General features: G+C 45.0%; 4 protein-coding genes across 10 annotated transcripts; all 4 read left to right on the top strand.

The window, feature by feature from the left end:
* The first annotated feature begins 63,380 nt into the window (after positions 1–63,380).
* mettl1 (methyltransferase 1, tRNA methylguanosine) lies at positions 63,381–77,264 on the top strand. 3 transcript variants are annotated; one of them, XR_013495840.1, is made up of 7 exons: positions 63,381–63,554; positions 65,123–65,286; positions 72,764–72,948; positions 73,117–73,230; positions 73,846–73,947; positions 74,910–75,241; positions 75,498–75,670. XR_013495840.1 is itself a non-coding variant. In XM_078201276.1 (6 exons), the coding sequence occupies exons 1-6, from the start codon at positions 63,475–63,477 to the stop codon at positions 75,054–75,056; spliced, it is 747 nt and encodes a 248-aa protein (XP_078057402.1). In that variant the 5' UTR covers positions 63,381–63,474; the 3' UTR covers positions 75,057–77,264. The 3 variants fall into 3 exon arrangements, 2 of the variants coding, with proteins under 2 accessions (XP_078057402.1, XP_078057401.1); XM_078201276.1 differs by having other exon boundaries at positions 72,809–72,948; positions 74,910–77,264; XM_078201275.1 differs by having other exon boundaries at positions 74,910–77,264.
* A 5,300-nt stretch (positions 77,265–82,564) lies between these two features.
* Positions 82,565–114,671, top strand: cyp27b1 (cytochrome P450, family 27, subfamily B, polypeptide 1). Of its 5 annotated transcripts, XM_078201187.1 has the most exons (11): positions 82,565–82,601; positions 82,689–82,839; positions 87,871–88,061; positions 92,050–92,246; positions 92,866–93,066; positions 95,295–95,458; positions 95,868–96,034; positions 96,824–96,905; positions 98,119–98,316; positions 106,935–107,036; positions 114,596–114,671. In XM_078201187.1, the coding sequence occupies exons 2-11, from the start codon at positions 82,702–82,704 to the stop codon at positions 114,638–114,640; spliced, it is 1,485 nt and encodes a 494-aa protein (XP_078057313.1). In that variant the 5' UTR covers positions 82,565–82,601; positions 82,689–82,701; the 3' UTR covers positions 114,641–114,671. The 5 variants fall into 5 exon arrangements, with proteins under 5 accessions (XP_078057313.1, XP_078057311.1, XP_078057312.1 ...); XM_078201185.1 differs by lacking the exon at positions 82,565–82,601 and having other exon boundaries at positions 82,636–82,839; XM_078201186.1 differs by lacking the exons at positions 82,565–82,601; positions 106,935–107,036; positions 114,596–114,671 and adding an exon at positions 99,112–100,882 and having other exon boundaries at positions 82,636–82,839.
* A 3,769-nt stretch (positions 114,672–118,440) lies between these two features.
* On the top strand, positions 118,441–129,498 carry LOC144481939 (EEF1A lysine methyltransferase 3-like). The gene is made up of 3 exons (XM_078201109.1): positions 118,441–118,608; positions 119,615–119,726; positions 128,943–129,498. The coding sequence occupies exons 1-3, from the start codon at positions 118,441–118,443 to the stop codon at positions 129,344–129,346; spliced, it is 684 nt and encodes a 227-aa protein (XP_078057235.1). The 3' UTR covers positions 129,347–129,498.
* A 5,306-nt stretch (positions 129,499–134,804) lies between these two features.
* tsfm (Ts translation elongation factor, mitochondrial) lies at positions 134,805–143,171 on the top strand. Its single transcript, XM_078201271.1, has 6 exons — positions 134,805–134,989; positions 136,721–136,873; positions 138,143–138,271; positions 138,936–139,058; positions 140,329–140,413; positions 142,652–143,171. The coding sequence occupies exons 1-6, from the start codon at positions 134,939–134,941 to the stop codon at positions 143,068–143,070; spliced, it is 960 nt and encodes a 319-aa protein (XP_078057397.1). The 5' UTR covers positions 134,805–134,938; the 3' UTR covers positions 143,071–143,171.
* The last annotated feature ends 1,008 nt before the right edge of the window (positions 143,172–144,179 follow it).

Here is a 144,179-nt window from a genome sequence, read left to right as displayed (position 1 = left end):
CTAAACTGAGGATCAGCACCTCATCTTCCAATTAGGCATGTTACAGCCCTCGGGTCTCAACACTGAGTTCAACACCTTTAGACTGTGACCTTTCCCCTCAATCTTTAAACTCCACCCCCCCCCCCCCCCCCCCCCTGCCCACAATCCCACAACACAAGGCCATATTTGCCTGTGTTTGGCCCATATCCCTCTAAACCTTTCCTATCCATGTACCTGTCCAAATGTCTTTTAAATGTTGTCATTGTACCCGCCTCTATCGCCTCCTCTGGCAGCTCATTCCATACACGCACCACCCTCTGTGTGAAAAAGTTGCCCCTCAGGTCCCTTTTAAATTTTACCCCTCTCATCTTAAACCTCCGCCCTCTAGTTTTGGACTCAACTACCCTGGGGAAAGGACCTTGGCTATTCACCTTATCTATACCTCTCATGATTTTATAAACCTCTATAAAGTCACCCCTCATCCTCCTGCTCTCCAGGGAAAAGAGTCCCAGCCTATCCAGTCTCTCCTTATAATTTAAACCTTCCAGTCCCGGTAACATCTTGTAAATCTTTTTTGCACCCTTTCCAGTTTAATAACATCCTTCCTATCGCAAGGTGACCTGGATTGTACTCAGTACTCCAAATGTGGCCGTACCAATATCTTGTACAGTTAGAACCATAGAACCATAGAAAATTACAGCTCAGAAACAGGCCTTTTGGCCCTTCTTGTCTGTGCCAAACCATTTTATGCCTAGTCCCACTGACCTGCACTTGGACCATATCCCTCCACACCCCTCTCATCCATGAACCCGTCCAAGTTTTTCTTAAATGTTAAAAGTGACCCCGCATTTACCACTTTATCCGGCAGCTCATTCCATACTTCCACCACTCTCTGCGTGAAGAAGCCCCCCCTAATATTCCCTTTAAATTTTTCTCCTTTCACCCTTAACCCATGCCCTCTGGTTTTTTTTCTCCCCTAGCCTCAGCGGAAAAAGCCTGCTTGCATTCACTCTATCTATACCCATCAAAATCTTATACACCTCTATCAAATCTCCCCTCAATCTTCTACGCTCCAGGGAATAAAGTCCCAACCTATTCAATCTCTCTCTGTAACGTCTCAACTCCTGTACTCAATGCTCTGACCGATGAAGGCAAGTGTGCCAAACGCCTTCTTCACCACCCTGATTACCTGTGACGCCACTTTCAAGGAACTATGTCCCTGCACCCCTAGGTCTCTCCGTTCAACTCGACAACACTTCCCAGGGCCCTATCATTAACTGTGTAAGTCCTGCCGTGTCTTACCAAAATGCAACACCTCACATTTATCTGAATTAAACTCCACCTGCCACTTCTCGTCCACTGGCCCAGTTGATCAAGATCACCTTCATCACTGTCCACACCACCACCAATTTTGGTATCACCCGCAAACTTACTAACCATGCCTCCTATATTCTCATCCAAATCGTTTATAAAAATGACAAACGACAGTGGAACAGTCAAACGGCCTCAAAACGTTAACTCAGTTTTCTCTCCCTGCAGATACTGTCAGACCTGCTGAGTTTTTCCAGCATTCTCTGCTTATGTTTCAGATTCCAGCATTCACAGTATTTTGCTTTTACAGGGTGGCAAGGTGCCCAAGCTGTGTGGGAGACAGACGAATGTCAGGAGCATACATGTAATGCAAAGTTACACAGGCTGGAAAGGTCCAGCCTTCAAACTAAAAGGATGCTGGTCCTTAATGGAAATTGTGATGCCATTCGCATTGATTTAAGAAATCAATCAAGTGAAAATGTAATGAAACAAATTTACCAAGAAACGGGAAGTAAAATGTGTTAATAACTGATCAATCCAAACACAAACTGATGCAACTTAGTGAAAGATCATTGATTACCAGTCTCTGTTTTCTGGTGTTTTCTGGTGTACCTCTGGTCACCCCATTTTTGGTGCAGTTCTTTGAATTACTCATTTCAAACTATGACCTGTTGACTCTAACATATTCTTAGTGCTCTCATCTCTGTGTCAGAAGATCATAGGTTCAAGTCCCTGAGATTTAAACACACAATCCAAGCTGACACTCCAGTGCAGTCCTGATGGAGTGTTGCACTGTGGGAGGTGTCATTTTGTTGCAGGAGACGTTAAGCCAAGGCCCCATCACGAGCGTGTAAAATATCCCATAGCACTGTTTCAAAGAAGAGCAGGGGAGTTCTCCCAGTGTCCTGCCCAATATTTATCCCTAAATCATCATCATTAAAACAAATGATCTGATCTGATCAGAATAAAGTTGCTGATTGTGGAAGATAGCTGCACACAAATTGGCTTCTGTGTTTTATATATTACAACGGTGGCTACACTTCAAAAAATACTCCTGAGTGCATTGGGACACCCTAAGCTCATGAAAGTTGTTTTTCACTTTGAAAGTCATCTACCTGTGTTTCATTAATCATCTCTCACCATCCCCAATCCAGGTGACACAGTCCCAGTCTATTAAGATGGCCTCCCATATGGACAAGACTCCTCTTTGGTTAAATCTATAATTCAAAGTAGTTTCTGCAATTATAGGGACATAGGACTTAGGAGCAAGACTTAGGGCCCTTTGAGCCTGCTCCACCATTCAATAAAATCATGGCTAATCTGATTGTGGTCTCAACTGCACTTTCCTGTCTGCCACTCCCACCACACCCCTCCCACCCCACCCCCAAATCCTCTGGGTATCCACCCTGCCCAGTCCCCTCAGGATCTTGTACGTTTCGATAAGATCACCTCTCATTCCTCAGAACATCAATTGGTACAGGCCGAACCTGCTCAGTCTTTCTTCATTAGATAATCCCTTCATTCCAGGAACGAGTCGCCTTTTCTAAGCTGCTTCTAACACAATTATATCTTTTTTCAAATAAGGAGACCAAACTGTACACAGTATTCTTGATGTGGTCTCACCAAGAGACCACATGGTCTCACCATGTGGGTGGCACGGTGGTTTAGCACTGCTGCCTCACAGCGCCAGGGATCCGGGTTCAGTTCCCGGTTTGGGTCACTGTCTGCGTGGAGTTTGCACGTTCTCTCTGCGTGGGTTTCCTCCAGATACTCCGGTTTTCTTCCACAATCCAAAGATGTGCAGTTTAGGTGAATTCGCCATGCTAAATTCTCCCTCAATGTACCTGAACAGGCACCGGAGTGTGGGCGACTAGGGAATTTTCACAGTAACTTCATTGCAGCGTGAATGTAAGCCTACTTGTGACTAATAAATAAACTTTAAAACTTTAACTTTACCAAGGCCCTGTACAAACGCGCTATTTTGTAAAACTTCCCTATTTTTAATATTCCATTCCTCTTGCAATAAACACCAACATTCCGTTTGCCTTCCGAATCACTCGCTGTACCTGCAGACTCACTTTTTGTGATTCATGTACCAGGACACCTAGATCCCTCTGTACCAAGAGTTCTGCAATCCCTCCCCATTTAGATAGTATACTGCTTTTCCAATCTTTCTGCCAAAATGGACAAGTTCACATTTTCCCACACTATACTCCCTCTGCTGAATTTTTGCCTCCTTGTCTACATAACTTTGCAAACTCTTGTCTTCTTGACAAATTACTTTCCTACCTACCTTGGTGTCATCAACAACTTTAGCTACTGTACATTTGGTCTCTTTATTCGAATCATTGATGTAGTTATAAATAGTTGAGGCCCCAGCACTGATTCTTGTGACACTCCACTAGTTACAACTTGCTAACTGAAAAAGATCCATTTATCCCTACTGTCTACTTTCTGTTAGTTAACCAATTCTTTATTCATGCTAATATGTTAACCTTATACCAAACTTGACCTCCTCTTGGGAAATACGGAAGGGCAGGTGACAGAAGTGTTAGTGAGGGATCACTTTGGGACCAGTGACCATAATTCTATTAGTTTTAAGATAGCTATGGAGAATGATAGGTCTGTCCCAAAAGTTAATATTCTAAATTGGGGCAAGGCCAATTTTGATGGTATCAGGCAGGAACTTTCAAAAGTTAATTGGGGGAGTCTGTGGGAAGGCAAAGGGACATCTGGTAAGTGGGAGGCTTTCAAAAGTGTTAACCAGGGTTCAGGGTTCATTCCTCTTAGAGTGAAGGGCAAGACTGGCAGAAGTCGGGAACCCTGGATGACTCGGGATATTGAGGCCCTGGTCAAGAAGAAGAAAGAGGCACATGACATGCATAGGCAGCTGGGATCAAGTGAATCTCTTGAAGAGTATAGGGGGTGTAGGAGTAGAGAAAAATCAGGAGGGCAAAAAGGGGACACAAAATTGTTTTGGCAGATAAGGCAAAGGAGAATCCAAAGAGCTTCTACAAATACATAAAGGCCAAAAGAGTAACAAGGGAGAGAGTAGGGCCTCTTAAGGATCAACAAGGTCATCTATGTGCGGATCCACAACAGATGGGTGAGATCCTAGGTGAATATTTCTCATCAGTATTTACTGTTGAGAAAAGCATGGATGTTCGGGAACTTGGGGAAATAAATATTGATGTCTTGAGGAGTGTACATATTACAGAGAAGGAGGTGCTGGAAGTCTTAAAGCGCATCAAGGTAGATAAATCTGCAGGACCTGATGAGGTGTATCCCAGGACATTGTGGGAGGCTGGAGAAGAAATTGCGGGTCCCCTAGCCGAGATATTTGAATCATCGATAGTCACGGGTGAGGTGCCTGAAGATTGGAGAGTGGCAAATGTTGTGTCTTTGTTTAAAAAGGGCTGCAGGGAAAAGCCTGGGAACTACAGGCCAGTGAGCCTCACACCTGTGGTGGGTAAATTGTTGGAAGGTATTTTGAGAGACAGGATCTACAGGCATTTAGAGTTGCAAGGACTGATTAGGGACAGTCAGCATGGCTTTGTGAGTGGAAAATCATGTCTCACAAATTTGATTGAGTTTTTTGAAGGGGTAACCAAGAAGGTAGATGAGGGCAGTGCAGTTGATGTTGTCTACATGGACTTTAGCAAGGCCTTTGACCAGGTACCGCATGGTAGGTTGTTGCATAAAGTTAAATCTCACGGGATCCAGGGTGAGGTATCTAAATGGATACAAAATTGGCTTCTTGACGGAAGCCAGAGGCTGGTTGTAGAGAGTTGTTTTTCAAACTGGAGGCCTGTGACCAGCGGTGTGCCTTAGGGATCAGTGCTGGGCCCACTGTTATTTGTCATTTATATTAATGATTTGGATTTGAATATAGGGGGCATGGTTAGTAAGTCTGCAGATGACACCAAGATTGGTGGCATGGTGGACAATGAGGAGGGTTATCTCCAATTGCAGCGGGATCTTGATCAATTGGGCCAGTGGGCTGACGAATGGCAGATGGAGTTTACTTTAGACAAATGCGAGGTGATGCATTTTGGTAGATTGAACCAGGGCAGGACTTACTCAGTTAATGGTATGGCGTTGGGGAGAGTTACAGAACAAAGAGATCTAGGGGTACATGTTCATAGCTCCTTGAAAGTGGAGTCACAGGTGGACAGAGTGGTGAAGAAGGCATTCGGCATGCTTGGTTTCATCGGTCAGAACATTGAATACAGGAGTTGGGACGTCTTGTTAAAGTTGTACAAAACATTGGTAAGGCCACACTTGGAATACTGTGTGCAATTCTGGTCACCCTATTATAGAAAGGATATTATTAAACTCGAAAGAGTGCAGAAAAGATTTACTGGGATGCTACCGGGACTTGATGGATTGAGTTATAAGGAGAGGCTGAATAGACTGGGACTTTTTTCTCTGGAGCGTAGGAGGCTGAGGGGTGACCTTATAGAGGTCTATAAAATAATGAGGGGCATAGACAAGGTAGATAGTCAATATCTTTTCCCAAAGGTAGGGGAGTCTAAAACTAGAGGGCATAGGTTTAAGGTGAGAGGGGAGAGATACAAAAGTGTCCAGAGGGGCAATTTTTTCACACAGAGGGTGGTGAGTGTCTGCAACAAGCTGCCAGAGGTAGTAGTAGAGGTGGGTACAATTGTATCTTTTAAAAAGCATTTAGATAGTTACATGGGTACGATGGGTATAGAGGGATATGGGCCAAATGCGAGCAATTGGGATTAGCTTAGGGGTTTTTTAAAAATGGATGGCATGGACAAGTTGGGCCGAAGAGCCTGTTTCCATGCTGTAAACCTCTATGACTCTGTGACTCTATGTTGTCTTACCTGGTGTAGTAATCTTTCATATAGCACTTTATCAAATGTCTTTTGGAAATCCAGGTACACCACATCTACAGGCTTTAACCACCTTGTCTGTTACTTTCTCAAAAAACTCCAATAAATTAGTTAAACATAATTTCCCTTTTGCAAAGCCTGATCACATTATGATTTTCTAAATACACCCCAGAGTTCTGAAGGAAATAGCTGAAGAGATAGTGGAAGCGTGAGTGGTGATCTTTCAGGAAGCACTGGAGTCAGGGAGGGTCCCAGAGGACTGGAAAATCGCTAATATAACACCCCTGTTTAAGAAGGGAAGGAGGCAAAAGATGGAAAATTACAGGCTGGTTAGCCTGACCTCAGACAAGATTTTAGAGTCCATTATTAAGGCTGAGATTTTGGAATACTTGGGAAATGCATGGTAAAATAGGGCAAAGTCAGCATAGTTTCATCAAGGGGCGGTCATGCCTGACAAATCTGTTAGAATTCTTTGAGGAGGTAATGAGGAGGTCAGACAAAGGAGAGCCAGTGGATATTATCTACTTGGATTTCCAGAAGGCCTTTGACAAGGTGCCGCACAGGAGGCTGCTGAATAAGATAAGAGCCCATGGTGTTAGAGGCAAGATACTGGCATGGATAGAAGATTGGCTGACTGGTAGAAGGCAGAGAGAGGAGATAAAGGGGTCCTTTTTAGGGTGGCCAATGACTAGTGGAGTTCCGCAGAGGTCAGTGTTGGGACCACGACATTTCGCTCTATACATAAATGATCTAGATGAAGGAGGTGAGGGCATTGTGGCTAAGTTTGCAGATGGTACAAAGGTGGAGGGACAGCTGGTATTGAAGAGGTGGGGAGGCTGCAGAAGGAGTTGGACAGGTTAGGAGAATGGGCAAAGAAGTGGCAGATGGAATACAACGTGGGCAAGTGTGAGGTTATGCACTTTGGTAGGAAGAATAGAGGCGCAGACTAATTTCTAAATGGGGAGAGAATTCAGAAATCGGAAACACAAAGGGACTTGCGGGTCTTAGTTCAGATTCGCTTGAGGTTAACTTGCAGGTTGATTTGGTAGTTAGGAAAGCAAATGCAATGTTAGCATTCATTTTGAGAGGGCTAGAATACAAAAGCAGGGATGTACTGCTGAGGCTGTATAAGGCTCTGGTCAGACCACATTTAGAATATTGCGAGCAACTTTGGGCCCCGTATCTAAGGAAGGGTGTGCTGGCCTTGGAGAAGGTCCAGAGGAGGTTCACAAGAACAATCCTGGGAATGAAAAGCATCTCAGATGAAGAGCATCTGAGAACTCTGGGTCTGTACTCAATAGAGTATAGAAGGATAAGGGGGGGTCTGACTTTAACTTGCAGAATAATGAAAGGCCTGGATAGAGTGGATGTGGGGAAGATGTTTCCATGAGTAGGAGACACTAAGACCCAAAGGCACAGCTTCAGAGTAAAGGGACAACCCTTTAGAACTGAGATGAGGAGGAATTTCTTCAGCCAGAGGATGTGAATCTATGGAATTCATTGCCACAGAAGGCTGTGGAGGCCAGGTCATTGAGTGCATTTAAGATGGAGTTGATAGGTTCTTGATTGGTAAAGGGATCAAGGATTACGGAGAAAAAGTGGGAGAATGGGGTTGAGAATCTTATTGAATGGTCGAGCAGACTCGACAGGTCTAATTCTGCCCCTAAATCTTATGGTATCCTGCTATAACCTACTTAATAATGGATTCTAGCAATTTCACTTTGACAAAGGTTGGGCTTGTACTTTCCTGCTCTCTGTCTCCTTCCTTTCTTGAATAAAGATGTTACATTAGCTGCTGAATGCACCACCCACCCGATTTGTACAGGCCAGTGAGGTCCCAGGTTTAATTTTCAGTCTGTACTACTAGCTGATCTTAGCTGGAGAGTGTAGCAGAGGCACTATGATTGAACAAAGGATCCACTGGGTTAGGGACATGGAGCCTAAGGCTCCCACTCTGGTCCCAATTCAGTGACTGCTGCTGAATGTTGGGTTGACTTGAGTGTGCTTTCCTGTACTCTACATCGTCAGAAAGCTGTCAACTCACATGTGAAGAATGGCAATTTAGAGCAGCGAGCGTCTACCTGTGTGAGTGTGCCCTTGGCATAGGCCTACCAGTTCAAGAAAATCAGAGAGAGAGAAGTAGTAGTTACAAAGTATTACAAAATAAAAAGTGGCCACGTACTGACATTGTCCTTACTCAGCAGCATGTGTTGTCAACCCAGTCAACCCATGACAGACATTCATAGGTCCTTGCTGCTCCCTCCCCCAAAACACCGTAATAGATCAGACCATCTCGGTAATTTAGAATCAGTTGCCCACCAGCAATTAATTAAATCTGAGAGACAAAATGGGAGTTTCTTTTCAATCAGCAGTTAACAGGAATCCAGACACAAGCAATATGCTTCAAAAGGCTACTCGCATTGCTAGGCCCTTTTTATGACAAGCTGAAAAATTCCAAGCCATCCTTTAATGCCAACTAGTTCTCCATTCATCTGAGTAATATATTTCACTGCTTGATTTTGGGAAGATTTTCTGTTTTCTGTCCTCCAGCCTATCCTGAAAAGCACTGGCTTCTGGTTTAATTCCACAATCACTGGCAATTCTCTGTTACCTTGACCAAGTGACCTTCATGTGCGAGTCTTTGCTCACACACATCCACCCGTTGGGGCAACTCTGAGGGTAGGTTTGCCCAATGTTTGTGTCCGTCAGATCAGATGGCACCATGTTGGCGAAAATGCGTTCCTATCAATGTGGAGGGAAAAAAGGAGGTTATGAGGGGACAGCGGTTACCAGCCTACTCCAGAATTTAGACTGCTCTTGAAGCTGTTCTCTTTACATGCAGTTGTGCAGTACACCAATCAAGAGGCTACCTCCTCCTCCTTCAGGCCAATCAACCTGCTCTATGGCCATCAAGTCCTGAGGTGTGACTTGAACTTGGAGCTTCTGGCCCAGAGGTAAGGACACGACCACTGCATTACAAGACCTCCCTTGAAGAGGCGACGATGGGAGAAATAATTAGCCCAATGTGCAATTCAAGCTCTGAATCCTACTGGTGCCTTTTAGTGCTGAAAGTCAAATTTTATATGGGAAGCACCTGGAGTGCACCGGGGAAATCCATCCTCTGCTGTTTCTATACATTATCATTCCAATACTACAGATCAGCACCAGTGCCTCAGCTATGTAGCACTGTCTTATTGCTTCTGTGCTATGCCCTGTTTGCAAATTGATTCCTTTCAACATGTGTACACAACTCATTCATGACCTAAACAGAAAATGCTGGAAAATCTCAGCAGGTCTGACAGCATCTGTGGGGAGAGAATTGAGCCAACGCTTCCAGTCTGGATGACCCTTCGTCAGAGCTGAGAGCAAAGAGAATCAGCAGAGATTTATGCTATTGGGGTTGGCAGGGTAGGGGGGGGGGGGGTGGAATAGGACAAAGGGAATGTAAATGAGGATGAAGAAGGCTGAGAAAGTGCTAAAAGTGTCCATCGAGTGTTTACAATGAGTGAATGGCAGAACAGAGGTACAGATGGCATAGGGACGACCTGGGGATTATGGCAGTTGCCCTGAACTTCAGAACGTGAACTCTCTCCTCCACCTTCACTCCATTTCCATTCATTTTGTTTCATCTCGTTCATCCATTTCATCATCCTTCTTTCTCACTTCCATTTTTCCACTTCTTCATTCCAGCTCTCCATCTTCCGCAGAATCCCCAGGCAGTCCCTACACCATCTGTACCTCTGTTCTGCCATTCACACATTATGAATGCTTGATGGACACTTTTAGCACTTTCTCAGCCTTCTTCATCCTCATTTACATTCCTTTTGTCCCATTCCCCCCACCCCAACAGGATAAATCTCTACTAATTCTCTTTGCTCTTAGCTCTGACGAAGAGTCATCCAGATTCGAAACGTTGATTCTATTCTCTCCTCACAAAACCTGTCAGACCTGCTGAGATTTTCCAGCATTTTCTGCTTTTATTTCAGATTCCAGCATCTACAGTATTTTGCTTTTATCATTTAATGATCTGTTGACTGCACAGTGAACATTTGACTCTCCTGTGTCTAACAATGGCCATACTTGAATGGAAGCTGGGTGACAGAGTATTAGACACTACCGTTCCATCTCTGGGTACTGTATTTGAATCTAGGTCCTTGATGATGGGACAGAATTCTCCTGTCTGCAAGTTATATGAGACCTAAAATGAGCTTGAGACAGTCTCAGTGTAGCCAATATGAGTTGTGAAGGCATACCCACTGCAAACAAAGCAATTCAGCATTTGAATTCTCCAGTCTTATTCAGAGACCCAATAGAGATGGTTCATGAGGGATTACAAAATATGGTGCAATATGAGCTCTGTTTCGAGTTTGGAAAAGGAATAAAAGCTTGCATTTAAACAACCTTGTGGAACCTCAGTTCCTCAAAGTGCTTTACAGCCAATGAAGTACTTTTGAAGTGTAGTCGCTGTTGTAATGTTGAAATATTAATGTTACAGTCGAGGAGTATTGTTGAATTAGTGAATGGGAATTTTAATTTTTCATCAAATCCGTGTGAAACCTGACAGAGGGTTATTTGATGCTGATGCATAAAAAAAGTCTTCCACCAGCTTCAACCCCCAACCCGCAGCAGCACTGACATTCCTCAACTTGACAAACAGAAGGTACTACCATCCGCCCCCACCCATCCCAAAATGGAAATTGGTGAATCCCACGGGAAAAGGAATAGGGTTTCACTTATTTAACCTAGAATGGTGGATTTCTGTGGCATTGCTCACAGTAACTCAGAAGCTGTGCTGCTTTATAACAGCAGTAGCATTAGACAATTTTTTTTTAAATTCCATTTTTGGGATGCGGGCATCGCTGGCTAGGCCAGCATTAATTGCCCATCCCAAATTGCCCTTGAGAAAGTGGTCGTGAGCTAACTTCTTGAATCGCCGGTGTCCCTGAGGTGCATCCACAGTGCTGTTAGGGCAGGAGTTCCAGGACTTTAACCCAGCGACAGTTAAGGAATGGCGATATATTTGCAATTCAGGATGGTGACTTGGAGGGGAACTTCCAGGTGATGATGTTCCCATGTTCCTGCTGCCCTTGTGCGTCTGGATGGCAGCGATCATAGATTTGGACGGTGCTGTCAAAGGAGCCTGAGTGAATTCTTGTAGTTGATACACAACTGCTGCTACTGTGTCGGTGGTGGAGGGAGTGAATGTTTGTGATTGTGGTGCCAATCACGCGGGCTGCTTTGTCCTGGATGGAGTCAAGCTTCTTGAGTGTTGTTGGAGCTGCACTCACTCAAGCAAGTGGGGAGTATTCCATCACACTCCCGACTTATGTCTTGTCGGTCGTGGACAAGCTTTAGGGAGTCAGGAGGTGAGTTACTCACTGCAGGATTCTGAGCTTCTGACCTACTCTTCTGGCCACAGTATTTATATGGCTGGGTCCAGTTTAGCTTCTGGCCAATGGTAACCCCTAGGATGTTGATAGTGGGGAATTCAGTGATGTGAAAGTTAGATTCTCTCTTGGTGGAGATGGTCATTGCCTGGCACTTGTGTGGCGTGAATGTTATTTGCTACTAGTCAGCCCAAGCCTGGATATGTCCAGGTCTTGCTGCAAATGGACTTGGACTGCTTCAGTATCTGAGGAGTTGCGAATGGTGCTGAACATTGTGTAATCATCAGTGAACGTCGCCATTTCTGATCTTGTGATGGAAGGAAGGTCATTGATGAAGCAGCTGTAGATGGTTGGGCTCAGGGCGCTACCCTGAGGAATTCCTGCATTAGGAATTAGGATGTCCTAGAACTGAGATGATTGATCTCCAACAACCACAGCCATCTTCCTCTATGCTAGGTATCACTCCAACAAATGGGGGGTATTCCACCTGATTCCCATTGACATTTAGACTTAAATATGGGTGGCATAATTGAAAAATTTGCAGGTGACACAGAAATTGGCCATGATAGTGAAGAGAATGTTTGTCTATGAAGAATGATATCAATGGTTTTGTTTAGTGGGCAGAGATGTGGCAAATGGAATTCAATCTGGAAAAGTGTGAGGTAATACATTTGGGGTGGGCAAACAAAGCGAGGGAATATTCAATAAATGGGAAGATATTGAGAGAGGTTGAGGAAGTAAGACACCTTTGAGTGGATGTCCACAGGTTCTTGAAGGTGGCAGGACAGATGGTCAACAAAGCACATGGAATGCTTTCCTTTATTGGGTGAAGTATTGAATACAAAAGCAGGGATGTAATTATGGAACTGTATAAAACGCATTAGGCCACAGCTGGAATTTTGTATACAGGTCTGGTCACCATGTTACAGGAATGACATAATTGCTCTGGATTAGAGGTGTACAAAAATTATGAGGGGCCTAGATAGGGTAGAGAGGAAAGACTTGTTTCCCGTAGCTGAGGGATCAATTACCAGGGGCATCGATTTAAGGTGATTGGTAGAAGGATTAGAGAGGACATGAGGAAAAGCCTTTTCACCCAGAGAGCGGTGGGCACCTGGAATTCACTGCCTAAGTTGGTGGTTGAGACTGAAATGCTCAACTCATTGAAAAGGAACCTGGATCTGCATCTGAAGTCCATTAACCTGCAAGGCTACGGACACGGTGCTGGAAAATTGGATTAAAATGAACAGCTAGTTTCTTTTTTCTCTTTTTTCGCCAGTACAGATACAATGGGCTGAATGGCCTCTTTCTGCATTTATATGGTTTCTATAGTTCCTTTCCATGGTTCTATAGACTCCAGATCTTTTAGGGCTCCCTGCTGCCACACAATCAAATGCTGCTTTGATGTCAAGGGCAGTCACTCTCATCTCTGGAGTTCAACTTTTTTGTTCATGTTTGAACCAAGGCTATAATGAGGTCAGGAGCTGAGTGACCCTGGTGGAAGCCAAACTGAGCATCAGTGAGCCGAATATTGCTAAGCAAGTACCACTTGATAGCACTGTTGATTACCCCTTCCATCACTTTACTGATGATCGAGAGTAGATTGGACGGGAATAGGTCAGGCTGGATTTGTCCTGCGTTTTGTGTACACACACACCTGGGGAATTTTCCATATTGCTGGGCAGATGCCAATGTTCTCGCTGTATTGGAACAGGAGACCAGGGGTACAGCAAGTTCTGCAGCACAAGTCTTCAGTACTATTGCTGGAATGTTGTCAAGGCCCATAGCCTTTGCAGTATCCAGTGCCTTCAGCTGTTTATTAATATCATGTGGAATGAATCGAATTGGTTGAAGAATCGAATCGGCTGAAGACTAGCATCTGTGATGATGACAATAATCTCTCCCTCAATGTCAACAAAATGAAGGAGATAGTCATCGACTTCAGGAAGCGTAATGGAGGATATGCCCCTGTCTACATCAATGGGGTGGCATAGTGGCACGGTGGTTAGCACTGCTGCCTCACAGCGCCAGAGACCCGGGTTTAATTCCGGCCTCAGGTCACTGTCTGTCTGAAGTTTGCACATTCTCCCCATGTTTACGTGGGTTTCCTCCGGGTGCTCCGGTTTCCTCCCACAGTCCAAAGATGTGTGGGTTAGGTTGATTGGCCATGCTAAATTAACCCTAGTGTCAGGGGGACTAGTAAGGCTAAATATGAGGGGTTACAGGAATAGGGTCTGGGTGGGATGGTGTTTGATGCAGACTCGATGGGTCGAATGGCTTCCTTCTGTACTGTAGGGATTCTATATGATTCTATGCTGGGGACATCAGGAGGAGGCCGAGATGGATCATTAACTCAGCACTTCTGGTTGAAGATTGTTTCGAATGCTTCAGCCTTTTCTTTTGCACTGATGTGCTGGGCTCCTCCATCATTGAGGATGGGGATATTTGTGGAACCTCCTCCTCCAGTGAGTTGTTTAATTGTCCACCACCATTCACAACTGGATGTGGCAGGACTGCAGAACTTAGATCTGATCTTTTGGTTGTGAAATCACTTAGCTCTGTTCATTACTTGCTGCTTATGTTGTTGGGCATGCAAGTAGTCCTGTGTTGTCGTTTTACCCTGGTGACACCTCATTTTTAGGTATTCTTGGTGTTGCTCCTGGCATGCCCCCCTGCATTCCTCATTGAACCAGGGTTGATCCCCGGCTTGATAGTAATGGTAGAGTGGGGGATATGCTGGGCCATGAGGTTGAGCACAATTCTGCTTCTGTTGATGGTCCACAGAACCTCATGGTTGTCCAGTCTTGACATTCTAGATCTGTTTGAAGTCTATCCCATTAAGCACGGCATTAATGCCACAAAACTCAGTGTGAAGATGGGACTTTGTTTCCACAAGGATTGTGCGGTGGTCACTCCTACTGATACTGTCATGGATAGCTGCATCTGCAGCAGGCAGGTTCATAGAATCATAGAGGTTTACAGCATGGAAACAGGCCCTTCGGCCCAACTTGTCCATGCCGCCCTTTTTGTTTTAAACCCCTAAGCTAATCCCAATTGCCTGCATTTGGTCCATATCCCTCTATACCCATCGTACCCATGGAACTGTCTAAATGCTTTTTAAAAGACAAAATTGTACCCGCCTCTACTACTGCCTCTGGCAGCTCATTCCAGACACTCACCACCCTCCGTGTGAAAAAATTGCCCCTCTGGACACTTTTGTATCTCTCCCCTCTCACCTTAAACTTATGCCCTCCAGTTTTAGACTCCCCTACCTTTGGGAAAAGATATTGACTATCTCGCTGATCTGTGCTCCTCATTATTTTATAAACCTCTATAAGATCACCCCTCAGCCTTCTACGCGCCAAAGAAAACGTCCCAGTCTATCCAACCTCTCCTTATAACTCAAGGTTGGTGAGGATGAGGTGAAGACTGTTTTTCCCTCTTGTTGGTTCCCTCACGACCTGCAGCAGTCCCAGTCTAGCAGCTATGTCCTTTAGCACTTGACTAGTTCGGTCTATGGTGGTGCTACTGAGCCACTCATTTTGTGCCCTTGCCATTTTCAGTGCTTCCTCCAAGTGGTGTTCAACATGAAGAAGTACTGATTCATCAGCTATGGGGAGATGGTACCTGTTAATTCTCAGATACTTTCGACCAGTTTGCTTACTCTAAGGTTTTACCCCGGTGTCCTTATTTGCAAGATGGACAAAGGACAAACACAAGTAAAGGTTCAACAGGTTTATTAATAATAACACTATTAACCCTTAAATTACCCACATAAAACAAGAGGATACCCCAGATTCAAGTATACTACCCGCAAAGATGGTTTGGTTAAACTGCAGGCTCGATTCTCTGAGTCCCTCTGGTCCATCGTCACGAAGGTGAGTCTTGATGGCAACTTCTTCCTTCCTTCCTTCTCTGGTCAGTCTTCCGGATGGTCAAGTTTGCCTTCTTCGTCGAGTCTTCGCTGCTGGTGTCTGAAAACGTGTTCCTTTATCCCCATGCCTGCCTGCTTTTCCAGAAACTTCTCTGGCTTCCGGCCAATGAGGTCTCAGGAGGGGATTCCAATACCCAGTGGGTTTCTTGATGTCTGCCTGACAGGACACCAGGGTCCGCCCCCCAGGTGTCCATCTCCATGTTGTTGCTTACATGTAACTGCAGGAGCTTTCAATGACAGAAAGTCTGGCCCGATCTGGGCTTCTAACAATAGGCCGGTGCATTTCAATGGGGTGCAATGATCTCCTGCTAAGTATCAGTAGAGTGCAACGACCTTTGATGGGGGGTTGATGGGTCAGGCCCAGGCATGTGGGGGTAGGGCCTGGGTGGGATTGTGGTCGGTGCAGACTCGATGGGCCGAATGGCCTCCTTCTGCACTGTAGGGTTTCTATTCTATCTATGTTTGTGTATTTGTACAATTGGCCTGCCTGAGGTTTGACTGTTTGATTTTAATATGCCCAATTCTTTAATTTAGGATATCCAATTTTATCAGCCTTAAAACTAGGCCCTGTTTATATCACCACACCACTGTGCCGCCACCTCTGTTGGTCTGTCTTGCCAGTGGGACAGGTCATACCCAGGGATGGTGATAGTGGAGTCTGGACATTATCTGTAAGATATGATTCTTTAAGAATGACTGTGTCAGGTTGTTGCTTGACTGATAGCTCTCCCAATTTTGGCACAAGCCCCTGGATATTTGTAAGGAGGACTTTGCAGGGTCAACAGGCTGGGCTTGCCATTGTTGTTTCCAGTGCATAGGTCTGCCAAGGTGATCCGTCCAGTTTCATTGCTTTTTATTGACTTTAGAGGGTTGAATACAACTGAATGGCTTGGTCGGCCATTTCAGAGGGCATTTTAAGAGGCAACCACATTGCTGTGGCTCTGGAGTCACATGTAGACCAGAGCAGGTCAGGATGGCAGATTTCCTTCCCTAAAGGATATTAGTAAACCAGATTTTTTTAACGAGAATCAACAATGGTTTCATGATCAACATTAGACTTTCTTTTAATTCCAGATGGAGTTTAGAAGAATTAGAGGTGATCACAATGCACTATTCTACTGCCAGGGGCAGCTATCAGATTTCCTGCCCCCTTATAGCCACAAAGTTGTTGTAAATATAAGAAGATAAGAAATAGGAGCAGGAGCAGACAATTTTGACCCTCCAGCCTGCTCCATCATTCAATTAGATCATGGTTACTCTGATGTGGCCTTAACTCCACTTTCCTTCTGTTCCCCCATAATCCTCAACTCCCCTGTATACCAAACATCCGTCTAACTCAGCCTTGAATATATTCAATGACCAGTTTCCACTACGCTCTGAGGTAATGAATTGCAGAGTTAATAACCCTCAGAAAAAATTCCTCCTCATCTCCATATTAAATCGGAGATCTCTTATTTTGAAATTGTTCTAGAACCACAAGTTCTAGATTCCTCCAAAACAAGAAACATTCTCTCAGCATCTGTCCTGTCAAACCCCCTCAGAATCTTTTATGTTTTGATAAAATCACCTCTCATTCTTCTAAACGGCAATGAATATAGGCCCAGCCTGCTCAAGCTTTCTTCATAAGTCAACCCCTTAAATCTGGGAATCGACCGAGTGAACCGTCTCTGAATTGCCTCCAATGCGAATACAGTAAAATTACAATGAGTTGAATCCCAAGGGATCTGCCCACAAATTTGTGTTAGGCAGAGCTTCATGATAGCCAAGGAAGCCCCATTCTCAACATGAATGCATCTCTGATTTGATTTGTTTGATTTATTATTGTCACATGTATTAGCATACAGTGAAAAGTATTGTTTCTTGCGTGCTATACAGACAAAGCATACTGTTCATAGAGAAGGAAACGAGAGAGAGAGTGCAGAATGTAGCGTTACGGTCATAGCTAGGGTAAAGAAAGATCAACTTAATGCGAGGTCGGTCCATTCAAAAGTGTGATGGCAGCAGGGAAGAAGCTGTTCTTGTGTCGGTTGGTACGTGACCTCAAATGTTTGTATCTTTTTCCCGATGGAAGAAGGTGGAAGAGAGAATGTCTGGGGTGTGTGGGGTCCTTGATTATGTTGGCTGCTTTTCCCGAGGCAGAGTCAATGGATGGGAGGCTGGTTTGCGTGATGGATTGGGCTACATTCACGACCATTTATAGTCTTGGGCAGAGCAGGAGCCCATACCAAGCTGTGGTACAACCAGAAAGAATGCTTTCTATGGTGCATCTGTAAAAGTTGGTGAGAGTCTTTGCCTACACATATGTTTTTTGTCAAAAACAACAAATTAAAATGCCAATGGAAACATAGTAAAGCAATAAATTACATTTTGTCCATGCCTCAAAAATGCTGGAGATTTCATACTGTGAGGATTGTGTCTAGACATTTGCAAAACAACATGGCTTCTTGGAATTTCCGATCACAAGCACAGACCACAGCAATGACACATTCCACCATTATAGGTTTTAAACCTATAATGTCTTTAAACATCAAAACAGTGGTCTGGCAAAAGATGATTAAACCGACCAGTTTCATCTGTGTTAAAAATGTTTCATGTGCATTCTTCTTCAAGACATGGGCAAGACTACTTTGGAGCCAATCAACTGTCTTTGCTGCCATAACCACCTCACCCTCCTGTTTTCTGTGCGGAAGACGATGCTGTGCCTTGTCTTGAATCAGTCCAGCCATTCTTCGCTGCAGATGAACTCCATGTGACCTATCTTCTTTGCCAGGACGATTCCTTTCCCCTCAGAATTAGATCAGAGATAGGAATGTTCTCTGCTCGAGCTGCCTTCAACCACTTTACCAGAGCTTCTTCAACATCAAGATAAGCAGCTGTTCTCAGCCTCTTCCTTGCTGCAGAGAATGCCTGCTTATCGAACTGTTCCAAGATTTACCTTGTGTTTCATAGTGGTGGACAAACCCAATCCAGAGTGGAATCCTCTACTCCTTGTGATGTCCACTTTATGCCATGGTTTTCCACTTGTTGTATCAACTTCACCTTCTCTCTGATCGACAACAGTTCTAACTTTCACACAGGTTTAGCCATCTACAAGGCACAAGTCAGGAGAGTGATGGAATTCTCTCCACTTGCCTGGATGAGTGTAACACCAACAACACTCAAGAAGCTTGACACCATCAAGGACAAAGCAGCCCCACTTGATTAGCACCCTATCCATAAACAATCACTCCCTCCATCACCAATGCACAGTCTACAAGATGCACTGCAGGAACTCATCGAGACCTTCCAAACCAATGACACTATCATTGAGAAGGACAAGGGCAGCAGACACATAGAACACCACAACCAGGAAGTTCCCCTCAAAGCCATTTGGACTTGGAAATATATCACTGTTCTTTCACTGTTACTGGGTCAAAATCCTGGAGCTCTCTCCCTAATAGCACTGTGGGTGTAGCTATACCACCTGGACTGCAATGGTTCAAGACGGCAACTCACCATCACCTTTTCAAGGGCAAAGAGGGATGGGCAATAAATACTGGTCTAGCCAGCAACACCCACATCCCATGAATGAATTTTTAAAAAACTCACAGGCTTTGCACATCCTTTCACAGAGAGAATTTGATGTCAAATAATGGTGTGTCCAGCACTCCAAGATTTCACACTTTTGTGTGGTCGAACTCCACTCTGACAAATGACAAGCTTAGACAAGTTTGGTTAATCCAGAATTGCCAGTGTGGAATGTTGGCTTATCACAGACATCGTACTATGAGATTTGCTAGTCTGTGAGCAGGAATAATTGGGGACTTCGACATAACCAGAATCTTGTGTCATCTGAGTTTGAGTCATCGTAATTCCACTGTAAGAAGACCAAAACTGTACACAGTATTCTAGGTATGGATTTACCATTGCCCTGTACAATTGTAGCAATTTGTGTGTAGCTGGCAGCTCGACCCTGCTGGAGTGAAGAGGGGGCCATCGAGGCCCTCCAGGAGGTTGGGGGTAAGATGGGGTGCCCCCTGGCAATTGCCAGTTTGGCATTGCCAGCCTGGCCCTCTTGCACTGCCCAAGGGGCAAAGTGCCAATGCCCAGGGGGCACCTTGGCACTGCCCACCAGGCATCAGGCAGTGCCAAGGGGGCAGTGTCCAATGGGGCGGGGCCTCTGGGGGCATTGGTGGGCATGGGGGATCCTGCTGCCACTCTGCACTTGGGATCACGAGCAGAGGGAGGGTGGCCAGCGATCTGGGCTGGGAATCGGGGTGAGGGTTGGGGGAGGGGGGTCTCGGCCTGCTGGCAGGGGGGTGGGCCTGCCGGGGGGCAGGGTGGGAAATTGGAAGATCAGGGCTGCTGGGGGGGCGGGCAGGGGGAGATCAAGAGATCAAGGCGGACCGGGGCAGGGGGGGGTCAAGGTTGGCCTGGACATCTTCGGGGGGGGGCCAGCGATTGGGACGTGGGGATGTCGGACAGCCAGTGATGTGGGGTCGTGAGGCTGGCCAGTGATCGAGCTGGCCAGCAATCGGGAGGCTGGCAGCGCGGGTCTACTGCGCTTGCACCGATCTCGGCATTGACAGATTGGCGCATGCACAGTGGCCCATTCAGCACTGTGCTGCCGGCCTCTCCAGCGGGAATAGGCCCCATCCTGGATGTTTCTGCAGTGCACAGAGTGTGGGAGATTCATTTTGAAAATCCTGCTGAAAAAACCAGTGTGATTTACTCCAGTTTTTACGTGAATTCAGCACTTAGAATTCTTTTGGGAGAATCGCCCCTCTTGCAATAAAGGCCAACATTCTGTTTGCCTTTTGCTTGTTGTACTTGCATGCTAACATTTTGTGATTCATGTACGAGGACACCCAGATCCCTGCATTGCAGCATTCTGTAATCTCTCAGTTTAAATAATATTCTGCTTTGCTATTCTTCCCACCAAAGGTCAGATCTATTACAAGTTAATTCATGTTCAAAAGTTTTCAGATTGCCAGTTTGCAGATTCCTGAGTATAGGTCACTGCAAACTTCCTTCAGCCAAATTGATTGACTGAGCATGAGCTGACTGGCGTTTCTTTCAAATTGATTTGGATTTGTAAGAAATTGTGGTATCTGGTATGTGATTTTTGTTTTACAAACACAAACTGATATCCTTTGGCATTCTACACAAGTAGTCTGAGGCATGGAGCATAAGTTTAGCTGCTAATCAACCTGGCCTTTAACACTACAGGTCTGAGTTGATAATCCAAATTGCCACTACATATGAAATCAATTGATGGCAATTGTAAATTTCAAGTTTCAGTTTCTTTCTCTTTATTTCTAAACAAATCAGTTTGCAACAAAGTGTAATATGTATCTAGAACGTGACACTAGTATTTATACATGAATATTTATGTATATATGTACAATATGTTGCTTTATAAGGATATTTACCACATCATGGACAACATCTGCTGCTATGATGGAAAGTTGTCTCTTTAAAGCCACACAGTTAATGTGTTGTCAAGTAAACAGACTCTTAGGTCTTTTTGGTGAAGGGAATGACATGGCAATGTTAGAATCAAATTGATCACAAGGCTGCCAGTCAGAACTCAGAATGAAATGCCTACCTTTTTAAACAAAAAAGCCAATTGTTCAGCAAGACATGGTGACTCCTGTGTTCAGGTATTTTCTACTCCTGGTGAGTTTCTCTGCCTATTCCATGTGACTCGCTTTTAAACAGACTTCAAGCAGATCTCCAAGGATGCTGTTTTCAGTGCTCTCTCTCCTGGTATTGTACGTAAGGTTAGATGGTGGAGGGAGAACGTGTGGAAGTAATTCGGTTTCCATTTTAAAGCCGTAAGACTTTAATTTAAAATAAGCAAAATACCGCAGATGCTGGAATCTGAAACAAGAACAGAGGAAGCTGGAAAAAATCAGCAGGTCTGCCAGCATTTATCAGGAAAGAAACAGAGTTAATGTTTCGAGTCATAGACTTCTTGTCAGAAGTGAAAGGCGGGAGAATGTGTTAGAGCTGTAGAAACTCCAAGAAAAAGTAGCAACTTTAAGAACAAACAACAGATGGCCTGGTGTAAGACAGGGAGGAGGTGTTGTGCACTGAGGCAACGCATGTATGGAATACTAAAAAAAAGAGAAATGAAAGAGGGGCTTAAGATGGAGGAAAAAGGTCACAGTTTAAAGTTGTTGAATTCAACATTGAGTCCCGGGGGCTGCTGCTCCTCCAGCTTGCACCGGGCTTCACTGGAGCATTGCAGCAGGCCAAGGTCAGGCATGTGGGCATCAGAGCAAGGTGCTTGAGTTAAAATGGCACGCAACAGGAAGGTTGGATCATGCTTGCGGATAGAGCAAAGGTGTTCCACAAAGCGGTCACCCAGTCTGCGTTTATTCTCCCAAACGTAGAGGAGATCGCATTGGGAGCAGTGAATACAATAAACCAAATTGAAGGAAGTGCAAGTGAAACGTTGCTTCACCTGAAAAGAGTGTTTGGAGCCTGGAACGGTGAGGAGGGAGGAGGTAATGAGGCATGTGTTGCACCTTCTACGACTGCAAGGGACGATGCCGTGAGAAGGGGATGGGAAATTAGGCGTGATGGAGGAATGGACCAGGGTTTCACGAAGAGGGCAGTGCCTGCGGAATCCTAATAGGGGAAGATGTGTTCTGTAGTAGCATTGGGTTGGAGTTGGCGGTAATGGTGGAGGATGATTCTTTGAGTGCGGAGGCTAGTGAGGTGAAAAGTGAGGACAAGGAGGACTCTTTCTGGGAGGGAGGGGAAGGGATGAGGGCAAACATGCAGATGAGCCGAACCCGGTGAGTACCCTTTAAACCTCAGTGGGAGGGAAACCTCGGTTAAAGAAAAAGGCAGACATGTCAGGTCCACTATTTTCGAAGGTGACATCATCAGAGCAGACGCGATGGAGGCGGAGAAACTGGGAGAATAGGCTGGAGTCCTTACAGGGAGCGGGGTGTAAGGAGCTGTGGTCGAGGAAGTTGTGGGAATCGGTGGGTTTATAATGAAAATTGATGGTCAGTCTATCATTGGAAATGAAGACAGGTCAAGGAAGGGAAGTGTCAGAGATAGACCATGTGAAGGTGAGAGGGGGTTGGAAATTGGAAGCAAAATTGATAAAATTTTTCCAAGTCTTTTTTCCAGACTTTTATTTAATCTTGTTATTCATAGTGAATAGCAAAGCATGTGACAATTTGGAAATCAGAGCTGATTAGAGCATTGGAGATTCTCTACTGTACTGTACTGCCGCAAAGTGGGAAGGCACCATACTGGGGTACTGCACTATCACCACTGCTGTGAGAATGTAACTACAGTGCAACATGTTTACTTAGGCAAATTCCATTATAAAGATGGAGATAGGAATTTATGAAGGGAAAAAGCTGACAAAGTGTGACAAAAATATGACAGCAGGAAGTGAAGTTTTACAAACAGAAAGTGTACGTAGGTGTAAGATTTTTAAAGTATTATAGATGTGGAGAATGTTGGATAACTCTTTTTCCCTTTAAACAGATCCATAAAGCAAGAGTCAGTAATTTAATAATTTACTTCATTGATTCATCACAAAACATTTATCTTAAATATCCATACCGAATAGCACACATTAGATTCATGTCTGATACATATGTGCATGGATTTTAATGAGGAATTTTGAAGATGACTTCTCCAAGCTTGGTCACGCCACCAGTTCCTGAAGGTAGAAAGAGGTCTCTTTCTTTCTAACTAAGTAGAAACTTGACATCACTTTCCACCATTTTCTTTATGGCCTGTTTCATCCTGGATACAACACTATCTGATGTTTTACGATTACTCAGTTGTTTGAACCAATTGCAAAACAGAGAGGTTCCATGCCTTTTCACACCATACTATTACTTCCTATCATTGCTTTGCTTTCTCCGAACCATAGCTTTGTTGTAAGCAACCTTTGATTCATGCTCTTATAGCAACATCATTGCTTTTTATATTGCAGCAATCTCCTTCTCTCACACTACCCCCTGCTGTGATGAAAAGCCTGCATTTTAAAAGCTTATGTGTCGCAATCTCAGTAATTCTTTAAGCCCAATATTTTTCCACGTATCTTGTTTATTTATGTGTTCCTATCTTTGCAGCACAAGCTCCTCGGTCCTGAAATTCATCCTTCTCTAATATTATCAGCATCACTGAGGGGCAAAGTCAGGCTTGGAGAACATGATTTATACCAATTCCTTTTTACATTACTGTTTCTGTTGGAAATAAAGGTAATGGAAAAGCACATTGATATTCTTGTGGAGAGAGCGTGGTGAGGGGCAGGAAACCAATCAAGCAGTGAGATATATGAAATCTGTCTCAGTGCCAAGGCACAGGTTTCTGTTACTGATTTTGCTGACAGGAGCCTTGTCCACCCCTGGCGCTTTCCCCTATCATGTTGTTTGATGTCAAGAGACCCTTATTAAAATAGGTCACTTGAGAGGTAGAGGGGGCAAGCACTTTGCAATGCTGGTTTTGCAAATCTCTTTCTTAACTAATCCTTTTGCATTAAAAAAACAGCTAAAGGATTAAAGTAGGTCTGGGGGTGGGCGAGAAAGCTTAATTCCTTTTGAAGTTTCGTTGAACAAGACAGCTCAAATGTGAATGTTTAAACATTGCAAGATTTACAGTGCCTGTGGAAGTACAGAAAGACAGCCAATAAAAAATGAGTGACACCTACGTAAGAATGCCATTAAATATACCCAGAGTGGATTAATTTCTGAGCATTGAAAGAAGGAAGCATCGAGGCTTAAATGCGTATTTCACATTATTTTTAAATTATGTGCTTATTAAATTGAGACATGGTTGTGTGGAGCCAACTATTCTAAATCACAACTGAGCTCAGCTTGGGGAAAGCTACATGTAGATAGGTCGAGAACATAAGAAACAGAAGCTGGAAAAGGCCATTTGGCCCTGCGAGCCAGCTCCACCATTCAACAAGAAAATGGCTGATCTTCCACCTCAACTCCACCTTTCCACACTATCCACTTATACCTTATTCCCTGAGTACCTTGAATATACCGCACATATTTACCCTGCTAATCCCCCTGACACTAGGGTCGATTTAGCATGGCCAATCAACCTAATCCGCACATCTTTGGACTGTGGGAGGAAACCGGAGCACCCGGAGGAAACCCATGCAGACATGGGGAGAATGTGCAGACTCTACACAGACAGTGACCCAAAGCCAGAATTGAACCCGGATCCCTGGCGCTGCGAGGCAGCAGTGCTAACCACTGTGCCACCGTGCCACTCCTCAATGACTGAGCGTCCATAGCTCTTTGGAGTAGAGATTCACCACCCTCTGAGTGAAAAAACTTCTCCTCATCTCAGTCTTAAATGGCTGAACCCCCAATCCTCAGATTATGACCCCAAGTTCTACACCGGAATTTTACCACCCTGCCCGCCACAGAAATCAGAGCGAGTGAGGGACGGACAATGGGAAGGTTCGTTGACGTTGGGTGGGATTTTACAGTTTTGGGACAAGCGAGGCCGTAAAATCCTGACCCCAGACTCTCCAGCCAAGGGAAACTGATGAGTACTTGAGTAGTATCAACAACAATTTGCATTTATACTGTGCCTTTAACACAGTAAAATATCCCCAAGGACTTCACAGGAGCAATCAGTAAAAAAAATTAAGCTGAATAACGAGATGTTAGGACAGGTGACAAAAATCTTGGTCAAAGAGGCAGAGTTTAAGGAGCATCTTAAAGGAAAAAAGCAAGGCAGAGTGTAATTTTTTGTCTGATTTACTCTCCTAGGAAACAGCTTGGGACATTTTACTATATTCAACCTGCTATATTAAGGCAAGTTGTTGTTCCTTGTGTTTAGTGGTGATTTTAACCGGAAATAAAGGGAAAAACCTATGGGAAGTGAACATTTCCATTTGGTTTGTTTGTTGTCTCACTGCACTGGATGCAGAAGCTCTCAGTAGATCAGATTGGAATAAAATTCTCCTTCTTTGATTTAAATCAAATTTGTTACAAATCAGTATGAGCAGCCTTGGTGCATTTGGGGTCTCATAGATGATTGTGTTTAGAATGGAACAAAAACCTCCAATCCACTCTGGGTATTGTGCAAAAGAAATGATTTGAGACTTTGTGAACAGTGTGTGTAATTGTGTTAGTTATTAATTACGGGACTGTTTCTGACGTTCTCCCTCGATTGCAAGATAGTAATTACCTGACACAAACACAAGATCAAGGAATATTACTAAATCCCTGGGAGACGATCATTCAGAAGATTTCACAAGCTCCTTTTACAATCAAAGAAAGGTTCTTCACTCTGTCACCTCTCTCTTGCTGCTTCTAGTAAATGCCATGCTATCTCGAATGATATACATCTCCCGAAAGTGCAGGTCTTTTTATTTCTTGCAGGCCTTTTTCTATAATAAATTGGACGGGATTTTATGGCCTTGCTCAATCGAGACCAGAAATTCCCATCCGAGGTCAACTTACATTTCCATTGTCTGCCCCTCGCCCGCTCCGATTCCGTGGCGGGCGGTAGAATTCCAGCGATTATGTGTGGGCCATGGCTCAATGAGTAGCACTCGTGCCTCCGAGTCAGAAGGCCATGGGTTTAAGTCCCACACCAAAAACCTGAGCACCTAATGCAGATTGATGCCCCAGTGCTGTACTGAGGGTTTGCTGCACTGTCTGAGCTGCCATCTTTCAAATGAGACTTTAAACTGAGGCCCTGTTGATCCTCTCGGGGGATGTAATATATCCCATGGTACTGTTGAAAGAAGAGCAGGGTAGTTCTCCTGGGCCAATATTTATTCCTCAACCACAAACTTGGGTCACTGTCTGTGTGGAGTTTGCACATTCTCCTCGTGTCTGCGTGGGTTTCCTCCGGGTGCTCCGGTTTCCTCCCACAGTCCAAAGATGTGCGGGTTAGGTTGATTGGCCATGCTAAAATTGCCCCTTAGTGTCTGGAGATGCGTAGGTTAGAGGGATTAGCGGGTAATATGTGTAGGGATATGGAAGTAGGGCCTGGGTGGGATTGTGGTCGGTGCAGACTTGATGGGCCGAATGGCCTGTTTCTGCACTGTAGGGTTTCTATGATTTCTATGATATGGTCAAAATTCCATTGCTATTTGTAGGAGTTAGCTTTTTTTAAAATTGGATACCATCTTTTCTACATTGCAACAACAGCTTATATTTATACAGAGCCTTTAACATAATAAAATGTTGCAAGACACTTCAGGGGAGAAATGTATAACAATATTTGACATTGAGACACATAAGGTGATATTACAACGGATAGGTATGTTTAAAGGAGTGTCTTAAAGGAGGAGAGAGAATTAGAGAGGTGGAGAGGTTTAGGGAGGGAATTGCAGAGTTTAGGGCCAAGACAATTGAAGGCTAATAAAAGAGTAATTAAATTCGTAGATGAGGCTAGAATTAAAGGAACACAGATATCGGTTGCGAGGAGCTGGAAGAGATTGCAGAAATAGGAAATTGCAAGGCCATGGGGATTTAAAAAAATGGATGAGAATTTTTTTTTAAACTGACCACAGTTCAAAAAGTACTTCACTGGCTGTAAAGCACATCCTGAGGTTGTGAAAAGTAGTATATAAATGGAAATCCTTTTCTTTATTGCTGCCCAAACTGACATCAGCAGCATGGGATATTGAAGTTGAGACTTTCTCTTTCCATATGGCTTAGTTACCCCATGCCACAGAATATGTTTACTCAGTGCCAGAAACAGAGCTAACAAGCTGGGTTTAATGTAGCAGAGAGTCTCTGCTTTCACACCCATTTCTCTGTCAATGCTAATGTTCCAAGGCACTTTTAAATTAATTCCTTGCTCTGCAGATTGTATAACAATGAACTTCCCCAGTACTCAGTCTGCAGAATTAACTTACGAGTTTATATCTCTCAGGCGTTGATATATACATCTGCTATCAGCTTTTTCCACAAGCAATCGTGTTACAAAAATCTATTAGATTATAACTGACAATAAGAACGTTTATTTATATAGCACCTTTAACATCATAAAATGGCCCAAGGTGTTTTACAGGAGCGTTATAAAACAAAATATTCGGGTTGGAGGAAAATTTCCAACTAGAGTTGGCAAACCAGCCCGCCACTGTTCACTTCTCCCAGTAACAGGAAGCGTATCTCCTCATACCCAGCACTTAAACAGAATTACTACACTGAGAACAAAGTGCCTGTGTTTAGTGAAACGCCCAAGGGACCACATTAAGCTCCAGCTGTTATGAAGTTTATTTTTAAACGTCGCTTTCATTAATAATTATATTTAAGTATTAATGAAGCAGGTTCTAATTCATTTCGGAGATGCTTCACAGCAGGAACCTCAAACTGACTGTTTTCCAAAGAAAATTCCAAAGTGAACTTGTTTGTTTTGTTTAAATGTGTAATAACCCAACATTCTGAAAGAAAGAGCTTGGATGTTATCACAGGTCCTAGGATAGCCCAAAGCCTCACAAACAGAAAATTAAACAATTGAACTAGTTAATCTGTTGTTAAGTGGTGCAGGCTGAGGGAGGAATGTTGGCCGGGGCACTGGGAGAGCTCCCTACTCTTCTGAGTGCTGTGGGATCTTTTGACATATACCTGAACCACTGCAACAGGCAGTAGCATTTCATCTATAGGATGGCACTTTTGTACTGAATAAACAAGAACTCATAGTCATACAGTGAGTGCAAGCCTTACCCTGCTGAATAAATTGGAACTGCTTCCCTGATGATTCCACTGGTAAATACATTAATCTTTTGGGACTTAGAAACTGATACCTTTGCGGATTTTTGGACTTCTGGTAAATTGTGTTCACTGACCTATGCTGGCTTCCAAGCAAACATGGACTGGATTTTAAAATTCTCATCCTTGTATTCTGGTCCCTTCCAGGCTTTGCGACCACCCCACCCACCCAATATGAGATACAGCTCTACAACCCTCTGAGAACTCTGCATTCTTTGAATTCTGACCTCTTGCACATCACTGATTTCTATTGCTTCACCATCGGTGGCTGTGTCTTCAGCTGCCTAGGTCCCTAAGTTCTGGAATTTCCTCCCTATATCTCTCCCCCTTCCCCTGTCTCTTTATATGGTTTGGTGTCAAATTTTGCCTGATAACGCTCCTGTGAAGCACTTTGGGACACTTTACAATGTTAAAGGTGCTATATAAATACGAGTTGTTTTCTACTTGGGCATCAAATTATTCAGCATAGGAATTAACAGAATGTATATGTCGCAAAAAATCACATGTCCTGGATATGTCCATGACTAATTTGAAATAAAGCACTGTGTGATATCAGGTTTAGCTACAAACTAATACAACCTCACCTTCTGGGATGACAAATCTTTTTATATTTTTGGGACTCTGTGTGTAACCGTGGGCCATATTGTGGCTGGAAGTTGGTGAGTCTAATAATAAGTCCAGCCTTGGGCTTCTATCTCCTGATCAAAGACTAAGGGATTGACAAGTCACAACAAATCTTGTGCCAAGATTTTTCTTTCACACGTATATTTTGTAATTACACCAGAGACCTTTTCTTCTTGATATATCTGCTACCGCACTTCAGGGTTAAAAAGTTGCTTTGAGCTTGACCTTGTTACAGTTTCTTCTGCTGTGCCTATCCCAATGCCACACAGCAAATAAAACATCGAACCAAACGCGTTAATCACTGGGAACATACATTTACAAACCTCTAGAGCCCTGATTAATGACACCTGAATATGTTAAATTCCATTTCCATTCTTGAATTTTTATTGGTGTTTTGGGAATTCATGTTACAGTGCCATACATTTATAATTAAGCTCACTATTTTATGCTGACTGAATATTTCACATTCTTTTTCCATTACATGGGTTTCTGAGATTCTTACTATGACCAGAATTATCTGACCTTGTCGGCCCGTCACTGCTGCCAGCGCAAACGGAGAACTTGGCACTCAGCCAAAACGCCATTCACTGCAGTGGGAACGGAAAATCCCAGCTGTGGGTGAGGTCGGAGAATTCTGGCCCCATGCTTTGCTGATGGAACTTCACAATTCTTTGACTTTTCTAGGAATTGTTCCTTGTTTATTGACTCCAGATAGAAAACTGTCTTTGTTTCGTACATAATTCTTCAAGATTAAATTACAAGTCCATATTGTTGTTAGATTCACTGCCAGCAGTGAATTTGTGTTCATTGAATGATTGGCTGTGTCCTTCATATGGATACAGCACTGGGTAGACAATGTCCTTCCTATGAATACAGCACTGGGTAGACAGTGTCCTTTGTGCGAATACAGCATTGGGTAGACAGTGTCCTTTGTGCGAATACAGCATTGGGTAGACAGTGTCCTTTGTGTGAATACAGCATTGGGTAGACAGTGTCCTTTGTGTGGATACAGCACTTGGTAGTGTAATGTCCAAACAATGTTAGGCATTGTGGCTTTTAAACAAAAAGAAAAGAATATGGTTTGCACACATAGATTCAAACTAACAACAACAGATTTATTGAAAGAGATGTTGCCTGTACAGAGTACAAACTGAATGTAAAACACAGCCTGTGCAACACCCTAATGACATCACCATTAAATCATGTGATAATCTCTCAAAGCAATCTGTAACCATTTAAATATATAACATCCTCCCCCTTTAGTTCTGTGGTCATGGCAACAAATTTCCACAATGTTATACATAGGATCGATAATACTCTTGACACTATGCATCATTAATCATTATACACAGTTAATAAGAAAGTCAATCAAGAGAAATTCTATTCCTCTTTGATTGTAGATGATGTTTTGAAATTTGGCTGTCCTTGACCCTAGAAATTTGATTTGGAACTTCAGTGGACACTTCTTCTCTTGGAACTAATTCTGCATCATTCTCACGTGGTATAGTAGCAAAGACACAATCATCAGGCAACTCAGATTCAACTAAATCTTCTGTCGTAGTATTCACAACACTAGGGACTAAAGAAGTTAGTACTTCTGGAGATGATTTTGGGTTATTTTGGGTAGCCAGGTCTGGATGCTCAAATTGAAGAAAAAGTGGGACATGAATAAGAAATACACCACCATGTCTCCATGTCTACGGCGGCACGGTAGCACAGTGGTTAGCACTGCTGCTTCACAGCTCCAGGGTCCCGGGTTCGATTCCCGGCTCGGGTCACTGTCTGTGTGGAGTTTGCACATTCTCCTCGTGTCTGCGTGGGTTTCCTCCGGGTGCTCCGGTTTCCTCCCACAGTCCAAAGATGTGCGGGTTAGGTTGATTGGCCAGGTTAAAATTGCCCCTTAGAGTCCTGGGATGTGTAGGTTAGAGGGATTAGTGGGTAAATATGTGAGGGTAGGGCCTGGGTGGGATTGTGGTCGGTGCAGACTCGATGGGCCGAATGGCCTCCTTCTGCACTGTAGGGTTTCTATGATTCTATGATGATTCTGAGAAATCATTTTGAGATGACAACAATTGATCAGCATGGTGTCAACGAACTAGTTTATCTTTGGTTTGAACTGTGTAAGAAATTGGACCTGTTTTTGCTAAAACTATGGCTGGTACCCATTTCTTACTCGTGGCATAATTACACGCTAACGCTCGATCTCTTTGTTGAAATGTGCGTTGTTTTGCCCTCACTTCCTGTCTAGCAACTTGAGATTTTTGTTAATGCTCCAGTATCTCTGAAGTTTCTGGAGGTAACAACAAATCAAACATAGTTCTCAACTAGTCACATGAGTAGTGTTTCTATAAGATGCCAAAAAGCTAATTACACGACATGAAAATGAACCTTGTTCTTTTGAAGCTTTTAAAGAACATTTCAAGGATTGTACGAATCTTTCAACTAATCCATTGGCTGACAGATGATAAGGTGTGGATTTTATATGCTGAATATCATTTATTTTGAGATAATCCTCAACTCTTGTGAAGTAAACTGTGAACCATTATTGCTAACAATCTGTTCCGGTTTACCAAATCTTGCAAACGTTTTGTCAAGTTTTTCAATGGTTTATCCAGATGCAGTAGATCTCATGATAACAACTTAGAACATAGAACATAGAACATTACAGCGCAGAACAGGCCCTTCGGCCCACGATGTTGCACCGACCAGTTAAATAAATAAATAAATAAATAAATAAAAAACTGTGACCCTCCAACCTAAACCAATTTCTTTTCGTCCATGAACCTATCTACGGATCTCTTAAACGCCCCCAAACTAGGCGCATTTACTACTGATGCTGGCAGGGCATTCCAATCCCTCACCACCCTCTGGGTAAAGAACCTACCCCTGACATCGGTTCTATAACTACCCCCCCTCAATTTAAAGCCATGCCCCCTCGTGCTGGATTTCTCCATCAGAGGAAAAAGGCTATCACTATCCACCCTATCTAAACCTCTAATCATCTTATATGTTTCAATAAGATCCCCTCTTAGCCGCCGCCTTTCCAGCGAAAACAATCCCAAATCCCTCAGCCTCTCCTCATAGGATCTCCCCTCCATACCAGGCAACATCCTGGTAAACCTCCTCTGCACCCTCTCCAAAGCCTCCACATCCTTCCTGTAATGTGGGGACCAGAACTGCACACAGTACTCCAAGTGCGGCCGCACCAGAGTTGTGTACAGTTGCAACATAACGCTACGACTCCTAAATTCAATCCCCCTACCAATAAACGCCAAGACACCATATGCCTTCTTAACAACCTTATCTACTTGATTCCCAACTTTCAGGGATCTATGCACACATACACCTAGATCCCTCTGCTCCTCCACACTATTCAAAGTCCTCCCGTTAGCCCTATACTCAACACATCTGTTATTCCTACCAAAGTGAATTACCTCACACTTCTCCGCATTAAACTCCATCCGCCACCTCTCGGCCCAACTTTGCAACCTGTCTAAGTCTTCCTGCAAACTACGACACCCTTCCTCACTGTCTACCACACCACCGACTTTGGTGTCATCAGCAAATTTGCTAATCCACCCAACTATACCCTCATCCAGATCATTAATAAATATTACAAACAGCAGTGGCCCCAAAACAGATCCCTGAGGTACACCACTTGTAACCGCACTCCATGATGAATATTTACTATCAACCACCACCCTCTGTTTCCTATCCGCTAGCCAATTCCTGATCCAATTTCCTAGATCACCCCCAATCCCATACATCTGCATTTTCTGCAGAAGCCTACCATGGTGAACCTTATCAAACGCCTTACTAAAATCCATATATACCACGTCCACTGCCTTGCCCCCATCCACCTCCTTGGTCACTTTCTCAAAAAACTCAATAAGGTTAGTAAGGCACGACCTACCTGCCACAAAACCATGCTGACTATCACCTATCAATTCATTACTCTCCAAATAACTATAAATCCTATCCCTTATAATTTTTTCCAACATCTTGCCGACAACAGAAGTGAGACTCACCGGTCTATAATTCAACTTCTGACCATGTTGAGTGTGTATCAGTTATGACTAAGAACATGCAACCCTCAAATGGGCCGCCAAAATCTACATACAATTGTTGCCATGGCATTTCTGGCCACTCCCAAGGGTGTAAAGGAGACATGGTGGTGTATTTCTTATTCATGTCCCACTTTTTCTTCAATTTGAGCATCCAGACCTGGCTACCCAAAATAACCCAAAATCATCTCCAGAAGTACTAACTTCTTTAGTCCTTTCATACCATATCCATCACTTTCCCCAGCACGGGACCATTTCTGATATCTCTCTGAACTTGAAAAGCTGTCACAGACAAATGATCTACTAGTGAAAGGATATTAGCAAAACTAGTTGGTGGCATCTGCTCAATAGGTAAAGGTAAGCGTGATATTGCATCAGCATTAACATGGCACTCTGATTGACGAAACTTTATACTGTAGGCGTGTGCAGATAAGATCAGTGACCATCTTTGCAATTGGCTAGCAGCTTATGATAGTATGCCTTTATATGGCCCAAAAATAGTAGTTAAGGGTTGATGATCAGTCAATAATGTGAAATGATGACCATATAAATAACGATGAAACCTTCCTATGCCAAAAATTATACTCCATGCTTCTTCTGAAGGTGGACAAGTCCCCGGGCCCGGATGGAATGCATCCCAGGGTACTGAAAGAAATGTCAGAGGTAATAGCGGATGCGTTAGTGGTTATTTATCAAAATTCACTGGACTCTGGGGTAGTTGGAAAACGGCTAATGTTACGCCGCTGTTTAAAAAAGGAAGTAGACAAAAGGCGGGTAACTACAGGCCGGTTAGCTTAACGTCTGTAGTTGGGAAAATGCTGGAATCCATCATTAAAGAAGAAATAGCAGGCCATCTGGATAAGAATGGTTCGATCAAGCAGACGCAGCATGGATTCATGAGAGGAAAGTCATGTTTGACGAACTTACTGGATTTTTATGAAGATGTGACTAGTGCGGTTGACGGAGGGGAACCGGTAGATGTGGTGTTTTTGGATTTCCAAAAGGCACTCGATAAGGTGCCTCACAAAAGGTTGCTGCAGAAGATTGGGGCACATGGAGTTGGGGGTAGGGTGTTAGCGTGGATTGGGGATTGGTTATCCAACAGGAAGCAGTGAGTTGGAATAAATGGGTGCTTTTCTGGTTGGCAGATGGTGACTAGTGGCGTGCTGCAGGGATCGGTACTAGGGCCTCAACTGTTTACTATTTACATAGATGATCTGGAGGAGGGGACTGAGTGTAGGGTAACAAAGTTTGCTGACGACACGAAGATAAGTGGGAAAGTGAATTGCGTGGAGGAAGCGGAAGGTCTGCAGAGAGATTTGAATAGGCTGAGTGAGTGGGTGAGGATCTGGCAGATGGAGTTTAACGTTGGCAAATGCGAGGTTATTCACTTTGGAAGAAATAATAGCAAATTGGATTATTATTTAAATGGAAAAAAATTACAACATGCTACTGTGCAAAGGGACCTGGGGGTCCTTGTGCATGAGTTGCAAAAACTCAGTCTGCAAGTACAACAGGTGATCAAGAAGGCAAATGGGATGTTGGCATTTATCGCGAGGGGGATAGAATATAAAAGCAGAGAAGTCTTGTTGCATCTGTACAAGGCATTGGTGAGGCCGCAGCTGGAATACTGTGTGCAGTTTTGGTCCCCTTACATGCGAAAGGATATATTGGCCTTGGAGGGAGTGCAGAGAAGGTTCACCAGGTTGATACCGGAGATGAGAGATGTAGATTATGAGGAGAGATTGAGCAGATTAGGTTTGTACTCGTTGGAGTTTAGAAGGCTGAGGGGTGATCTTATAGAGGCATATAAGATAATGAAGGGGCTGGATAGGGTAGAAATGGAGAGATTCTTTCCACTTAGAAAGGAAACCAAAACTAGAGGGCACAGCCTCAAAATAAAGGGGGGTCAGTTTAGGACAGAGTTGAGGAGGAACTTCTTCTCTCAGAGGGTGGTGAATCTCTGGAATTCTCTACCCACTGAAGTGGTGGAGGCTACCTCGTTGAATATGTTTAAGTCACGGATAGATGGATTTCTGATCGGTAGGGGAATTAAGGGTTATGGGGAGCAGGTGGGTAAGTGGAACTGATTCAGTTCAGATCAGCCATGATCTTATTGAATGGCGGGGCAGGCTTGAGGGGCTAGATGGCCTACTCCTGCTCCTATTTCTTATGTTCTCATGTTCTTATGTCCTTCTAGCTGAGCAAAAGCTATTGGTTGTTCTTCTCCTGAAGACATAATATGTGAAATGATTGCCCCTACTCCATAAAGTGAAGCGTCACAAGCAAGCGGTAATGGTAGGTTTGGATTAAAATGAACCAATACTTCAGACTTCTTGACATTTCTGTATGCTTTTTCACATTCTGTTGTCCAGTTCCATGACTGTTTCACACACAGTAAATTATGCAATGGCTTCAATATGTAACTCAATCAGGAACAAATTTGCCATAATTTACTAATCCTAGAAAGAACTACAATTGTGCCACATTCATTGGATGTGGTGCTTCTAAAATAGAGTACATCTTTTTAGGTGCTTTGTGTAGGCCTTTACTATCAATATGATGACCCAAATACTGGACTGATGTTCCAATGTTGCTTCTAAAGTATTCAAGTGCTCTTGTTCACTGGACCCTGTAGTTAGAATATCATCCAGGGAATGTTGCACACCAGAGAGACCATTTAAATTCTGATCCATCAATCTTTGGAATAGGGCTGGTGCAGATGTTATCCCAAAAGGCAATCTTTTCAAATGAAAAAGACCTTTATGAGGAACAATGGTAAGCAATGGTTGAGATTCAGTGGCTACATTCATCTGTAAAATATGTTTGTGAAAGATTAATCTTGCTGAATTTCTGCCCACCTGTTAACCCAGCAAACAAATCTTCAGCTAAAGAAAGTGGATATTGATCAGCACAAAACACTGGATTTATGGTTGTTTCAAAATCACCACAAATATGAACTGAACCATCTGGTTTCATGACAGATACAATGGGGGTAGCCCAGTCACTCATTGTAACCAGCTCTAACACACCAATGTTAGCAAGTCACACTAATTCTTCTTCGACCTTGGGACGAATTACATATGGCACCGCTCTTGCTTTGAGACTTTTTAGTTGACTATTAGGCTTTATCTTGAACTTGACTTGAACTCCCTTCATTGAGCCAAGTGTCTCTTCGAATAAACTCTTGTGTTTATCCAGATGGTGCTGCAGGTCTGTTTTGACATCGGCCAATCTGTTGACAGCACTCCAGTTAAGCTTTATCTTCTCCAAACATGATCTTCCAAAAGAGCTGGAAAATTACCACAGGCCACATGGAGAGGCAACTCCACTGTTTGTCCACTCAACTCTACATTGATCATGATGTAACCTTTTAACGGCACAATCTCTTCCGTATATGTCCTTAAAATCACATCAGCTGGTTTTAGAGGAAAATGCTTCAGCTTTTGTTGGTAAGTAGTCGCAGGAATTAAAGATACAGCAGCGGCATTATCAACTACCATCCTAATATGTTGTCCACTTAACTTCAGAATCACTCAGAATCTATGTGATTCAACCTGCATGGATAAGACATTCAGTTGGAGCTCTTCATCGTATCTCTGAACATTTTCTTCTTCACAGTTGTAATTCTTTTCTTTCATGTGGTAAGTTCTTTTTGTAGAATGCAACTTGTTCTTCTTCTTGAAAGTACCCAGATTCTTCTCCTGAATATTCTTCTCAAAGGAAGCTGGTCTAGCCCAACAAGCTGTTGCAATTTGTGACCCATTTTGCCACATCTCTTGCTGTGACTATTCTTGCTCCAGCATTCACTCACTGAATCGCCCATTTTGGCACATCTATGACATGCTTGTTGCTGTGTTGACTTCTTATGGGCAGTTCTCAACTTGTGGGTTTTCATTCCTGCACCAAATTGTGAAGCCTCTTTAGCAGCCAGTTCCAAAAGTACTGCAATTTCTACCGCTGTCTTTAAAGTCAAAGCATGTTCAGTAAGCAATCTTCTTTGGATAGCCTCATTTTGGAGACCACAAACTAGATAATCTCGAAGAGTATCTTCTAATGACTCACCAAACTCACAATGTTGTGCCAGCCTTTTTAAGGTTGCCACAAACTGAGCAATGCTTTCGCCTTCCATTTGATTCCTTTGGTGGATTCTAAACCATTCCATGATAATCTGTGGCTTTGGAGAGTAATTAGGCTTTGGAGCGACTCGAGACTGCTCAATATATATATATATTTTTGCTGTCTTCCCAGTACTCCCCTTTTTACCCTGGAGACCAGTGAATTGATGTATTTTTTTTCAAACAACCCCAGCCATACAGCAAAGCATGCCTTCTTTTCAAATACGACAGATACTGCCTGGAATCTTACCCTTCTCTGATCAGAAAAAAAACCTCTTTTAAAACCATGCAGAAAGCTTTTTTCCTTACCTTTTTCCTTCTGGCACTTCAGTCTTTACTTCTGTTGCTGCTTCTCCCCAGCCTTCTAATATTCGAAGTGTGAGGACCCACAATGTTTTGTTCTGCTAGTTAGTATATTGTCTCGATGTTCTCAATGAAACAAAATCCGGATCAATGCCAATTTTCTTTTTATAATATACTATGTAGGTACTGTGGGTTTGAAACAGAAATAAAAGAATGTGGTTTATACACATAGGGGGGGATCTTACAAATAAAAATTCTAAGTCCAGGACAATGTGAAAACGGGAGAGTTTCTGATCCGTTTTTTGGGCGAGCCCAAATCTGCAATCTTATAAAACCATAAACCGTTTCTCGCCTGTAGGGGAGGGGGCAGGGCCTAAGTCGCTTGAATGCTTGCTGAAAGCAGCAGAGGGCTCCATTGTGCATGTGCAGACCTGTCACTCAGCCTCTGCTGCTCTCAGCCAGCCTCTGTGGCCGCAAGCAGGTACCCTCCCCCCACCCACCCCCCAGCTACCGTGGCACTGCCCAAGTGGTGCACTCCCTTGCCCCTGACCTTCTGGGAGGGCCTCAATGGCCTCTGGTTCTACTGGCGAGGCCATCACGTGTGGTCCCGGTTGCTGGGGACCAGCTGTGATTCTCACCAGAGAGAGCCTCTTCCAGCGAGACGACAGAGGCAAGTGAGCCTGGATATAATGCCCTGGGCTCGTTAATTTTATGGAAATGATATTGAAATAATATCCTTGCTGGATATTCGGTGCTGGTAAGCTTGTGAAAGGTGAGAACCTGATTTCCCGGCTCTCGTGTGACCTTACCAGCTTGCCCCGCCCATCGGCCAATGGGGCACAACGTTAAAATTGCCCCTGTAGATTCAAACTAACAACAAATTTATTGAAAGAGATGTTGCCTGTATAGAGTACAAACTGAAATTGAACAGCAGCCTGTGCAACACCCTAATGACATCACCATCAAATTATGTGATCAGCTCTTAAATCAATCTATCACAGGTAAACAGTGTCCTTTGTGTGGATACAGTCCTGGGTGGACAGTGTCCTCTGTATGGAAAGAAAATGGAATACGATACAGGTGAGAAACATTCTGGGACATTGATTCTTCTGCTCAAATGGCGCATTCAATTTTGAAGTTGTTTTGTTATCCTTTGGACCTTTCTTGCTATCCCATTAGACAGTCATGTTTCTCTCTTATTTTCACAGCCTTTGAAAATACAAGAAAACTGAGACTCCATATATGTGGGGGAGGAGAGCGCATGAGCCTGCAATATTTAATGTAACTCAAGGTCCTTTTACCCTTCAGCTCTCCCCTGGTTCCCATCTGTTGCTGAGATTCACATTGAGGGTCTTTATGACCTACGGAGGAAAGGACAATTATAACTGACCATGCCATTTGACACGAAAGTTGAACACATCACATGTCAGGTACATTGTGATGCTACAGTCTTTTTTGACTTTTATGTAATTTCTTATGATGTATGAACATTGGAGAATTTGAGGTTTGCTTTGAGAAGCGAGATAGTGATTTTACTGCTGATTTAGTTCATAGTGAATCGATAGTTGTTGGTTCCCCCAACTCCCCCCCGCACCCCATCCCCATATATTAGCTGCCTTAAAGATAGATTTCTTACTAGCTAACATACAGTAAGCTTTATTTATGTTGACGTGACAGTCTGTAAAGTCAAACCGCTGCTCGCTCACTTGGACAAATTGTGCTTGCCTCACTCTGTTCAACACTTAGCAATCAAAAGCAAAGTTATTGAGCACATTTTTAAACTGAGAATCCTAGCCACAGGGCCAAGACTCTTGGTACAGGGCACCACCAAGGTTGATAAGAGTAGGAGAGAAGGTGAGGTCAACGAAGTAAGGTTTAACTCACCTCAAAATTAGGTTTTACAAGCCTGCAAAGATTAGAGTGAAGAAGACAAGACTGAGAGAGGGGAGAAGTCCCATGGTATTGAGGAAGGATGGGTCACAGTAGAGGATGGTGTGATGGGTTTTGACTTCAAGGGAGGTGGGAGGAGGGATCATGTGTAGGACAGCAGTTGGAGTTCAGGAAACATTAAGACAGGAAAAGTTAGAGTGATAATTACCATTGCAGCACCAATAAAATGAAACAAGAGAAGAAAAGTAGGAGTGGTTGGAGACTGGAAGTTGAAAGAGGGATTGACAGTTAGGTAAGCTTTTTGTATCCTGTCCAGGATATAAGTGAGAGAGGTTGGAGTCCCAGCAGAAAGGAGACGGTATACATTCGTTGGACAAATACTGGCTTTGACACATCCAGTTCATCTGCACAAATACTTTCAGAACTTCCTGGCGACTCCACTTAGATTTTGGTTTATTGACCCTCCCGAGAGAATGGGATTAACAAATGCTGTTTCCCATTTGTAGCATAGGCATAGAGAATATGCATATTTATTTCCAATTCTCTTCTCCTTTTCTCCTAAAATCACTGCCTAGTTTAAAGGTGTATTTGTCCAGAACAAAACTACATTCAACTTACCACATTGGATGGGCACTGAACCCATTCTTATGCTATTCCTCCCTGCACTATTGTGGTGCTGGTTCAGCCCATTTAGACAGGTTAATAATGCCTTAAATGAGCTGAGGAATATCACACGCTCACCCTCTCCCCAAATCACCAACAGTAATTTCTAGGCTCTGTCACTGAGCATCAGAGAAAACAGAAATGAACCCATCAGTTGTGCGTCAGTAAAATACAATCTAACCATTCCCATTGTCAACTGCAGTCATTTAGTGCATGCAAATGAATTGTTAAATATATATGAGCAGGTTTTCTAAGTGACATGATTTGCTACTTGCCTTGAATTAAATTAGAGCTGTTTAATAGAATGACATTTGTCCAACTGGACAGGGGAAATTAAGGTTGAATAAGCCAAAAGGGAGCAAAAATAATTGGCGTTCAGATTTAACAAGCACAATGGGATGTCGGGAGAGAGCAAATGTGTGTTAATGTTATATAAAGTTAGTCCATTTTTCTAATTGTTTCCAGCAAGTTAGTCATCCTGCAAAGTTTAATCGCATGAAAAGGGCAGAAATTAATTTTCTTAAGTCCTATTCAGGTAGGTATTGCAGTGACACTGTACATTAAAATCAATATAATGGCTTTCTCTTCACATATCCTTCCCCCTCACACCCCCATTCTACCATTAGTGGCACAGCCTTCAGCCATTTTGTCCCGGTATTTGTATTTCTCTCCCTAACCCTCTTTATTTTGTTACCCTTCCCATGACTTTCAGAAGCCTTTTTAATCTAAACTCTCCTCTGTATCTGTTCCCCCCGCACCCCCCCTCCCCCCTCCCACCCCACCACAGGGTTATCACACCTCCATATTCTTCCTGGAATCCCAGGGATTGGAGATTAATCTCTCAAGCAACCCCAGGAGATTGATCGTCAGGATGTTATTTTTTTAATGTCTACTATCCCTCATTAGTGACCCAAAACATTGAAGGTGGGAAAAAGGGTTGTCTGACTGATTGAGAATCATTCAATCAGGTTTGCTTCTCAATTGGCCGCAGAAAAGCAGGGCACCATGACAAAGATGTGTTGGTAGACCAACAATGGAGGCAGGGCAATGGAGAGATCATGTGACAAATCCTCCAGGAATATATCCTACTATAGCTGGCAACCCTATTCTGCATCCTCCTAGCCTTTTTATGAGGCTCTTTGGGATACGCTGTGTTAAAGGTGAGTATAAGTGTGTAGTTATTCTTCACAAAAAAAGAGTTTTCCTCCAGTTGTTTACGTCTTCACCAATTCCATACATTTCCCACATGCTGAGTTATGTTAAAATTACCCATAAAGTGTATATTTCTTTTTAGCTGAGCTCTCCCAGCGCTATTCATGCAGGCTACCACATTTCTGTTTCAGTGGGGGAGCAGGTGGCTTGCTTCACACCCTCTGCCTATGAATGGTGGCATCATCCATTGTCTGAGACGATCACAAGCAATAGCTGCACTCTGGCCATCCAAATGTGTCCAGTCGTAAAGCCAATATGTCATGGCACCAAGCTTGGTGCCATAACATATTGGCTGTACAACTGGACACATTTGGATGGCCAGAATACAATCTATGAACTATGCAATCTCACTTTGAATACAATCTATTAACTATGCAATCTCATTTTGAAATCACTATACCAAGGGAGAGTGTGCAAGCACTTCAAACAAATAACTGGATAAGGTAGGTAAAGGAGATACAAAATCTTCTCGGACATCTTTGGCTAATCTTTCATTCTCACCCAAAAATCTTCCAATACTGTTTTTCAGAAGGAAGACTCAATCATCCAAGTTGTAGACTACTTTGCATCCATCATTGATCAAATGATGTGAACTGTTCTTCACTTGCAAGATACTGGTCCTATCAAATATTCCTCCTCCCCCACCTACCAGGGACTGCGAACCCAAAATATATTGCCTAGCATTTGGAGAACTGATTAAAAACAAGATGCTCAGGACAAGCAAGGCTGAAATATCAGTCAAAGGTGGATGTTTTGAGATTGGAATACACTCTGAGAATGTGACAGGATCTTTCTAATATATTGTCATCAATGTTGGTTTGCATTTGGTCAGCTTGCCTTCGGGCAAATCAATGAATGTCATTTTCCCTTCCCACCAGTGGGAGGTTGTTCTATTCAATGTGAAATGCAAATCTATGATTACACACCCAAGTGTTTGCTCCTAATACAGAAAAGTAAATAAAGCAAATTTTGGGGTTGAACTAATTGTTCATGGGTAGTTGTCGCTCAAGAACTTAAAACTTTTCCTCTAGTTCTTGCACCAGTGTCCAATTGTGAAGGTATATCAATAGATATGAAGTGCCCGCTCTCTGCTGTTCCTCCACAGATTTGGTTTGAAGTCATTGAATGGACCCGATTTGAACTGTGCAACTGTGTGTTTTGATTGAGTTAAAGTCTCACCCAATAAGTCAAATTTGTTCCAGTGTGGAATTGTGGGATTCTTGACAGCGTTTTGGAGTTGTATTCCATAATAATCCTGATTTGTTCGCTAATACCAGTACTCAAATCGCACAAAAGAAGAAAGCTGTCCAAAGGTAGACTCTAATGACTGTGCAGCACTATTAGAAAGGAGTGTGGGTGTAATTTGAATATCCCTCGCTTACTATTCCCACAAACTTGTCTTGAAATAAGTCATAATTCCTAATGAGTCAGACACAAGGGCTACTGTAGATCAAATGCACATGGAGATTACAACAGTTGAACATTGCACCACACTCCAAAAACAAGAGTGGACTTTTCAGCTTAGATCCTGGTTTCAGTTGCTGTTTTCATGTCCAGGACAGAAATCCACATCATAGAATGTTCACAGCACAGATGTTAAGTTCGTTTTCGGGAGACTTCTTATGTTCTTGATACAAAGGCAAACACCAACTGTTGTCTGAAACAAAAGTAGTTTATTTGACTTACATGCAAGTTGGCAAACCTTTGCGACATAACTTCCACACAGTGTTGGGAGTCAACTAGCAAAAGAGTGCCCAGACGCAGGGGTGGTCCCCTTTTTATACCATTCGAGTGTTTACAACATTCAGCATCAATGCATCATTCGGGGCGTGATTAGCACTGCCGCCAACTAGCCAATTAGGTCCCCCAACAACGCTTAGCTACAATTAGCTTCCAATCACATTCCTTTCAAAACAACCGTTAACTACGCCCATTACTTATAGTTTCAGTTCCTTTTTCTTTAAGCTAAGCAGACCCCAAAGCTGGTATTTTTGTCTGTCTTGGGGTTTTTATAGACACTGGTTAACCGCAAACTGAATGCTGGTCGCAGGTGGTCCTGCAGTCAGTCACGTACGCATTAATCTTGCAGTTAGTTTCTGCACGTATTATTTCATTTCCCAGTGACCATAGCGCAAGCTGCACAGAAGCCATTTTGAAAGGCAAGCGAGGCCCAAAGTGTGGCAAGCTGAATGTCAATTTAGCTTAATAAGAAGAAGGCGCTGTTAGCTGCACCCTGCAAGCTCTAGTAACATGAGATGCCTGAGATTTCAACCCCATAACATCTCACAGAATGGGTCGATTCAGTCCATTATGTCCATGCTGACTCTCTGTAAGAGTAACTCATTCAGTCCCTTTCCCATAACCCTGCAAATTTTCTTTCTTCAGGTGTTTAAACAATTCCCTTTTGAAAGCACTGATCGACCCTATCGCCACCATATTTCCAGGGAGTGCATTCCAGATCCATTTTCTAGTTGAATGATTTGGTATGCTTTGCCTGAAAGGGTGGAGGAATGAGATTCAGTCGTAACTTATAAAAGGGAATGAGATATGCACTTAAAAAGGAAAATAATGCAGGGCTAGGGGGAAAGGGACAGGGGAGTGAGATGAACCAGCACAGGTATAACAGGCTGAATGATTCTGTGATTTCCACTGAACTGAAACATGGTCTAATACACAAAGTATTGTGGGAGGTTGCATGGGCAGGGTGAGCAATTAACTCTTAATGTTGCTGAAAAGTTCACTGTGCAAACAGTAAAGTTTTGACATTTTAAAATCCCTCCTACTAGTAGACAAACCTGCAGTCTCAGGTTTAGAACTACAAATCAGGTTTATTAGGATTAAAACTAATCTCTAAGCAAAAGCAAACTCAAAAGATTTTACTGGATTACAGATAGAAGAATATTTGACTTCAGGCCCATTTCAAAATAATAAGCATGCAACTTCGATCATCCTCATAATTTGAAATACAGACCTGCGAGGAAAATCAATGAATTTCAATATTCGTTGCATGACCCCTCTAGTCTATATCCATCTTATTTCACTTCATTCTGGAGCCACAACAAAGGCCAGCAATTATGCTTTGAGGTTCCAATTAAGACAAAGGAATATCAAGAGCTATCTTTCACAATTAAATTCAGCCGTCAATAAAAAATGGTTTAGAGGCACACAACCTGTCTGGTACATTTTTCTGAAACAAAGCAGTTATAATACAAGGAGTTACTGCTTTCCTGGATGGCAATCTCAAAACAATTATCTCCATCTCCTTTTCGTGGTGATAATAGAGTTTGTTTCTACCACCTGGGTGACCTTTGCGTCAAACATTCATTAACCAGTCTACCTAGTTGGAAATGACTCATCCATCTTTGGCGATGGAGCCTGCAAACCAGCCAGTAATATGGGTCCATATAAATACATGTGCACTTCATATGCAAACTGATCTCAGAGAGCAGAAACCAATTTAAAGTGGTCACCAGCTGACTGACTTCCAAATAGCCCACAAAGAGTCTTTTCGGATTCAAAACAGGCAGATCTTGAATTCACCACAAATGCCAAAATAATAAAGTGTGGCACTGTACCTGTTCGCCAAAAGAATCTGGTTTTGGAAAAAAAAACCATTGGGATAGAAAATCTCCTTTATTCGACTCTGTCATGGTTTCAGATTTTATTTTGTTTAATTCTCTTTGTTTGTACTTCATTGGTTGTAAAGCACTTTCAGATGTCCTGAGGTTGTGAACATTACTATATAAATTCAAGTGTTTCTTTCTCAATAGAATCTTTATTCCCTTTCTTTTCAACCACCCATCGGGCCTGTTCTTAAATGGTGATGTGGAGGTCATTCTCCCCTTCACTTCTTGGGTACTAAACTGATGGATCGCCCATTTTTTATAGAACTTGCCTGATTTTCATTTTTATTTTGTGCTTCTATTGCTTATTCAGTGACCCTACACTGGAAAGTGGGCTTTAATGTTGTGTGCTGGCAGGATTGGGATACTCTGCTGACATATCAGTGGGATAGTGAGGGAGCATTGTACTGTCGGGGGTACTCGCTGGAATTTTACTGCCCCGCCCGCCATGGGAATCGAAGCGGGCAGACAATGGGAAGGTCCGTTGACCTCGGGCAGGATTTTACGGTTTTGGGGCAAGTGAGGCCGTAAAATCCCACCCACTGTCTTTTATATGAGGTGCTTAGCTGCTTGGGTAGATGTAAAAGATCCTATGGCACTATTTCAAAGTAAGAAGTTTAACAACACCAGGTTAAAGTCCAACAGGTTTATTTGGTAGCAAAAGCCACACAAGCTTTCGGAGCTCCAAGCCCCTGCTTCAGGTGAGACTCACCTGAAGAAGGGGCTTGGAGCTCCGAAAGCTTGTGTGGCTTTTGCCACCAAATAAACCTGTTGGACTTTAACCTGGTATTGTTAAACTTCTTACTGTGTTTACCCCAGTCCAACGCCTGCATCTCCACATCATGACTATTTCAAAGAGCAGGGGAGCTATCTTCAGTGGCCTGGCCAATATTTACCCCCCAACTAACAGCACAAACGAGCAGATTATCTGGTCATTGTCATATTGCTGTTTGTGGGAGTTTGCTGAGTTTAGCTGCCACATTTCCCAACAATAGCACTTCAAAAAGTACTTCACTGCATGTAAAGCACTTTGAGATGACCAGTGGTCATGAAAAGTGTTATATAAATGCCAGTCTTTTTCCCCACTACAAAATCAAAATTGACAGTTTACATTTGCAAGTGAACAATGGCCCCCCAGAATCACTGTTGAAGTCTGCAGAATTATGCTCCAATATAACTCAGCAAGTCTCCAGTTCTGGTCACCTGTATTTCTCAATGTCCCACCTCCAATCACCCCACCCCCCACATTCCTGCCAATGGTCAGACCCAGTTGTCCAAGCAGTGTCATCCAACTAGAAAGCGAACAGACCCTTACCCGATTGAATGATTCTTAACCATTCTTTGAATGTCAGTCAAACAGTTTTCTTTCCCCTTTCTAATATTTTTGTAATAAATAAACTAAAGTGTTTACAGAAAACACACCTTTTTTTTTCAAACACCAATGCTTTTTCTCCTGATTTTGCTCGCAGTAGTGCCTCTGAAATTAATCTTCAATTCCTGGAGATTCCAGGACAATCTGCAGAGTTGGTGACCCTGCTCAGCACCCTCAAGAAAAGAGGGGAAGAGGAGAACATTGGAAAGATAAAAGAAACATGAGATTTAGATATTTGGTAACAAAACCAATGTAAATTTTCCTGTAATCCCCAAGATCACATCATTTACCAACGGTGTGAGTTACTATGGGTGTTAAAGTCATCCTGCTTCTGATCTTTGAGGTCTTCAAAGCCTGAGTTCTTAATCCAAACATAATGTATGTAAATCCCATAAAAAGCATCAGTTACAATCCGGTCTCATTTTGTCAGAATTTGACTGCTGGCCCTGACAATGCTGTAAGTAATCAAGTTACACAGAACACAGTCGGGATGTAGCCAGCGCTAACATATGTTGGTTAAAATTAAACTGTGGTTCCCTACTGGAAACTGTTCCATACTGGATGCAGGTTAGTGAGTTACAGTGTCAAAGTTCTGTTTTGTAAGTAAGCTAATGATTAGAAGGATAATTGTTGCCACCGTTCACATTCCAGTGCAATGCTGAGGGAGGTGCCATCTTTCAGATGAGATATTCAGCCAGACCCTGTCTGCCCCCTCAGGTGTTGATAAAAGATCCGATGGCCACTATTGGAAGAGGAGCAGGGGAGTTATCCTCAGTATCCTAGCCATTATTTATACCTCAACCAACAATGACTCAAATAAGATTATATCGTCATTATCAAGTTGCTGTTTGTGACAGTTTGCTGTATGCAATTTGGCTGCTGCGTTTTTCTACAACTTTGACTACACTTCAAAATGACTTTATTGGCTGTAAAGTGCTTTGGGACATTGAGATCAGGAAAGGTGCCATAGAAATGCAGATCTTTCTTTTTTTAAAGCAGAGTAAAGAAGGTGAAAACCAATTACACCTGTGCTGCCTCCAAAACTCCAGGGCTCCCCCTCCCCCCCACAATCAGAGGTGGGCATAGTGCTTGTACCTGGAGCTGTCAGAAATGGTCAAAGGCCAAGCATATGAAGTGGATGTGTCATCAACATGTTTCCTGTCTCACTTTCTCATTTTCTTTGAACCCTGTTTGGAGGAGGGGCCAACGTAAGCAGCACCCACAATCAGAGGACTTTAGTCCTCCCAGGCTGATCCCCTTAAATAGGAGTGCCTGAGTTTGGCGAGTACAGGGGTCTTTCCCCCTGGTGCCACACACCAGTGTTTAGTTGGACAGCACCTTGCTGTGGAACCCATGCAACCAACCGGGGGGGGGGGGCGGGGGGGGGGGGGGCGGGGGGGGGGGGGGGGGGGGCAGGGGGGGGGCGGCGGGGGGGGGGGGGGCGGCGGGGGGGGGGGGGGGGGCGGGGGGGGGGGGGGGGGGCGGGGGGGGGGGGGGGCGGGGGGGGGGGGGCGGGGGGGGGGGGGGGGGGGGGGGGGGGGGGGGGGGGGGGGGGGGGGGGGGGGGGGGGGGGGGGGGGGCGGGGGGGGGGGGCGGGGGGGGGGGGGCGGGGGGGGGGGGGGGGGGGGGGGGGGGGGCGGGGGGGGCGGGGGGGGGGGGGGGGGGGGGGGGGGGGGGCGGGGGGGGGGCGGGGGGGGGGGGGGGGGGGGGGGGGGGGGGGGGGGGGGGGGGGGGGGGGGGGGGGGGGGGGGGGGGGGGGCGGGGGGGGGGGGGGGGGGGGCGGGGGGGGGGGGGGGGCGGGGGGGGGGGGGGGGGGGGGGCGGGGGGGGGGGGGGGGGGGGGGGGGGGGGGGGGGGGGGGGGCGGGGGGGGGGGGGGGGCGGGGGGGGGGGCGGGGGGGGCGGGGGGGGGGGGGCGGGGGGGGGGGGCGGGGGGGGAGGGGGGGGCGGGGGGGGAGGGGGGGGCCGGGGGGGAGGGGGGGCGGGGGGGGGGGGGCGGGGGGGGAGGGGGGGGCGGGGGGGGAGGGGGGGGCCGGGGGGGGAGGGGGGGCGGGGGGGGGGGGGGGGCGGGGGGGGGCGGGGGGGGGGGGGCGGGGGGGGGCGGGGGGGGGGGAGGGGGGGGCGGGGGGGGGGGAGGGGGGGGCGGGGGGGGGGAGAGAAATGTTGGTAGTGGTGTTGGCCTGAAGACAAGGGGAGCAATATGGACGAACAGCTGTGCAAGGAGGTGGGGGTAAGGTGGGGGTAAGGTGTGGGCTCACAATGGCAGGCAGAGGGGCAAGGAGGTAAATGAGGAAGACTAACAAGGGAAAGCAGGGAGAAGAACGAGGAGAGGGAAGCTGGACTCCAACAAAGCTGTATCAAAAGCTCACAAACGGGGAGTTAAAGCGATATCATGTTGGAGTCTCATCCCCTTACAGTAAACAGATGCAGTGGGTTGAGTTCCAATTGGGACATGGGTACCTTGCAGGTGATGGGTTCGGGGAAGGAACTGGTTGAATTGAGGAACAGACTTCCTCTCGAGTCTGTTAGCCTTTTCCTTCTGTGTTGCTGACAGCCTTCATGGTCTGGGGAAGACGTGTGGGCTGGAAAGGGTGATTATGAGTGAGCTGGAAAGGGTGATTATGAGTGAGCTGGACTAGTATTTAGGTATGTTACTGGGCCTTTGAACCTGTCAGCTGAGATTGGGCAGATGAATCAGCTGGCAGCCCGTGAGGAGAGTCGGAGGGGAACTTGCCTGTACATAATTAATGAGGTTCCAAGTGCAAAATCTGGTGCAAGACTTTGCCATTCTGGTAGGTGGAACATGTGCCGCCAGAGCTGCCCACTATGGTACTTAGTCTCAAAATGGGAGAATTCCGCCCATTGTCTTTTGGATGCAATGTAAAACTGAGGCTCTTTTTATGCAAATATAAAAAAAGGAACTATTCAAAGGAGAGGGGGGAGGTGTCCTGGCTAACGTTTACCCATCAGCAAGCCCAGCACTAAAACAGATCAGCTGGTCAAGGAGCTGGAATTCTGTCCTTCTGCTGGTCACCTCTCAGATATTGTAGCTGGAGGAGGAAGGGGGGTGCACCTGGCAAAGTAAGAAAACGGGATGGAATTTCGCTCCACAGCACTGAGAGGAAGATGGGCGATTCTAGTTGGGGAGTTGGTGTGCAGAATCTTCCTTTTTCCACCCAATAAACCCAATGGAAACATGCCTGCTGAGAGATGGAGCTGGCTCCATTATGGGCCTAGTAATGGTCCCAGAATGTTTAATAAAAAACAAAGGTTTATCTTCATGGATCAATAGCTGCACTGGGTGTTGTTAAGTTGGAGCCCTACAAGACCCTTCCCTGGACTGTATTTTCTGTGTTGGAGCATCGAGGCGCACCCAGGCCTCAGTCAGCGCTGGTGTCATTGATGTGCCAGCTCAACCATGCCAACAACCCGTCCCTGTGACTTGGGACAGGATTGACAATCTCCATTTTGAATGACTGAGTTCTGACTGGCAGTGTGGACTGACTGGAATATGGCATCATGAGACAACTGAGATCTTCCAATCTTGTCTGTTGACATTGAAGCACAAAGGGAAAGAATGGGGAGCCTCAGAAGATGGAAAGCATGAAACACAGCTGACTTAAACTCGAGCACCAGCTGTTAGCCATTCAAGGATATTCTTACAATTAAGCTGAATATTCATTACACTGGGGAAGCATTGCATCATATTGAGGGTAGATTACAATGATTAGTTAGCAACGCACATAGTTTTCCCCAAGGAAATAGCAATCCATTGCTCAGTTCCATGCCAACGGCTTTCCATGTCTCATTAGTTAAACAAATCAGACAATGTGTATTCGTATTTTACTTGTTAGCTGCTGTTTCTTAGCTGAATTGTGCTGCATGCAGGAAATGAGTCCTTCGATGGGTTTATGAAAAAGGAAGGGCAGTTTACAGAATCTGTCATAGGGCCTTGGGCTCTGATCATGTATTAATATATCATTCTCTGGGAACGTCTATAATATGCTGCCAGTTGCCTAGGAGTGCCCAGGTTTCTCTTGAACACAACAGTATCTCCTTCAGACACCTGAGCAAATCTGGGAGACTTCTTGACAACTGGCCCGAAAACATATTTGCCAAACCTCCTTTGTTTGAGGAAGCACAGCCAAGCACCAATTTTGGCACAATGATGTCAGGCACAAGTTACAACACAAATTGCGCAACTACACTGTGCAGACAAACAGGAGATGCTTTGCTAAGCACCACTTCATAAACCATGCCCTCCCCTGTAATAGCAAGCATTCTTCATATTGGTAAATACTATGCTCTGATTGAGTGTGGGTAATCACACTCCACTAAGATCTTCCTCCTGGCCTCTTGAATGTGATTTTCTTCTAAATCGATGGGTGTATTGTGTCATTTAGCATTTGTAGTATTGTAAATGAGATGAATGGTGACTTAATCTTTTTTGCTGGTGTTGGTTGAAGGCTAAACAGTGGCCAGGACTTCTTGCTGATTCATGGGAGGGGTTAGCTGAAATCGCCTGTGTTTAACGTTCACACATAAACAATGAGATGGAAATATGTTGCCCGCCATGCTGATTTTTTAAAAAACACAAACTGTCATGCAATACACATGTCTGAAACAGGTTCAGTCCTTAATGTATACTTCTAAGCAGCCTAAACTGTTTGAACTCCATCATTGCAAGATTGATTTAGCCTGAGGGAGCACTTAGGAAAACCTCCTCCTCCCCATCACCCCCACCGATCACTGGCGCTCACAGGGCTACAAGGAGCTAAATCTCACCTATGCTACCCAAATATGGAAGCTAGCCATCTAAAGGAAGAAGGGAATAAAAGTCCCAAAAACATACAAAGTGGAACTTGCATCAAATATCAACAGTGACTCAGTGGGCAGCACACTCACCTCTGAATCAGAAAATTGTGGGTTCAAGTACCACTCAAGTCTCGAGCACAAAAATCAAGGCTGACACTCCTAATGCCGTACAGAGGAGTGCTGTACTGTCGAAGATGCCTTTTCCTGGTTGACCTCAAACCGAGGCCCACTCTGCCCTCAGATGGACATAAAAGATCCTAAGGCACTATTTCAAAAGTGAGTATGTAGTTGCCTAGAAATGGAGGGCAGACAAGCATTTGAGGGAGAAGGGAATTGGGGATTACGCTTATAGAATTAGATGGGAAAGTTGGGGAGGCTCAAATGGCTCAAATAAGCATCAGCATGGACTGATTGGGCTGAATGATCTGTTTCTGCACCATATATCCTGCATACGAGCAGGGAAGTTCTCCCTTATGTCCTGGCCAATAGTTATCCCTCAATCAACATCACACAAAATCACATTATATGATCATTATCATGTTGCTGTTTGTGGGAGCTGGTTGTGTTCCCTCAAATAGATTGCCATGTTTCCTAAATTTCAACAGTGGCTACACTTTAAGAGTACTTCTGTAACTGGCTGTAACACACTTTGGCATTTTCAGTGCTCGTGAAAAGTACTGTACAAAAGCAAGCCTTTTCAAAAAAAATCTGCTTTGGATGAAAACGTATTGAGTTCATTTAAATGTGCATGTTACAATCCAGTAATTACATTGGTTTTTTTAAATTATGTTCTTATACAAAATATGGACATCACTACCTGCTTAATGGTGCTATGATTAGATTAACTAATAAAACCAAGCTTTTGAATTAAACAAGTCACTGACTTCCATGCCATGCCCTTGCACACAGTACTGTGTGTTTTTGGCTACAAAACCTAGACTGATCTGAACTTCACCATTGCCAAGCACGGTCATTTCTTGGGAACTATCCGGCTGAGATTTCATCAGAATAATGTTTGGAAGCAGGGGCTGCACCTTTCGCAGAGCTAAATCTCTTGGAGTTCAAATCATCTTGTACAGTATTGATACCTGAACGGGTTTCCAAATAAATGGGTTAAAGTCTTTGACAGAACAGCAGACCTCGGGAATTAATCCAAGCCAATTAGCATGTTCATTAACACGTGCATTTATATAGCGCCTTTACACACACAAATGGAATTATCAGGGGGCTGAGCAACCCCCTCTCTTCTTTTCTGCCTCTCCATAGACAAAACACCAGGATTTCTGTGGGCCCTAAATTGGACAAGGCGGCATAAGCGCCACACCGATAAGGTGCCCCTACCCACTGACACTGCAAACTCTGGCAGTCAGCACAAGAGGGCAATGACAGGCACAATCCTGGCATAGCCAATTGGGATTGTGACTGGAGTAATTTTGGTACCTGCTTCTTTAAGCAGCTGCCTATCAACTAGAATGAATAACAAATGGAAAGCTGTTTGCCAAGCCTTTCTGCTAGTTGGGTCACATGGAGGAAGCAGGAATCTTATGATCACAGAATTGCTCAGTGATCTTTGGAATTGGAGCTGCACAGATTAATATGGAGCTGTTGATTTTCAAGATAAAATGACATGGTCTTTTCAACACTAACTGAAGTTTTTAACATAACCTTTACTTCCGTGGTTTTAATTAAAAGCAGTAAGGAATGTACCAGAATAATGAATGCATGGACCCCCAGGTGTAGCACTGAGGCATATTGACCAAAGAAGTTTAAGGTACTATTTCTAGTCATAGAATCATAGAATCCCTACAGTGCAGAAGGAGGCCATTCGGCCCATTGAGTCTGCACCAACAACAATCCCACCCAGGCCCTATCCTTGCAACTCCATGTAATCCCCTGACACTAAGGGGCAATCCCACCCAGACCTGTTCCCCGTAACCCCAAGTATTTACCCTGCTAATCCCCCTAACCTACACATCTTGGGACACTAGCATGGCCAATCCATCTAACCTGCACATCTTTGGAGTGTGGGAGGAAACCGGAGCACCCGGAGGAAACCCACGCAGACACGAGGAGAACATGCAAACTCCACATAGTCACCCAAGGCCAGAATTGAACCAGGGTCCCTAGCGCTGTGAGGCAGCAGTGCTAAACACTGTGCCACCGTGCTGCCCTCAAGTCCATATGAAGTTAGCTAATCCCAGACAGGGCAACACTTGGGAGTGCTACGGTTGGCCACAGTTAAGGGGGAAATAAATCAGTCACCGTTCTCTTTGCTGATTGATATCCAGTGAATGTTACTGAAAGTTCTGTATATGTGATCATCAAGTGACAATACAAGCAGGAGCAGAACTGTGATGGCCTACATTCATGATGGAGCATCCCTGTGTTTTGTGTCATACACCACATCTCCCCTCATTTAGAAGTCCAATTCTCTAGCACTAGAACTACTTTTTAAAAGTATTATTTTGTATTCATCCAAGTGAGGATGTTAGTGCTGGGAAATGAAACATTTCCCATTTCAGGGAAAGATGATGAGAGATTTAATTGAAGTGTACAAGGTTGTGAGGTGAAGTGCATAGGAGGGACCTATTTCCCTTAGCAGAGTCAATGACTGATTTGATTTGATTTATTATTGTCACATGTATTAGCATAAAGTGAAAAATATTGTTTCTTGCGCGCTATACAGACAAAGCATACCGTTCATAGAGAAAAAAATGAGAGAGCGCAGAATGTAGTGTTACAGTCATAGCTAGGGTGTAGAGAAAGATCAACTTAATGCAAGGTAGGTCCATTCAAAAGTCTGATGGCAGCAGGGAAGAAGCTGTACTTGAGTCGGTTGGTACGTGACCTCAGATTTTTGTATCTTTTTCCTGATGGAAGAAGGGGGAAGAGAGAATGTCCGGGATGTGTGGGGTCCTTAATTATGCTGGCTGTGTTTCCGAGGCAGTGGTAAATGTAGACAGAGTCAATAGATGGGAGGCTGGTTTGCGTGATGGATTGGGCTACATTCACGACCTTTTGTAGTTTCTTGCAGTCTTGGTCAGAGCAGGAGCCATACCAAGCTGTGATACAACCATAAAGAATGCTTTCTATGGTGCATCTGTAAAAGTTGGTGAGAATGACTGGGGGCATAGATTTAAAGTGACTGGTAGAAGGATTAGAGGGGTGATGTGGAAGAACTTTTTCACCCAGAGGGTAGTAGTGGTCTAGAACTCACAGCCTGAAAAGGGTAGTAGAGGCAGAAAACCTCAACTCACTTAAAAGGTGTCTACGTCCCGTAACCTCGTAAGCTATGGACCAAGTGCTGGAAAATGGGATTAGGCTGGGTGGCTTGATTTTCAGCTGGTGCAGACACGATGAGCAGAGTGGCCTCCTTTTGTGCTGTAAATCTTTCTCCATTATAAACATTTTCAAAATACATGTATCTGAAAAGGAGGAAAATGGAAAGAAGGCAAAGGAGTGGGGAGTATGTGAACCAACGTGGACACAAATGGGCCGGATGGCTGCCTTCTGTGCTGTAATGATTCTATGATTCAACATCAAGTACTGCCAGGGTCAAATACAACACAGCCAGTTGCAGAATGAAGCAATTCTCTACTCTGCCCCAACTATGTGTCCCAGAAAAGCAGTTCCCCACTCAATTGCACTGGTATAAAAGCAGCCAATTTTTGGCCTTTTGAGTTTTGTGTGGTGCTGAATTGAAACGGCCTGATTTGTTTCACATGAGAATTTCACGGCATCAGTCTGGATTGCATTTGATTTGAGGTGGCAGAGGTGAAACAGCAGTGTCTAATGAATCCACTGTGCCACTCAGTTCTCTGGCTTCTTTTTAAAATTAAATTCTTAGACAAGGGCCTCAACAGAGTAGGTGGTTTTGTAATGAATAACAATGAGTATGAGAAGCGAGGAGAAAACTGCAACCGAGTTACACAAATATGCAAAAGTAGAAACGGAAGTGAAGACAGAGAGGGTCACAGTTTGAAGATAACTGGTAAAAGAGCCAGAGAGAATTTTGTTTTTATGCAGCAAGTTGTTGTGATCCGGAATGTTTTGCCTAAAACAGTGGTGGCAGCAAATTAGAACAGTACAGCACAGTACAGGCCCTTCTGCCCACGATGTTGTGCCGAACCTTTTCCCTAGTAAAGTTCAAAAGGGAACTGAAAATATACTCGAAAGGGAAAGAAAGTATTAAGGCTTTGGGGCAAAGAGAAGTCGGACCAATTTGATAGCTCTTTCAAAAGACTGGCATAAGTATAATCGGCCAAATGGCCTCTTTCTGAGCTTTAATTTGTGATATGCTTAACTTTTTCAAATTGCGTTACAACTCAATACTCCACAACTATTGTTCCAGGCAAGGTCACTGAGACACATGGAGGTATTCAAACTCTGGAGCTGGTGCACTATGTGACTATGTTGGTCCCTAGACTCAGTGTGCTGAGTTAGAAAGATTAGAGAAACTTGGCCTTTTCTTGTCTTGCACCTTACTTGCTGGACAGCTGCAAATAATGGTGACATGTATCAAAATTATCTAGGGCATTGTGGCCAGTATGTGAAACTAGATGCCAAATTGCTGGCACATTTCCCTGCTGGTTGGGAACTCCAGGTTGCAACGTGATGACAAAATGTTACTCTAGTTGAGAATTAATGCAAACTTGACAATTCTAATGGCTCTTTTGACAGGGAATTGCTGCCAAGCATGTAACGAGGTCAAGTTAACAAAGTAATTTCCTAATTTCACACATCGCAGACCTCCTAAGTGTATATTGCTGAATTGTGCATTCGATTCATTTCTTTTTAATATCTGGTGTTGATGAAGTTGATTTAATGATGAATGTGATTGGATCGTATATTGTATTCTACTCTGCACATGGCGGCTGCGGGGGGGAGGGGGTGGATGGGGTGGGTGGGTGGTGTGTGTGTGCACGTGTGCGTACCCCCACAGATTTGAGGTTGGAGAGTGATCCAGGGAGCGGGACTCAAACTGAGACCAGCAACCGTAACAAATTACTTTCTTCCATTTACTTCATTCCAGTTAAAGATCAGGGATAAATTATAAAAATCTCTGAGGAAGAATGTACTGTTCTAACCAAGACCTTTATTCCTTTACATACTTTTGTGATTCATTATTCCATTACTAGACTAAGATTCGTATTAAAAGAGTGAAATATAATATGCATGCTCAAATGGAATAGGAACATTAAAAAAATCTCAATAATGCCATTAAGCGCATTGCACTAGTACATTAACTTTTCCATTAGAGCATTCTGAATGTCACAATGTCTGGGAAAGATAATCTGGTGTAGTGCAAAATTGGTTACTGAATCTCTATTGGTCATTAGCACAATTATTCAAGACCAATTTACACCCCCACTGACTCAGTTGAATAATTCTTGACCCCTGTCTCTGGTTGAACCTGATTACTTGTGATTTTGGCTTGGTTTAATGATGGGAAAGGAGGTGAGAAACTATCAGCTGCAACAATGCCGACTGTTGCCCCTGCTGCTGAAACCCTCAACTTCCAATACTAGCCAGTCTCACATCAAACTTCCCAAGACCTCCACTTATCCAAATCGTGGGGTGGCACAGTGGCAGATTGGTTAGCCTCACAGTGCCAGGGACCCAAGTTCAATTCCCAGCTTGGGTCACTGTCTGTGTGGAGTCTGCACATTCTCCCCGTGTCTGCGTGGGTTTCCTCCAGGTGCTCCAGTTTCCTCCCACAGTCCAAAGATGTGCAGGTTAGGTGCATTGGCCATGCTAAATTCTCCCTCAGTGTACCTGAACTGGAGTGTGGCAACTAGGGGATTTTCACAGTAACTTCAGTGCAGTGTTAATGTAAGCCTACTTGTGACACTGATAAATAAACTTTAAACTCTGTTGCCCATACCCTATTCCTCCGGTCTTTCATCCCCAGTCCCCAAACACAAATTTCCTGTCTTGTATTTAAAAGGAGCCGAGCGTTCAAAGATACTCTTGCTCCTTTGTGTTTTAGTAAGCTTACGCAATCTACAAGACTCTTCCCTCAAGCTCTCTTTTCCTCCAACTCTTACCTCTTGCAGACTCCCCAGACTCCTTCTACACCCCAGCATTGGCAGCGGCCTAGGCTCCGAAGCTCTGTAATTCCCTCCCAAAATCTCCCACCACCTCTTTTTCCTCTTTGATGGGCTTTTGCTCCCCCCTTATAAAGTCTCCTGAGTTTTAGCTTTTTTTTGGTCTGATTGCGTTCCTTTGGAAGGATAAAGTTACCTTGATCAAAGTGCAGCGTAGATTTACCAGAATGAACCCTGGATTCCAATGGTTAAATTACAAAGTGAGATTACACAAGCTAGGGTTATTTCTCAGAGTCCCTTATCTGTGTTGATTGTCACATATTTCTGACAGGACTCAACCAATTCAAGCTGGAGATAGGTGTAACTCATACCCAAGTTGGAGAACATTTTGGCACCTGTTAACTTGGCATACAGATTTTCAATCCAGGGCATAGGGTACCATATTGGAACCTGATCAACCATCTGTTTATAGTCTCTGCAACGATGAACTGATTTGTCTGGTTTAAGAACAGGGATTACAGGTGGGGCCCATTCTACAAATTGCACAGGCCTTATTATACCCAAGCTTTCAAGGGATCCTAGTTCAGTTTCCACCTTCTCCAGCATGGAGTAAGGGACTGGCCTAGCTCTGAAATACCTAGGTATAGCGTCAAGGTCAACATAGATCTTGGCCTTCGCTCCTTCTATTTTCCCCAGGCCTTCCTGAAAAACTTCAGGGAATCTACTGATAACCTCATACAGTACCCTGTGCCTTGCCTGAAGATCTCCAACCAGTTGAGCCAAATCTGCTGGAGCCAATCTCTGCCCATAAGGCTTGGTCTATTCCCCCACACAACAATGAATGGGAGACGGGTTGATTGCTGTTTATAAGTCACCAGGGCCATTGTGGTGCCTTTGCTTTGTAAAGGTTCCTCTGTGTAGGTGGCTGGTCTGGCCTTCGTATCTTCCAACCTCAGGAGTTGGATGCCCAACTAAAGGTGCTTATAGGTCTGTTCTCCGATAGCGGAGACTGTGACTCCCGTGTCCACCTCCATCTTCAAGGGATGGCCATTTACTAGTAATTCCACCATTATTGGAGCAACTTTTGTTGTTGCAATACGATTCAGTTGTAATTTCCCTGTCTCTGGAAGAAGGGATACCTGCATGGTACGCTCAGGTACCAGCCTTGGTTTTCTTCCTAGGCAGCACACGTTTTGCCTGTTCCGGAATCATCACCAAGGCTGTGTCTTTTGACAGTGCTTGCAGTGATCCGTCCACTGGGAACAACACCTTTCTAGAGTATATTCTTTCGTCGGCACTGCCGTTCTTTGAGTGTCTGGTGGTGATATTAGGGTTCCTATATCAAATGGAGCCCTTTATTCCTAATTAACACAAGCACTCTCCATTGAGGACTGGTTGCATGAGGTGCCTCCCCCTAATTGGAAGACATTGCTGCCTAATGCCCCTTTTAGCTCCTCAGCCCCTTTTTCCACGTTCTCAAGTGACAAGACTGTCTCAATGGTTTTTGTTAAAGTCCAAATTGGGTTCTACCTACAGATTCCTTTGGATGGTTAGATTATTTATGCCACATACCAATCTGTCCCGTAACATTAAGAGGTGGTCCAAATTCGCAGTGTTCAGCTAATTTCCGCAACCTAGCCAAGAACTCAGTGACAGGTTCCCCAGGGGTTCTCTCAGCTATATTGAAGCAATATCTCTGGAGAATTACAGGGGGCTTCAGGTTGTCGTGTTTTTTTTAACCAATCTACCAGTTCACTAAAAGTTTGAGTTGGGACATCCAGATAGGTCAGACTTCTTATTACATTTAAAATCGGTGCCCCGCATGCTGTTAGCAATATCACTTTATACTTTTGGTCTCCTTCAATGTTGTTAGCACAGAATAAGTAATGCATCTGTTCAGTATATCGGGCCCAGTCTTCCCCCACTGGTGTCATAGGGCTCGAGTTTCCCAAAAAGAGGCTAATGCCTTTTACTTAGCAGAGAAATTCTTGATGTTCAGAGATTGTCCAGAGGGACAACACCAGGTTAAAGTTCAACAGGTTTATTTGGTAGCAAAAGCCACAAGCTTTCGGAGCGCTGCCCCTTCGTCAGGTGAGTGGGAGTTCTGTTCACAAACAGGGCATATAAAGACACAAACTCAATTTACAAAATAATGGTTGGAATGCGAGTCTTTACAGGTAATCAAGTCTTAAAGGTACAGACAATGTGAGTGGAGAGAGCGTTAAGCACAGGTTAAAGAGATGTGTATTGTCTCCAGACAGGACAGCCAGTGAGATTCTGCAAGTCCAGGAGGCAAGCTGTGGGGGTTACAGATAGTGTGACATGAACCCAAGATCCCGGTTGAGGCCATCCTCACGTGTGCGGAACTTGGCTATCAGTCTCTGCTCAGCGACTCTGCGTTGTGTGTCGTGAAGGCCGCCTTGGAGAACACTTACCCGAAGATCAGAGGCCGAATGCCCGTGACTGCTGAAGTGTTCCCCAACAGGAAGAGAACACTCTTGCCTGGTGATTGTCGAGCGGTGTTCATTCATCCGTTGTCATAGCGTCTGCATGGTCTCCCCAATGTACCATGCCTTGGGACATCCTTTCCTGCAGCGTATCAGGTAGACAACGTTGGCCGAGTTGCAAGAGTATGTACTGTGTACCTGGTGTTCTCATGTGAGATGATGGCATCCGTGTCAATGATCCAGCACGTCTTGCAGAGGTTGCTGTGGCAGGGTTGTGTGGTGTCGTGGTCACTGTTCTCCTGAAGGCTGGGTAGTTTGCTGCGGACAATGGTCTGTTAGTGTTGTGTGGTTGTTTGAAGGCAAAAAGTGGGGGTGTGGGGATGGCCTTGGCGAGATGTTCGTCTTCATCAATGACATGTTGAAGGCTCCGGAGAAGATGTCGTAGCTTCTCCGCTCCGGGGAAGTACTGGATGACGAAGGGTACTCTGTCCACCGTGTCCCGTGTTTGTCTTCTGAGGAGGTCGGTGCGGTTTTTTGCTGTGGCGCGTCGGAACTGTCGATCGATGAGTCGAGCACCATATCCTGTTCTTATGAGGGCATCTTTCAGCGTCTGGAGGTGTCTGTTGCGATCCTCCTCATCTGAGCAGATCCTGTGTATACGGAGGGTTTGTCCGTAGGGGATGGCTTCTTTAACGTGTTTAGGGTGGAAGCTGGAGATGTGGAGCATCGTGAGATTATCCGTGGGCTTGCGGTACAGTGAAGTGCTGAGGTGACCGTCCTTAATGGAAATGCGTGTGTCCAAGAATGCAACCGATTCCAGAGAGTAGTCCATGGTGAGTCTGATGGTGGGATGGAACTTGTTGATGTCATCATATAGTTGTTTCAGTGATTGTTCACCATGAGTCCAAGTGTATAGCATCGGTTGAAGGTCCTGTGCGGTGAAGAGGTCTTGTTCGAACCTGTGCATGAAGATGTTGGCATATTGAGATGCAAATTTGGTCCCCATGGCTGTTCCGTGTGTCTGGATGAAGAACTGGTTGTTGAAGCTGAAGACATTGTGGTCCATGATGAAGTGGATGAGTTGTAAAATTGCATCTGGAAACTGACAGTTGTCGGCGTTGAGTACTGAGGCAGTTGCCGCAATGCCATCGTCGTGGGGGATACTGGTGTAGAGTGCCGAGACATCCATTGTGACGAGGAGTGCTCCTGGTTCAACTGCTCCATGTGTGCTGAGTTTCTGTAGGAAGTCCGTAATGTCGTGACAAAAGCTGGGGGTTCTTTGTACAATGGGTTTCAGGATGCCCTCGACATAGCCGGAGAGGTTCTCGCACAGGGTCCCATTGCCCGATATGATGGGACGGCCGGGTATGTTTGCCTTGTGTATCTTCAGGAAGCAGTAGAGATCTCCAATGCGGGGAGTACTTGGGATGAGAGCACGGAGGGTGCTCTGAAGGTCCAGATCAAAGGTCTTGATCAGTCTGTTGAATTGACGGGTGTGTTCTTTGGTCGGATCTGCGGGTAACTGTCTGTAGTGCTCCCCGTTGTACAGTTGTCGGTACACTTCTTTGCAGTAATCCGTTCTGTTCAGTATGACGATGGCCCCTCCTTTGTCTGCTGGTTTGATGACAATGTTGCGGTTGGTCTTGAGAGCGCGGATGGCGTTGCATTGTGCTTGGGTGATGCTCAGGGTTGTCTTGTGAGTGCAGCTGATGAATCAGGTGTTGACCCACCTCCTGGCGGCTTGGGCATACATGTCAAGTCGAGGGCAGCGGTCTTCCGGAGGAGTCCAATTCGACTCTTTCCTCTTCGGTTGCTGCACTGCGGATCTCTCTATCGGCTGTTCCGGTTCATTGGCTGTCTCATTGTGTTCGCTGTTGGCCTCTTGGGGTTTGTGGAAGAACTCCCGCAGCTTCATTCGCCTGATGAATTCCTCTGTGTCTGCTGCGAGACTGACGGGGTCTATTTTGGTGGTGGGGCAGAAATTGAGCCCTCGGCTCAGAACTTCAGTGGCCACTAGGTACACGGTACATACTCTTGCAACTCGGCCAACGTTGTCTCCCTGATACGCTGCAGGAAAGGATGTCCCAAGGCATGGTACATTGGGGAGACCATGCAGACGCTACGACAACGGATGAATGAACACCGCTCGACAATCACCAGGCAAGAGTGTTCTCTTCCTGTTGGGGAACACTTCAGCGGTCACGGGCATTCGGCCTCTGATCTTCGGGTAAGTGTTCTCCAAGGCGGCCTTCACGACACACGACAACGCAGACTCGCTGAGCAGAGACTGATAGCCAAGTTCCGCACACATGAGGACGACCTCAACTGGGATCTTGGGTTCATGTCACACTATCTGTAATCCCCACGACTTGCCTGGGCTTGCAAAATCTCACTAACTGTCCTGTCTGGAGACAATACACATCTCTTTAACCTGTGCTTAACGCTCTCTCCACTCACATTGTCTGTACCTTTAAGACTTGATTACCTGTAAAGACTCGCATTCCAATCATTATTTTGTAAATTGAGTTTGTGTCTTTATATGCCCTGTTTATGAACAGAACTCCCACTCACCTGACGAAGGAGCAGCGCTCCGAAAGCTAGTGGCTTTTGCTACCAAATAAACCTGTTGAACTTTAACCTGGTGTTGTGAGACTTCTTACTGTGTTTACCCCAGTCCAACGCCGGCATCTCCACATCATGACTATATCTTGACATCCAGGGTTCTCTGCACTTGTTGGTCCCAACCCTTTACCTTGATGGGAAATGTTGGCATTGTGAATGACTGGGAAATCCCCGTGTCTGCATGGGTTTCCTCCCACAGTCCAAAGATGTGCAGGTTAGGTGGATTGACCATGCTAAATTGTCTCTTAGTGCCCAAAGATGCGCAGGTTAAATAGATTGACCATGCTAAATTGTCTCTTAGTGCCCAAAGATGCGCAGGTTAAATAGATTGACCATGCTAAATTGTCTCTTAGTGCCCAAAGATGCGCAGGTTAGATAGATTGACCATGCTAAATTGTCTCTTAGTGCCCAAAGATGCGCAGGTTAGATAGATTGACCATGCTAAATTGTCTCTCAGTGCCCAAAGATGTGCAGATTAGGTGGATTGACCATGCTAAATTGTCTCTTAGTGCCCAAAGATGCGCAGGTTAGATAGATTGACCATGCTAAATTGTCTCTGTGCCCAAAGATGTGCAGGTTAGATAGATTGGCCATGCTAAATTGTCTCTTAGTGCCCAAAGATGCGCAGGTTAGGTGGATTGGCCATGGGAAATGTGTAGGGTTACGGGGATAACGCAGGGGAGAGGGTAAGATACTTTGTCCATCCTGACTGTCTGTCCCTCTACCGCGGTATGTTCGCGGCCAGGTATCCCTGGAGAGGGAGCATGCGGTGTCCACGGGTGCAGTTGACGCCTTCCGCACCCGTTGGGCACCGCAGGGCTGGGGTGCATTATAGACCCCGATAATCACATTATGATTTAATGTTTTAAGTTTCCTTTGCACTTTGTTTCTGTTCGGGCTGTTCCCTCTCCTTTTGGGGAGCTGCCCCTTTTACTTTGTCCCTGAGTTAATTTATTTGTTTTGCTCTAAAAGAGGGAGAGGGTAAGATACTGAGTTAGTGCAGACTCGATGGGTTGAATGGCCTTTTCTATACTGTAGGGCTGCTATGGAATTGCTTCTACATTGAAAAGCGCTGCCGAAAGGTTGTCCTGTCACAATTTTCCTCCGATTCTTGCAATGTTTTTTTGTCCTAAAAGAAATTTGACTTACATTGATGGGTGCTCTTCAATATTAACAGATTGGGAGGGTTTTCTTTTCGGTTTAGGACAGATTGTTCACTGTGTGAGGTAACGGTCTGCGCTGCCTAAATAATGGACTAAAAAGCTCGCGCGCCCGCGCCCAGCATCCGGGCACTCGGCGACGACGCGGGGATCGCGCGCGCCTCCAGTGATTGCGCGCGCGCCCAGCATCCGGGCACTCGGCGACGACGCGGGGATCGCGCGCGCCTCCAGCGATTGCGCGCGCGCCCAGCATCCGGGCACTCGGCGATTGCGCGCGCCCAGCGGTGGCGCGGCAGCTTCTCTGGTGGATTTCGTTTCCTCACAGAAGTGGCCGTAATGGCGGTGTCTGCTCCTCAGAAACGCTTTTACCGGCAGCGAGCTCACTCCAACCCAATGGCGGATCATGTCTTCGACTAGTGAGTGTGGAGCAGGGGCTGGGTGGGAGGATTCATCCCCCCTCCCCCTCACTTTTAAAATTGTCCCTCACCCCTTGTTAATGAAAGCGCCCCTTTTATTATTGCAGCAAGTTTCTTTTTAAACACTATTTTTAAAAATAGCTCGTTAAATATCACATTGATTTGGAAGATTTGCGCTCAATCTGTACAGATTGCCTGGTTCATGCTGGGGTGCTGGATGGATATATCGAGAAGGCTGGAGTTACACTGACTATATACTGTCATGCTGGGGTTGCACTCTCTGACTGCACAAAGTCACACTGGCTTCACTGTAACCTGGGTCACACGTGTCTGGCTGCACTGGAATGCCGGGGTCACTCTGTCATTGTAATTCTTGCTTGAGACTGGTACCTGTAGCAGACCAGTATTATCTTCTGAGATGTTATTGGAGTTTTCTTGCTCACATTATCCCCAGTGGCTGCTCTATCAATGATATGAGAACACTGGTTTGTGTATCAACTTTCGCAATATTAAAACTGCTGAGCGGTGAGTTTATAAAGTCCCACAAGATGCTTGAACGGGGTATGAGCGGGATCTAACTGTTATGGTCAAAGAATGTCTCCATTTTAAAATTCTCATCCTTGTTTTGAAGCTCTTCCATAGCCTCCTGCTCCATCCCTACAACCCTTCAGATTTCTGGCTTCCCCCAGAAGTCCGCCTGATCCTGGGCGGCACAGTGGTTAGCACTGCTGCTTCACAGCTCCTGGGTTCGATTCCCGGCTCGGGTCACTGTCTGTGTGGAGTTTGCACATTCTCCTCCTGTCTGCGTGGGTTTCCTCCGGGTACTCCGGTTTCCTCCCACCGTCCAAAGATGTGCGGGTTAGGTTGATTGGCCAGGTTAAAAATTGTCCCTGAGATGTGTAGTTAGAGGGATTAGCGGGTAAATATGTGGGGGTAGGGCTTGGGTGGGATTGTGGTCGGTGCAGACTCGATGGGCCGAATGCCTCCTTCTGCACTGTAGGGTTTCTATGTTTCTATGATCCCAACTCCAGCCTCCCTCTTAATTCCCCATATTGCATCAGAATAGAAGTGGACCACTTGGCCCCTTGAATCAAATCTGTTTTACCATAACTGTTAGATTGTGAATGATCTACACAATTCCGTTAACTGCCTTTGATCCATATCTCTTGATACTCTTACCTGATACAAATCTGTCAATCTCAGACATAACCTCCAGCATCCACAGCCTTTTGGAGACGGAAATTCCGAACTTCCACGGACCTACGTGTGGAAAAGTGCTTCTTGATTTCATTCCTGAATGGTCTAAATTCAAGATTGCATCCCCTTGTTCTGGATTCCCCCATCAGAGGAAATCACTTTTCTCTATCAAATTATTTTATCATTTTAAACACCTTGATCAAATCGACCCTCAAACTTCTAAACTCAAAACAGTTGCAGTGTCTCACCATCCAAATTTCCAATTTGCATAGGGCGTTTTCATTTTTTTTCTTGTTGGTTATTCTATAATCCTTAAAAAGTTAAAGGTGACAATTAATTGTGATTGTCAACTTCTGCCTATTTTTCTGCAGCCCAGTAACACCTGAAGAAATGGATTGGTCCCAGCACTACCCTGAATACTTCAAACCACGCTCAAAAAATGACAATCATGATGATGAGAAAGATCTCATTGAAAAGAAATCGAAGTTTCGGGTGGAATTTGCAGATATAGGCTGTGGATATGGAGGCTTACTAGGTAAGAGCAATCTGGGGTGCATGTGACCAACTTTCTAAATATTCCATGTTAACGTATTCTGACCTTTGTCAGACGAGACTATTCAAATCAAAACCTCTGTTCGGTCTGCAAGCATGATCCTAAGCTTCCTGTCACTCGTCATTTCAATTCTCCACCTTGCTCCCACTCTAGCCTTTCTGTCCTTGGCCTGCTACAGTATTTAAATGAAAGAGAACACGAGTTCGAAGAGCAAAACCCCAGCTTTCAACCTGGCACTCTACGGCCTTCTGAACTCAACATTGAGTTCAACCATTTTAATGAATATCCTCTGCCTCCATCTTTGTTTCATGTGTTTGTTTTTCTTCTTGGTTTCTTTCTTTATCCTTCACATTGCATTCAGACAGCTGCTACTCAGCCATATTCACTTCACCCAGACACATCTTTTGTCCCTTCACTGTACTCATAACCACTTTAGCTTTTGTACTATGAATCCTATGTCTCAATGATCAGCTAGTTAAACATTGAAATAACAGAAAAGAATCAGAACTAATAACAGCAGTTAATATAAATGAAGAGACACAGGTGGCAACAGCAATGACGTCACAATCAGCAATGGATTTAAATAAATAATAACACTTCTACCCCCTTAAACTTCAATCTCCCTTAAGCACAGAAGTACAATGAAACCTTAGTTATATGTCAGTCTTTCAGGAGCTTTAACTACGCTGTGATCTGCACTGTATCACTGGTGATAGTCAACTCTGGTGATGTTTGACCTAGTTCAGCTGAACTTGTGGGCACAGGAGTAGGTCAAGTATCTGTGCATGAGTCTCCCTCTTCTGAAGTAGGAGAGCTATGACTCTCACCAACTTTTACAGATGCACCATAGAAAGCATCCTTTCTGGTTGTATCACAGCTTGGTATGGTTCCTGCTCTGTCCAAGACCGCAAGGAACTACAAAAGGTCGTGAATGTAGCCCAATCCATCACGCAAACCAGCCTCCTATCCCCATTGGCTCTGTCTATACTTCCTGTTGCCTCGGCAAAGCAGCCAGCATAATTAAGGACCCCATGCACCCGGACATTCTCTCTTCCCCCTTCTTCCTTCAGGAAAAAGATACAAAAGTCTGAGGTCACGTACCAACCAACTCAAGAACAGCTTCTTCCCTGCTGCCATCAGACTTTTGAATGGACTTACCTTGCATTAAGTTAATCTTTCTCTACACCCTAGCTATGACTGTAACACTACATTCTGCACCCTCTCGTTTCCTTCTCTATGAACAGTATGCTTTGTCTGTATAGCGCGCAAGAAACAATACTTTTCACTGTATACGAATACATGTGACAATAATAAATCCAATCAAATTCCACTGGAAGCCCTGGTACATCAGGAACCATTTCTTGTTGAATGTCCACAGCAGCATTTCCTTCTATTGTGTTATCTGGAGCTTTTGCTGTCTCTGAGTCATGGTGTAGACGAATGTGATCCTGGTCATAGAGTCATAGGATACATGTGAACAACTCCTCCATTGTTCAGTTTCACTGCCAAAGGTACTGGACCACTTCATCATAGAATCCCTACAGTACAGAAGGAGGCCATTCGGCCCATCGAGTCTGCACCGACCACAATCCCACCCAGGCCCTACCCCCACATATTTACCCACTAATCCCTCTAACCTACGCATCCCAGGACTCTAAGGGGCAATTTTTAACCTGGCCAATCAACCTAACCCGCACATTTTTGGACTGTGGGAGGAAACCGGAGCACCCGGAGGAAACCCACGCAGACACGAGGAGAATGTGCAAACTTCACACAGACAGTGACCCTGATATTAACACAATCATTTGGGTTAAAGCATCTCTCCTTAGCACGATAATCGTGTCTCTTTCTGCTTTTTAAAAAATCATCGTCCCACTCTTGCTTTGACATTTGGATGTAGCAGATCCAGGTGAGAGCTTGGTCCCGAAAGTATCACCTGTCATTCTCCCCGATTTCTCCTTTCAATGTCTGACCAGCTCGCTCTGCTAAAACATTTGAAGCTGGATCAAAAGGTGCAGTAGGCACATGGCATATTCTATTCCTTTGCATAAACTCTTGGAACAAATTACTTGTAAATGTTGTACCATTATCAGAAACGAGAGAATCCGATAAATCACGAGTTGTAAAAGCTTGGCATTGCTTTTCCATCATAACAGGAGCTTTATGTGCACTTAGAATGTGAAATCAGCAATGACTAAAAACACATAACCCATGAAAGGACCTGCAAAATCCACTTGAAGTCTCGACTAAGAACAATCAGACCACTCCCACAGATGTAGTGGTGCTGGTGGCGCCATCTTCTGGTTAAATTGGCATGCAGAACAGGATTTCACTTTGTTCTCCAAATCCTTCCTATTAGGCCATCAAACATCCGACCCAGCTGGACTTTTCAATCGAGAGGCACCTGAATGAACCTCATGAATTTCATCTATGACTTACGAACAACCAGGGGGTGGAATGACCATTCTTGACCCCCACAGTATGCAACCATCCTGCACACTTAACTCATCATTGTACCTCACATACGGCTTCAACCCATCCTCTTCTATGATAGTTAGCCATCCTTGTATCAGAAATCTTTCACATGGGACAGAATGGGATCTCTGTCCATCCACATAATTTGCTTAGCACTCACTGGGGATTGGGAAAGTCTCTCTAATAAGAAAATCGTCTCGGGAGGACACACTACCTGGATTGGCAAATCCAGTAAAGGAAGACGACTCAACCTGTCTGCATTTGCATTGTCCTGCCCTGTACACGATGCAATATTGTTATGCTGACAATGTAAGCGCCCAGTGTTGTATTCTTGCTGCGGCCAAGGCAGGAATACGTTCTGACTCACCGAATAGGCTCATCGATGGCTTGTGGTCGGTACATATAGTGAACGAACGACCGTAGAGGTACTGATGGAATCTTTTCACTGCAAAAACAATAGCTAGACCTTCTTTGTCCAATTGTGAATATCCCTTTTCAGCCTTTGTCAGCATCCTAGATGCAAAACCAATAGGTTTTTCGGAGCTGTTGTCCGTTATGTGAGAAATTACTGCCCCCACACCGTAGAAACTAGAAGCAGGAGTAGGCCATTTGGCCCTTCAAGCCTGCTCTGCCATTCATTATGATCATAGCTGGTCAACAAATTCAATATCCTGATTCCCTTTCTCCCTCTCCCCCCCCCCCCCCCCCCCCCATGTCCCTTGATCCCTTTAATAGAAACATAGGCATCGCACGACAGGATAGGTTCCCCGTCAGGATCAAAATGGACTAACAAATTTGGCAATTGCAGCAGCGCTTTCACATCTTTGAAAGTCACCTTCTGTGCAGACTCTCACCTCCATTTGGTTTCTTTGTGCAGAAGTAGATACGGTGGAACCAACACTGTCGACAGATCTGGCAAAAAATGTCCATAATAGTTTATCAAACCTACAAATGACCTGAGCTCGGCACATTCCTGGGCCCCAGAACTTCTTTAATCGCTTTCCTTCCACGGGAGATAAGCCTCATTCATGATTCTGCGGCCTAGAAACTCCGCGCTCGGTGCTTGAAAAATGCACTTGCTCTGCTTCAGATGCAGTCTCTCCTCTGAAAATCTTTTTAAAACTTGATCCAGGTTGCTGAGGTGCTCCTCAGTCTTACCCATAATTAAAATGTAATCTAAGTCGACTGCAACATGGGGAATGCCTTGTGACAGGTTGTCTATTACCCGTTGGAAGATCACCAGATTGGAGGATATGCCAAAAACCAAATGATTATGCTTGAACAACCCTTTATTCACATTGATGGCCACGTACTGCTTTGAATCTTTCTCTAGCAAGGGTTGTTGATATGTCTGGCTCATGTCCAGTTTTGAAAACGTCTTGCCTCCTGCAAGGGTTGAAAACAAACCTTCTACCCTTGGCACCGGCTTAATGTCCAGCTTGGGAACCTGGTTAATGGTAAGTTTGTAATGCCCACATATGAAACACAGTACCATCACTTTTAAAACAGGAACAATAGGAGCTGCCCAACGTGAGAACTGAATGGGCTCAATGATTCTTAGCCTTTTGCAGCTGCTCTAACTCCTCCTATACTTTGCCTTTCATGGCGTAGGGCACTGTCCTCGGTTTGAAAAAACTCAAGTAGTCTGAGGATCTCCGAACAACTTGAGTGCCGTGCCCCGCAATGTACCCAGCTTGTCTTTGAATACTTTGGGATATTTCTGAATGACATTCTCTGTCACTTTTGTGTGCTTCATCTCACCACAATTTAAATGAATTTTCCTGAGCCAGTCCACGCCCTAGTAGACTAGGACCGTGCCCTTTTATCACCAGGCGCCATGCTCTTGCTTCTTGGCTGTTATATGCAGCATCCACCTCTAATGCTCCAAGCAATGGTATAGTCTCGCTGGCATACGTCCAAAGTTTGATTCTTGCCTAAGGGCTGGTGCCTGTTTGAGCCCCAAATCTTACTGAAGCTCCCCTCACTGATTACCCATGCAGAGGCTCCTGTGTCCACCTCCATCTTGATTTGTTTACCATCAACCTCCACTATAGCATATGTAGGCTCGGCAGGCACCCACTCATATTAAACATGTTGCAAGAGTGCTCCTCTGCTTGGTCTGAGCTTTCCAAGCGATGTGCCATTGACTGAGGCTTTCTTGCATTTGAAATGGGAAATGAAATTGAAATGAGTGGGAATGGAGGGATACAAAAGAATGGTCTAGTTTGGACCAGGGAGCGGCGCGGGCTTGGAGGGCCGAAGGGCCTGTTCCTGTGCTGTATTGTTCTTTGTTCTTTGTTGTTCTTTGAAATTCCCTACTTAGCCTTTGACTTGCTCTTAGCGCCCCGGCACTTGTTAGCTAAATGATGACAAACAGCATCCATAAACTTCCAATGACTTGTACAGTGTGACCCTCCACACCTAAAACACTCCACTGTCATCACCTTTTTACTTGCAGCCTCTTTCTTTACTTGATGCAGTGCACCCACCTGTGAGCTATCATTGGCCTTCTGAATATCTTTCACATTACTGGCAGCCATTTCCAGACCCTGAGAAATTTCTGGAGCCTTCTTAAAAACAAGTGTGGCTTCTCCCAACCAGCACTGCTGAATGCTGTCCTCATTAATGCCACAAACCAGTCTGTCCCAAAGCATGTCTTCCAAAACTGCCCAGAATTCACAACGTTCAGAGAGCTGGTGCAATCCAGCAAGAAAGTTAGCTATTGACTTTCCCGCCTTCTGAAATGACTATGGAATTTGAAACATAACCACGGCGCTGCTGGCTTGCCTTCCATTGATAAACTTGTGAAACCTGCTCTTGACATCGCTCCCATGGCAAACTTAGCAAAGTGTTGTGTTGTGCATGTTGAAATTTACTTTTTTAAATTCTCATTACCAAAAAGATGTGGTAACTTGATCACAAAAAGGTAGTTGAAACGCGTTGTGAAAGTTAAATCTTTTAATATATAAAAATAACAAAGTTTAAAATACAGTATGAACTCAAAATCGGGAGCAGCTAGTTAAACATCAAAATAACAAAAGAATCACAACTAATGGCAATGAATGTATTAATATACACAGGTAGCAACAACAACCGATGTTACAGCACTTACTGATGACATCAGCAATGGATTTAAATAAGAAGATGCAGAATAATAACACTATTACTATATTGTATTTAAACAACTGATTAATCATTGTAACGTATCATAACCTATGATGTGGAATCATTGCTGCATCACTCCAATGGACCTCTTCAGAATCAGAATTTTGCACCTTTGTAAGTGGGTTATTTGGCTTGAGAATTGTCAAAGTATTCTTAACCCCAAGGCACTTTATATAGAGTTGTTCAGTGTTCTATTATGACATGAAATTCCTATCACTAGATGGTGCTACTGCTTTGTGAATGAGAGTTGCAGGAATTTTTTTAAAATGTTTACTCCATTCTTAAAGTTAGAAAACCAATGGGCAGAATGGACCGGAAAGCCGGAACCCACCTTGCTTGTTCCAAAAAGCAAATTCAAATTGAATCCAATTCATGGTCCCCACAGGAGAGACAAACCAGATCAAGCTGACAAGAAAATAAATTGCCCCCCCCCAATATCCCTCGATCCCTTTAGCCCCAAGAGCGATATCTAATTTCTTCTTGAAATCAGACAATGCTTTGGCCTCAACTACATTCTGTGGTAGTGAATTCCCCACGTTCACCACCCTCTGGGTGAAGAAATTTCTCCTCACCTCAGTCCTAAAAGGTTTACCCCTTATCCTCAAACTATGACTCCTAGTTCTGGACTCCCCCACCATCGGGAACATTCTTTCTGAATCTACCCTGTCTAACCCTTTTAGAATTTTATAAGTTTCTATGAGATCCCCTCACTCTTCTAAACTCCAGTGAATAGAATCCTAACCGACTTAATTACTGATGAGTGAGGGCGATTTAAATTTGTTTCTGAACACTCGTTGATTTTAAAATTCTGTTAACGTTTCAAGTAGTACAAATACATTCAGAGATAAAATACACAAATAGAAAGAGGGTTCATTTCAGCTTTCAATATACCATGTATGAGCATTCCTTTTCTTTTATCAGGCTGCTGTTTTACACTTGTTCCATCTCAGCAACACACCTACTTTGTGCTGTGCTGGCTGACACTGCTGCAATAATATTGCATGGTGCAAGGAAAGATGCTTAGAATCCCTTCAGTGTAGAAAGAGGCCATTCGGCCCATTGAGTATGCATCGACCCTTCAAAAGAGTCCTACCTAGGCCCACTCCCCGCGCCCAAGCCCTGACACCCCGCGCATTGATCATGGCCAATCAACTTAACCTGCACATCTTTGGACACTAAGGGGCAATTTAGCATGGCCAATCCAACTAACCTACACATCTTTGGGCTTACTTCCATACCAATCAGAGTACTCCCTCAGCATAATAAAAAAAACCTCTGTGCTGGTCACTTGGTATGGAACTAAACTAAAAATTTTAATTTTGAGGTTAAAACATTGGGACAATATGTTTTATTTAAAGAGAAAAATCAGACCCAGATAATGGAAGATTCAGCTGGGCTTTCAGTTGTATACTTTGCTTTATCAAAAACATAGCCATTAATTGTTGACAACAGACATGTAGCAAAGAGCATGCTGCTTCAATGCTGGGCACTAGTATTCACTTGCACTGCAGCTCCTACTATGGTTTCCCGTTTCTTTCTCCCAGATCAGTAGGTTTCGCTGCATTCGTGACTGTTGCTCAATTTAGTCACGTCTTCTACAATACATTCAAATCAGCATTTTGGTCCATCTTTAAGCCTTCATGTAACAAGCGGTTTGAAGTTACTTTGCACCATACAGTCGATATGACTACTGAATCTTGGTTTCATTTAGTTCAGATTAAATCAAATCTACATTATTCCCTGAAACCAAGCACCAAAACTTCAAAAGCTGCACACTGCAGCCTCTACTAATGGCGCTTATTCTTTTTTTTTTACCCAGTTGAGTTATCTGCTCTCTTTCCCAATTCATTGATTCTGGGTCTAGAAATCAGAGTGAAGGTATCCGACTATGTCATAGATCGCATCAAATCCCTAAGAGGTTCCAACCCTGGAAAGTACCAGAACATCGCTTGCATCAGAAGCAATGCCATGAAGTATTTACCAAACTTCTTCAAAAAGGGGCAGGTACAGTGACTAGTTTATTCAATGACTGTAATCCCAACATACTAGAACTTTTGTGCTTGAAAATTTCAGAATCATCTTTGTTTAATCATTATTGTTTCTCCAGAATCTTTAGCACTTGCTTTAAAAGTTTGGAATGTTTCTTTTTCCTACTTTTGCTTCTGTTTGCAGCTAAGCAAGATGTTCTTCCTCTTTCCGGATCCACATTTTAAAAAGACAAAACACAAATGGAGAATTATTAGCTCTACGTTGCTGGCTGAATACGCTTATGTACTGTGTGTAGGGGTAAGCGCCTTTTCTTTCCATATATGGTGTGAAGACCCACAAGCACCTGGTAACGGGGGCTTCAATTTCTTCTAGAAGATGGGGAGATGATGGTGTAGTGGAATGTTGCTGGACTAGTAATCCTGAGATCCAGACAATGCTCTGGGAAGATGGATTCAAATCCCACAGTGGCAGCTGGTGGAATTTAAATTCAGTTGATAAAATGTGGAATTAAAAGCTAGTTTCGGTAATGGTGACCATGAAACTATCATGATTGTTATAAAAACCCATCTGGTTCACTAATGTCCTTCCTTTAGTGAAGGAAATCTGCCACCCTTACCCAGTCTGGTCTACATGTGACACCAGACCCATAGCAATGTGGTTGATTCTTAACTGACCTCTGCAATGACCTAATAAGCCACTTAGTTCAAAGGCAGTTAGGAATGGTCAACAAATGCTGGTCCTGCCAGCGATGACCACATCCCATCAAAGAATTTGTAAAAATCTAGACAGTGCTGCAAACATAGTTATATGCACAGAACAAGACTTGCACTTAATTTTATAAAGTAATAGTGCTTTTTGGGTAATAAGGCCAGTTTCCAATGTTTAACTAAATTTGCATTTTATTCTCCTTAGGGTTTGGTCTATACAATTACTGATGTGCAGGAAGTATACGAGTGGATGGTCAAACACTTCACAGAACACCCATTGTTTGAACATGCTCAACTGGAGGAACTGGTGAGAATTATACTTGCATATACATAGATGTTATAATACAGTTGAATTGTACAACAGTGACTATACTCCAAAAGTACTTCATTGGCTGTGAAGCACTTTGAGACATCTGGTGGCTGTGAAAAATGCTATGCAAATGCAAGTTATATAAAGCATTCAAAATCCTTTGCGCACCAGTTGTTTTGTCAACATTCTCCTCTTTCCATACTAATTTTTCCAGGCTACAGTTCCATGGGCATTGGTGGTCCTTCGACGTCCCTTCCAACTTGCTGTTCTTTACGTTTGAAGCTGAACAGTGAATTTCTGTAGTTTCTCTAACTTTGTGAGCCCTGATTCCACCCTCGAATGATGTTCACATCAGTGCACCATCCAGCTTTTCACCCGAAAATCCAGCTGGGTTTTATATTCCCCACCCTAGCCCCGGGGACTGAGCTACGTGGGCAAGGTATCAGCTAGCAACCAACGCCTATGGGATCCTACCCTGGCAAAGGAATCAGTAGATTTGGTTGAGGAGAAAATTGGCATGAACGTTTTGAAATGTCTTGTGTCAACTTGGATCTTCTTTAAAAGAGCAAAATTACTCTGGGATGAGGATTTCTTCTGATTCTGATGAGCTGGAATTATTGTAATGCTAAATTAACCTTTTGATTACAGTTTGAAATCACTGATTTCTGTATTTTTGACCCTGCCTTGAGGCTTTCCTCAGATCTCTTTCTCTCTTCCTATGAAATTATATCTTTTATTTGTTGCAAAATTGTATTTTGTGATCCTTTACTCGTTTGGAGGATCGGTCCCCCCCCCGCCCCACAGGGAGGGAAGATGAGAATTGTCCCTGCGCTACAGTTAATACACCTTCTAGTTTGCTATTAAGAATAGGTCCTTCTTGGAAATGGGTGGAGTGAGAGGTTTCTTTTAAAAGAAATGGAGGATACTTTTCTGATGCCTATTTTATTTATTTAAACCAGAAGGATGATATCATCGTTGACCGTCTTGGTGTCTGCACAGAAGAAGGTAAAAAAGTATTAAGGAATGGAGGACAGAATTTTACAGCAGTGTTCCGACGAGTTGAAGATAAAACGCAGAGGCTGAAAATCGAAGAGGAGAAGTCCTGAGAGAGTACTTCTTGATTTGACTTTACAGAGACAATTGACTATTGGAAGGTACCTGGTTCAATCGGAATACACTGGACTTGCTCTCTTATGGCTGCAGCACCTTCATTGAAGCTAGAACGTCTCACATCTTAAAAAAATATATAAATAAACTGAAAATAACCTCAACTGTAGCCTCCAAATACATGGCAAGTGTTGACAAGTAACCATGGTGGGTAGGTATTTTGGCCTATCAACAATATAACTTAGAGGGTTTGAAAATTTGTTTGCGAGTGGCATATTACAGATCTTTATTTTTTAAGATTATCGAGAGCATGAAATTAGGAATATAGCATTGTAAAGTATTGGCAGTGTAGGAAATTCCAATTAACAAATTTGTATATCACGAGTCTTCGCTGTTTATTCTTGAGAATTGTCACTGAGACACGTGCTTATAACCCACAGCTTCTTAAACTGCGACCTACATTGCAACAATAACAGCACTTCAAAAAGTACATCACTGGCTTTGGAGTTTCCTGAAGCTGTGAAAGGTACTACAGAGACGCCAGTCTGCCTGCCTGTCTTTATACCAAAGAGGATTTATGCTACGTTACTAATCTAAATAAACTTATTTTAGTTACTTAATGCCTCGAGTGTCACCTTCCCTCAGTTGATAGTACTCACTTCTGAGCCACAAGGTTGTGGGTTCAAGTTGCATTTCAGAAACTTGAGCTCGTAATCAGTACAGCACTGGAGTGTCAGCCTATCAGAGGATCCCTGTTGCAGAAGAAATGATATCTTTGTTTCGATAAATATCCTCCTTTCAGAGAATTCTCCATGTCCTGGTCCCTCAACAATGGCCACCAAAAATAGATGAACTGATCATTCATTTCTTTTGGTTTTAGGATGTTATTGTGAATAACTTGGCTCCTGTGAATCCACACATAACAGTGACTACATTTCAAAAGTAATTATTGAATCTGTAGCACTTTAGGACATCCTGTAGATATAACGAGGCGTTTGAAAATAAACCAAACTGATTCATTGGTTATTTTTTTCCTTTAGTTTTGTTCCATAGCCAAGAATGATAAAATTGGCTGGTTGACTGTGGTCACTTGAGGAAACTACTTACCTAATTAATATTACCCTGGTTTCATATCTGAGAAAACTTTGGATCTTAATCCAAGTTGTAATGAAAACCGACTCTCTTGGTCCTTTACTTTTGAAGAGGTATATATTCATTATTCGTATCTAACTATCTTGTGAGAAAACATTTTTATTTTAAATAGTGGACTGCTGGAACTGGTGCGTGCAATACAGCATTCTGAAACACACACTTCAATTTCCCAAATATTTTTAATTCTCCTATTTCCATTCCCAAGAAATTACTTTTTTTTAAATGGACAAAATCAATATTCCTTTGGATTTGCCATTGATTGGAACTTTTATACAATATTGCCAGGTGTTTAGTAATCGAGGTGTCAGTAGGCACTAATATCAGTGGGGTTCACTGCCTATATTGGTAATGGAGTTGTCCCACAACAGGTCCCAGGTTCAATGTAACACCACTACCAACCTGATCAAAAGATTTACAATGCCACATTGCTTCTGGTAGACTTTGATAATAGATTGGATTGAATTAGATCACACATACTTTGACACTGATAACAGACCATGTGTACCATTCGGTCTTGGACTCGAGAGTCTTTGGCAATTTGCATCAAAGCTGTTGTGTTTTCAGGGGAGAAGGTCAGTAATTACAGTACGTGGCTTGTAAAAGCAGGGCAATAATTAACTGAAAGGGTCACCATGTGAGTTAGACTGTAAAAAGCCAAATGCATACAAAGCATTTAAAACTTTTGACCCAGAATATGTTCGAATCGATCAAATACATGTTCTTTTCTCTGGGTAGAATGAGTTTTGCTGGTTAGTCATATGCTTTCACACAAATGATAGAATGCATTTGAAAATGAGTCTCCAGAATCTGCCCTGGTTTAGCAGAAACTCTGTTAGCCCCATTTTCTGTTCATTCTTGTCTATGTACTCTTGAGTTGGGAAGCTACTGCCACTTTGCATTTTATATACATGTCCTTATTTTGTCCATTCAAAATTTTTAAAATGGCAGATTTATGTTCTTCAGAGTTCAGTATATATTCTGTAAATATTTCTCATTGTGAGCACTCTGAAAATACAGCTACTTTTGGTGTAATAAAATGATGCCTTGTCTATGGAGCCATTGAGAACCATGCTTGTGTTTTACTGGGTATTGTAATGAATGTTTTACAACCACATTTCTCGGCTCATATAAGGTGGCACTCAAATAAGCTGAAGTAGCTTTCTCTATATATTTCAATATTGTGTATTTAAAATTTATTCAAATTTGTAACCTCCTAAAACCTTCTTTTCCCATCTATTGTGAATAAGTGTGTGGCATGTTTATAATAGATTACAAATCATGAAAATGTCATGATGCATGATCTTAAAATGCTGTGTCGTCCTCAACTGGAGCCTGAAACTGACCAGCATATTCCATTGCAAGGTTCTGGGACCAAATAGCAATTTAAAATGCTTCACAGGAGCATCATACAAATATTTGACATGAGCCACAAGTTTTAAGGAGGTTCTTAAAGGAGAGAAAGGGTGAGAGACTTGGGGTGGGAGCTCCAGAGCTTAGGGCCCAGGTATGGCCACCACTGGTGGAGCAAAGAAAATCAGCGAAGGACAAAATGACTGAATTGGAGGAGCGCAGAATTCTTAGCGGGTTTTGGGACTGGAGTCAATAATATTTGGAAACATTTCTAGAGATCAGTGAAATTATTGTAAACGTGAGTTCTTTTTTGGGGGGAATTTCAGCATATTCGATTGTTTGACCTGTTTGGTCACCAAAATTACAGTGCAGGATTGACCTTTATTGATTTTAAAGGGTTATGTAAACATATGAAACAAAATACAGATGGAAAGCTTTGCCCCGGCTATCTGTCCAGGTCGGAACGATTAAACGTGTTGAGATATAAATAAAGTACAAAGTGATAAAACAAGGACCACTGGGTCATTAGGCATCATCTGTCTACCCATTTCTAATGGCAGAATGACTATAAATCTGTACAAAGATGCATTCATGACCATTCGTGTGGAGATGCCGGCGTTGGACTGGGCTGAACACAGTAAGAAGTCTCACAACACCAGGTTAAAGTCCAACAGGTTTATTTGGTAGCAAATACCATAAGCTTTCGGAGCACTGCTCCTTCGTCAGATGGAGTGGACATGTGCTCTCAAACAGTGCAAACAGACAAAATCAAGTTGCAGAATACTGATTAGAATGCGAATCCTACAGCCAGCCAGGTCTTAAAGGTACAGACAATGTGGGTGGAGGGAACATTAAACACAGGTTAAAGAGATGTGTATTGTCTCCAGACACAACAGCTAGTGAGATTCTGCAAGCCCAGGAGGCAAGCTGTGACATAAATCCAACATCCCGGTTTAGGCCGTCCTCATGTGTGCGGAACTTGGCTATCAGTTTCTGCTCAGCGACTCTGCGCTGTCGTGTGTCGTGAAGGCCGCCTTGGAGAACGCTTACCTGAAGATCCAAGGCTGAATGCCCGTGGGGGAGCCAGCAGTCACGAGCATTCAGCCTTGGATCTTCAGGTAAGCGTTCTCCAAGGCGGCCTTCACGACAGCGCAGAGTCGCTGAACAGAAACTGATTGCCAAGTTCCGCACACATGAGGACGGCCTAAACCGGGATGTTGGATTTATGTCACAGCTTGCCTCCTGGGCTTGCAGAATCTCACTAGCTGTTGTGTCTGGAGACAATACACATCTCTTTAACCTGTGTTTAATGTTCCCTCCACCCACATTGTCTGTACCTTTAAGACCTGGCTGGCTGTAGGATTCGCATTCTAATCAGTATTCTGCAACTTGATTTTGTCTGTCTGCACTGTTTGAGAGCACAGGTCCACTCCATCTGACGAAGGAGCAGTGCTCCGAAAGCTTATGGTATTTGCTACCAAATAAACCTGTTGGACTTTAACCTGGTGTTGTGAGACTTCTTACTGTGTTCATGACCATTAGCATACATTTTACAAAAGATCATGTTTCTTTGTATTTGGGGCAAATAACTGAGGCAGGGAATCAGTAAAGAAATCGCACAGAGCGTGGCTTTTTAATTAACAAAACTTATTCCGATGTCTTGTCATTAATATTACTGAACTGCCAATTTTATTTAGCAGCAGTTGATTTGAAAATTTTAAAGAGTAGCAGCTTTAAATACAGAAATGTGATTAAACCTGAGCACCAACAAAGATTTATCAATCTGGTGTGCATGTAGTGGAGTAAATGCCATCAAGTTATTAGTAAAGTCCATAATAATTGAACTTCCAATATATTTTTGCACAAAAATGATCATAGAACAATTATAGTATAGAAGGAGGCCATTTGTCTCATCATGGCCATGCCAACTATTTGCAAGAGGAACTCATCAAGTCCTCTCCCACCTTTTCCCCATAGCACTGTAAATGTTATTCTGTACAGATCCAATTTTTGAAAGTCACAATTGAACCTGCCACCACTAAGCTCTCAGGCTATGCATTCTGGATCTTAACTGCTGCATAAAAACATTTTCCATGTGTGGCCTTTAGCTCTTTTGCCAGTTTCCTTAAAGGTGATTAGGTGTCCTCTGGTTCTCAACCCTCTGAAAACAGAAACAGTTTCTCCCTATCTACTCTGTCCAGACCCCTCAAAATTTTGAAAGCCTCAATCAAATTTCTTAATCTTTTCTTCTGCAAGGAGAACACCTCCAGCTTCTCCAGTCTATCCACAAAACTGAAGTTCATCATCTCTGGAATCATTTTCATGAATCTTTTCTCTCTAATTCCTTCACATTCTTATTACACTCAATATATTTACCCAACAGAGGAATATCATAAAATAATGTTAGGGAAAGTTGTGGATAATACATTGGTTTTGTAAAATAGATTTTAAACATGTCAGTGCTAGGACTGTTATTTCTAGTCCATTCTTTCAACTAAAGGTTTTGAAAAACATTATCTTCAATATGGGAGTTGTGGAAAGTAAGATAAGCCTAGAAATGCAGTTGTGATTTAGTGGGAAATACATTCACCTGAGTCAAAAGGTCATGCATTCAAGTGCCACACCAGAGATTTGGGCACAGACTCCAAGCTGGCACTCTAATGGGGTACGAAGGAGCACTGCAATGCTGGATGCTGATGAGACATAAAACCTGTCCTGCCTGCCCTTTCAGATGGAAAATCCCATGGCACTGTTTGAAGAACACCATCCACCAGGTACACGGTACATACTCTTGCAACTCGGCCAACGTTGTCTACCTGATACGCTGCAAGAAAGGATGTCCCGAGGCATGGTACATTGGGGAAACTATGCAGACGCTGCGACAACGGATGAATGAACACCGCTCGACAATCACCAGGCAAGACTCTTCTCTTCCTGTTGGGGAGCACTTCAGCGGTCACGGACATTCGGCCTCTGATATTCGGGTAAGCGTTCTCCAAGGCGGCCTTCGCGACACATGACGGCGCAGAGTCGCTGAGCAGAAACTGATAGCCAAGTTCCGCACACACGAGGACGGCCTCAACCGGGATATTGGGTTCATGTCACACTATTTGTAACCCCCACAGAGTTTCACTGGCTGTCTTGTCTGGAGACAATACACATCTTTTTAGCCTGTCTTGATGCTCTCTCCACTCACGTTGTTTTGTTTCTTAAAGACTTGATTAGTTGTAAGTATTCGCATTCCAACCATTATTCATGTAAATTGAGTTTGTGTCTTTATATGCTCTGTTTGTGAACAGAATTCCCACTCACCTGAAGAAGGGGCTTGGAGCTCCGAAAGCTTGTGTGGCTTTTGCTACCAAATAAACCTGTTGGACTTTAACCTGGTGTTGTTAAACTTCTTACTGTTTGAAGAACAGTGGAGTTATCCCTGGTGTCCTGGCCAATATTTATCCAGCCAATAACACTAAAACAGATTCACCCCCTTAGGCCTGTTCCACAATTGAATTAGATAGTGGCTGAACTGCCTCAGCTCCATTTTCCTGCCTTTGCTCCATATGGTCACTTTTTGCTCTACACCTGATCCATCCTTATTCTAGAAGGCTACAGAAATATGTCCTCTTCCTCTTAAACTCCCACCCCCCCCCCAAACAAAGTAAAAGACCTGTGATGAAATTTGAACTTTGGACTGGACCCTTTCAAGATGTGAGATCATTTGGAAAAAAACAGAAATCTCTTCATTTGCTGATTTGGAAATCAGGTACAGGATGTCACTGAAGAGGATTCTGTTGTAATATGTGTACTACTCCCATGGCACGTTATCCCTCTGCATGTTGCAAGATCCTGTGCAATCCAATGCATTCATCTTGTAGTTTTCCATTTGTCACGTTACCCTAACGCTGTTATTGTTTCTGTGCACCCTTCCTGCTGAACATGACGGTTGTCAGTAGCATGATAAGAAAAGCCGAAACACCGATAGATCTGATCTTTAGTAGGATATGCACTCTTTATTAAGAGTTTTATTTCGAGGTCTCTAAATAACCTTTAGAACTTCCCCGTTGATTCGGCTCACATCTTTCCAGTTATTATTTTACTGCCTCCTGTCCTTCTGATCGACTTCCGAATTAAAGCTGTTATTTCCATTTTACAGTTTCCAGAAATGTGACCAGCTTAAATTTTCTTTCTGTCTTTACCTTTAGAAAGAGGTCACAATATGACTTCACGCTTTAAATTAAGCTAACTTCAAGCAAGCAAGCGCCATGTCCCCAATGAGCAGCTAGACAAATATCTGCATTCTCTCTGTTTGACTGCGCTGAAGGGATTTCCCCTTTGACGCTGGCACTTCCCAATCCTGGCTAACGGGGCAGTGGGGGATAATCAACGGTTTCTAAATTTATAGCAGTAAGAACGTTCCTTACAAACACGAAAATAACGAAGTCTGGGTGAAATTGAAAACTGTACATGTAATTAGAATTAAGGTAGAAGTACCATTGTTTAAATAGATGACTTATATTGACCGAAAGTTTAACACACACCTGTCTCTCCACCCAAGGCTTGCATTTGGGAGTTCTGCCTATTGCTTTGTGTCATCTCTGGAAAGTAAGCACATTGCGGTTAACTTTTAATTTGGCCAGACTTCTTCTCCCTTACACCCCAGAAATAAAACTTGTGAAAATTCTTGGATGCTATTTGTTTTGCAAGTTAATCGACCTTTTATTCTTAAAAATGCATGCATTTTAGGTTTTCTTTTCTCTTGCTATTTTATTTCCAATATACATTTCCTTGACCCCCTTCCTCTTTGCACAGAGCCCACCACTTCGCCCTGGGATTGTTCCTGGGATTCCTTTAGTGTCCCTTTAAATATCTGGCAAAGTCTTCAGAGCAACCAAATCTATTTGACACACCTGATTGGCTCGAAGGAATATTAGTCTCGTCCTTGGCTCTGGATTGGTTGAATATGCTGTCAGTCAAGGGGATTTCACCGCAGCCAAGCTTGGTTGAGCAGCCAGCGTTGTAGCAATATAAAGACCATCAGAATGAAGGTGAGGATTATTGTAATGCTTTATTTACCGGGTGTTTGCAATGTCATTAGTCCTAAAGGTGGTCAACCGGGTCCCTGTGTATTGCAGGTACGTTACAGATATGGTGAAATCTGCCCTGTACAAGAAACAGAAGACAAAAAGCTTGAAAACTGTGGCTGAGATGCCGGGTCCTAGCGCTGTACAGTTTGCGTACGATCTGTTCTTCAATAAAGGGCTGACCAGGTTACATGAGCTTCAGGTAAGGACAACATGTGAAACTCTGCACTGAGACATTTAAAAATCTGGAATTTGATTGCAGATCCAGCACTGAACAGTCGCACTCTGAAATAAAAACGAAAAAGTGCTGGTAAAACTCAGCACATCTGGCAGCATCCGTGGAGAGAGAAACAGTGAATATTTCAAGTACAATATGACTTCTTCGGAGCTGCAGTCGTGCATTGGAATCTGGCGGGAGAGTTACTGTATGAAGGATGAGAATCTTGTCCATGATTCCCTCTTTTAAAAAGTTGCACAAAGGCAGCAATCTTAGTTTTTAGTAAACTTTACTGTAAATTGCAAAAAGTTTTTTTCATTAATGTCTATTTTAATAATGAGGAAACCTTTGAAGGAAAATGTATTTGAATATTTATCCTTACTGACTTTTTTAAAAAAATGTCCCTTAGTGACTTAATTTATGAGGTACTGTCTTCCTACATGACATCTCAGTCTTGGACGAAGTTTCCAGACCATAGCAGCACGGTGGCGCAGTGGTTAGCACTGCTACCTCACAGCGCCAGGGACCCGGGTTCGATTCCCGGCTTGGGTCACTGTCTGTGCGGAGTCTGCACGCTCTCCCCGTGTCTGCGTGGGTTTCCTCCAGGTGCTCTGGTTTCCTCCCAGAGTCCAAAAATGTGCAGGCTCGGTGAATTGACCATGCTAAAGTCTCCCTCAGTGCACCTGAACAGGTGCCGGAATGTGACGACCAGGAGATTTTCACAGTAACTTCATTGCGGTGTTAATGTAAGCCTACCTGTGATACTAATACATAAAGTTTAACTTTAGTGCTACATAACGCAAGGGAGTAACAGTCTGCTCACTAATGGTATTCACCTAAGCCTAATGACAGTCATTGTGCTCTTAAAATCATGCAACAAATAAGGCTGTTCAGCCAACTGTATCTGTGCTAGCTCTCTGAAAGAAATACGCAATTAGCCCCCAGGCCCTGCTCTTTTCCCATAATCCTGCAAATGTCTCCTTTTTCAAGCATATATTCAATTCCCTTTTGAAAGTTATTATTGCTTCTGTTACCAACACCTTTAAAGCAGTGCATTCCAGGTTGCAACAACTCAAATTGTAAAAACGAAATAAAGGCAACTCGGCCCCCTCTAGATATTTGCCAATTGTCTTAAATCTGGGATCTCTGTTTACTGACCATCCTACCAGTGGGAAAAAGTTTCTTTCTATCCCATTAAAACACATCAGAATTTTGAAATTATGTAAGTGATGCATTGTATACATTTCTTTGAGATGCTTTTGTGACCCAAAAGATTGTTTAAGTGCAAGTCTTTTATTTTCTTGTGTATATTACACTGGTTCCCTGTATGTGATTTCATTGTAAGAAGTCTCACAATACCAGGTTAAAGTCCAACAGGTTTATTTGGTAGCACAAGCCACTAGCTTTCGGAGCGCTGCCCCTTCATCAGGTGAGTGGGAGTTCTGTTCACAAACAGAACATACAAAGACACAAACTCAATTTACAAAATAATGGTTGGAATGCGAGTCTTTACAGGTAATCAAGTCCTAAAGGTACAGACAATGTGAGTGGAGAGAGGGTTAAGCACAGGTTAAAGAGATGTGTACTGTCTCCAGCCAGGACAAGAGATGTGTATTGTCTCCAGCCAGGACAGTTAGTGAGATTTTGCAAGCCCAGTCAAGTTGTGGGGGTTACAGACAGTGTGACATGAACCCAAGATCCCGGTTGAGGCCGTCCTCATGTGTGCGGAACTTGGCTATCAGTCTCTGCTCAGCGACTCTGCGTTGTCGTGTGTCGTGAAGGCCACCTTGGAGAACACTTACCCGAAGATCAGAGGCTGAATGCTCGTGACCACTGAAGTGTTCCCCAACAGGAAGAGAACACTCTTGCCTGGTGATTGTCGAGCGGTGTTCATTCATCTGTTGTCGTAGCGTCTGCATGGTCTCCCCAATGTACCATGCCCTGGGACATCCTTTCCTGCAGTTTCCTGCCTCCGCACAGGCAGTTATATATGCAATACACTTGCAACGCGGCCAACGTTGTCTACCTGATACGCTGCAGGAAAGGATGTCCCGAGACATGGTACATTGGGGAGACCATGCAGACGCTACGACAATGGATGAATGAACACCGCTCGACAATCACCAGGCAAGAGTGTTCTCTTCCTGTTGGGGAACACTTCAGCGGTCACGGGCATTCAGCTTCTGACCTTCGGGTAAGCGTTCTCCAAGGCGGCCTTCACAACACACAACAACGCAGCGTTGCTGAGCAGTGACTGATAGCCAAGTTCCGCACACATGAGGACGGCCTCAACCGGGATCTTGGGTTCATGTCACACTGTCTGTAACCCCCACAACTTGACTGGGCTTGCAAAATCTCACTAACTGTACTGGCTGGAGTCAATACACATCTCTTTAACCTGTGCTTAACCCTCTCTCCACTCACATTGTCTGAACCTTTAGGACTTGATTACCTGTAAAGACTCGCATTCCAACCATTATTTTGTAAATTGAGTTTGTGTCTTTATATGACCTGTTTGTGAACAGAACTCCCACTCACCTGATGAAGGGGCAGCGCTCCGAAAGCTAGTGGCTTTTGCTACCAAATAAACCTGTTGGACTTTAACCTGGTGTTGTGCGACTTCGTACTGTGTTTATCCCAGTCCAACGCCAGCATCTCCACATTGTGATTTCATTGCCCTGGTATGTCTGATTCTATGACCTTGGATGAAGTGCAGGTGATCTCATCATCTTTCATACAACTGACTCTGTGATTGTGATCCTACCCAGGAGCGTAGGATTACTCACTGTGCAAAGTTAAATGAATGGCAGAATATACATTTACACAGCAAGGTCTTCTCTAAATTTAAAAGTAAAGTTGTCAAACAAATAATGCAAATCACATTGTCACACCTGTGAAACGATGACAAATGATGGACAGCTTTCTATTGCCGCTATGTCGTCAGACTGCTTGCCTGACATTCAGTCCTGGATGAGCCGACATTTTCAGGAGAAGTTGTTGGCAAAATGGTAATGTCACTGGACTAGCAATCTGGAGGCTGGGCTAATGTTCTGGGGACACAGGTTCAAATCCCACATGGCAGTGTGGAATTTGAATTCAACTAAGAAATCTGAAATTAAAATTATTGGTGACCATGAAACATGTGATTCCAAGTCTACAACAATGTTCATAGAAAGAATATTCATAGAAACCCTACAGTGCAGAAGGAGGCCATTCGGCCCATCGAGTCTGCACCGACCACAATCCCACCCAGGCCCTACCCCCACATATTTTACCCGCTAATGTACGCATATTAGGACACTAAGGGGCAATTTTTAACCTGGCCAATCAACCTAACCCGCACATCTTTGGACTGTGGGAGGAAACCGGAGCACCCGGAGGAAACCCACGCAGACACGAGGAGAATGTGCAAACTCCACACAGACAGTGACCCGAGCCGGGAATCGAACCCGGGACCCTGGAGCTGTGAAGCTTCTTAAATAGCCTAACAAGCCACTCAGCTCTACCAAACCACTCCAAAAATGTCCATGAGGAATGAAGCTGGATGACCCACCAGCATCGATTTATGTACTGGCTTTGTTCCTTCCATGTCTCTTTTACTCCAAGTTCTCTGCGTTCCTCCAACTCTGACCCCTTGTGCAGCCCCGATTTCCTTCACTCCACTATTGGTGGCCACACTTTCAGCTGCCTGGTATCTAAGTTCTGAAGTTCCCTCCCTGAACACTTCTGCCTCACAACCTTGCTTTGCTACCTCATTTACTTCTGGAAAAAGATACAAAAGTCTGAGGTCACGTACCAACCGACTCAAGAACAGCTTCTTCCCTGCTGCCATCAGATTTTTGAATGGACTTACCTTGCATTAAGTTGATCTTTCTCTGCACCCTAGCTATGACTGTAACACTACATTCTGCACTCTCGTTCCCTTCTCTATGAACGGTATGCTTTGTCTGTATAGCGCGCAAGAAACCACACTTCTCTCTGTATACTAATACACATGACAATAATAAATCAAATCAAATGATTGGCCAAAACTTTAGTCACAATGTCTCCTTATGTGTTAGATTTTAACTGAAAATATTCCTATGAAGCACCTTGGGACATTCTTCAAGTTAAAGGTGCTATACAAATATGTTATTATTTCTCTCAAGCCAAACAGTGTGACCATCCACTGTTTGGCTTGAAACTGCATGATGCATAACAAGGCTGAGCTTGAAGAGCCTCCTGTATAACATAGTGGCCATTTCCACTTGTGCTATGAAACCGAGTTCTGTGTCAGTATGTAACCTGCAATATAAATCATGCATTGCCCTGCCCTGATTCACACTCTACAATGGTCAGCCTCACAGCCATTGTGCAGTAGAACTGAATCACTGTCATTGCTTCTCTTTACAGGATTGATCATTTGAATTTCTTGCAATTGGTGAGAGCACTGGGGTTTCTTTTCAACAGGTTAAAGTTCAAATGTCTGATCCACTTGTGCTCAATTTTTATTAAAATGCTTGCATCAAAAAAGTACACAAAAGAATCTAGGATGACAGCATTTAGCATTTGTATGGGAACAGTGCTCGTTGGAAAATACAATGTGTACTTATTATTTCCCCAACTATTTTGTCATGGGAGCTCTATCAAACTACACATCGATCTGATATTTTAAGCAATGCGAAGTTCCTTTCCTATCTTTTGAGTTAAAAAGACCCTAAAAGTATTGTTAACATCTCTTTACTCCTCAACACCCCCCTCAGCAGAAAGTAATCCAATTCCTTTATTAAAGACCTCAATTTGACCCCAAGCTTTCAGTGGGGCTGTGTCTCGTACAACCACTGCCCTGGAAGTCTGGGATCTGCTTCTAACTCAATGAAGCTCGCTGTGGTGTTGAAGTCAGTTTGTTTTACAGCCTCTTTTGAAATGATTCTTGAAATATTTTCAAGACCCTCTGACTCTCATTGAACTGAGAACTGAAAGGTTAAAGGATTGTACTGCCAATGTCTTCACCCATTTTATATTCTTGTTTGTTAGCTGGAGGGCAAGGCAAAGTATGGCCCTGTGTGGAAGGCTCGTTTCGGGCCTATCCTGACCGTACACATTGCAGACCCAGCATTAATTGAACAAGTCTTGCGGCAGGAAGGGAAGCATCCAATCCGTTCTGACTTATCATCTTGGAAAGATTACAGACAATACAGAGGACATGCTTATGGGCTCCTCACTGCGTGAGTAGAACCAAATCAACTTTAAACAGCTGACTTAGAAGAAACCTGTGCATGTACATTTTATGTGAAACAGCCACCAAATAAAGCTGGAGATTGTGATTCTTCACCTGCTTGGGTGAGGTGTTAAACCAAACAACAAAACTTATATTTATATAGCACCTTGAACTTAATATAAAATCCCAAACTGGAGTCTGAATGCCAGTCCCATTGGTTCAGATTTCCTGGCACAATTTGGAGAAGAGCAGTGTGTTCTCCTGGTATTCCAGTCAACATGTGGGCAGCACGGTGGCACAGTGGGTTAGCACTGCTGCCTCTCAGCGCCAGAGACTCGGATTCGATTCCCAACTTGGGTCACTGTCTGTGCGGAGTCCACACGTTCTCCCAGTGTCTGCGTGGGTTTCCTCCGGGTGCTCTGGTTTCCTCCCACATTCCGAAAGACGTGCTGGTTAGGGTGCATTGGCCATGCTAAATTCTCCCTCAGTGTACCCGAACAGGCGCCGGAGTGTGGCGACTAGGGGATTTTCATAGTAACTTCATTGCAGTGTTAATGTAAGCCTACTTGTGACTAATAAATAAACTTTAAACTTAAAAACAGTCCTTATTGAGCAAACATCACAACTAATCCCTCATGTTGTCGATTGCGGGATCTTTCTGTGCACAAAGCAGCTACCACTTGGCCTCCACGGCGGTCACAATAGTTCAAAATTATTCCTTATGTGGGAAGGGTTTTGAGGTTTCTGAGGAACGTAAGCTGCTATAGAAATACAAGCCTGCTTTTCTTGGCTGCACCGTCCCAGTAAGATCGAAGGGGGACAGTTGAGAGAGGGTGAGTGGGAGAGGAGGAGGTGGGAACGGAGAGGGGGAGGTTGGAGTGGAGAGGGTGGGGGGAGTGGAGAGGAAGCCCTGGCAGTTATCACTTTATGAGCACGGAAATTTGATTTGCTCGTGGAAAAAAAACAAAAAACGTTAAAAATCTAACTGCAGGTCAGTCGCTATTTGAAAGAACAAAGATAGATTAGCTTTGCTTTCTTATCATTCATGCACACTCCACACTGCAGTTGCTTTTTCAAGCATACTGTGAATGGAGATTCAGTGTTATAATAGCAGACTGCCGGCTGAACAATCAATTAGCTGTAAATACTGCAGATCACCACCAGAGATAGATACCTAACTTGGTCGGACCAAAAGCTGGGCAGTATCACATGGGCCATCTGTTATAAACCTGCTTCATATACAGTTCTATTGAAGTCAGCAAGAGTGTAATAGGCTGACTCACTACTGCCCATTCTGTGCTATCTGCCCAATTTGACTCCCTGATCTCTGAAGAATTGCTAATACTGACTATACACCTCAGGCTGCAAAGCTTTATTTAAATTAAACTTAATAGAAGTAGGATCACAGAAGATTTAACTAGACTGTGATTTTAAAAAAAACTTGATCTTTCACTTGTCTTTTTAAAACCTTTTCAAAATAATAAATGCCTCAAAAATCCTCTGGGTCTCTCTCTCCACTGGGAGAAAAAGCTTGTTCCTAATGTCTGATGTTTGCAAATTGCTCTCCAACCCCAGTTAGAACCATAGAACCATAGAAAATTACAGCTCAGAAACAGGCCTTTTGGCCCTTCTTGTCTGTGCCGAACCATTTTATGCCTAGTCCCACTGACCTGCACTTGGACCATATCCCTCCACACCCCTCTCATCCATGAACCCGTCCAAGTTTTTCTTAAATGTTAAAAGCGACCCCGCATTTACCACTTTATCCGGCAGCTCATTCCACACTCCCACCACTCTCTGCGTGAAGAAGCCCCCCCTAATATTCCCTTTAAACTTTTCTCCTTTCACCCTTAACCCATGCCCTCTGGTTTTTTTCTCCCCTAGCCTCAGCGGAAAAAGCCTGCTTGCATTCACTCTATCTATACCCATCAAAATCTTATACACCTCTATCAAATCTCCCCTCAATCTTCTACGCTCCAGGGAATAAAGTCCCAACCTATTCAATCTCTCTCTGTAACTCAGCTTCTCAAGTCCCGGCAACATCCTTGTGAACCTTCTCTGCACTCTTTCAATCTTATTTACATCCTTCCTGTAACTAGGTGACCAAAACTGTACACAATACTCCAAATTCGGCCTCACCAATGCCTTATATAACCTTACCATAACACTCCAACTTTTATACTCGATACTCCGATTTATAAAGGCCAATGTACCAAAGGCACTCTTTACGACCCTATCCACCTGTGACGTCACTTTTAGGGAATTCTGAACCTGTATTCCCAGATCCCTCTGTTCAACTGCACTCTTCAGAGTCCTACCATTTACCCTGTACGTTCTTCTTTGGTTTGTCCTTCCAAAGTGCAATATCTCACACTTGTCTGCGTTAAATTCCATTTGCCATTTTTCAGCCCATATTCTTCAACCACTTGGCAAAGCAGAAATATCCCCACTCTTTATTCTGACATCTGAACTTAGAGAAAGGAATATCAAAAGGTGCCTTTCACAACAAGTCAGGAACTGGTGAAAGAAGAGGAGGCCAAGGAACTGTTCGAGTTGCCTGTCATCTAATTCCATCTACCTGCCCATTTGCTCCATACCCCTGAATAATTCACAAAAAAATCTCGCAATCTCAGACTTAAAGTTACCAATTGATCTAGCATCAAATGCCATTTGTGGCAGAGAGTTCCAAACTTCTTCCACCTTTTGTGTGGAAAGGTATTCCGAATTTCACTCCTGAAAGGAATGCTGGTATTGACTGTGAAACACTGTGAGCATAGCAGCTATTGAAATTATGCCCTCCTTGATCTATGGAAGCCCAGGGCACATTGATCTCTATCCTCTCCTACTTAGCTGCCTGGGAAAGAAACAAGTTAGTAAATAACACTGCCATAGGTGGGTGGTAGTGATTGTATAAGGTCACTGCTCCTTTTGATTCCTGGCCATTCCTGGACAATTGATGGCACCGTGTTGCAGTTGCATCTTCAATACCTGCTCCCTTTTAATGTACTCCCAGCATCAGTTAATTTGCCTTTTGGATGAGACTAAACTAAAACTCCATTGGCCCTCTTGGGTGGGCATATAAGATCCCACAGCCACGATGTTGAAGAAGAGCAGGAGAATTCTGCTCTGTATTCTGGCCAATACTTACCCCTAACCAACATCACAGAAACAGATTATCTGGTCATTATTACATTGTTGTTTGTGGGAGCTTGCTGTGCACAAATAGGCTAGCATCTTTCCTACATTTTAACAGTGACTACACTTCAAAAAGTACTTCATAGAAACCCTACAGCGCAGAAAGAGGCCATTCGGCCCATCGAGTCTGCACCGACCACAATCCCACCCAGGCCCTCTCCCCAGATCCCCACATATTTACCCACTAATCCCTCTAACCTACACATCCCGGGACACTAAGGGGCAATTTAGCACAGCCAATTAACCTAACCCGCACATCTTTGGACTGTGGGAGGAAACCGGAGCACCCGGAGGAAACCCACGCAGACACGAGGAGAATGTGCAAACTCCACACAGACAGTGACCCGAGCCGGGAATCGAACCCGGGACCTGTGAAGCAGCAGTGCTAACCACTGTGCTACCGTGCCGCCTCATTAACTGTGAAGCGCTTTGGGACACCCTGAGGTTCTGAAAGGCACTGCAGTATTAAAATACAAGTTCTTTCTCTTCCTGTTATAAAGTTAATTTTTAAAGGAAATTAAATAATTATTTTGAAAGGGAGAATGTGAAAGAATACAGTGCAAGAGTAAGAAACTGGAATTGGATTAATTGACCCATGTGAAAAGCTAGCACCAATACAGGAGGAATGAGTCAAATGGCCTCTCTCCTGTAGGCCCAACTGTATTGGAACTGTCAGTGGCCCCTTACCCTGCAAAAGATAATGATGGTCAATGTATATAAAGGCAGCTTGTGGCCTTGTGACAGTGAGCTGTTGGCCATTGCTGTTATTTCCGCAGTGTTAAGGGATTTCTTTCTTGCAGGGAGGGGGAGGAATGGCAAAAACTCCGAAGTATGCTCAGCAAACACATGCTGAAGCCAAAGGAAGTGGAGGCATATGACGGCGTCCTCAATGGAGTCGTCACTGACCTAATCTATAGGCTCCGGCACCAGCGGACCAAGACTGAAGGTGTCCTGGTGAAGGACGTGGTGGAAGAGTTCTACAAGTTTGGATTAGAAGGTGAGGGCTGCACACAGAAAGAGGGGAAAAGGGCAGAAAGAAGGGAATCCCCCAACAGATCCCTATCCTTCATTGATTTGCTGTCCAACCTGACTTTCGGAGTACTTTTAACCCCACTCACCAGGCAGGAAACCTACAGGACCAGATGGAACATGGGTTTTACACCCATTATTGTTCTCCATGACTTTACTGGAGAGTAAAATCTGTGCAGGGTGTAAAACCAGCAATATACCTAATCCTGTGGACATTCCACCAGGAATTGGGTTCTAATTTCCCCGACTGAGAATAACCAGATGTCCTAGTGAAAGGGTGATGTCTTGTGAATTGTAGAATAGCTTGAGCTGGTAAGATCGCGCCTGATAGCTTTGTTCTCTCTCCACAAATGCTGTCAGGTCTGCTGAGATTTTCCAGCATTTTCTATTTTTGTTTCAGATTCCAGCATCCGCAGTGTTTTGTTCTTATTTCAGCCTTCTGTCAGTTGCAGCTAAATTCAGTGTCCCAGAATTAAAAGAATAACATGCTAAACCAGTCAGCCTTAAATAATATTCTGAGATTACTGAGCTAATTTTTAAACTTTTCGCCAAGACTAATCGCTGTCCACCTCTACTAATTATTCCAGGCATCTCTTCAGTGCTCTTTGAGACACGGATTGGCTGCCTCAAGGCTGATGTTCCCAAAGAAACAGAAGATTTTATACAGGCAATTAACATCATGTTTCAAATGACACTCATCACCATGGCGATGCCGAAGTTTCTGCATAAAATCTGCCCGGGACCCTGGCAGAAATTCATTGTCTGTTGGGATTACATGTTTGCTTTTGGTATGTGAGATGCTTTGTTGATGTAACAGTGCAGCTTGTTCTCTGTTCAATGAGTTGAGGCTGAGGAAGCGGATAGGGATGGAGGAAGAGTGCTGTTCGTGTTTTCACCACAAGTAGCAGACTGTAACATTGCCTCAAATGAAATTGAATCAGTATTTGAAAATGCAGAATATAAAAGAATATAAGAACATAAGAAATAGGAGCAGGAGTAGGCCATCTGGCCCTTCAAGCCTGCCCCGCCATTCAACAAGATCATGGCTGATCTGAAGCGAATCAGTTCCACTTACCCGCCTGCTCCCCATAACCCCTAATTCCCTTATCGATCAGAAAACTATCTACCCGTGATTTAAACGTATTCAACGAGGAAGCCTCCACCACTTCAATGGGCAGAGAATTCCAGAGATTCACTACCCTCTGAGAGAAGAAGTTCCCCCTCAACTCTGTTCTGAACCGGCCCCCCCTTATTTTGAGGCTGTGCCCTCTAGTTCTGGTTTCCCTTCTAAGTGGAAAGAATCTCTCCACCTCTACCCTATCCAGCCCCTTCATTATCTTATATGTCTCTATAAGATCACCCCTCATCCTTCTAAACTCCAACGAGTACAGACCCAATCTGTTTAATCTCTCCTCATAAGCTACACCCCTCATCTCCGGTATCAACCTGGTGAACCTTCTCTGCACTCCCTCCAAGGCCAATATATCCTTTCGCAAATAAGGGGACCAAAACTGCACACAGTACTCCAGTTGCGGCCTCACCAGTGCCTTGTACAGTTGCAGCAAGACCTCCCTGCTTTTATATTCTATCCCCCTCGCGATAAAGGCCAACATTCCATTCGCCTTCTTGATCACCTGCTGCACCTGCAGACTGAGTTTTTGCGATTCGTGCACAAGGACCCCCAGGTCCCTCTGCACAGTCGCACGATGTAATTTTTCTCCATTTAAATAATATTCCAATTTACTATTATTTCTTCCAAAGTGGATAACCTCACATTTGCTAACGTTATATTCCATCTGCCAGATCCTCGCCCACTCGCTCAGCCTATCCAAAGCTCTCTGCAGACTTTCCGCGTCCTCCACGCAATTCGCTTTCCCACTCACCTTCGTGTCATCAGCAAACTTGAATACCCTACATTCAGTCCCCTCCTCCAGATCATCTATGTAAATGGTAAACAATTGAGGCCCCAGCACCGATCCCTGCGGCACGCCACTGGTCACCAACTGCCAACCAGAAAAGCACCCATTTATCCCAACTCTCTGCTTCCTGTTAGATAGCCAATCCCCAATCCACGCCAACACCTTACCCCTAACTCCGTGTACCCCAATCTTCTGCAGCAACCTTTTGTGAGGCACCTTATCGAATATGGGGAAAGGGCAGGTAAACCGGATTAGTGTGAAAAGAAAAGAGCAAACATCATCTAACATTCAGTGCCTGCCATCCACTGCCTGCCTACAAGTAAAAACCTATCCCAGTGTGTCTGTGTCCTGCTTTATTATTCTAAATGACAAAGTCTCCAGTGGCAGCCTGACATAGCCACACTGTTCAGGGTGGTGGCACCCATTACATCCCCTGGCAGAGAGGTGCCACTGGTGGAAGTGATACGTGGCCAGCAGCAGAACTCACTGATTGCTTCCCTTGTAAGTTTCTGCAAGCATTGTCTCCAAGGTAACTGGAAGTAGGAGGGGTTCGGCTGACATGTAATCATGTGGTGCAGGTCCCAGAGGATGTGTGGTGCTGTGAACCTTGAATGCTGTCTCTCCAGGTTAATTCTCCTCCTCCAGTAGACAACACTACAGTGTGAAAGCCAAGATGGCCTCTTTACAGTTGGAGGTGGGAGGGCAGGGGAAGAGGTCAGTTAGCTGGATGGTTCGAGGATGGTGCAGAATAACGCCAACAGTGCAGGTTTAATCCTCATGCCAGCTGAGATAGTTCTTGGGGCCTGCTTCCTCACCTTGCCCCACAGTAACATATCAACCCTTGGACAATGAGGATGCTTCATAGAGAGAGGGCATGGGAGCAGATGGCAGTCCCACAGCAGAAGACAGAAAGGCAGATGGTTAAACAGCAAGGGATTGTGTACAGTTTCACTTTGGACAGCAGACTGTGCCAAGTGATGTGTTGAGTTCCTCTAGGTTGCTATTCCAATGGAGGTTCAGTATAGTTAATGCTAGTCAGAGAAAGTGTTGCTCTTCCTGGCTTTATCCTTACACTTTCCTTGCATTTATTTTGCAAGCTCAAGGACACATCGACCGAAGGATGGCTGAAATTCAACAGAAACTGGCAAGAAGGGAGCCAATTGAGGGGAAGTACCTGACCTACTTCCTGTCGTCCCAGAATCTTCCCATGAGAACCATTTATGGCAACATCACAGAATTGTTACTCGCTGGTGTAGACACAGTAAGTGCTTGTCAACATATCTTCTTGTGGGTTTCAGATTCCGTAAAATCCAGCAGGAGTAATTTTTAACAGAACTCACTGGGCAGGAAACCTGCTGGCTTGGATGGGACGCTTGTTGTCCACCCTACCAAATAGTACTGTCCGTCGACATCAGTGTTGACAGGCTATTCCACCACAGAGGCATCACACCAAATTCCAGTGCCGTCTTCTGCCAAAAGTGAGGGCTGTCATCAGGGCTTCTCACATAACCTAAGGACGGTTAAGGCATTTGTAACACCCCAGTTGAGAACTAACAGCAGAGACTGATTTGACTTTCAAATGTACATTATTCATTGCTACACCAGGTGGGAGCCTTATTTTCAGCAGCATTAACACATTGATCTGCGTTCCGTCTCTCTTTTTCCTGTAGATTTCTTGCACAATGTCATGGACACTATACGAGTTGTCCAGGCACCCAGACGTTCAGGCAGCCCTGCACCGAGAAATCAAAGAAATGGTTGGAGACAAGGCTATCCCCTCTGCTGCTGACGTGGCAAAGATGCCCCTCATGAAAGCTGTTGTGAAGGAAGTACTGAGGTGAGGTTAAAGAATGAGTGTTGCTACATTGTAAATGTGGGGGTCCATTCAATATCCTCTGTCCAGCATCCCTCTGTTGCACTATCCAGGGATTTGTGTCTGGAAGAGTCACAGAGACCTGAAAAGTAATGGCAGAATTGTGTTTTTATTTGTTTTCTTTTATTGGAGTGGGCAAAGTGGAGGTGATCATCCAATAGGGGAAAGCTCACTGGCCTTTCATCTGTAGAGAATGAGTTTGAATGTGTTGAGAGCTTTCTAGAAATGTCACTTCTTTTTGGCATGGGAAGGATATCAGAGGTAGGTTCTTTACGCAGAGAGTGGTTGGGGTGTGGAATGGACTGCCTGCAGTGATAGTGGAGTCAGACACTTTAGGAACATTTAAGCAGTTATTGGATAGGCACATGGAGCACACCAGGATGATAGGGAGTGGGATAGCTTGATCCTGGTTTCAGATAAAGCTCGGCACAACATCGTGGGCCGAAGGGCCTGTTCTGTGCTGTACTGTTCTATGTTCTAAGTGGGCAAATGATAGTAGGGGTGTTGTTCTGAAACCGGACCAGAGGCACGTTGATGGCACCGAATAAAGGCAGCAGGATGTGTCGTTCCCCAACTGGGCAGAGGCTGATGCTGGCACTGGTCACAAACAGAGGAAGTATTTATCTCCCAAGTACACACATCCGTCAACAAAAACACAAAACAGTGGTGAGAGAAATGATTGCTGACATCAGGAATACACGAGGCAATTCTGACTGAAACACACGTGTAATATACCATTTTTCCACCTTCCAGGCTTTATCCTGTAATCCCAGGTAACGCTCGTGTGATTCCAGATAAAGATATCCAAATTGGAGAATACATCATTCCCCAAAACGTAAGCAGCATAGAGATTTGTAAGGTTTTTTAAATCCAGAGGGTGTGGGCGTTTCCGTCTGCCAAGGCCCCAACCTCTGGAATTCCCTCCCTAAACCTCACTTCCTCTCTCCCTATTGGATTCCCTGTAGAATTTATTAGTGACGATCTTAGATTTATCGCCCCCTGGTTTTGGACTCTCTGAAAAATTGGAAACATCTCCACGCCTACCCTTTCATAATCTTAAACATAGCTTTTATCATATCAAATCTCTTTTCAACGTCCCTCATATGTATGTGAAATAATATACAATAAGTCCTCGCTTAACATTGATAAGTTCCTGGAAAATGCAACTTTACGTGAAACAACTTTAAGTGAATCACATTTTCCCATTACAACCAATGTAAAAGCTATAGTTAGGTTCTGTAGGACACTTCTTGTCAGAAAAAAAATTAAGACATTATAGCCTGTAAGTTTAAATACTGTTCATTCCTAAATTGCTGTATTTGTGAATGGAATAATTTTAAAAATAAAATTAATTAAAAAATATGAAAGAAATATGTTAACTCCTTTCTACTTACCGCCCCACTCACTGGGCTCTCCCACACCCGTCCCTCCTCCTGGCTGACTCTCCCTCTGGCCATCTCCCTCTGGCTCACCGACTCCCTCCTGCTTACCAACTCCTTCTCCCGAACACTCACTGTCAGGATCAGGGAGGGAGTGACAAGTGGGAGAGTTGGTGAGCAGGAGAGAGTTGGCAAGCGGGGGAGAGTCGGGAGTGGGTGAGACCACTCCAAAATGGCAGCAATTGGGTCGCGCTATGTCAGCCCCGGCGTGAAATTGTACTGAAGCAAAAGTCTCGATACTAAGTGGGTATATCGGCCCCATTATACCCACAACACAAATGTGGGCGACACTGAATGAGGCAACTTAAAATGGAGACTTAGTGTATAAAATAGCAACTGAAATCAGATGACACAAGTGATTCTCACATTGAGCAGCACAATCGGTCATAACAAACACCTTGACACAGCAGGTCACTTAAAAACAAAATCCAGAAGCATCTGGCAAATAGAGATTGTTCTTCACTAATCTTGAAGCTGTGATCTATGTGTACTTGAGGTAGAGTGCACGGGAATACTCCTGCACCCTCCTGCTAGCCAGGCATTCTGATAGCTTATCATTGTTCTAATAGTGCTCTGATGATTCTGAATGACCTTCACTCTTGTATCCAGACCCTGATTACTCTGTGCCACTATGCAACCTCACGAGATCAGGAAGTCTTTCCCAATCCTGACTGCTTTCAGCCCAAGCGATGGCTTCATAAGGATCAGAGTTTTCATCCCTACGCATCCATCCCATTTGGATTTGGGAAGCGAAGCTGTATCGGAAGAAGAATTGCAGAGTTAGAGGTCTACCTGGCACTGGCGAGAGTAAGTTGGGGAATTTAGGGCAGAAAAGAAAAGGGGGTTTTATGTTTCATGACCATGATACTTAATAGATGCAAATGGAATAGTTGTAGCACTAACTGACTCAGTAATGCATGTGCATGATCTGTATTGGCTGCTGACTATTTAACTGCTTCTAGATGCTGGTTTTATCAAGAATTAGGAATAACCCCTCAAGCCTGCTCCACCATTCAGGCAGATCAAGATTTGGGCTCAACTCCACTTGATTTTCCTGCCTTTGCTCCATACCCCTAAGGCTTGACAACAACTCCAATTATCCGCCAGCTTCACAACTTCTCTGTGGGAGAGAATTCCAGATTTTCATGACTCTTTGTGTGAAGGAGTGCTTCCAAATTTTCCCTCCACAACAGCCTGGCTCTAAGTTTAAGATTGTGCCGCCTTGTTTTGGACTCCGCCCACCAGAGGGAATGTTTCTTCCTGTCTACTCTGTCAACTTTTAATATTTGAAACATTTGGGCAGATCACCAAACAGCCTTCAAAACGCAAGGAAAAACACCTAGTCCTCACAATTTAACTCTTTTAAGCCTTGGTATAATTCTGATGAATGTAATGTCCCCTTATTTATTAGTATCACAAGTAGGCTTACATTAACACTGCAATGAAGTTACTGTGAAAATCCCCTAGTTCCCACACTCCGGCGCCTGTTCGGGTACACTGAGGGAGAATTTAGCATGGCCAGCACGTCTGGTGGAGGGTTTCTGAAATCTTTCTCCAGTGAAGAAACTGTGGCAGTGCATTTTACGTGTCTTTTCTTTTCAGATTCTGATCCTCTTTGAGGTGAGACCAGAGTTTAAGAGCAGCATCGTAAAGCCAATGACTAGAACTCTGCTGGTGCCAGAGCAGGAGATCAATCTACAGTTTATTGACAGATGAATGAATGTGTCCACCATGAACATTTTTGGCACTATGCTAAAAGAATTTGATTTCAAGCATCTGAAGCCTTACTGACCTCTTTAGTAGAAAATATATCTTTCATCCAGAACATTTGATGGGGAATGTTGAGTGGACCACTGACAGACCAGTGTCCTTAAAGTACTGCAGAAGACTTGTCTCAATGCTGAACCCATCAATGTGACTGGTGCGGCCCAAAGTTTTACATTTTACCAAAACTCAACAAATCCCAAAAATCTAATACAGTACAGAGTAATCATTATTCCACATAAACATCCAGAAACGACCAAGTATTTATACAAATGGTTCAAATTATCAATCATTGTAATTGTTGTAGCCGAGTCTCCTCTTATACAGATAAATAAAGAGTGGGGGATCTCAGGATAACAGGATAAAGCCATGAGCACATGGCACCGTGGTGCACACCCTCCCTCACAGGATAACAGACAGAGCTACACAATATACGGGGTCCCTTATGGGGCAACATGCAACCAACCGGGACCAAACTCAACATCCCAGGACCGCTAAGCAATGAAAGGACAACCCAGAAAGAGCAGAACACCAGGATACTGCCATCAGTACAACATGTGGTGTGACAGTGTATGCTCTCGCATACAGGAACCAGCAAGCCAAGGATTCATGCACCTCGCCTAGGCTTGCAATATTACAAATCTCCCTCCTCTCCAGCCATGTCAGAGGCTCCCCATCGCCAGAAAATTTCAACCATTTTCCACGAAGGAAACTCTACTGACAAGGAGAAGAATCGTCAAGAACCCATCCACAGGGTATCTGGGAGACAATACAGCTCTCCTCCTCCTGACAATATAAGGGAAAACCTCTAGGATTAACAATAACCAATCAGAGCCTATATCAACACCCCACCTAACCAGATAAAGAAAGGAAACCCCAAAGAGAGAGGGGCATCAGGATTATCCAACAGATGCCAGACACAGTCTAGCAGTGTACACTTTCGCAGGAAGGATACCAGGAACAGAACAGCACAACCTCCCAAGAAACAGGACACTGCCCCCCAGGGGAGCCCAAACCTCAAGAAGGTGTACAGACTGGAAGTCTCCATATAAAATCCCTTGGAGGAGGTGACCTCCTCCAATCAGCCTAATCTCCAACCAAGGAAAGACTACAACAACGCTGAAGCAAAGCACCCAGGCTCACACTCAGGTCCCGTAGCCAACAGGCCGCTACATCCCCAGGGGAACCAAGTCTCAAGAAGGGGAGCAGTCCAGAAGCCCCCAAAGGAGGACGTCTCGGGGAAGGGCAACTTACTCCTCTGCCCAACATACCCTTCACCTGACCCGGATAAACACAGCCACTACTGCCCTAACCTACTCAACAATACACCAGGACAAGCGCCAATAAGCCAAGAATACTCACATCATTCTTTTACATTGAACAAAGCAAACTACCCCTGTCTCTAGGCACCCCAGAGGTGCCATTTAGATCCTGCCATTAGTGAGATTCAGAAAAGCCCTAACAACAGGATAATATGATCACCGTACATTCCATGAGCCAAGTAATCACTGTCACTACCCGCACATGATGTGGAGATGCCGGCGTTGGACTGGGGTGAACACAGTAAGAGTTTTAACAACACCAGGTTAAAGTCCAACAGGTTTATTTGGTAGCAAATACCATTAGCTTTCGGAGCGCTGCTCCTTCGTCATTGACGCTCCGAAAGCTAATGGTATTTGCTACCAAATAAACCTGTTGGACTTTAACCTGGTGTTGTTAAAACTCTTACTACCCGCACAGCCAAGTCAAAATAGAAGACCAATCTAACAAGGCTAGATATTCAAGGATAGCAAGCCTAATTGAATATCCATTTGAGTATGATAGGATTGCTGCTGTATTATTAGGTAGTGGGGTGAGCACACATCTTATTTTACTTGCCCTTCTGCCAGAAAGATGCCCAGTGGTGACATGCAGCTAGGCAGCCCCTTGAGTCTAGTTTTACTATTGGGTTACAGTGCTGAGGGCATAGATGCATTGGCAAAGACAAGAATTTTTAATAAGTCGAACTAGGTGGTAAGGTCCTCACCTTCAGAGTAGTAGTTATTACAAATTTAATGCAAATTAGTTAAGATAATGAAAGCATTTTGTTAATACCCCCCTTCCCAACCCCAACATTCCGCGTAAATAGATGATGTTGAATTCAGGAACTTGGCAACGGCTGAGGTGGTGACCCTGAGCGGGCAGTGTCTGGTAAAATGCTTTGCCAGAAACTTATTTGAAAACAGAAAGGTGAATAACACCACTGGATCTGTTGGGCACAAATAGTTTTTTAAAGTTCCAGAAGTGATTTTTTTTTAATTTCAAAAATATACTTTATTCATAAAAAAAACCTCTCAAATAAAACATTGCAAAACGACATATCCAAAAATTACAAACAGTGCAAAAAAACCCAGTCATTTTTACAGTATTATACGATGCTTATTTACACGACATTACATTCATTACATTTCAGTACTTGAAACTATGTACATACATCAGAGTTTACTGTGTGCCGTTATTTTTCAGATTGACACACAGTTACGCAGGCCGAGGGTATTCTGCAGTTACCCGGCCCTCGGTCTGCCTCGGTTGAGACGCTTTACACAGTGGCCTTTCCCCATTGTGCCTTTGTGGCGGCTGCCCCAAGCTTGAGCGCGTCCCTGAGCACGTAGTCCTGGACCTTGGAATGTGCCAGTCTGCAACACTCGGCCGAGGACAATTCTTTCAACTTGAAGTTCAGTAAGTTTCGGGCGGACCAAAGTGCGTCCTTCACCGAGTTGATGACCCTCCAGCAGCAGTTGATATTTGTCTCGGTGTGCGTCCCCGGAAACAGCCCGTAGAGCACCGAGTCCTGCGTCACCGAGCTGCCCGGGACGAACCGCCACAAATACCACTGCATCTCACTCCAGACCTTCTTTGCAAAGGCACATTCCACAAGGAGGTGTGCGACCGTCTCATCACCCCCGCAGCCGCTTCGAGGGCAGCATGCGGTGATGTTGAGACCTCGAGCGTGCATAAAGGATCTGACGGGGAGTGCCCTTCTCACCACCAGCCAAGCCAGGTCTTGGTGCTTGTTTGTGAGTTCTGGTGATGAGGCATTCTGCCAGATGACACTGGCAGTCTGCTCAGGGAGCCATCCGACAGGATCCGCCATCTCCTTTTCTCTCAGGGCCTCAAGGACATTACGTACTGACCACTGCTTGATCGCCATGTGGTCAAAGGTGTGTTTCCGGAAGAATTTCTCCACGAAGGACAGGTGCTGCGGTACGGTCCAACTAAAGTGATTTGTTATAGCATTTCAACCTGTGGCTGGAAAGTATCCCAACAGTCAGCCCCCTTCCCACCACCAAAATATGCCACCAGCGCCCATTTAAAGTTCACATTAGAGTCCTGATTACTGCCCAATTTGCGGATTTAAAAAAAATTTAAAGCCTCAATTTATTTCTTGGAAGAAAATGTTGGCGGTTCCTCCTCACTTTGTTGCTATTGTATATTTGTTTGACTTTGAGTAATTATGTACATTATTTTGAAATGTTTTTTTTGGGTACAATTTGATTAATAATATGAATAAAAATGCTTTAGAATGATCATTTTTGAATCTTTGTCTGTCTGAAGCTAGATTATCCACCAATATGTATTCCCTTCCATTATCTGTTGCAACCCTGACTGGGAAACAGGTTAACACCAGTCTCGATAACACCCCTACCTCCCCCCCAGCAATATATAAATTCATAAACATGCAACATTCTCAGTACTTTATTCCAGGAGCCAAGATGCTTCACAAATACTGTAAATACTGATACGTTCCTGGCAACCCTCTGTAAATACTGACACATGCCCTGGGGACCCCCTGTAAATACTGACACACTCCCCCGGAACGCGCCTGTAAATACTGACACACTTCCCAGGGACCCCTGTAAATACTGACACACTCTGCGGGGACCCTTGTAAATACTGACACACTCCCTGGGAACCCCTGTAAATACTGACACACTCACTGGGACCCCCCCCCCTGCAAATACTGACACATTCCCCGGGGACCCCCGTAAATACTGACACACTCCTTGGGGACCCCTGTAAATACTGACACATTCCCTGGGAACCCCTGTAAATACTGACACACTCACTGGGACCCCCCCTGGAAATACTGACACATGCCCTGGGGACCCTCTGTAAGTACTGACACACTCCCCCCCCCCCCCCCGGGGAACCCCCTGTAAGTACTGACACACTCCCTGGACCCCCTGTAAATACCAACACATTCCCTGGGGACCCCATGTAAATACTGACACACTGACCCCCCGGGGAACCCCCTGTAAGTACTGACACACTCCCTGGACCCCCTGTAAATACCAACACATTCCCTGGGGACCCCCTGTAAATACTGACACACTCCCCCCAGGGACACTCCTGTAAATACTGACACAGTCCCCAGGGACCCCCTGTAAATACTGACACACTCCCTGGGACCCCCTGTAAATACTGACACATGGGGTGGCACAGTGGTTAGTGCCAGGGATCTGGGTTCAATTCCCAGCTTGGGTCACTGTCTGTGTGGAGTCTGCACATTCTCCCCATGTCTGCGTGAGTTTCCTCTGGGTGCTCCGGTCCCCTCCCACAGTCCGAAAGACGTGCTGGTTAGGTGCATTGGCCATGCTAAATTCTCCCTCAGTGTACCCGAACAGGCGCCGGAGTGTGGCGACTAGGGGATTTTCACAGTAACTTCATTGCAGTGTTAATGTAAGCCTACTTGCGACTAATAAATCAACTTTAACTTTTAACATTCCTTGGGACACCTTGTAAATACTGACACACTCCCCGGGGACCCTGGCGCTGTGAGGCAGCAGTAATAACCACTGTGCCATCCTGCTGCCCCGTGAGTAGGACAGCAGACCTCCAGATGGGTTTTTACGACAATCTGGTCATTTTATATTCACTGAGACTAGCTTTTTATTCCAGTTTATGTAATTAAATTTAAATTCCCCCAGCTGACATGGAGGGATATGAACCCTTTGAATCCAGAGCAGTCATCCAGGCCTCTGGATTTCTAATCCAGGAACATAACCACAATGCTGCTGTCTCTATGTTTTAACAGAAGACCAATCGCTTCAAAATAAAAGATATTGCAACAAGATAGGAAACAGTAAAAATCAAGCCTCATCTTCAGAAGTGACAGGCAGAAGTACAGAGGTGAGCTGCTAAATACTAGCAATAGGAGTCTTACTGATGTTCAATGTGCAGGGTAAGCCTCCAAAAACTTGGAACATTTACATTTTTATGTCGGGAACTTTCTACCCGGTTGTTACACACAGCGGGCAAATTTCCGCTGCGTCTGTCTCAGATTTCTGTCAGTTCGTGGCCTGAGTTAGCTGATCTTTGCTGAGGTGATGGTAAGGGGCAGTGCAATCAGCTCCCACATACTTCTCCTGATCACTATTCAGCCGTGTGTGTGTGTGACAGCACTGACCCTCCCACAGTGCGGCGCTCCCTCAGCACTGACCCTCCCACACTGTGGCGCTCCCTCAGCACTGACCCTCGCACAGTGCGGCGCTCCCTCAGCACTGACCCTCCCACAGTGCGGCGCTCCCTCAGCACTGACCCTCCCACAGTGCGGTGCTCCCTCAGCACTGACCCTCCCACAGTGCGGCGCTCCCTCAGCACTGACCCTCTCACAGTGCGGCGCTCCCTCAGCACTGACCCACAGTGCGGCGCTCCCTCAGCACTGACCCTCCCACAGTGCGGCGCTCCCTCAGCACTGACCCTCCCACAGTGCGGCGCTCCCTCAGCACTGACCCTCCCACACTGCGGCGCTCCCTCAGCACTGACCCTCCCACAGTGCGGCGCTCCCTCAGCACTGACCCTCCCACAGTGCAGTACCCCCTCAACACTGACCCTCTGACAGTGCAGCACTCCCTCAGCACTGACCCTCTGACAGTGCGGCACTCCCTCAGCACTGACTCTCTGACAGTGTGGCACTACCTCAATACTGACCCTCTGACAATGCGGCACTCCCTCATTACTGACCCTCTGACAGTGCGGCACTCCCTCAGTACTGACCCTCTGACAGTGCAGCACTCCCTCAGCACTGACCCTCTGACAGTGCAGCACTCCCTCAGCACTGACCCTCTGACAGTGCAGCACTCCCTCAGTACTGACCCTCTGACAGTGCGGCACTCCCTCAGTACTGACCCTCTGACAGTGCCGCACTCCCTCAGCACTGACTCTCTGACAATGCAGCACTCCCTCAGCACTGACCCTCTGACAGTGTGGCGCTCCCTCAGCACTGACCCTCTGACAGTGTAGCACTCCCTCAGTACTGACCCTCTGACAGTGCGGCGCTCCCTCAGCACTGACCCTCTGACAGTGCGGCACTCCCTCAGTACTGACCCTCTGACAGTGCGGCACTCCCTCAGCACTGACCCTCTGACAGTGGGGCACTCCCTCAGTACTGACCCTCTGACAGTGTAGCACTCCCTCAGTACTGACCCTCTGACAGTGCAGTGCTCCCTCAGCACTGACCCTCTGACAGTGCGGCACTCCCTCAGCACTGACCCTCTGACAGTGGGGCACTCCCTCAGTACTGACCCTCTGACAGTGCAGCGCTCCCTCAGCACTGACCCTCTGACAGTGTAGCACTCCCTCAGTACCGACCCTCTGACAGTGCAGCGTTCCCTCAGCACTGACCCTCTGACAGTGCGGCACTCCCTCAGTACTGACCCTCTGACAGTGCAGCGCTCCCTCAGCACTGACCCTCTGACAGTGTAGCGCTCCCTCAGCACTGACCCTCTGACAGCACGGCACTCCCTCAGCACTGACCCTCTGACAGTGCGGCACTCCCTCAGCACTGACCCTCTGACAGTGCAGCGCTCCCTCAGCACTGACCCTCTGACAGTGCAGCACTCTCTCAGTACCGACCCTCTGACAGTGGGGCACTCCCTCAGTACTGACCCTCTGACAGTGCAGCGCTCCCTCAGTACTGACCCTCTGACAGTGCGGCACTCCCTCAGCACTGACCCTCTGACAGTGCAGCGCTGCCTCAGCACTGACTCTCTGACAGTGCAGCACTCCCTCAGCACTGACTCTCTGACAGTGCAGCACTCCCTCAGCACTGACTCTCTGACAGTGCAGCGCTCCCTCAGCACTGACTCTCTGACAGTGCAGCACTCCCTCAGTACTGACCCTCCCACAGTGCAGCGCTCCCTCAGCACTGACTCTCTGACAATGCAGCACTCCCTCAGCAAGGCCCCCCACATCAATCAGCCCTGCACTCCCTCGACATTGACCGTCCTGACAGAGCAGTGCTTCTCCGATTGTCTGCAGTCCTTCGCTATTACACTGGAGTGTCAGCTTGCATCAGGTGCTCAAGTCTCTGGAGTGAGACTTAAATCTGCAACCTTGTTGTGTGGGTAGGGGTAAGTGAACCATCCACTGAGCCAGAGCAAGTGATCGCTGTGTTTAGTGCAGAGAGGAAGATTAGTCGGTGGTGGAGGAGCATTGCGTGAAAAGAAAGGAATAGAATTTGAGCGGCAATCAGTGCTGACTCATGGATGTGCTGTTTGCAAGTGGCAGAGCCAGCAACCACTGCATGGCCTTCCCGAGGCAGAATTACTGTGGTAAACTAGACTGACGGCCGCAGATGCTACTACCTCCAACTCATAAACTGCACTCTTTATTGCTTACAGGACTTTTATGGGGCTATTGAACCAGAATATTGGGTCAGGGCCAGAGCTGGACGGGACAAAGAGCAATGCAGGTTCAACCATTTGCAAGGCTCATGTTCACAGGTAAATATAGTGTAATGTTTACAGAGATGATGCATCACTGTACGAATGTACTGTGCTCTGTGAAGAAACTGCTCGGTAAAATGCTTGTGCCAGCTCCTGCTGTTTGCTTCCCCACTGACACATAGACTGAGGTTTCTTTATGAATTTGACCCGTTTTCGTCCATGAACAAAACCAGCTGAGCCACAGAGCCAGGGTCCCGAGTGATGCCAATGTGTGGCAGCTAGCTTTTCCCTTATTCAATCTTGGCATGTGAACATCGCTGACTCGAACAAAGAACAAAGAAAATTACAGCACAGGAACAGGCCCTTCGGCCCTCCAAGCCTGCACCGACCATGCTGCCTGTCTGAACTAAAAGCCCCTACCCTTCCGGGGACCATATCCCTCTATTCCCATCCCATCTTTGTCCAGATGCCTCTTAAAACTCACTACCGTATCTGCTTCCACTACCTCCCCCGGCAGCGAGTTCCAGGCACCCACCACCCTCTGTGTAAAATATCTGCCTCGTACATCTCCTTTAAACCTTGCCCCTCACACCTTAAACCTGTGTCCCCTAGTTGACTCTTCCACCCTGGGGAAAAAGCTTCTGACCATCCACTCTGTCCATGCCTCTCATAATCTTGTAGACTTCTATCAGGTCGCCCCTCAACCTCTGTCGTTCAGTGAGAACAAACCAAGTTTCTCCAACCTCTCCTCATCGCTAATGCCCTCCATACCAGGCATTTCTGTACCCTCTCCAAAGCCTCCACATCCTTCAGGTAGTGTGGCGACCAGAATTGAACACTATATTCCAAGTGCGGCCTAACTAAGGCTCTATAAAGCTGCAACATGAATAGACCAGCATTTATTCCCAATCCCTAATTGCCCTTGAACCGCTGCTGTCTGTGTGGTGTAGGTACATCCACAGTGCTGTTAGGGAGGGAGTTCCAGGATTCTGACCCAGCGACAGTGCAGGAACGACCAATATAGTTTCAAACTTTTTAATTCCAGATTTATTAAGTAATTGAATTTAAATTTCCCCTGGCTGCCACAGTGGAGAGCAACGCATTAGTCCAGGCGTCTGGATTACTAAGTCCAGTAACATTGCCACTGTCCCCTGCACTGATATGTACCTGAGTCAAAGGTTTCCTTTCAATCAAACAAATCTCTTTTTTCCGCTATTCTCATGTCACTGCAGAGTAGCACCAGAAATATCAGGAAAATCAACAGAGACATAAACCGATGATGGTTCCACAAATAAATCTGTGTATTTAGCCTGGATGGCGTAATTCTTTTCCCTCCTGCCTTCTGAAGGTATTGCCTTGTCCTGGACCACAGTTATGTGGTGTCCTTCTCTACATCACTTAAGCAGCCATGCTTCATATGCAAACCTCAATGGAGTTGGCCAACTATTTTACCAAAAGGACACCGCACCAAACTTCCATGTGATTTCCACACACACACAGATCTGACCACATCCGTCTCGAAGGACAAGGGCAGCGGATGCCTGGGAACAGCACCACCACCTGGAGGTTCCCCTCCAAGTCACTCATCATCCTGACTTGGAAATATATCGTAAGAAGTCTCACAACACCAGGTTAAAGTCCAACAGGTTTACTTGGTAGCAAATACCATAAGCTTTCGGAGCACTGCTCCTTCGTTAGATGGAGTGGAAATGTGCTCTCAAACAGTGCAACAGTGCTCTCAAACTGTTTGAGAGCACATTTCCACTCCATCTGACGAAGGAGCAGTGCTCCAAAAGCTTATGGTATTTGCTACCAAATAAACCTGTTGGACTTTAACCTGGTGTTGTGAGACTTCTTATTGTGTTCGTCCCAGTCCAACGCCGGCATCTCCACATCTTGGAAATATATCACCATTCCTTCACCGTCACTGGGTCAAGATCCTGGAACTCCCTCCCTAACAGCACTGTGGGTATACCTACACTGCATGGACTGCAGCGATTCAAAAAGGCAGCTCGCCATCACCTTCTCAAGGGGCAATTAGGGATGGGCAATAAATGCTGGCCTTGGCAATGACGCCCACATCACATGAATGAATAAATAAGGAAAAACCCAACCCAGCACAGACTGGCCTGGCTAGTCACTTAGTTGTTCCAAGGACTTTTGTGGTTGAATGGAATGAGCATTCTGAGGGCAAACTGGAGATCGGCAACTGCCAATCTCATCCACATCCTAAGCTTAAATGTGAGAAAATTGTGAATGGTTCACAAAACAGAACAAACGTCTAAACCATTGCAATCAAGCCCTCAGCAAAGGTAGATTGGGTGCAATGGGGTCAAACAGGGGATCAGTGTGGAATCGGGGCTTGAATCCCATCCACATCAATGGGACTAAAGACCATGCTCTCTGACTGTACATGAAACAAACTTTGCACACTCAATGGATGCCCTGAGGGTCAGAGCATCAAATTGCCTTTTAGAAATCATAGAAACCCTACAGTGCAGAAGGAGGCCATTCGGCCCATCGAGTCTGCACCGACCACAATCCCACCCAGGCCCTACCCCCACATATTTTACCCGCTAATCCCTCTAACCTACGCATCCCAGGACTCTAAGGGGCAATTTCTTTAACCTGGCCAATCAACCTCACCCGCACATCTTTGGACTGTGGGAGGAAACCGGAGCACCCGGAGGAAACCCACGCAGACAATGTGCAGACTCCACACAGACAGTGACCCGAGCCGGGAATCGAACCCGGGACCCTGGAGCTGTGAAGCAGCAGTGCTAACCACTGTGCTACCGTGCCGCCCAATGTTGTCTGGTGTTAAGCTGGCAGTTTCACTCTGAGGTGCCAGGAGGGAGGTCAGGATGAGGAACGCAAACTTCACACCAAGGCTTTATTGAGATTGCAATTAAGACATGATTGAGGCTCAGTAGAGGGAGCTTTAACCTGCATTTGGTCCATACTGTACCAAGCCCGGAAGCACGTACTGAGGAGACAGTGTTCCAGCAAAACTTTCCCTCGCCTTAATGAATACAGAATTCACAAAAAAGGAAAGCAATGCATATTTATAATGATTAACTCAGCAGAGGGTTTCATTCCCTTGGGTTGTGCACTGGTTAACAGTTTAATAACTTCATGAATGCATTGTACTAGCAGGATCAACTCAGTGATCGAGGCTTTGAATTGCACTGAAACTCTCTTCAATCCACAGCTGCTTTCCGAGCCAATTGCCTGCACTGCAACCAACGCCCATCCACAGCTGGAACCATACAAAACGGACAAGCAGGCAAAGAGCAGCTCGTCCACCACACCCCCCCCCCCGCCGCCCTCTCCCCCCCCCCCCCCCCCCACCCCTCTCATCCCCAAAACCTCACCAGGCATGTCTCTCCCCCCCCCCCCCCCCCACCCCTCTCATCCCCAAAACCTCACCAGGCATGTCATCTTCTGGGAGACACAATAAAACAGTGAAAAAATCGAAGGCCAATAAGGGAAAAACTACTCTGGAAAATTCCTCTCAGATCCCTTCGCGTGATTGAAACCAGTCTTGGAGATCAAATGGATCAAGCGCGATCTATAACACACAGGAACACAAGAAATAGAAGCAGGAGTCGGCCACCAGGTCCTACAAGCCTACCCCACCATTCAATATGATCATAGCTGATCTAAAGTGACTAAAGACACTTACTTTCGACAAAATAAACAATTTTCATTTATATAGCACCTTTAACATAGTGAAATGCCCCAAGGTCCCTCACAGGAGCATTATAAAACACAATTTGACAGCGAGCCTCATAAGGAGATATCAGGACCAAAAACGTGGACAAAGAGATAGGTTTTAAGGATCGTCTTAAAGGAAGAAGGAGAGATAGAGAGGCAGAAGAGGTTTAGGGAAGAAATTCCAGAGCTTCAGGTCCAGGTAACTGAAGGCACGGCCGCCAACAGTGGAGCAATGAAAATGGAGGGATGAGCAAGAGGCCGGAATTGGACAAGCACAGAAATCTCAGAGAGTTGTGGGGTTGAAGGAGGTTAAACAGAGAAGGAGAGGCAAAGCCATGGAAGGATTTGAAGACAAAGATGAGAATTTTAAAATCCTTCTCTCCAGACACTATCCGTGAGAAAGAAAATAAATATTAGTTCACTTAATGGCCTACTCCTGCTCATATGTTCCAGGAAATATATTATTGTTGCTTGCAATGAATCAACAGTAATGGGTAGGTGATGGCCTAGTGGTATTATCACTTGATTATTAACCCAGGATCTCAGCTAATGTTCTGGGGACCTGGGTTCTAATTCCACCATGGCGGAATTTGAATTCAATTTTTAAAAATATCTGGAATTAAGAATCTACTGAGGACCACGAAACCATTGTCGATTGTCAGAAAAACCCATCTGGTTCACTAATGTCCTTTAGTGAAGGAAATCTGCTGTCCTTACCTGGTCTAGCCTACATGTGACTCCTGAGCCAATGTGGTCAACTCTCAACTGCCTTCGGGGAACTAGGGATGGGCAATAAATGCTGGCCAGCCAATGATGCCCATGTCCCTCAAATGAATAAAAAAGACACTTCTGTGGCTGGTGAAGCTGAGGAAAACTTAACTGACAGTCAAGGTGATCACCTTCTGCAAGATCTGCATGTGGAAGATGCCAAAGCAGAGGTGGATCCAGCCTGTATATTACTTCTGTCCAGCCTGCCATGACTCCCAGACCAGACTATATTCTTCTGCCCTTAAAATAAAAAGCAGATTGCTGCATTTTGATCAAAATGGTGATTTAAACACAGTCGAAGCAATTACATTTGGGGGACTTTTAATTTACTTTATTGGTGAACATTGTACAGCAGGAAAACAATGCAATGTCTGCTTGCAGGGTCCTGATTGGTTGCTATGATCACGTTGCTAATCATAGCAGCCAATGGTTTAATAAGACCATAAGACATAGGAGCAGAATTAGGCCACTCGGCCCATCGAGTCTGCTCCACCATTCAATCATGGCTGATTTTTTTCTCATCCCCATTCTCCTGCCTTTTCCCCAAAACCTCAGATCCCCTTATTAATCAAGAACCTATCTATCTCTATCTAAAAGATACTCAATGACCCGGCCTCCACAGCCTTCTGCGGCAAAGAGTTCCACAGATTAGTACGGGAACTGTGCGAAAATTAGTTATATAGTTTTCAGTTTTGCAGGAATTTGTATAATTTCTTTACGGATGTAGCAGGGAAAGCTCTGTGCTTCGTTTGCAAATAAAGTGTCGCCATATTCAAAGGATACCTGCGGAATTTTCCCATTCTGCCCACCATGGGAATTGTCATGGGCCGGGGAGGTTGGATTTTCCAGTTTTGGGGCAAGTGCGGCCAGAAAATCCCACCCAACATCTTGAACCAACACTTTGAGAGCAAACTTTCAGCAAAAATATGAGAACACGTCTGACGAAGAGAAAGCTAGACAGTCGCATGAGATGGTTGCTTGAATTAAATTTAACTTTTACTTTAACAGACATTCGGACAATCTGGCAAACACAAACTCACGAGTCATTTTGCTGTGATTATCATGCAAGAATGTCTTAATGCATTAAACTTTAATGGCACTAACCATTCATGCATCATGAATTCAAAAATTATTTAGACGGCGAGCTAATTTTATTACAAAACAGATATGTGGCCCGTGACAACATACCAAAATTCTTATGTGGCCAGCCCGCAAGACTATTGCCCATCCTTTGTGCCAGAGAGTGTGAAGGACTCTTACACTCTTCTATATTAAAACAAGCAAATATGTCATCCAGGGTGACCCACTGTCATTTCTTAATGAAGCAACTCTTCAGCCATGGCGCAGTGGGCAACACTCTCAACTATAAGCCTGTGGGTTCTGATCCTGCTCCAGGACTTGAGCCCATAATCTGTCATTCTCAGTGCAAACATAGAAACATAGAAACCCTACAGTGCAGAAGGAGGCCATTCGGCCCATCGAGTCTGCACCGACCACAATCCCACCCAGGCCCTACCCCCACATATTTTACCCGCTAATCCCTCCAACCTACGCATCTCAGGGACAATTTTTTTAACCTGGCCAATCAACCTAACCTGCACATCTTTGGACTGTGGGAGGAAACCGGAGCACCCGGAGGAAACCCACGCAGACACGAGGAGAATGTGCAAACTCCACACAGACAGTGACCCGAGCCGGGAATCGAACCCGGGACCCTGGAGCTGTGGAGCAGCAGTGCTAACCACTGTGCTACCGTGCCGCCCTAACCACTGTGCTACCGTGCCGCCCTTACATTATGTAAATGTAAATACTGAGCGAGCACTGCACTATAAGGGCTGCTGTGTTTTGGATGAGACATTAAATCAAGGCCAATTTTTTAAAAATACGTTTCTCGGTCAGGAATGTCGGGGCCCATTGTGAAGCCCAAGTTCAGATCAGCTAACTCAGGACACACCTTGGGTGGAAGCTTAGATTCCATCTTTAATATCAGCGCAGTGTAAAAGGTTAACAATTTCCATATTGCTGGGCATTTGGATCTTGCAACCAGAGGCCATGCTCAGAGCAAGACCTTGGTCACGCATTTAGTTCACCTTTGGTCTGTCTGAATTGTTGACCAATAATAACACATTTCTAATGGTATAGTCCATTAAACACAGGGCATTGACTAATCACCACATTATGTCATGAAGCTTTGAAAGCCAAACAAACATGACTTTCTGGGTGAGCTAACCAATCTCCAGCGAGTCAGCATCATTGTGTTTCTGCTTGTTTGGTTTTTCCAAGGTACGGTTCTGTTGATTTCAGGCAGCAGAAAGATGAAGCAAGAACTGCCTACGTGGCAGGGGAACCGAGAGGGGAGTCCATGGCCAGAAGATACAAGTGAACATTGTCCCTCTGGAGCAGTAAATGTAATCAGTCTCACATTACACTGAATGAGCCTTAACCCATTGAGAACTGAACACCATCTCTAAGCCCACAGACTATAGGGATCTCCCACTCTCTTACTTCACCCCATGCTGCCTATGTAACAGTGACAATTCGTCAAAAAGCATTCGGTGGAGATGTGGTACTGAGTCAATCCATACTGAGATGACGGAACATTGTGGGGCTAGAATCCCAATGACAGTGTGGGATGTGGGGAGTTTCAGTGAGAACTCTGATAAATCAAAGTGCTACAGAAAGGGTACAGTGATTACATGAAATAAGTAGAAGGGGAAGCTATTGTTAGGTCTTGATCATTTTGAACAATTTCAGAATAAGGTGACAGAGAAGCTGTCAGTGTTAGTGACTGAAATGCACAAATCAGCGATGTGTCTGAGATTGGAACAGGAGCAGACCATTCAGCCCCTCAAGCATATTGTGCCGTTCAAGTATTGAGCATTGAACAATTGTAAAGTCAATATCCTGGCAACGCAGTATAAGACTGGGTGCATAAATACAAGGATCATTAGGCTGGAATAGGGAGGGGTATAAGAATACGCCTTCTACACCAGAGAACAGCAAGGAGTTATCTTAATATTTAATACTGATATTTAATTGAAGAATGTTCCTAGAAGTGATATTCTTGTTACTTCTCAGTGTAAATACAGTTTGTGTGTTAAATAAACTGACAACATTTCCATGTACGATAGCTCTCTGGAGTCCTGGCCAACACTGGCAGCTGTCCATTGAAGTGAGCGTGCTCGGCATGCAGTCAGCGTGATACCATCGGGGTGGTTATTTGTCCTCAGGTCTGTCACTCATTTATATGTATAGTTTGGAAGTTACTCAGTATTACATTTGGTTCCAGTCTGTTCACAAGACTCCTCACCAACACGCCCCCTCCCCAATGGTAGGGTTCCATTATCATAGAATCATAGAAACATAAAAACCCTACAGCACAGAAAGAGGCCATTCGGCCCATCAGGTCTGCACCGACCACAATCCCACCCAGGCCCTACCCCCATACCCCTCCATATTTTACCCACTAATCCCTCTAACCTACGCATCTCAGGACACTAAGGGGCAATTTTAACCTGGCCAATCAACCTAACATGCACATCTTTGGACTGTGGGAGGAAACCGGAGCACCTGGAGGAAACCCACACAGACACGAGGAGAATGTGCAAACTCCACACAGACAGTGACCCAAGCCGGGAATCGAACCCAGGTCCCTGGAGCTGTGAAGCAGCAGTGCTAACCACTGTGCTACCGTGCCGCCTATATATCTAGACATCGGAATTTATAATGGAAGAATAATATGTTAACAGGATGAGATTATAACTAGGGTTGCTAGGATTGGACTGTTGTTTCCAGGATTTGATCAATCTCCAGGACACTGCAGTGCACAACCCTGAAGAAAAATCAGATAGCCATTAAAAAGATTGTTCTTTTTGTCATTTCATTTGACCATTTTTTTCTTACCAGAGATAAAAATATTGAAAATGGGGGAAAAAGGGATGTTTGGCTGTCAATAAAGCATCATCCAATGGAGTAATAAGTCTTTTTGCTTTCCAATTGCTGTAGGAAGGGTGGATGCGCTGGACAACTAATGGCTGCAGTGGGGGGGCACAGGGGGTGGAGTCACAATAAAATGCCCAAGAATACATTTAATCACTAGATAAAAGCAAATTATTGTAGATATTGGAATCCGGAACAAAAACAGAAAATGCTGGAAAACCTTAGCAGGTCTGACAGCATCTGTGGAGACCCTTCTGACAAAAGGTCGTCTCGCGCAATTCTCTCTCCACAGATGCTGTCAGACCTGCTGAGATTTTCCAGCATTTTCTGTTTTTGATACATGTAATCATAGTTGACAAAGCCAATTGGAACTCGTTCAGAATCCAAACTGCAGAGAGTTAAAATCAAATCCAAAATGTACGACTCCAAATTGGACGGCAGAATTGGATCTGGCACTGTATGACAACCTGCATTTATGCAGTGCCTTTAACAAAGTAAAAAACATCCCAAAGGTAGAAGTGTAAATCAAACAGATTTTGACACTGGCCCACATATTGACAAATGACCAAAATCTTGGCCAGAGAGATAGGTTTTAAAGGGAGTCTTAAATTTGATTTAATTTATTGTTACATGTGTCGGGATACAGTGAAAAGTATTGTTTCTTGTGCACTATACAGACAACACATACCATTCATGAAGTGCATATGGGAAAAGGAAGAGGAGATGATGCAGAATGTAGTGTTGCAGCTACAGGTAGGTGGTAGAGAAAGATCAGCTTAATATGTGTTAGGACCATTCAAAGGTCTGATGGCAGCAGGGAAGAAGCTATTCTTGAGTCGGTCGGTACGTGTCCTCAGACTTTTGTATCTTTTTCCCGACACAAGAAGGTGGAAGAGAGAATGTCCGCGTTGCGTGGGGTCCTTGATTATGCTGGCTGCTTTTCCCGAGGCAGTGGGAAGTGACAATGGGTGGGAGGTTGGTTTGCGTGATGGACTGGGCTTCGTTCACGACCCTTTGTAGTTTCTTGTGGTCTTAGACAGAGCAGGAGCCAAATCAAGCTGTGATACATTGTGGCATGATGGCACTGTGGCACTGCTGCCTCAGAGCACCAGGGATCCGGGTTTGATTCCTGGCCTCGGGTGACTGTTTGTGTGGAGTCTGCATATTCTCCCTGCGTCTGCGTGGGTTTCCTCCGGGTGCTCCCATAGTCTGAAAGACGTGTTGGTTAGGTGCTTTGGCTATGCTAAATAAAATTCTCCTTCAGTGTACCCGAACAGGCGCTGGAGTGTGGCGACTAGAGGATTTTCACTGTAACTTCATTGCTGTGTTAATGTAAGCCTGTGACAGTAATAAATAAACATCTGGAAAGGATGGTAGCACAGTGGTTAGTACTGCTGCTTCACAGCTCCAGGGACCTGGGTTCGATTCCTGGCTCGGGTCACTGTCTGTGTGGAGTTTGCACATTCTCCTCGTGTCTGCGTGGGTTTTCTCCGGGTGCTCCAGTTTCCTCCCACAGTCCAAAGATGTGCGGGTTAGGTTGATTGGCCATGCTAAAATTGCCCTTAGTGTCCTGGGATAGAACATAGAACAGTACAGCACAGAACAGGCCCTTCGGCCCACGATGTTATGCCGAGCTTTATCTGAAACCAAGATCAAGCTATCCCACTCCCTATCATCCTGGTGTGCTCCATCTGCCTATCCAATAACCGCTTAAATGTTCCTAAAGTGTCTGACTCCACTATCACTGCAGGCAGTCCATTCCACACCCCAACCACTCTCTGCGTAAAGAACCTACCTCTGATATCCTTCCTATATCTCCCACCACGAACCCTATAGTTATGCCCCCTTGTAATAGCTCCATCCACCCGATGCGTAGGTTAGAGGGATTAGTGGGTAAATATGTAGGGATAGGGGGGTAGGGCCTGGGTGGGACTGTGGTCGGTGCAGACTTGATGGGCCGAATGGCCTCTTTCTGTGCTGTAGGGTTTCTATGATGCTTTCTCCGGTGCATCTGTAAAGAGTTGTGGCGGACATGCCGAATTTCCTTAGCCTCCTGAGAAAGTAGAGGTGTTGGATGAGGAGAGAGGTTTAGGATGAGGAGAGAGGTTTAGGATTGGGACAGTAATGTGCACCCAGTGACCCTGCCACATGACACCAGCTGAGCGTGTGGCTGCAGCCAGCAGAGGGAGCTGTTCCCACCCCCCGCCCCCCGCTCAGCTGGAGAAGGCCACTGGCGGATCCAGTTTGCTTTTGCCGCCTCCCGGCGCCCGCTGCGGCTTGTTGACAAACTCAACCCAGGCCTCGCCGCCGGGACCTTCATTCACCAATAGCAAAAAAAAAACACACACATAAAAGACCCAAAAATGAACAACTAAACTTCTGCGTCTCCATCTGGAAAGGGCCGGACAGTTGGATGATTGGCAGCAAGGCAGCTCCGAGCTGGGGCTGTGTGTGGAATGGACCAATTGGAGTGTAGAGCCGCCCCCAGGCTGCCTGTGCTGAGGTGTCAGAGCAGAGACAGAGCTAGTGTTCAATGTAAAGTTACCAACTGTTCACACAGCTGCTATTGCAAAAGTGTCCAGTATCTATTTAAACATATGCATTTAGAATTACTTTATCTATCTATCAAAGGTGGGCTATCCTGCAAACTTGCCAACAAAATCTTGCAGTTTACTGTACACTGCAAGGTATCAGCTTTTTAAAAAAATCTGACTTCAGAGCTAGAAATTTTCAGGTGGCTATCAATCCACAGGGACTCTTTAAGATTCTTAAGTATTGCAGAATCTGCCTGCCCTGCTTAAGATATCTTTATTGCTGTGGCCTGAAAGGTACAGGTATTGCAGCAATTAAACATAGACACCCCAATCACCCCCCCCCCAGTTGCACACAGTTACAAAGTAGGGCATCCCCAAAGTTTTTATTCTCCTTGTTTCTCTTTCACAAAAGGAAACACAACTTGGAACCAATTCATTTTGCTATCGGGCAGAGGGACTGCAAACCAGCCATGGCTCAGTGAAAGATACTCCAACCAGGAAGGATGATGCAACCCCATATGGACGAATTGTGCAGTGTTTTCCCCAATGAGGATGGCCTCTTTTCCGATTATTACACAGAGGAGAACAGTTACGAGTTTTGTGGGCATGTTTTAAAGATCACCCAGAACTTCAGTGCTGATCTGGGAGTTGCTGCTCCAGTATGGGATTCTGTAAGTATAGTGACCAGCATATGTATTGGATGGAGGAAACTCAATCCCATCACATCTCATTTAAGTTTAAAGTTTATTAGTCACAAGTAGGCTTACATTAACACCGCAATGAAGTTACTGTGAAAATCCCCTAGTTGCCACAGTCTGGCGCCTGTTCGGGTACACTGAGGGAGAATTTATCATGACCAATCCACCTAACCTGCACATCTTTGGATTGTGGGAGGAAACCGGAGCACCCGGAGGAAATCCACGCAGACATGGGGAGAATGTGCAGACTCTGCACAGATAGTGACCCAAGCCAGGAACCAAACCCAGGTCCCTGGCACTGTGAGGCAGCAGTGCTAACCCACTGTGCCACCGTGCGGCCCTATTTATTCATCTGCCATGCTGGTATTTTAGTTGGGCTTAGTTGGCCATATTTTCACTCCAAGTTATGGGTTCAAACCCTGTAGGAGCTGTGCTCCGAAAGCTTATGGTATTTGCTACCAAATAAACCTGTTGGACTTTAACCTGGTGTTGTGAGACTTCTTACTGTTCAAACCCTACTCCAGGGATGAGCACATATTCATAATCTAGGCTGGCATTTGAGTGCAGTCCTGGAGGAGAGTTGCACTGTCGGAGGTGCTGTTTTCTTTTAGAAAAGACATTCAATTGAGGGTTTGCCTGCTCGGATGGATGTGAACAATTCCACGCCACCATTTGAAAAAAAGCAGGGGGTCCTTCTGGTGTCTTGACCAAATTTTCTCCCTGTTGCCCTCCCAGTGCAGCCATTCATCTCACTGTTCATGCACAAATTGGCTGCCGTGTTTCCTACATTACAACAGCGACAAAGCATTTCATTGGCTGTGAAGTGATTTGGAATGCCCCAAGGCAGTAAAACGTGCAATTTAAACACACCCCCTTTCATTCTTTCTCTCTTGTATTCTGGCACTACCTGTTGGCGCTACAATACTCCATACCACCCTCCAAATGAATTTGTTCTAATGTGAATATGTGATGTTTTCAGGCTCTGGCTCTTTGTCAGTACTTTGAAGAACAGAAGATGAGCTTCTGTGAGAGGAAGGTGATCGAACTGGGTGCAGGCACTGGAATAGTGGGGATTCTCGCTGTCCTGTTAGGTAAGTTTAAAGTATCCAAGCAAAGTTTGTAATGTCAGAGAGGAAATCAGACAGTAACACACAGAATATGAACAGAAAATGCTGGAAGCACTCAGCAGGTCTGGCAGCATTCATGGAGAGAGAAACAGCGTTAATCTTTGGCCTGTTTCTCTCCACAGAGGCTGAGAATTTTCCAGCATTTTCTGTTTGGTTTCATAATTCTCAGCTGCAGTATTCTGCTTTTGTAGTAACGACATGTTTTGTGTTGATGCAGTAAGGAGGGGGGTACAATAAAATAAATGTTTGTTTGCTAAACAGATAGCTTCCCTCCAATTAACTACACATTATTCCTGTCACTCCTCTGATGGCATAGCTGGTTCAGTTACTAAGCTACAGTATATGGACTAGCCAGGTCCCATGTTCAATCTGTGGTCCCTGCTGAGGTTACTGAGTTCAACCAGGGGTGCTGCAATTAGCCTCAGTGCCTCTGGACTAAGGAAGGATAATCATAGAAACCCTACAGTGCAGAAGGAGGCCATTCAGCCCATCGAGTCTGCACCGACCACAATCCCACCCAGGCCCTACCCCCACATATTTACCCGCTAATCCCTCTAACCTACACATCCCAGGACTCTAAGGGGCAATTTTTAACTTGGCCAATCAACCTAACCCACACATCTTTGGACTGTGGGAGGAAACCGGAGCACCCGGAGGAAACCCACGCAGACACGGGGAGAATGTGCAAACTCCACACAGACAGTGACCCGAGCCGGGAATCGAACCCGCGACCCTGGAGCTGTGAAGCAGCAGTGCTAACCACTGTGCTACCATGGATTTTTGCTCCTGGCTGCTACCTAGTGTGTGGTGAGAACAGGATCTGTGCCTCACATTCTAATAGCTCATGTCAAACTGGTACTGGTGGACTGGCCATGCTAAATTGGGGTTATGGAGATGGGGCCTGGGTGGGATTGTTGTTGGTGCAGACTCGATGGGCTGAATGGCCACCTCCTGCACTGTCGGGATTCTATGGAAAATCACTGCCTGGGCTTATACACAGAGATGGCCCTTTGGGTGTGAGGTACTGGAGGTTGTTTGGAGCCATGCCCCAGCAAAGAGTCAAAGAAAAGAGGCTCACAAGTTCCATGGTAGATTTGTATTAACCCTTACAGTTTCTCAGTTCCTGAATTGAAACAATAACTGTTTTTGTCTTTCAGTTTCATTTACTTAGTGGAGGCACGATGGGTCGAGTGGCCTCCCTTTTGCACCGTAACAATTCTGCGATTCTGTGTAAGGCTCCATTTTGGCCAACCTATATGGAGCGAACATGCTGGAGTGATGCTGTCAGGCTGATTCTTCTTGGCAAATCTTGCTCTGGATTCTAGCTGCCTGTGATAGTACCTACCCCACAGAGTTACCATCTCCTAAGGAAGGGCTTGTTTTCTCTTTCCCCACCATTGCAGATACCAACCCCCCCCCCCCCCCCCCACCTCCCCCTGCCAACCACCACACCCCCACCCACTCTATGCCCATAATGGAGGACTGGGTTGCTGATCAAACAGTGCCTGTTACCCTCCGGGGTGGAGGTGGCTCCATGATGGCACAATTGGCAATGGAAGTCTCCAACCAAGTTAATCCTCCCTGTGAGAGCTTTGTTAATCCAGCACCGGAGCCAGGCAGGTGGTTGGTACTTTGTGGCAATTGCTAAGGATTGAGCAGCCCAACCAGTCTGAAAAAAATCTATCACTGGCAGCTGGAATTCTTTCCCCTCAACTTCAGATAAACCTGGAAGCCAGTGAGTTATGAAGGCTGAGATTGCCTTCGCGCAGGCTGTCCAGGGAACCTGCCAGCATCCATTGAGTAACCAGCAGGGTGGTCTTTGCTGGAGGGGCAGGGGACGCCCACTGATACACTGCAGTTTAATCTGGTTAAACTTCAGCATGGATAAGCCTGGGGGTCTCTCAGCTTTGACTGTTAAATCTACACCTCCCCTTTCTGGTTTTGGCGAAGCGGATAGTGCCAGTGGAAGAGGGTATGCTGGGTCACCAGGACCTAACTTTATGGATTTCTTGAGAATTATCGCCGTCCTGTTCAAATCCCTCCTTATCTTCTGTTGTGGGAAAATCACCACTCGGAGTCAGACTTAAAGATTCAACACGCAGTTTTATCGGACAAAGCTTTGGGAGAAGTGCTGGGCTCTCCGCAGCGCACGCAGTCACCTTCTCAACTTTAAAATGGCAGTTGAGCATCTTTTATACATTTTCAAATAATGGACAAGTCCGGACATTAGCCGTTAGCACATCGTTATACACAGAGTATATGCATTTATGCCCCCCCATCGACGACTGATCTTGTTACCAAAACTCATTATTTTGGTTCTGCTTTATCTCAAGCTAAGGTGCCTCAAGGTCTGATCTATTTCCTGCAGTAATTTAGACACTAACAGGTTTTAACTCGCTGTGCAATGTCTGTGCCCAAGTCAGCACATCTTAATGTCTTTTCCCAGAGTCCATTTTGTGCCAGGGAACCATCTTGTATCCTTTAGTTTTGCGTTTACTCCAACAACTCCCCCTTTTGGTCAGGATTATGATCTAATAATCCGATAGACCAACAATAGCAGCATCGTGGGTCCGGCAATTGATATGCCTGACCCGTAACCAACAGGTCGCGCGTTCACAGGTAGACGTCCACCTTCTCGCCCTTTCCTTCATCGTCGTCATCCTTGGTGTCTTTGGGAGTTCCCATCAGGTGTTCTTCTTCGGTGACCACACTGGCCCCGGCACAATCCGAGTCGTCATGACTTTACAGCAGACGTTAAGACATCCAACAATTAGGCAACAGACAATTATTATTGCAACGAGAATAATCAGTCCATGCATTAAATAAGACCCCCAGGATCCCCCCAATAACCATTCGAGCCTGCTATTCCCCTTCTTGGGGCCTTGTCTAAAGTCATCGAGCTGCTTTCTTATGTCAATGACTTGGGTGATATTGTAGGATTCATCTGTAACATACGTTATACATTTGTCTCCTATTATTGTGCATACTCCCCCCTGTTGGGCTAACTGATAGTCTACGGCATAGTGGGTCTGCTGCGTGTATAATCTTAATTCAGCCAGTTCTTGGTTGACGGCCTCCAGTGCCTTTGATGTGCTGTTTCCCAGGATGGTTAATCCACAGATAAGATGGTTTCTATTTTTGGCACTAATTACTCCTGCCCCCAGAGACAGGGCCCCAATGAACCCGTAGCCGAGTGACGATCCCAGTGTGACCGGGACTTCCCAATCGGCACAGAATTCCTTGCTGATGGCCCGGGTCACTATCTTTCTCCGGGTATGCCCCTTTTGAGGGCATGGAACAGTGAGTGGTCCTACTGTTCCTACTGCAAAGAGGACCGGGAGGGTTGGTGTTGCCGTCGTGAAGGTGCCGTTGAGGAGGAACACAAATCCCTTCTTGGCCCGGTAGCATTTAATATCCTGGTTATTGGTCTGTACGAACTGTATATACCGCCAATTGCTCGGTTCACTTGACTTTCTGCCCGATCCTACTAATTGGTAAGTATCAAACGGGTATGTCCATTCGGCTGAGCTGACATGTTCATGTCCATCCCAGAACTCTGTGGGTGGTAGGGGATGTGGAATTTTTGTTTTATTCCCATCAGTTGGCACACTGTTTCTACCACCTTTCCGGTGAAGTGCGTCCCTTGATCCAAATCAATTTGTATGGGTATTCCCCATCTAGGGATTACCTCCTCCGCCAATATTTTAGCCACTGTGGTAGCAGTACAATTTTTACCTGGTAAACTGGTCTATAATAACCAAACAATAGGTTTTGCCGTGGGATTGTGGTAGTGGCCCTGTGAAATCTATTTGCAGATGTTCCCAAGGCCCCTTTGGTCCCATCTTAATTTTTATGGGTTGACCGGGGTTGTATTGCGCGCATGTCACGCATCGGTGACAATGTCGGGCTATGTCCCTTCCCATTCCTTTCCACCACCATTCTTTTCCTATACTAGTTGCCATGACCTCTCTTCCCGCATGTGAGAGTCGATGGTGTAGTTCCAAGAGGGTGTTTTGTATACATTCCGGTGCCATTACCTTGTCATTTCGTCTCCAAACGTTATCAGTCCCTCTGCTCGCTTTTGTACCGCCTTCTTTCGGTCTGTTGGCATTTCTTTAAGCCCTTGTGATATTAAGTGTCCGAGGTACAAGACTTGTGCTTTCCCGATTTGTGCCTTTTTGGGGCTCACCTTTAACCCTGCGGTTTTTAGTTCATTTAACACTTGGTATAGTGCTCCTGGTGTCCTGACTTAGATTCTGAGGCTATTAATACATCATCCACGTATTGTAGAATCGTGCTACCCTCTGGTAGTTCTACCCTTTTCAGGATGTCACTCATTACTCGATGGAAGATGGTGGGGCTATTGTGGAATCCCTGCGGTAGGCGAGTCCAAGTGTACTGTTTGTCTCCCACTGTAAAGGCGAATTTGTCTTGGGATTTGGGATCCAAGGGTATGAACCAGAATCCATTGGCTACATCCAATATGGTAAAGATTTTATGCTCCTGTGACAATCCATTCAGGATTGTCGAGGGGTTTGCTACAATGGGGTGCAATTTGGGCGTGACTTTATTGAGGCCGGTGTCGTCTATTGTGAGTCTGTAACTTCCGTCGGGTTTGCTCACTGGCCGGGTTGGGGAGTTAGTGGCGCTTGTAGTTTCCCTCAGGATTCCTTTCTCCACTAACCCTTTAACTATTTCTACTACAGCTGCCTTTGCTTCCGGTTTTATCGGGTATTGTCGGTGGGGCTTGTGCTCCGGTCCGGGCAGCTTTATTGGGTCAGTTTTGGTTAGGCCAGTGTCTAATTGCGTTTCGGCCCATACTCCAGGGACGGAGGCACAGATGGCTCCAAACCCCTCTGTTTCTAGTCGCCAATCTCTGGTGGTGGCTGTGGCCGCCTTGATAGTCTCGAGATGACTTGTGAGTTTTCCTATTCTGGTTTTCCGACCGTCCCGTTTTGGCCAGATTAATTCTCCCTTCCCACAGTCAATCAAAATCTCATACTCCTTCATTAAATCATTTCCCATTATCGTACCCTCGGTATTTTTGCATACATACAATCTCATCGGTATATACAAATTATTTATTTCTACTAACGTGGTCTCGCTCAGGTAAGCGGGTGTTTTGTTCCCTCCTATCCCTGTTAGATAAATCATCCTACTTGTAGTGGGTAAGGGAAGGTCGGTGACAGATATGGATGCTCCTGTGTCCACCAGCATCTCACATTGCCTGCCCCCGAATAGTGCAGACACATAAATCCTTCCTTCCTTCTTACCCTTATGAATGGGGGCTGCAGGCCGTCAGTCTTGCTGATCTCGAAGGTTCCTTAGTTCCTCCAATCCTGCTGTGGACATGGATCGGGGCGGGGTCTCCCATGTTTGTCCCAAAATATTGCTTCCGTGTGTCCATTTTTATTACAATGATTACAATGTCTCCCACTGTTTCCAAATTTGTTCCCTTTCCTTGGGACCCGGCACTCCTTTGCAAAGTGCCCTTGTCGGCCACAATTGTGACAGGTCAGTTTGGGCTTAGTTCCGCTCCTGCTGCTGTAGGCGGCTACTCTTTACTGTTTTATCTTCGTCTGAGATTTCTCCTCTCCGCCTCCAAGTTCACCACTAGCCCATTCCACTCGTTCATCATAATCCTGGGACATGATCACTCCCATTTTTAGGATGGTTTGGTGAGCGCTGGAGAGCCCATCCTTGAAAGCCTGGATGAAGGCTCGATCCCCACGGCCTGGGTTTCCTTGCCCTGAGCATTCCTGGTATACTTGGAACAACCGTTCCCCATATTCAGAGGCCCTTTTCCCCTTTTGTTGCTTGGTCGTTGTGATTTCACTCCAATTAGTAGGAGCATTTCCAAAAACTCTCTGGACTTCTGTTTTAAACAGGGCGAAGGGTACCTGTTGGGCATCTATTTCTGCTGTTAGGGCGACTGCGTGTGTCCAACGTCCCCTACTGTAGTCTTGTGCTGGGGGAATGGCGGGCCCTCCGGCTACCTGCCTCCATTTATCCGCTGGACATAAGGCCCTGACCAGTTGGTGTATATCCCTTAGGTGCAGTTGGTGTCCTACCCAAATCGTATCTAATTCTGCCCAAAATTTCGTATTTGCGCTTCTAGGTTGTAGTTTACCCAGGGAGGCCATTATCTGTTGTCTTTCGCCCGGGGTGAATGGTTTGTAATTTGCTGTTGGCTGCGCATCCGTTCCCCCTTGGGTTACTGGCGCCAAGTTGTGTTCTAGCTTCCCCTTCCTCTGGAGGGGCGGTTGGTCCCTGTTGTGTGGACTCATAAGGGGGCAGAGGAACAGTTTCCCCTCCCCATTGATTCTCCTCTAATACTCGATTCCTTTTCTCCAATTCCCTTACTCTGGATTCTAATTTTTTAATCTTATCCTTATCTTTGTTCCACTTTTTAGTGGAGGCGACTACTTGTTCAATTAGTCCAGCTAATTGATGTACTAATAATACCCCTGCCTTTTTTGTTTTGTCTCGCTTTTCCTCATCTACCCACTTTCTCTGTTGTTCTAAGGTCTGAGAAACATCCCAGCCATCCCTTTGCATCTTCTTAATCAGCGCATGTCTGTCTGTCATATATTTATCAATAAGGGAACCCGCAGGTCCCCACTTAGTTTCTCTACCTGCCATCTTGCAGACTTCTACACCCCCGGCCACGATTACTTCCTTGGTAACGTGTTTTCTCCACTGTTAGGGTTTCTATTTATACTCACGGCCACGATTACCTCCTCGGCAACGTGTTTCCTCCACCGGAGTCCGGCTCTAGGTCAGGGTGATCAGCTCCTTTTCCGTCCCGCTTTACAACGTGACGGACAAGTACACAAACTACACAAACTTTTATGCAAACAGGTGGCAAACTCTGCGTTTGTTCGCCACTACAGAGTTTGATGCTAAATGACCTTTGTCACTTGTGCTTCACGATCCTAAGTGCCCTTGTGCCTCTACGCCTACTTCAGGGTCCTGACCTTCGCGGGGGGATTCCCCCTCTTAACAAGGGCTGCGCGTTTGAGACAGGCACTTCCTTGTCCTTCGTCGATCAGCACAAGTAACAATCAGTACTTATTTCTATCCGATAGTACCATAAATTACCCTAATTTTCACCCATTTTTAACTGCATTGTTGGCTCAGTCTGACTCCCACAGATTCAATAATCTCTACTCCAGTTTGCCAATCGAGGCCAAGCGATCAACTCACCAGCAGTGAGATCCTGCTGACTACGCCAATTTGTTGTGGGAAAATCACCACTCGGAGTCAGACTTAAAGATTCAACACGCAGTTTTATCGGATAAAGCTTTGGGAGAAGCGCTGGGCTCTCCGCAGCGCACGCAGTCACCTTCTCAACTTTAAAATGGCAGTTGAGCATCTTTTATACATTTTCAAATAATGGACAAGTACGGGCATTAGCCGTTAGCACATTGTTATACACAGAGTAGACAAGTACGGACATCGGCAGTTATCACATCGTTATACATAGAATATATGCATTTATGCCCCCCCCATCGACGACTGATCTCGTTACCAAAACTCATTATTTTGGTTCTGCTTTATCTCAAGCTAAGGTGCCTCAAGGTCTGATCTATTTCCTGCAGTAATTTAGACACTAACAGGTTTTAACTCGTTGTGCAATGTCTGTGCCCAAGTCAGCACATCTTAATGTCTTTTCCCAGAGTCCATTTTGTGCCAGGTAACCATCTTGTATCCTTTAATTTTGAGTTTACTCCAACATCTTCACTGCCCCCTCCCTATCTCTGCAACCTCCTACACCCCCTCCCTATCTCTAACCTCCGCTAGCCCTCTACCCCCCTCCCTATCACTAACCTCCTCCAACCCCCAACACCCCCTCCCTATCTCTCTAACCTCCTCCAACTACCTGCACCCCCTCCCTATCACTAACCTCCCCCAGCCCCCCTACACCCCCTCCCTAACTCTGTAACCTCTTCCAGCCCCTACACCACCTCCCTATCTCTGTAACCTCCTCCAGCCCCCTACACCCCTCAATATCTCTGTGACCTCCTCCAACACCTACACCCCTCCCTATCTCTGTAACCCCCTCCAGCACTTACACCCCTCACTACCTCTGTAACCTCCTCCAGCTCTGCACCCCCTCCCCAACCCTGTAATCTCCTCCAGCCCCCTACACCCCCTCCCTGTCTCTGTATCCTCCTCGGGCCCCTATGACTGTCCCTATCTCTGTAACCTCCTCCAGCCCCCTACAACCCTCCTATCTCTGTAATCTCTGTAACCTCCTCCAGCCCTTACAACCCTCCCTATCTCTGCAACCCCCTACAGCCCCGACACCCCTCTCTATCTCTGTAACCTCCTCCAGCCCCCTACAACCCTCCCTATCTCTGTAACCTCCTCCAGCCCCCTACAACCCTCCCTATCTCTGTAACCTCCTCCAGCCCCTACAACCCTCCCTAATTCTGTAACCTCCTCCAGCCCCTACAATCCTCCCTATCTCTGTAACCTCCTCCAGCCCCTATAACCCTCCCTATCCCTGTAACCTTCTCCAGCCCCTACAACCCTCCCTATCTCTGTAACCTCCTCCAGCCCCTACAACCCTCCCTAATTCTGTAACCTCCTCCAGCCCCTACAACCCTCCCTATCTCTGTAACCTCCCCCTGCCCCTACACCCCTCCCTATCTCTGTAACCTCCTCCAGCCCCTACAACCCTCCCTAATTCTGTAACCTCCTCCAGCCCCTACAACCCTCCCTAACTCTGTAACCTCCTCCAGCCCCTACAACCCTCCCTACCTCTGTAACCTCCTCCAGCTTGTACTGCCCTCTGAGATCTCTGCGCTCCTCCAGTTCCTGCCTCTCACCCATCTGCCTCACATGATTTTGATCGCTTCACCACTGGCGGCCCTGCCTTCAGCTGCTTGGGGCCCTGAGCTGTGGACTTTCCTCCCTAAACCTCTCCACCCCTTGCTCTCTCCTCCTTGAAGATGCTACTCTTTGACCAAGCTTTTGGTCACCTGTCCCTAACATCTCCTTATTGTTGCTCGGTGTCCAACTTTGTTTGATCATCGCAGCTGTGAAGCTCTTGGGATGTTTTACCATATTAAAGGTGCTATATAAATGCAAGCTATGTTTGGATTTGGAGACTTATAGACATGGTTGACTCCAAAATCTTAAGAGGGAATGTCATTCTTTCTTTGTATTCATCAGGTGGCGATGTAACAATCACAGACCTGCCACTTGCTTTGAAGCAAATAGAGAGCAACGTCTTGGCCAATGTCCCCTCTTCCTGGGCACACCGCTGCCAGGTTCGTGCCTTGTCCTGGGGCCACAACCACAATCACTTTCCCACCGACTACAGCTTTGTTCTGGGCTCCGACATTGTGTATCTTCCTGAGACCTACGCCTCACTTGTCCGGACACTGCAGCATCTCAGTGCTCAGAGGGCCACCATTTACCTCTCTTCCAAAATGCGGAGGGAGCACGCGACTGACTCCTTCTACGAGGAGATCCTGCCTCAGCATTTTCAGTGCCAACTTCTTTGCAGGAATGAGGAGCAAAATATCAACCTGTACAAAGTTACTAAAAAAGAACCGCGTGCTGGAGAGCAGTGATGAGTGTAGTAAGGGCAGTCTGTCATTTAGCGTGACTGTGAAGATGAGGCAGCCCTTCTGTACTTGACCCATGTAGAAGTTGGTTTGACAAATTCCGATAAATACTTAATTTCCTTTTTGATCCCTTTTTAAAAACACATTTAATTCCTGCTGTTGGTGGCTTGTCCTGCAACACAGTTCCTGTGTTGTATTCCTGCAACCCTCCCTATCTCTGTAACCTCCTCCAGCCCCCTACACCCCCTCCCTATCTCTGTAACCTCCTCCAGCCCCCCTACACCCCCCTCCCTATCTCTGTAACCTCCTCCAGTCCCCTACACCCCCTCCCTATCTCTGTAACCCCCTCCAGCCCCCCTCCCTATCTCTGTAACCTCCTCCAGCCCCCTACACCCCCTCCCATCTCTGTAACCTCCTCCACTCCCCCTACACCCCCTCCCTATCTCTGTAACCCCCTCCAGCCCCCCTACATCCCCTCCCTATCTCTGTAACCTCCTCCAGCCCCCTACACCCTCTCCCTATCTCTGTAACCTCCTCCACTCCCCCTACACCCCCTCCCTATCTCTGTAACCTCCTCCAGCCCCCTACATGCACTGCCTATTTCTGTAATATCCTCCAGCCCCCTACATGCACTGCCTATCTCTGTAACCTCCTCCAGCCCCCTACACCCCCTATCTCTGTAACCGCCAGCAGCCCCCTACGCCCCCTCCCTATCGCTGTAACCTCCAGCCCCCTACACCCCCTCCATATCTCTGTAACCTCTTCCAGCCCCTTACACCCCCTCCCTATCTCTGTAACCTCCTCCAGCCCCCTACACCCCCTCCCTATCTCTGTAACCTCCTCCAGCCCCCTACACCCCCTCCCTATCTCTGTAACCGCCAGCAGCCCCCTACACCCCCTCCCTATCTCTGTAACCGCCAGCAGCCCCCTATTTCTGTAACCTCTTCCAGCCCCCTACACCCCCTCCCTCTCTCTGTTCAGGTTACCCGGTACCTGAGCCAAGTTCATAGGCTTTTTGACCATTGTTTCCACCACCACCCCCCCCCCCCCCCCCCCCCGCTTTACCAAGGGGACTGACGTCAATGGTGGTGCTGTTACTACCTCCTTGGCTAAGGACAGCTAATTCAGCACAGACTAGGGATGGACCCTGTGACCTGTTTCAGTACCAGCCACCAGACCTGAGCCTGAAGATATGCTCACCTGACATATCGTTCGTTATACATACACACACACTCTCTCCATTCAACAGGGATTAATGGACAGTGATAAGGAGCAGAAACTTTGGCTGGCTGCCCCCCTCCCCTCGCCAATCCTAACCAAGAAACACAAAGGCCAAATGTAGTGTCCCCATCACTGACTAGGTGGACTCAGTATTTTGTTTGGAAGTATTTGACATTTAAATAAGGGACTCCAAGAATAGGAACTGTATGGAAAACTCTTGCGGGTTTCATTATCTAATCGTGAGAGAGGGAGAGATGACAATGAGTTGGATTGCCTGGGATTTGTATTGGTTGGAACTGCTTGTTGGAAGAGACCTCCTTTGACCCACTGCATGGAGCATCGAGCAATTGGGAGAAATGATCATCATCCATCACCCTGCTAGGGCTATGCCTGTTGCTGGACAATCTGAGATCTGTCATTGACAATGATTATGTAAATGTTACACCTTCCTGATTGAAGGAAGATACTTTATGAATGTAGAAAACAACAGAATTATATATATGAATTTATGTTGCATTGAGGAATGTTAATGTTGAAGAAGAGAATATTTTTCCACATTTTGTATTGAATCTTTCCCCAACACATGCAATTGGCTTTGGATCTTCACCTTCAGACAATCGACTGATGTTGATTTTGCATGCTAAAACAGCATGGATTAAATGTAAAGTTCCCCATTCACTACATTAACAATATGCCTTAAATCTTGCCTTAGACAAACACCCTTAATCCACCAGCGTGACTTTTCCTCTGTTTTGTAACATCATTCACACTGTTAACTTTCACTCGCCAAAACTGGATCATGGCAGCCCTCACTCATTTCACAAAGGCCTGTTGAAGGGGCCATCCGTTTAACCAATGGTTAAACCCAGGTTAAGTGAAAGAGCAACTTTGTGACACGCTACGACCCCCCTAACACTTGCCAAAAATAATTATATTAATGATCATATTTATGGAGTTTTTTTCAGTGTTATTGTCTTGAATACAGTTACTCAAACATGAACAGTTTTTCAAAGATAAAGTGCCTCCAAGCTAACCGTGCCTGTTTCTCTGTACACTTTATCAGCATTTTTGTGTATCTGAGGTTACCAAGTTTCTGTGTGCTAATCGCTTTGTTTAACAATACACCTGAACCAAGAGAATGTATTGAAACAGCCAAAGAAAAATAAACTGACCAATCATCATCGCTTGTGAAACTTGTTCAGTATCTTTAATCTGTAAAAAGGAACCCCAAATCAATCAGAAAGACAAAAACTTTCAGATCTCATGTGATCATTTATTTTCATTGAAAGAACAAACTTGAATTTGTGACAGCATCTTTCCTAATCTCAGGACACTCCAAAGGGCTTCACTGTCAATGAAGAACCTTTGCAACATTGTCATTGCTGCTATGAAGGTGCTAGCTCTTGCTAAGGGAGGTTCCACAGATGCCAAAAGACCTTTGATACCTTACTCAAGTGGTCATTAATGTGTGCGATGAGACAGACTATTCGATCATGGAAGACATTCTATCTTGACATTTTGGCCAGAATAATGAGAACTAGGAGCAGGAGTAGGCCATCTGGCCCCTCGAGCCTGCTCCGCCATTCAATAAGATCATGGCTGATCTTTTCATGGACTTCTCTGAATTCTCCGACCTCGCCCGGAGCTGGTATTCTCCCATCCCGCTGCTGTGAATGGAGATTTGGCTGAGCGCCAAATTTTCTGTTCACGCCGGCAGTGGTAGTGGGGTGTGCGAGACTGGAGAATTCCGATCTTTGTCTTTCCTCTCTAGGCATTGGGTGCTGAGGCCAATTGTGCTATTACAACCCTAGTTGAGATAAGCTAGTTCATCTTATAGACTGAGAATCAAGCCTGGCACCATCTGATCTATGTGGCTTATTATCATAACATGTTTAAATGACAAGTCATGGTGGTGAGGAGGGACGGGATTTATGTGGAGAAAGTTAGAGGTGACGATAAATAGTGCTTTGGTTCACTTGAAATGAAGATAGAATAATAGGAAGAATTAACATCAGTCATTCTACTACTTGTTTACTACTACTATGTTTAGACTACTAGACTGCTGCCATCAGACTTTTGAATGGTCCTACCATATATTAAGCTGATCTTTCTCTATAACCTGACTGCGACTGTAACACTACATTCTGCACCATCCCCTTTCCTTCTCCCCTATTTAAGAACATAAGAACTCGGAGCAGGATTAGGCCATCTGGCCCTTTGAGCCTGCTTCGCTATTCAATACAATCATGGCTGATCTTTTTGTGGGCGGCACGGTGGTGCAGTGGTTAGCACTGCTGCCTCACAGCACCAGAGACCCGGGTTCAATTCCAGCCTCGGGTCACTGTCTGTGTGGAGTTTGCACATTCTCACCATGTCTGTGTGGGTTTACTCCAGGTGCTCTGGTTTCCTCCCACAGTCCAAAGATGTGTGGGTTAGGGTGCTTGGCTATGCTAAATTAACCCTAGTGTCAGGGGAATTAGCAGGGTAAATATGAGGGGTTACGGGAATAGGGCCTGGGTGGGATTGTGGTCGGTGCAGACTCAATGAGCTGAATGGCCTCCTTCTGCACTGTAGGGATTCTATGACTCAGCTCCACTTACCCGCCCGCTCACTATAACCCTTAATTCCTTTACTGTTTAAAAATTTATCTATCATTGTCTTAAAAACATTCAACGAGGTAGCCTCAACTGCTTCACTGGGCAGGGAATTCCACAGATTCACAACCCTTTGGGTGAAGAAGTTCCTCCTCAACTCAGTCCTAAATCTGCTCCCCCTTACTTTGAGGCTATGTCCCTAGTTCTAGTTTCACCCGCCAGTGGAAACAACCTCCCTCCTTCTACCTTATCTATTCCCTTCATAATCTTATATGTTTCTATAAGACCTCCCCTCATTCTTCTGAATTCCAATGAGTATAGCCCCAGTCTACTCAGTCTCTGCTCATAAGCCAACCCTCTCAACTCCGGAATCAATCCAGTGAATCTCCTCTGCACCCCCTCCAGTGCCAGTATATCCTTTCTCAAATAAGGAGACCAACATTGTACACAGTACTCCAGGTGTGGCCTCACCAGCACCTTATATGGCTGCAACATAACTTCCCTGTTTTTAAACTCCATCCCTCTAGCAATGAAGGACAAAATTCCATTTGCCTTTTTAATTACCTGCTGCACCTGCAAACCAACATTTTGCAATTCATGCACAAGGACACCCAGGTCCCTCTGCACAGCAGCATGCTGCAATTTTTTACCATTTAAATACTAATCCATTTTGCTGTTATTCCTGCCAAAATGGATGACCTCACATTTACCAACATTGTACGCCATCTGCCAGACCCTTGCTCACTCACTCAAAGAACAAAGAAAATTACAGCACAGGAACAGGCCCTTCGGCCCTCCAAGCCTGCACCGACCATTCTGCCTGACTTAACTAAAACCCCCTACCCTTCCGGGGACCATATCCCTCTATTCCCATCCTATTCATGTATTTGTCAAGACGCCCCTTAAAAGTCACTACCGTATCTGCTTCCACTACCTCCCCCGGCAACGAGTTCCAGGCACCCACCACCCTCTGTGTAAAAAAAACATGCCTCAGACATCTCCTTTAAACCTTGCCCCTCGTACCTTAAACCTGTGCCTCCTAGTAATTCCCACAGTCCGAGAGACGTGCTGGCTAGGTGGATTGACCCAGACGCCGGAGTGTGGCGACTCGGGGATTTTCACAGTAACTTCATTGCAGTGTTAATGTAGGCCTTACTTGTGACACTAATAAATAAACTTTATTAAATGTATGAATGGTATATTTTGTCTGTATAGTGTGCAAGAAACAATACTTTTCACTGGATACTAATACATCTGACAACAATCAAATCAAAAATGTGCTTAATCATAGAATCATAGAAACCCTACAGTGCAGAAAGAGGCCATTCGGCCCATCGAGTCTGCACCGACCACAACCCCACCCAGGCCCTACCCCCATATCCCTACATATTTACCCAGTAATCCCTCTAACCTACGCATCTCAGGACACTAAGGGGCAATTTTAGCATGGCCAATCAACCTAACCCGCACATCTTTGGATCACACATTTTAAATCTCTGTGGATTCCATTCCAGTGCTGATTTAGAGGCAAGAGTCACCCAGCTAAACAATTAAAATGCATTTGTTTTTCTAAAATATCCCTGAAAAAATCCGACAGAGATTAAACAAAAGTCATGTTTTAATTTCTCCTGCTCCAGCCACCAGTGGGCGCTATCAGAAGGGCTGTCCCGCAGTCTGCAGGGAGCTTTCTCTTGGCGTTTCCCTGAACAGGCGCCGCTGAAGTTTGTCCTTGTTGGCTCTCGGTTGGCGGTTGTGGCCCGTCCGCGGCGCTGACCCGCTCACGATGCACAGCGCGCTGTCTGCTCTGCGGGGCGCTCGGGCCGACATTTCCAGGGTAAAACTAAACCCTGCTACGCGGTCCCTGATCCGCCATTCGGGTTTGCGACGGAAAATCGTTCGAAGGCCGCAGATTGCGCGCAGCAACCTAACTTGTTAGGAGTGGGTGATTGGCAGGGAGGTTGGCCAATCAAAAGATGCGGTGTGCGAGTGTTGTCGGTCTCATTGGTGAGATCTGGGCACGAGCCCCGCCCTCAGCTGACAAGTTAGGTTGAGCCTTCATGGATGATGTTTGAATGAGGCAGGGAAAGGGTGGCTTCCGCTTACTATCCATTCAACGCTGCTTCTAATGCACTGAAAAGTCATTGCATTGTTGAACTGTACACCGGGCGGCACGGTAGCACAGTGGTTAGCACTGCTACACTGCTGGCTTTTGCTACCAAATAAACCTGTTGGACTTTAACCTGGTGTTGTTAAACTTCTTACTGTGTTTACCCCAGTCCAACGCCGGCATCTCCACATCACCTCACAGCGCCAGGGACCTGTGTTCGATTCCCGGATTGGGTCACTGTCTGTGGAGTTTGCACATTCTCCTCGTGTCTGCATGGGTTTCCTCCGGGTGCTCCGGTTTCCTCCCACAGTCCAAAGATGTGCGGGTTAGGTTGATTGGCCAGGTTAAAAATTGCCCCTTAGAGTCCTGAGATGCGTAGGTGAGAGGGATTAGCGGGTAAATATGTGGGGGTAGGGCCTGGGTGGGATTGTGGTCGGTGCAGACTCGATGGGCCGAATGGCCTCCTTCTGCACTGTAGGGTTTCTATGATTCTATTCTATGATTTCTATCGTGTTAACCAGAAATAAAATCAGAAAGTGGTAGAAGAATCAGCAACCAGAGGGCACAGATTTAAGTCCATTGACAAAACATGTTTTTCTTAAAATTTGAAACCTGGAATGCTCTGCCAGGAATGGGTGATGGAGCAGGTTCAGTAGTAACTTTGATAATGAAATTGGAAATCTTTGATAAATGAAGGCGAATTTTGCAGGGATATTTATGACAAGGAATGGGGCTCATTGCTTTTTCAAAGAGCTGCTGTGAATATGATGAGCCAAATGGCCTCCTCTGCTGAATGATTCCACCTAAAGAGCAAGGCCCATAAGATTCTGAGAAGGAAAAGACCACAACTGGGGAGGAGTCTGTCTTGAAATGTTAATCTGTCTTTTCTCTAACAAAGCAGATTTTTTTATGACAGTGAACTGGAGGTGCAGAAAACTTGTGATTCTCTAAGTAAAATGATAAGCACCTTGCTTAAAATATATATATATATTTGTCTTTAACTTTCTAATCTATCAGTATACGAACAAATTGTAGAGACCAATTTACATTGCTTAATTTGGGGAAGGGTGCATAATGATCATGAATGCATTCATGGTTTTAAGTAGGGCTATATACCTGTGCTGAGTTACACAGTGATTCCAACCAAATAGCAAACCATATGAGGAAAGGTCAAGCAAATTCAAATGTCAGCAAGGAAATGTATGTACTGCCTGGAATTCCAGAGCTAAGGTACAGCTTTACTCCCATACTGATCTGTTGTGTCCCAAGATTCTCAGTCTGCCTGAGTGGAGGATTTTTACAGTAAGAAGTCTCACAACACCAGGTTAAAGTCCAACAGGTTTATTTGGTAGCAAAAGCCACTAGCTTTCGGAGTGTGTAGATAAAAACTGTGCAACAAAAGCCTGAAACTTTAATCATGCTACAGAGTTCCCTAAGATTGTTGTTTGCCTTTGTTAGGTCTTTGTGCAATCAACCCAGTTTCTGCACTGTCCTGGGATTAGATTGATGGCAGCTGATAAAGAGCTCCTCCTGAAACTCCGGAAAAAGACGGGATATTCATTTACAAATTGCAAGAAGGCCTTAGAAAAGTTTAGCAGCGACCTTCAACAGGTAGGTGGAAATTATAATGTTGAAGCTGCCAGGGGACGCCCCAGTGTCATGTGTTTTCCTTCCATCCTATCCTGAAGGCTGGGTTATAGTACCATAGGTACTGACAGTCCTTTGATACCTTATTCCAAGGGGGCACTCCTCAGATGGAAAGCTTGATTGTATATTTCAGCTGGCTGTTCAACTATGGGAGTATCATGAGAAAACCCAAGTCTGTTGGATAGTGAACAGGAGTAAGGAATCCGGGCTAATTATTTTTTGTCACTTCTTGCTAATCCTGGGATGTTGCAGCAGCTCACAATAGCCTTGGTTGGCAGCAGCTAACCAAATGCAAACCAGAAATTAAACCTCCTTGGTCTGCAAATCACGTCACACTGTCCGGTGCATTCACCCACTGATTTACAGGTAACACTCTAAAAGCAAACTTTGAAAATTCGAAGTAATGAAATCCTTATTTATATTATTCAAAGACTGAATGTATTAAAACAAACTTCAAGTCCCCTGATACATTTATATCCAGTGTGCCAGTGATATATTACAGAGCAGTTAATCTACAGTGAAAGAGCATATAATTTTAGCAACAACAACTTGTATTTACATAGTACCATCAACATAGTGAAATATCCCAAGGTGCTTCACAGGAGTGTTGTCAAATACAATTTGACATTGGGCAGGTGACCAATATGTTGGTCAAAGAAGTAGATTGTAAGGAGTATCCCAAAAAAGGAGAGACAAATGGAGAGGTTTAGGGAAGGAAATCCAGAGTTTAGCAATAAAATGTGTGATTGAAGATTTTAAATCCTGGGTTTCATTCAGGGACCCATTATTTATTTTTATCTATATATAAAATATATACAATATATCTTGTGTAATTGTTGTAGCAAATGCTATTTAAACAAGGCTAATTTTTCCAAGTTTACTCGTTTACAAATTATTTTTAGATTAATTGGTTGTGGGAGTGATTTTATTTTATTCCACTCGCCTTTTCCCTACCTATCTTGATAGTAGTTGTTAGGATTCTAAAGAGACTGGTTAACGTAGACCACAATCTCCTAACTCAAACCAAGACAGATTGTACAGCAGCAAACTAATTTTTCCTGAGTGTGAAATGTAAACAAATGAAATAGCTTTGGAATGTTTGGGGGGGGTGGGGTTGCAGTGAAGGGTGCAGACTCCGAAGGGTTAATGAGGGAAGTCTCTCCCTGTCTTGTTCCCAGGGATGAAAGGATTTGCTGCTGGCAATAAGGTAATGATGGTGGTTTCTTTTTAAAGGCTGAAACTTGGTTGCATGAGCAAGCCCATAAGGAAGGATGGAGTAAAGCTTCCAAACTACAAGGTCGAAAAACAAAGGAGGGCCTCATTGGGCTGCTGCAAGATGGAAGCTCAGCTGTCCTCGTGGAGGTAAAGATGAATGTTTGCATTGAAATTACACAAATGATTTAAATTGTGGCATTTTACTGCACAGAAGGAGACCATTCAGCCCATCGTACCTGTGCCAGTTCTTTGAAAGAGCTAACCACTCCAACGTCCACCCCGTCCCCATCTTGCCTCAAAGCCCTACAAATTTCTCTTTTTCAAGTACATGTCCAATTCCCTTTGAAAAGTTACAACGGAAACAGCATTCATTCGGGTCATTCTGTATGCTATTAGAACGAATGTGTGAACCTGTTAGCAAGCTAATCTCTGTTCAGATAATAGGAAGAGGAGTTTTGTGTTGTTGATGTGGGAGACAGACGGGTCGGTAAGCAAAGGAACACACATTTAAGATAATTGGCAAGGAACCAGAGGGGGGGATTTTTAACAAATCTTATGGCAGTGAGTTGTTATGATGTGGCATTGGAAGCAGGTTCAATAGTAACTTTCTAAAGAACATTGGAGGCTTGAAATGGTGAAACCTTCAGGGTTACAGGGAAAGGCTGGATGGGGAATAGAACAAATTGGATTGCTCTTTCAAACAGCTGGCAAAGCACGATGGGCCAAATGGCCTGCTTCTCTGTTATGTGATCGATATATTTGTGCGAATAAAATGGTCCCTTTTGAAATAAATATTTTGTTCCCACATCAGGTAAATTGTGAAACGGATTTTGTTGCCAGGAATGTCAAGTTTCAGCAGTTGGTGCAGCAGGCAGCCATTGCCACGATGGCACACTGTCAGTCCAAGCATGCAAATACCAGCAATTACACCAAGGTTTGTCTATGTTTTCGCTTGAAAAAGGAAACTAGAATATTTTCTTTGCCAGCAGATGCTTATCACCATTGTTCTCCAAACTGAGTCTCCAAACATAGCTACTGAGAAGTCTTATATCTGCTGGGTCTCTTTTTGCTTGATACAGACATTCTCCCAGTAGGAGCCCATCCTACTAACTAGAGGTTGGCAGATCCAAAGTTTAAGAACACTTTCCCTATAAGTCTGTCCGAGATACTGCTGGAGTTTTAACCAGCTAAACCCGCATAATTTAACTGCTCAGAGCACTGGGAAAACCATAAGATAATAGGAGCAGAATTAGGCCACTCGGCCCATCGAGTCTGCTCCGCCATTCAATCATGGCTGATATTTTTCTCATCCCCATTCTCCTGCCTTTTTCCCATAACCCCTGATCCCCTTATTAATCAATAACCTATCTATCTCTGTCTTAAAGACACTCAATGACCCGGCCTCCACAGCCTTCTGCGGCAAAGAGTTCCACAGATTCACCACTCTGGCTGAAGAAATTCCTCCTCATCTCTGTTTTAAAGGATCGTCCCTTTAGCCTGAGGTTGTGCCCTCTGGTTCTAGTTTTTCCTACTTGTGGAAACATCTTCTCCACGTCCACTCTATCCAGGCCTCTCAGTATCCTGTAAGTTTCAATAAGATCCCCCCTCATCCTTCTAAACTCCAATGAGTACAGACCCAGAGTCCTCAACTGTTCCTCATACGACAAGCTCTTCATTCCTGGGATCATTCTTGTGAACCTCCTCTGGACCCTTTCCAAGGGCCGGCACATCCTTCCTTGGATACGGGGGACCCAAAACTGCTCACAATACTCCAAATGGGGTCTGACCAGAGTGTTATACAGCCTCAGAAGTACATTCCTGCTCTTGTATTCTAGCCCTCTCGACATGAATGCTAATATTGCATTTGCCTTCCTAACTGCCGACTGAACCTGCATGTTAATCTTAAGAGAGTCTTGAACATGGACTCCCAAGTCCCTTTCTGCTTCTGATTTCCTAAGCATTCCCACAATGAGGAAAACCTCATTGCTGGTCCAGCCAGGACCAGATGTTCCATTTGTGACTCAGACTGGCTGCTTTAACCATCAAATACTGCCTGAGGAGTGCTGGTTCAGATATTGGATTACAGAGTCTTGTAGTCTCCAAATGAAATTCTTTGCCCAGAGGATGGGTTGAGAAAGTATTCTGATCAACAAATGGCAGCTTTATAATCTCATGTATATTAATGTTTCCCAATTACTTTGCAGGATTCCTTTACGACTGAAGAAATAACACAATTGAAAACCAGTTTAGACAGCTGTCCTCTTGCTGACCATCTTGCCCTGGCTATTGGTAAGATCGGCAGTATAATCTTAGACCAGTGAGCTGTTTTACTCTCCTTTGGGGTGACACAGGTATCAATACTGTTTGTAAAATACAAGATTCTCCAATAAACATAGTTGACCTAAATATGATCATAGAAATGAGGCCATTCAGCCCTTCGCGCCTGCTCCGCCATTCATTTTGATCATGACTGATCATCAAATTTAATATCCTGATTCTGCCTTCCCTCCCCATATCCCTTGATCCCTTTATCCCCAAGAGCCATATCTAATTTCTTATTGAAATCAGACAACGTTTTGGCCTCAATTACTTTCTGAGAGAGTGAATTCCACACATTCACCACCCTCTGGGTGAAGAAATTTCTCCTCACCTCAGTCCTAAAAGGTTTGCCCCTTATCTTCAAACTATGATCCCTAGTTCTGGAAACATCATCATCTCAGTGGTTTAGTCCAGATTATTGGAGGAAAAAAGACTGAGGGTGAAAGAAAGACCATGCCTTTGAGAAACTCAGGATGTCACACTCAATGAAGTGTCATCACTGTTGTCATAGAATCATAGAAACCCTACAGTGCAGAAGGAGGCCATTCGGCCCATCGAGTCTGCACCGACCACAATCCCACCCAGGCCCTACCCGCTAATCCCTTTTTTTTTACCCGCTAATTCCTCTAACCTACGCATCCCAGGACTCTAAGGGGCAATTTTTAACCTGGCCAATCAACCTAACCCGCACATCTTTGGACTGTGGGAGGAAACCGGAGCACCCGGAGGAAACCCACGCAGACACGAGGAGAATGTGCAAACTCCACACAGACAGTGACCCAAGCCGGGAATCGAACCCGGGACCCTGGAGCTGTGAAGCAGCAGTGCTAACCACTGTGCTGGTCACCTCACTATAAGAAGGATGTGGAAGCGCTGGAAAGAGTGCAGAGGAGATTTACCAGGATGCTGCCTGGTTTGGAGTGTCGGTCTTATGAGGAAAGGTTGAGGGAGCTGGGGCTGTTCTCTCTGGAGCGGAGGAGATTGAGGGGAGACTTAATAGAGGTTTATAAAATGATGAAGGGGATAGATCGAGTGAACGTTCAAAGACTATTTCCTCGGGTGGATGGAGCTATTACAAGGGGGCATAACTATAGGGTTCATGGTGGGAGATATAGGAAGGATATCAGAGGTAGGTTCTTCACGCAGAGAGTGGTTGGGGTGTGGAATGGACTGCCTGCAGTGATAGTGGAGTCAGACACTTTAGGAACATTTAAGCGGTTATTGGATAGGCACAGGATGGTAGGGAGTGGGATAGCTTGATCTTGGTTTCAGATGAAGGTCGGCACAACATCGTGGGCCGAAGGGCCTGTTCTGTGCTGTAATGTTCTATGTTCTATGTGCTACCGTGCCGTTGTGATGTAGAAAATGTAAGGGAGGCAAAAACTTGCACTATTTTGAGATTCTGAGACAACGTGTTGGAGTAGGAGACTGTACTGAATGTTTATTTTAGCACAGTGAAGGTGCAAGTAGAAAGAAGAGTGCAGAATGAGGATTTGGAGCCTTTGAGAAGAGGCTCAGAGCTGTAACTATCATCTCTGAAATACAGAGAAACGTTAGAGGTTGTGATATCTAGAGAGAGACTCAAGGTAAAAGGAGAAATGTCCAGGAGTTTGGGCTTTTTCATGTGGCGATGCTTGCTGCTGATGGTGAGGTATAAGAAATGCTGAAATATCCATTCCTCAGCACTGACCTTCACTTTGATCCTCCGGTCTCCATTCACTTCAAATTACATTTGAAGGTTGTTATCTAATTCATTATATAGGCCTTGTGGCACGGTGAGTAATATCCCTGCCTGAGTCAGAAGCTCCAGGTTCGAGTTCCTCCCCAGGACGTAATGGGCAAGGTAGATGCATTCATGATGCAGTCAAAGAAGTGTAAATCCTTCCAACAAGCATGCCATGACAGATGACAAGAGCGAGACAGTGTCCTGGTCAGCCATGTGGTGGAAAGTAAGTTGGAGCCCCTCCATCGCTATCCATAGTTCCAGGCTGCAACATGCATGTGAAAGCGCACGATGCCACAGTAACTCTGACTCCGTGAGTGATCTGTAACACCATCACCATCTAATTCATTACATTCCAAAGATGGTTTTAACAATGCTCCCTTCCCAACCCAGAGAACCTGGTTTATATGTAATGCCTTTATTCATGGAAGAAGCCTGCTTTATTTTTTAACAAACTTTGATTTTTCCTTGTCAATATTTTAAAGGTAGCCTTGGTGAGAATATGACTCTAAGAAGAGCTGCATGGGTGGCTGTGCCATTCGATTGGCACATTGGCACATATGTTCATGGAATGCTGCCAGTGGACAACCCGGCCCTTGCAAAGATGACGTTTGGAAAATATGGTGCCTTCGTGATCTATCGGCCCCTGGAACAGAATCCAAAAATAAACCTCTCTGAGCTGGGCCGCAGGTTGGGACAGCACATTGTGGGAATGATGCCACTGTCTGTGGGCTCGATGGAAGACCCACCTGGTGATGACACAGAGACCAAAATGCTGGCACAGCCTTTCCTGCTGGACCCTGGCACGACTGTGGGGCAGTTCCTATATACAAGTGGGGTGTCGTTGTTGGACTTTGTACGATATGAGTGTGGAGAGGTAATTGAGATGGCAAAGAAAGTATAGTTGAAATGTTGCAGTGCATCCCAAAAATATACACTTTTATTGTGAAAGCCTCCTTACTGATATCAGAATAAAATAATGATCTCCAACAATTTAATAAGTTCTATCACAGTGTTTTTCTTTCCTCCTCTGTTAAACTGTCATTCAAACGAGCTTATGATAAATCGGTTGTTTCTGATGGGTACAGTTTCACAGGTTTTATCACAGAGTGCACACTTCATGAAAGTAGCTATTCTCCATTGTGAACCGGGCATAGAAAGGGCTTCAACTTATTCAGTAGCTTTAAGGACCTCCTGTCGCTTCTCGGCCTTTTGGCTAAGATCAGGTGTAGTTATGCGGATGCTGCACTTGGTTGAGGTCATTGGGTTACATTTAAGCTTCATTTTCATATGAAGCAATTATTAAAAGCGGCGTCTCAGCCTTTTGGCTAAGATGCAAATGAGATCAAGCCTTGGAGGAGGAACCTCCCCCTCCTCCAATCAGCTTGGCTCATGTAGATCAGGCCCAAGACAGGGTAGAGGATTGCATGCCCTGTCTCAGCTTGGATTGGAAATGTCTCAACTTGTTGAGACTCTGAATTGGACTTGATTTGATTGAACTGGAAAAGTATTTTAAAAATTTAACACACAAAGAGACAGTTACTCAAATCAAAGGGCTTTCTGTCTGCTCGAGTCGAGGTTTCAAAAGCTGTGTGGGAAGGAAATTGGGTTTGTGCTCCAGCAAAAAGGCTCCCTTCGTCTGAATCTGTTTCATCTTCTGACTTCACTGCAGGGAGACCTTCACCACATCAGTCTGTACTGGATTTGCAATCCATTACTTGCACAGAATGAAAGATGTGCGGGTTAGGTTGATTGGCCATGCTAAAAATTGCCCTTTGTGTCCTGAGATGCGTAGGTTAGAGGGATTAGTGGGTAAATAAGGATATGGGGGTAGGGCCTGGGTGGGTTTGTGGTCGGTGCAGACTCGATGGGCCGAATGGCCTCTTTCTGTACTGTAGGGATTCTATGGTTTTTCTGTTAATGGACAAGCCCGCAAAATAATTAATCTTTTTACAAAGTGACTTTGACCAATTGATACAGCAGCATCATAAATCTGAGGTGCACATCTGCTAT

The sequence above is a fragment of the Mustelus asterias genome, chromosome X (assembly GCF_964213995.1).
Source record: "Mustelus asterias chromosome X, sMusAst1.hap1.1, whole genome shotgun sequence".
Lineage (NCBI taxonomy): Eukaryota > Metazoa > Chordata > Chondrichthyes > Carcharhiniformes > Triakidae > Mustelus > Mustelus asterias.
The sequence above is the reverse complement of the archived record's forward strand: the minus strand, read 5'-3'. Positions and strand labels throughout refer to the sequence as shown.

Bases quoted from the DNA above. Each gene is read 5' to 3' on its own strand.
- mettl1 (XM_078201275.1), top strand. From the start codon at position 63,475: ATGGCGGTGTCTGCTCCTCAGAAACGCTTTTACCGGCAGCGAGCTCAC. The intron at 63,555-65,122 runs GTGAGTGTGGAG...ATTTTTCTGCAG, and splicing joins GCGGATCATGTCTTCGACTA to CCCAGTAACACCTGAAGAAA. The intron at 73,948-74,909 runs GTGAGAATTATA...TATTTAAACCAG, and splicing joins ATGCTCAACTGGAGGAACTG to AAGGATGATATCATCGTTGA.
- cyp27b1 (XM_078201185.1), top strand. From the start codon at position 82,642: ATGTCATTAGTCCTAAAGGTGGTCAACCGGGTCCCTGTGTATTGCAGG. The intron at 95,459-95,867 runs GTAAGTGCTTGT...TTTTTCCTGTAG, and splicing joins TACTCGCTGGTGTAGACACA to ATTTCTTGCACAATGTCATG. The intron at 96,906-98,118 runs GTAAGCAGCATA...TCTTGTATCCAG, and splicing joins AATACATCATTCCCCAAAAC to ACCCTGATTACTCTGTGCCA.
- LOC144481939 (XM_078201109.1), top strand. From the start codon at position 118,441: ATGATGCAACCCCATATGGACGAATTGTGCAGTGTTTTCCCCAATGAG. The intron at 118,609-119,614 runs GTAAGTATAGTG...TGATGTTTTCAG, and splicing joins CTGCTCCAGTATGGGATTCT to GCTCTGGCTCTTTGTCAGTA. The intron at 119,727-128,942 runs GTAAGTTTAAAG...TGTATTCATCAG, and splicing joins GATTCTCGCTGTCCTGTTAG to GTGGCGATGTAACAATCACA.
- tsfm (XM_078201271.1), top strand. From the start codon at position 134,939: ATGCACAGCGCGCTGTCTGCTCTGCGGGGCGCTCGGGCCGACATTTCC. The intron at 139,059-140,328 runs GTTTGTCTATGT...ATTACTTTGCAG, and splicing joins ATACCAGCAATTACACCAAG to GATTCCTTTACGACTGAAGA. The intron at 140,414-142,651 runs GTAAGATCGGCA...AATATTTTAAAG, and splicing joins CCATCTTGCCCTGGCTATTG to GTAGCCTTGGTGAGAATATG.